The sequence below is a fragment of the Ciconia boyciana genome, chromosome 1 (genome assembly GCF_034638445.1).
Source record: "Ciconia boyciana chromosome 1, ASM3463844v1, whole genome shotgun sequence".
Classification (NCBI taxonomy): domain Eukaryota; kingdom Metazoa; phylum Chordata; class Aves; order Ciconiiformes; family Ciconiidae; genus Ciconia; species Ciconia boyciana.
Window position 1 is genome coordinate 43258700 of NC_132934.1, and position 144179 is coordinate 43402878.

Sequence of the window (144179 nt, forward strand, 5' to 3'; positions counted from 1 at the left end):
AGTAATACTTTCTAAGCATTTTCACTTCCCCTTTGCTTGAACATATGCAGTGGAAACAAAGTTAATGATCTTTCTTAATTTTCGTGTCAGATCGCTCAGGATGTTAATCATGAGGATATGCAAGAGAGGAAGAGTATATTCTACTTTGGGCACGTTTTTACTGTGGACAGTCCATGAAGAGATACAGAGGAAAAAAACCACAAACCCAAACAAGAAAAAAGCAGGATTTCAGTTTGGAGAAAGAGAGGTCCAATGCAGAGAGACAGGTTTGGGAATAATTAGCACAGAGACAATATTCAAAACATGCTTTCATAGGCAATTGCTCAAACTGGATGTGCAAGCTGAAAAAGGGTAGGAGCCTAGAGGAAAAAAAATGCACAATGCACAGTTTATGTGTTGGAAACAAGGTAGTGGCATCAACTGTGCCGTTTGCCTGGGATTTAATGTCTTTGGTTTCTCAGCAGAGCTAATTAGCCGAGCGAGCACCGTCAGAAGGGAGCTGCGCTCCCTTCAGCTGGTTCCAAGTCAGCACTGGTACATCATGCTCCACTGTGCATTATAGACACAAGGGAGACGTCTGAAGAAGTATCTGAGGGATTCCCGTAGGGAGTCTCTGGCTGAAAGCAAATGATAAAAAAGATGATGCTGTACCAAAGGAGAAAATGAAGGAACAATCTGGAAGGAAGGCACAGCACCTACATGGAACAAAATCACCGAATCCCTCCACAGGATTTTGAAAACAAGATTATGTTTAGCAGCTCTGATGGGTGGTACTTGTTAATTAGTGCCAGATACAAATATCTAACATCTGTGTATTCCAGTTCAGTGGAGAATATGAAGAGAAACAGGCTGAAACCGTGCTGTTCACTCTGAGGGTAAAACATGCAGCTGTCTCATTTGCTTAGTAGCTAGTCAATGCTGAAAAAGCTTTTGAGTGACCAAGACGAATATCCGTGGAGAAGCAAGGGTCTGCAGGAAAGCGCTGGGCTGGGTGGCCAGGAGGTCGGTGACATGGAGGCTTGTGACCTGAAAATTCTTTCTTAGAATTAAGTGACACTAAACCTGAAGAAGAAAAAAAAAAGGGATTGATAGGGTTCTATTGGCAGTCTCAGCCCCCTGTATTGGAGGGAACAAGGCAAACAAAAGCCACCAAAATCAGGAGTATGGAAGGCAAACTGGATGGTTCTCCCAGTTGATGAGGAAGAAGCACTTCAAGCAAGATATGTCTTTTCCAGTCTGATTAAGCACCCTTTGAGAGGAAAACTAAAGGATCAATGACACCAGTCCTGTAAATAAATAGGAGTAGACTTGGATACTGCTTTCTTAACTGCTGCTTTGCACCAGGAGGTGCTGGTTCATTATGGTCCCAGTAAGAAAGGCACTCAGACTCTGACAAGTACTGTGTAAAATGCTATTTATTAGCGTCAACATTACAAAGAAAGAGAGGGTAGTGTAGATAATCTTATGTCCTTTCAGATGCTGGTAACGCTGAATTGTGCAGCTTCAGACAAGCCTCCAGATCCCATCCACAGAGGAGTAACACCATCTTTTTTGTTAATTCAAGCTCTTACAGGATTTTTTAAAAAGAAAACAAGTCTATTCATCATTTCTACTGCCACATAGAAAGGATGTTCACATGGGAAGTTGTTGCCGCCATTTTAGATCAAGTCAAGGACATGCAGGTGGTATAATCGCAGGTACCGAGTGGGAGCTGCCTGCAGGCTCCTCTGTTACGATCAGCCACCTAAGACTACCCTGCAGCCAAGGGATCTGTGCCACACAGCACGGGCCAGAAGACCACGCTGTAGTGCAGCATGCCTGCTCGGGTTAACTGGATCGCTCACACCTCGATGTAGAGCGGTCTTCTGGTCATGAACACGGCGTCTGCTTGCCGCATCTGATTTCTCTAACTCAATAGCTAGGCTTAGCCTTTCTGTTGCCGTGTCTTTATATAATTCGGCAACTTGTATGAGCAAATCAGATAAAACGTAACCACAAAGTAATGCAATTGCTTGTTAAATAGAGCAGGTATTTGCCTAAGTCAAGCTTACAGTTCACTTGGCAGAATGATGTATTTGGCACGTGTGGAGGAAGAACTTTAACTGAACCATAAAGGTTAGAGAGGTTAAACCTCTAAAACATGGTTGCTAGCAGGTTTAGATGCTTCTCTCTGGAGACCCTTTAATAAAAAGCCTTGTATATTGGCCTACTCGTGCAGTGACAGCCATAAATATGCCAAGTGAAATGCAAGCTAATTAGAAAGCACTTATTCTAGTCCTCCAGAGTGTATTAAGATGGAGAGTTTCACTTTCAGGCTACAACTTACTCCTTTCATATTCAGTCCCTTTCTTTTCCTGTTGTATTGCTAAGATTTCCTTCTTCAGTCAGTGACAAGGCAGTACATCTAGCAGGCTTTTCAATGTATATTTCTTTCTATGGCTCTTCTGAGTAGAAGAAGTCATTGTCTGGGGGGAGTCACAAAAGTCCTTGAGCAAGTGTGGCAGCAGCTTCTTTGTCCACCCCATCCATTATCCCTTGCTCCCTTTCCCCTAAGCAAACATACACGTCTCTTTAAAACTCAGAACTGGTGGAATGGGGCTTGCTCCAACTGGGGTTATGAGATTTATGAGATTCAGAACTGGTATTAAATATCTGCTGGTACTATATACTGCTCCCAAGTGGGATAACATAGCACTGACTCCCCCATTGCTATGTTAAGACTACTCAGTAAATTTGCTTGGTGAATTTGTTGAAGAAAATAATCTAAAGAGACCAAGTACATTTATTTAATTACAAGCAAGTTACTTGAAGATAGGATGGTGAAATTGTTCAAAACTGAACAAAGTTAAATGAAATTACAATATATCTTGACATTCTTTGACATTTTTGAGATAAAAAATGAACTTCTCAAGTCCTTACAATAAAACCAGCCTCTCCTACAGCATTATCCTTGCCTGTGGTTCAGTTACTGGAGTGATACTTCACCTTTGGTTGTGACCACAACTTCAGTCTAAGATAGACTTGCTTGAGCTATTCCTTACGAGCGAAAATATTGGCTCCATTGAAGAATATTGGCTGGCATTTTGCTGCAGGTGCAGGTGGAAAACGGATTGTTTGTGCAACGATCCTATTTTTGTTTATCTATACTTATAACCAATGACCTCATCCTCTTGGCCTTGTTTGAACACCACCAGTTATGGAAGCAGAAAGTAGCCTAGAATCAAGCTGGACTGCTTGAGTCTTAAACTTTTTTCATATTTTCAAATTTGGGGAACTGGAGAGGGACTCTGATCTTTTAGCTACTGTTGATCTGGAATTTGGAGTTGTAGCTAGAGCTGTTGGAGAGAGGGTGTGGCCATCAAGAGAGGAGAGTAGCCTTTGAGCTGGACGGTCTTTGGACTGGGTTTTGGGTGAACGCTGGGATGGGCTACTTGGATGGATTTAAGTCCCAGACTGGCAGGGTATGATGGACTAAGGTGAAGAAGGAGGTTAAGTTTATTATTTCACTTTTACACATTGAAGGCCAAAGGCTGTGGCTGTACATAGAAGGAAAGAGTAAACTAAGTCTGGGCTGGCTTCGTTTCACTGGGTTTGTATACAGCACTGCCTCAGTTGGCTGGGGTTGGTATGCAAGGTAGGTTTTGATACCTGACGTTAGAAAACTCCTGGGCAGAATTGGTATACTTTACTGTTAAAATATAGGTTGTAGAGGGCTTTGGTAGGAAGTTTCCCTGCCCCAAAATGACCAGTAAGGTGATGGGGGAAGGGATACAGGCCCTGGGTGAGACACAGGGATGGTGTAATAGTCTCTGCATTGATCATGAGACCAGGCCAGGATTTTGGGACCAATGCCCAAATCTCCCACTCTCTTGCCAGGTTTCTGGGAGTGCTGCTGCTCTGGGGTCTAGCCTTAAGCAGGAAAGCAGGGGACAAATGAGGGAAAGCAAGATCTTGTACATGTCACTAGATTTTTGCTCCTTATTCCTGATATCCTCTATTATAGCGGATATTTGGCAATTACACAGCCAGGGATGGGCAGAGAGAAAGGTCTGTGGATCTGCTTTTTCTGACATGTAGTAGATTGGCCACAATTAGAGCTAGGTCAAGACCACAATCTGACAGACTTCTTAGGTTGCTGGCTGCCATATCTTGCTCACATTCCCAGGGCTAAACTAATTGCCAGATTTGGGGTTTATCTGAGGATTAAGTTTTTCCTTCGTGTCAGATTGGCAGAGGCTGAGCAGCTTTTGCGCTCCTGCAGGGCATGATGCAGGGTCCATCTGCCAGAAATTCTCCAGGGATGTTTCAGCTAATGGCAGTGCTGTGCATCTCTTCTGTTCTCTTTAAAGTGATGCCATGGTGTAATTTTTGAGGCTTTTTGCCTTTTGTACTAATGGTCTTGCAATTGTTACATGGTCTCAGAGACTGCTTTATGGTACGAGATATAGGTGGGGGTGCAAGTACTCTGAGGATCCATCTGAGCCTAATGTCGATGCTGTCACAGTGTGATCGCAGGGAGTTGAATTCAATGACCCAGAGGCTCCTTTCCAGTCCCAACTTCTGCCTCATCCCCTGCAAGCTCAGACAGCTCATGTGTCCCCTTTTCTGTCTCATTTTTCTGTTTCTCTGCTGCTCTTCAATTTTCTGTTCTTTAGACATATGTTTCTCTATCTGCTTATGAGACTACCTTACAGTCTAAACAGAACATTTCCAAAAAAAAGTGAATATGGTCAATGATACCATCCTTTGAAATGACACCATTCTGATAATTCTCACTCATATCTTTCAATTCCTGCATTAGCTCTGGAGCCAATATTTCCACAAACTGCTGCAGTTGGAGATGAATGCTTCATATAGCTTGGAAGTTGTGATTATATGTTTTCAGATGAAACACGGCATTGTTTCAAACATAAATCACTTGAAGGCAGCAGCCACTTAAATTGGGTCAGAACCAGTGAATCAATGCAAGCAGAGAGGATGTTAGTGAAAATAATGTGATTTTTATCTTCAAAATCTCATGAACCACTGCGCCTAGAAGACAAACTGCTCTACATCTTTGCAAGGCTGGACTGGATGAATAGCTTTCTCATGGCATGTAGCATTGATTTCTGTTCTTGGTGATCCTGAGTCATCAATAGTCAATGGCTTTTCAAATCAGGCTAACATGCAGGCCTTTTTCTGGACAGGACAGGATGTTTTCTGCATCTCAAGTGTCTTGAACCACTTACTGGATATCATCCAGCCCTGGTGAAATAAGGACTAGCCAACAGGAGTAAACAGAACTCTAAATAAAAAGGTTTTGTTCTCCTAGTGTGGGAGAGTAAGAAATGCAGACTTAGCTATATAAGAGGAATTGTCTGCATGAGGCTTTCTTTTCAAAGGCTTACATGAGGAGTGTAAAGCTCCTCTTAAACATGCACTTCTCAGGCAATGGCACTAATGGCACACTGTGCACACAGTCTTCAGTTTTAGTAGCAGCTGCTTGGGTAAAAAGGAGGTTCTGTTGCCTGATTTTCTAATCCTGTCTGCATTGTTTTTGGAAACATCCTTTCTGTGCAAAGCCCTGGGGAAGAAAGCAAATTCTTTTCCATTTTTGAGTGCCTGGGATTTGTGAACACTAGAAACAGGCTAAAGCCTTGATGCTATTCTTGACATTTCAGTCAGCTAAGCTAAAAGTCAAATACTGCTTAATCATGGAGAAAGAAAAGATTATGGCTAGTATTCCACTTCAGGCGCGTGAGACCCCATTGCTTCCTTGTTCCCTTGCCCCAGCCCATAGGCTGTATACATTCTGTGGGAGAAGATTTAGTACAACTCAAAGATTAAAGAGCAGTGCCTTTATGGTTAACAAACAGTTGATGAAAAAGAAAAATTTATTTCAAGATATGATAAGTAAGAAATGCCGCTATTATTTTCCCAGCCACCCTTCTTTTGCTTCTTTAGTACCCTCCTTTCTCTATCTTTTACTGCCTGTTTTAATGGTTTCTTTGTCTGCGATTTTCTCTCTTTTCTCCAAAGCGTTACTGACTCGTATTCTTTCCTTTCTACTCAAGGGTCTTTTTCTGGTTTCTCATGTGCCCCCCACCCCTGTAGTCCACCCCTTCATTTTGCACCTTGTCTTAGTCTGTTCTTCATTTTATTTCTCAACCCATTTATTGAGACTGCTGCCAACTTAAGACAGGGCTACTGGCAGAGGGCAGGACCTGGCTTTGCTCCATCGATGAGCTCTTCAAGGAATGAACAATTTGGGAAGTCAGTAGGCTTCAGTAATCTGCACTATGCCCTTGGAGACAGTGTTGAGGTTCATTAGTGTCTAATGCAATAAGCACAAACACAGAATGATAACGTGTCACTGGAGCAAAAGGGAAGAGTGGATTCTGATCTCAGAGCATCGACTGATGGAAGTCTTAAGTAATTCCATTCATATTCATGGAATCATACTGCCTGCGTCAGTGCTTGCAGAGATACCCACTGCCCCTTTCTTTCAGGAGATGATCCCTGCAAATACAGGACCTGATTCACAGCTATTTTTGCTGAAGTTTTGCACCAGCAGAACTTCACTGATCTCAGTGGAGATAGGCCAAGTTTACGGATAGAAATGAGACCAGGACTAGCGAACCTAGCCCATATATTTTCTCTGAGTGCTTTCCAAAGTCTTGTATTTTGAGACTCTCTGCATTTCTGTTCAAATTCAATTATTCATGTTCGACAGAACCCTCTCTGGCACTATTGTGCTTTAAAAACTGGAAACTCCTCCAAGGTATAGTACAGAAAAAATAAAACCTGCTATTGTCCTTGAAGGGAACACTGCAAGGCTGCTGGTTCTGTTCTTTCAAGCAGACTGATAGTTTTTTGTCCTATTGTGTCAGTTCATGGTTGCTGAATGTATTCTAAAACATCTCAATTACTTTCTATTTTACAGACATTTTTATTAGATCTATAATCTCATGCCTCATATCCTCAGAGTGTCCTCAGTGCTCTGCCATTGCTAAACAATTATCACGAGGATGTATTTTCTCCCTGATGGATTCTAAGCTTTTCTTCCAGAGGCTAGATTTTATTGCAGGTTTTATGTCAGGACAGCAGAGGCTCATTGTTTCTTCTTAATTGTTCCCACTAGAAGTTGAAAACATAAATACAGAAAGAAGAGCTGGAGTGATAATCCAGGCAAGAGAGAGCGCAGTTCTTGATGTCCAACATTCTCATAAAAATTCATGTTCCTGCTGACCTCCTCCTTGTTGATTCATGGCAGATAAACAGAACACCTATTTCTTTTTTCCTCTGTTATGATGCATCAGAGAGGCCAAGCTCATCTCTTACACAGCCTCTTTACTGCAGAATAACAGGCTACAGGACGGCAGATAGTTTTGCAAGCTTTCATATTTTGGCTGTTCTTTCTGCCCATGCCTATTACCTTATCTTCTTCATACACTGAAAAAGGTCACCCACCTTAGGTGGTCTTAACCTCCCAAAAGATCACAAATGAAAAAGCATGTTACTGCTGTCTCCAGAATAAGACACTTCAGACCTGTCTGTTGTGCTCTGCATTTTCCACAGCAAAACCCCACAAGAACATATTCCCAGCTCTCAAATAAAGGTGTCAAATTCATTAATTATCTTTCTAATTAATATTAAGTCTAACCTTCCACTCCAGCCTTCACTTTCTATTCTTCTTAAGACTGTATTTGAAAATGGGGATCCTGAAATATGGCAGGAAAAAATTTTCTTTCCTCCAGTCATTGCAGTGGCAGTGTCACAGATATATGAGACTTCTTAGGAGCATTGTACATGACATATTTCATTCATATAGCAGGCATTTTCAAACAGATATTTTAAGGAACACATGTATTAATGAATTAAATGGACAGCACGTGAAGGAACCAGGCTAGACTTCTCAGTTTCAGTATTTGGGAGATGTCCTATCAGATGGCTGCTATAAAGTAGCCAACTTGGCAAGACTATTGACTGCTGACATACTTTGGGATCAAAGGAGAAGATGGAGAACCTGGAAGACAACAGTTTGAGAAATTAAATGGCAAGACCATCACAACAGACTTTCTTAACATAATTCCAGTGGGTCCTTACTCAAGCATGTAAGAGAGTAGCGTTAGGTTTTTCACTAAAAGGCTAATCACTACAACGACTTTTCTCATTTTGGTGAAAAAATATTGGTTTTATGTCTGCAAAAGTCCCACAATTTGAGGCTATTGCTACCAAGTTTATTTTAGTTATCGATTCTGTCATTCTGAACGCCTTCTTCCCTGTGTATTTGACAAGCACTTGAAATACCACTACAAAACAAATGCACATGAATTCAAGCCAGCATCCTTTTGCACAAATGTATTATCTTCAGAAGCACCTACATTATTTTGGAGCCAAGGCAATTTTTAAAAATGGCACTCAGAGGAGTGAGAGAGTGGAGCGATATCCCTCCCCAGGGGAGCGCCACGGGCGGTAGCCTCTCTTGGGGTCACTCACATACTCTCCCATCCTAACGCAGTGCCTGTTGAGCTGATGTCTGCACGGTGCAATACCTTTCACAGGCAGGATGCAGGGTCCTTCTCACCCGCCAGAGAAACTGGCTTTTATCTACTTAGGGTGCATGGGAGAAGTTGGGCCAGCTCCTCCATTAACCCTCTGTCTCCCCAGTAAAACGCTGAGAGGCTTCATTGTTGCCAGGTAACAAATTTGAGAAGGAGATAAATATTCATGGTCAATAGTAAAATATTTCATGTTTCAAATTCACTGGGGTTTTTTTCAACCCCATTTCTTGCAAGGGTTGGCAACTGCCTACTTCCCAATTCTGGCAGCTGCCTGTGGGTAGGAAAACCCATGTCTTGGTAAGAAAGAAGCTCCCAGCCGTATGTTTGAAGTGCTCAAGCCTGATGAGAAGTGCTCTAGCCTTCAGCTCTAGATGACTACAGGTACGTTGTGGGTCTTCCAGTATTGCTTCTTTTAAAGAATAACACAGTTGCAGCTAGCTCCATTCACTGTATTTTGCATGTCTGCTCTGCCTTCTGTCTGGATCTACCCAGGGTTTAGGATAAGAACCGAACATTTGCAAAGGGCAAACTATGAGCACTGAGTGAGTTTCCAACCAAACAGCACTGTGCTTATACAACGTAGCTTGCTATGAGTTGTGCTTCTGTGTGGCAACTCAGTGCCTTTAAGTATCTGAAGTCTCTTCATTTCCTCCTTTATATTGAAGACCTGTTTTGATTTGTTGTCTCTTTCTTGTACAACCAATATTGTAAAAGTCCTTGGAGCTTGGTTCTGACGTGCATCTCTGACCACGTGCTGGCTCTGCGTGGTCCCGTCCCTGAGCTGGTTTTGCATGAACAGGCTCTGCTAATCCCGGAGCTGGGAGCCTTAGGTATCATCCAGCTTGCATCTGCAGCAGTGCCGCTCGGTTACCCCTTCTGCCACTCAATCAACGCAGTGGCTCCATGCTGCACCAGAGGGATGCTCGAGCTCAGGTCAGTCCGTGCCGGGGCTCTCACGCTCTGCTCCGTCCCGCAGAGCACCGCCTGTGCCTTCTTGCCACAGTAACGGACAGAGAAGCTTTTAGGTGGTTTTGTTGGGTTTCATTCTTTTTATTCTTTTAGTATTGTGTGAGAGGCAGAACCCAACCTTGTGATGACTGATAATTGTCTGCAGAAGGTGCAGATTATCATTTAGATTATGTGTATCTATTTTGTGGTCTGCTTCAGTAGACCACCTTGGGCAGGAATGGTAGGACAATATTTGCCATACAATGTGAGGGAAAAGGAGCCATGAAGTGAGAAGAGAGGATTGTATAGATCTATTCAGTAAATCAGGGCCCCGAGGGCACCACCAGCCCTGACTGTCCCTGACCCCTCCTCGGCGCTCCCCCCACCTTGCTCACAGCTCAGGACCCCATGTCAGCCCCCCAGGGCCATCAGCCCCTGCCCCAGCGATGCCACAGCAGGGCTGGTCTCCTGCTTCCCACAGCTCTGCCCTGCCTGTCCTATCCCCATCCCCAGGGAGGTGCCCGATGCCAGGGCTGGGCTATCCCGGTGCCCCCCGGCTGCCCCACTCCCAGGCCCGCAGGGTGCCCAGGCAGCAGCAGCTCTGCTCCTTCGCCTGGAGCTGTGGGAGCTGGGAGGCATGGTGCTAGGAAGAATTACTGGGTTAAAAGCTGAGAACGCCAGAGATGGGCTGTTCGGAAAAATGAAGACATTCATAAGAAACTAAGCATATGGCTACTAGGTCTGTATTACGTTTCATTTCACCTTCACGGAATTACCCCCTCTCCCTCTGAGACTGGCAGGGACTGGTTTAGTGTTACACAGGGGAGCTCACATCTACACAACAGCCAGAATATTCTCAGTTGCAATATGCCGACCTGCAACTTTGCAGATGAAATTGATTCTTTTTGCTGTCAGCCCCCTCCTTCTCTATTAAAATTCAATTTTATGGTGCAGCATTCCCTACGGACATGTTTTGTCATTTGTTTCCAAGACATGCTGGAAGCACGTACGTGCTTCTAGCAAATGCTGAAACCTAAGAGAAATAGCTTATAAATTAGCAGCAGCAGGCTATAGTATAATAAACTGCTTACTTTTTTGTTACCATATAATATGTGACCATTTGTACCAGTTTTAAAGCCCAGCTATATGCTCAACTATTAAATACCGCTCTGTGTGCCAAACCTTTTAGTTTCACTGCATTAAATTGTGAGTGAGCCTTTCTTCTTTTTTTTTTAGGACCGCTACAAGTGTCAGCAGTAAATGAAGCCCATGGTGACCAAGGTCCTGATCCTGCAAGTTCCCAAGTGTTGTCGCTTCCCATTACCATCAAGATGTGCAGTGAGAGCACTGTGAAATCTCTCAAGTGGTGGCACTTTTGAGAACAGGGGCTGAAAATCTTAAACTTTGCAGCAATTCAAGGGAAGTCTGTCTTGTCAAGCTGTAGGAATCATTGATGCTATTTTGACTGTGTTACCTCAGCATGTGAAGGGGGATAACACAGTCATTGCATTGAAAATGTATTAGCATCTAGAGACTTTTTTTTCAGAAAAGAATCATGAAAGAGGGTTAAATCATCTGCCTGTTCCTGGAACTATCTACATTCCTTGTATTTTGTGATGTTTCTGATCAGGCATGGTTTTTGATTTTCATCTGCAAGCTCAGAAAGGCAGACTTGGAATAGTGCATCTATAGATTTCCATCCTCTCCTAACCCAGATCTTTGCAGAGTGATTAGAGCTGCATAACAGGCCTGTCAGCTTTAATGTGACAGCTCAGTTCTCCTGCATTTATTCTAAAAATGGTGCCACTGCTTCATTTCCTACAGCTCCTAGACTTGATTATACTGGCTATACACCTCCTATACATTTCTATGTCTTTAGTGATTCCCAACCACACCATCTAAACATACAACTTTCTGAACCTCAGTTTTCTTTTTTAAAAGAATTAAAATTTCATCGTGCAGCATGATGTTTAACATTTTGTACTGAATATTAACGATGCATGTTTGAGTTTGCAGTTCAGACTGGCTGTTTTCAGCCAAGCCTCCTGAATGTTTGCTGTGTTTTACTTACTTTTTAATTATTATTTTAAAGCCTAGTTGTGAGGATTATTTCTTCATTTAGTAACTTCAGTATTCTGTCAGTTATGATATGAATCTCATAAAGGAAATCCAACCCTAAAACCTTGTTCATTTTTTCCCCAACTGTATCAATGAGTCAGTAAAAGAGATTGCTGCTTCCCACATGTCCTTGCTTAGTCAAGGGCAGATAACTGTTGCTGCTACCAGTCTTTCCCCTTCAAGCACAGCCTAGTTTAAATCAGCACCTATGCAAAGAGTACTTGCCTGTGTGTAATGATTATTAATTCATCATAAATTCAGCAAAAACCTAAATAAGATGGTAATTGATGCAACATTTTCCATCACAATTTCAAAAGCTTATCATGAGTAGTGTTGGCTTAAATTGTCTGTCCTTAATTCCAATAATATAATAAATCTAAAATACCTGCATAGCATGATTTAAATACTTCAAACAGCCAATTAATCATTTTCTACAAAAAAACCCATAGAGAAATAAAACATCTCCCATGAAAAGCAAATGGTCAGCCCTGAAGTGGTTAGGCGGTTGGACTAGATGATCATTGTAGGTCCCTTCCAACTGCCAACTGAACTATTCTATTCTATTCTATTCTATTTATTCTATTCTATTCTATTCTATTCTATTCTATTCTATTCTATTCTATTCTATTCTATTCTGTTCCGTTCCATTCCATTCTAAATATCAGAAGCTTTCTGGTTTTAATCTTTCATTTTCTTTCTTACTGCTTTTGATAAAAATTTCCTTGTTTTATATTTTGTTCCTGTTATTCCTTTTTTCTCCTCTTACACAAATGCAAACAACCTCTCATACTCAATGAATGGGCAGGTCCATCTCTGGCAATATGCTGTCCCTGGCAAGGGTCTCTACATACCCACTATTGTGACGGTAATGACTACAGTTCCTGAAGAGGATTATAACACAAAGTATTCTATGATCATCCTATTTATAAGAGTGCCTTATTATTGTATGTATGGGTATCACTTAATCACTGAAAATTGAGTCCAGCTAATAAATTTTTGTTTATAAAGAGGAAGAGTGTTAATCTATCATGTTCCTCTGAGCTTGATTTAGAACTGAGCAGGGAAAATATTTATTTCATTTAAAATAAAGTACCAAAAAATAATTAATTTATTGGTTTTCATCCAAAGATGGTAACTTAAACTCCTAACTGTGATTTTTTTCCTATTTTATCATTCAGCCCACTTCAACCTCAATTCCTAAGGAGGCAATATTTCCATAAAAAGACACCATAGTTGAATATTTATTGCTTCATTCTCGTTAATACCTTTTTAAAGTAGTGGAATGGCTATTTAATTTTATTTTATTGGTTAGTTATTAGTTTTCAGTTTGGCAGTGAGCTCCTACCTCAGCAGCTGCCTGTGCTTCAAAAATCCATTCTTTGGACATGTCCTGCACCTTCTCCAAAGGCAGCTGGAATAATCAGCCCAATGGATGCAAAGAGAGGTCTGGGAGAACAACTGGACAACGAAAATAAAAATAAGAAAAAAAAAAAGTTCATAAAGTGTAATCCAGTCTTCAGTTTCAAGTCTGTTCATCTTCCCTTACAAATATTGAGCATAATCCAGTATCAGCTGTTGTACAGGGCTGCATCACAGTAGTCCCAGGTTTGCCCCAAAGAATGAGCTCAGGCAGATGTGTTAGCAGAACAGACTGGTACATGTGGCATGTTCCTGGATGTGCTCTAGGGGAAAACTCAAAAGAGACTAACAGACTCAGGCAAGTTAAAAAATATTTTAGTAGACCTATTAGATATATTCAGTCTAAGTAGTGAGAACACTAAATAATAGCAACTTTGACTATAATGAACAAAGAAAGAAGAGATGGTGTTTTGACATTAAAGATAGCAGCAAAGCCACCCATGAGTATGATATGGTATCAAGATCAGATATTCAAGACACGATGAGTGGGAAATAGAAGCGCATCACCTTAAAGGAAAAAAAGTGGGCATAAAAAGTCAAGTTAGATAAAACCGTCCATTTTCTGTACTTTTAACTCTATGAATCAGTGCAGAATTTGTCAGCATGTGGAATTGCATCAGCAAAGGTAATTAACTAGGGAAATAATATGATTGCTTTATGTCATTCAAGGGTTATACATATTTGCTGCTAGTAAGATTATTTTGGCAGAAAAGAAATACACAATAAAATGACAAAACCACCAAAAACCTAAGAGCAAGGGTGCTATGCTTAATAGCAGCCTCCATTTAGTGTTCAGCTCTCTGACTGTGTTCAAATACTAAATAACAATTCCATTAAAAAACTATATGGAAGAACAGAAAGTGACTGGAAGAAGTTATCCAGAAAGAGATGTTGCAATCACTGGCTGAATTTCTTACTATTTTGAAATCCCAACATTAATTAATCTATTTAGGATTCCACAAGTACAACTTTTTTTTTTTTTTTTTAAATACATGTTTAGCATCTTGCAGTTTGTTTCCTATATACACTTATTTCATCAGCATTGTGTTTTACTAACTCTATGGAAAAAGCTCCCGGCATTTAATTTAATGTAAAGATTTGGGGTCCAAGTACACTGTGGAAAACTACCTGTAGAAAAGGCTCCCTTTAAATGAAATGGGTGACATCTTTCACCGCTGCAGGGGCATTTCCAGCTTTCAATGACCAAATGGAGAGTTTGTTCACCCTAGGAAAGTGAGGGTGAAATAGCATGAATATATTATTTTTCTGATGCTTCCTATCAAACATGATCATTGGGCCTCTTTTAAGACTAGCAGCCTCCTGGAGTGCTTCCAAGGGAGCAAGAGGCTGTATAAGGAAAGAGCAGACTTCCTTGGGCAGATTCATCCTGTTCCATACCAACAGTCCTGCAAAATACCTATCATCTGCAGACCAGTAGACAATATTATGGCTTGCTATCCCATCAAAAGAAGCTTGCCCTTCTCCCCCAAGACTTACTCAGGAGGAGTGGGGAAGAAGGCGGCTTTCCCTTTTAGTACCCCTGTCCATGCTGTGCACACTCCACATTACAGTGCTTGAGGGAGCACCCAGACATCAGATAATAGTTCAGCTGGGATTTCTCCACCATTTTTTCCCCTGTTCTAGAAGGATCACTGATACGGTGCGGCATCTAGAACTGCCTGGCACGATTACAGCAGTGTTTGAGAAAGAGACACTGTGTCTGACTTTCCTCTCTTCACAACAATGTAAATCAAGACGACCACCACCGAAATTCAGAAACACATCACTATAAAACTGGTGAAAGAGCACTGTCAGGCTCTCTGACATGATCCCCAGAAACAAACTGCCTAATGTAGCCACTATGGCTACTCCTCTTCACCGGCTGTGCAGAGAAGAGGAGCCTGACTGTGCTCGGTAGTGAGGCAAATCACATCACCCACTGCCCTCTTGTACTAACAGCGCTGACTGACGTGTGGTGGCACGTTACACGGTCACACAGCCAAGCTGCTGCTGTCCCCAGCCATGCTGGCTGACAGATCCTGCCACCTCTGAGTAAGGACACCCGATCCCCTCCTGAATCCTCTCCCGAACCGCCATGGCTTCCAGCCCAGGACGCTGAAGACTCACGTTACCTTAGAAGAGAGGGCTGAAGCCTGCAGTGGTTCAGGATCTGACGCACAGTGAGATCTGATGGCTCTGCCTTCCAGGATAGCGACGCCTCTCAAGAGGGTGAGGCAAACGGTTGGGAACAAAACCAGGTTTAGTCACTCAGGTTTTATTCATATCCACACCACTGTCAGAGCCCTGAAATATTACCACAGAAGCAGTGACTGCAGCTACAGGAGGCACTATATTGACCAAATTCACTATCTTTGATTTCTGGTATCAGTGCTGCTCCACATTTAATATTCTCCTAATGCGCTTGCTTTGAGAGCATTTTCAGCTGGATTATATTTTTAAAGACAAATTCCATGGAACTGTTTGGGCAGAATGACACAAAATAAACTATCCCCATTTTCCCACCAACTGCAGCTCTCAATGAGGAGAAATGACTTGGATTGTCCTTACAAAAACTGGTTCTAGTTTGACTTCAGGTATCATCCCCTGCCCAGCATAGGGGAGGAGCTGTTTGTCATCGGTTTAAATATTTTTCTCTAAGTTATTAAACTGTACATTTTGGGGCATCACAGCCTATCTTAACCATAAGAAGGTATGAAAGGAAACCCAGTAATGGTGTCATGATCCCATCTCAGCTACAGTCATATACAATAGAGACACGTCTCTCCAAAAAGAAAAATGGTCATACCAACATAGTTTTTTCTCCACAGTTTTGTTCACATTGGACGGAAAAAGGTCATTTGTGAACCTCTCCCTGTTATTGAAAGTGGCTCACTAGTTTCACCTGAATTTTCCCTCTGGTTGTTTCCTGTTATGCTGAGATAAGACCTAGTAAGAGTGTCTAAAAATGCTGAGGGCCTACAGCATGGGATTAAAATGAAATTGCTGAAGCAAGTTTCACTGTTGCTGCGAGGCTTGCCTTCCAATAGCCAAACCACAAATGGGAGACATTGATGGAAGTGCAGTACATGAGGGGTGCTGTCATAGCTTAGGGAGTGAGCTTCAACCAGGCAGATGTTAGGACAAGGAAAAGATGCTGGCCCCCACAGAGAAGAAAAACCTACACAGCTGGTAAAGAAGGGTATGTTTCTGAGCCCGGTGCATACTTAAATGCTCAGAAATATGGTAATGCTGCAGTAGTTTGCCCTGCAGAAACATGTTACGGAAATGCTTCAAGAACCAGCAGCAGGAACAGACTGGAGGGGAGGTCACCTGGGGGGTTTCAGTCACCCAAACTGGTCCAAACTGTGTGAGAACTGGGTGCTCTCCATCCAGGAGTCAATGCAGACAGAAAGCACAGACCTGGGTAAACCCATGGAGAATGACATGTTTTATACATTCATTTTGGTATACACATTTAGATGGATGGGTGTAATTTCCCATACAGAAAACACAAGGCTCAAACAGTAACATGATTAGAAAATGCAGTGTAGACAGCGAATAATAAAGATAATTACTCATAACCCCTCTGCAAACATATTCAGAGAACAGGAACATAATATGGCTTCCCCAGGTATTTTAGCCCCTGACAGTGAAGCTAGTTTTTTGGGTGACTGTGCAAGGGAAAATTTCAGAGAGGGCTCAGTATGGTGGGAAATCCATCTCATGAAGTATTAATTAAAATAGGATTAACGAAAACTATGTATGAAAAGTGAAGGACAAACACAGCTCTTCGAAACATATTCATTCTTGTAGGGCTAGGTAGGGTATTTTTGACTTAGCACCTATTTTTGTACTAAGACATTCCAGTATTTTAATTTTAAGTTTTGGCCTCTTATTAGAGCAAACACTTAGCTTTAATTGCAATATTTAGTTGCAAAGGTAAACATTGTTTACTCGCACTTCTAGTTGTTTTAAGTGGTAACACCATAATACAAAACTACTACTAAGACATGTATGTTAAATGTTTCTTATTTCACTGTCACATTTCACAGTTTAGTGGAAGATAGGAGCTAAAATAGCTGCACAGTCATCTCTAGTACTGAACTGTGTGTATGGAAGTGTATTCTATAAATATGTCTTGTCTCTGCCAAAGGGGTTTTTTTTTCCTAATAGTTTGTTAGAAAAGGTAAAATTCATGCTGCAGAATAGAGAATCATAAGACTTTGTGCTACTCACTTCCCAGTTAAGCTGTGTTTTGGTTTACCTGAAAATTAAAAGGTGTCCAGACCTTGTGCCCTTTTTCACAGTGATTAACATAAAGCAAAACAGAGGGAAGAAAATCTGTGTGTCCAGGGTACTGGTGAATTACGTTTTCCTTTTGTCAGACTAGAATCTAAACCCATTTTCTAGTGCATGCGGTGTTTAGCCAATATTATAGACCTGTCCCTATTGCATGCCTAGTAAGTAGCACTGGATAAACCTCTTTGGTCAATATGGAAAACACTTCACACATCAGCTATTGACCATTCAATGCAACCACGCAGAAGAGCATTTTCTGCCATTGATCAACAATAATTCCTGGCATTTACAAGGCATCTTTAATCTGAGAGCCTTCAATTGCTCTGCAACGATAATAAATTCTCAGAGTACCCCTCTGAATTAGGCGACATAGTATTTGATTTACAAATGAGCAAAGTAAAACACAGAGGAGTAAGATAATTGTTCAAGGTCAGATAGTGAATTTTTACCAGAGTCCAGAAAACCATCTAACCTTACAGCCTTTTAGATTTGTGGAAAATAGATGTAAACTGTTACCGAAGCAGATTGTTAGGCTTGTATCTGCTGTTCACTTACTCTGCACAGATGTTAACCTGTCTGTAATGACAACATAAGACAGTGGAGAACCATGTTTCCAAGCAATCGTGTCGCAGATTAGGAGAGGACAGGGAATGCCTGAAGCGTGGAAAACTTTTTTAACTTCTGAATCACCGCTAGCTTTTGAATGCAGAGCTCTAATGCAGAGACACCTTAGCACATTCCCATATTCTAGTTCTGCTGTTACTTGGTGGTAAAAGGGACACTCGGTTCTGAAGAAGGATATAATAGGCTGCACATGAACTATATACACAGATGAGGCCTCAAGTTTAATGGCAAAAATTCTCTGTACAGATGTCTCTGAGAACAGAATTGGTTTCAGAATGTGTAGACCTGTGAAGAACAGGGTATAAATACCTAGACAGATGTCAGCGTATGCATTTACAATCCAGTTCAGAGCCACGGGATGAAGCATAGCTTCTTTAGACTTTGCAAGGAAAAATAATCTGCATAGTAAAAGTACTATAAAGATTTTTGCTTATTTTATCACCCTTACTTTTATTATAAATACAAGCAAAGAATTGTCGTGATTGATAGGATTTCTATTTCTGGGGTTTGCAGGGGGCTGAAAACCCTCTTCTTCAGGCAAATCAGATTGCAAATTATATCTAAGCCCTGGTACATTTAATAATATACACAGTTAAAAAAAGATCCTCTCCTGTATACTCTGTGTCTTGTTCTGCTCTTTTAGCACTTCAGTACCTTATGCTTTCAAGTCTGTGCTTTTAGACCTATTTCACACCCCCAGTTTCTAAATCCTATGTCATTCTTCTTCTTGACAATTTTAAATTTAGATCTATTTATACAGCAAAAAAGATATTTATGGTTTAACATTTTAATAATGCTGTAGTCAGATTTTATTAGTGCTTCTCTGTTACATTTTGTATGAGCTAGGAAAGAGTAATGAACAGAATATCGTTGTGGGGTTTTAGGCTTATGAGCTTAATGTATTATGATACAACAAAATGTATTATCTAAAGGTCCCTTTCTCACAAAGGCAAATGAGAGCACCATAGATATGACAATATAAAGCAGCAGTCAAACCAGCGATAACATTCTGTAATTGCAAAAACATTTTTGTATAAAAATGTAATTTATTAAAAAAAGTTTGAAATAAAGAGGTTTAGGATTCCTAATCTTGACTGTATGCGTATTACATAGCTTGTAAGAACAGAAATGACAAACTAAACAGAACCAAACCCGTCTTCCTGCACGATGTAATTTGACCCCCGATCTGCAGCAGACAGCTTGGCCATCTGGATAGTGTGTGTGACAGGATATAAGAAATCACCAGTTCAGTTGGGTACAAATGGTTGGAAGGAATCCCTTCCAGCCGTCCTCAGAACTGTTAGGGGGTTTCAGACGTTCTTCTTGCAGCTGAGAGCAAAAACCTTACAAAACCTCTTATTTCTTCCCATGCTCTCTTAGCTACCTAGTAGGCGGGCATGAAGAAAACTTCCAAAGAAAACTGGGCAGACATTACTTGGTCTGGAACCAAATCAGCATTAAATGTACAGGGGAGCTCTCCTTTTGCTCTCATTCCAAACGATAATGAACTTGATTAAGCTGAAGTATCTCCCAAAACCTAAATTATACTACGTATTCATTTCAGGAGCACTGATACTGGTATGTCCAAAAACTAACATGCTCATCCAGACAACAAACTTGCTAGTAAAAATTTGCTTTCTCTTCGGTTGGCAGCTGCCTGCCCCAGAGCAGCCGTCCTGGGGCCCCGAGCAGCCTGCAGGTCCCGGGCACCGGCCGGCTGTGGGAAGGCGAGTGGGCAAACGGGCAGAGGAGCAGCGAGCCGATCCCGGGAGGTCTGGCAAAACCGCCCGGAGCCTCCCGGGGAGAGGCGGGCGGCCGCCCTGCCGTGCCAGCTGCCCGCCAGCCGCGGCCCTCTGCTCTGAAACCGCCCGCAGGCTCATCCCCAGGCCGCCGCCGGGGCTCCGAGGCCCGTTAGCGCCCGTTGCGCCGCCGCTCCCAGCGGAGGCGGCTCCTCGGCACCGCCCTTGCCGAAGCCGCAGGGGAGCGACCGGGCTCCGGCCGCGGGCGGCGGAGGCGCTGACGGGGCAGCCGGGGGCGGAGGCGCCGGGCCCCCCCCGCCTCCCCTCAGCGGGGCCCGGGCCGCCCCACGCCTGCGCGCTCTTTCTCCGCCGGGGGCGACGGGGGGCGGCGCGCGCGCGCACCCGCGCGCGGGGGGGAGGCGCGGCGGGCGGGCGCGCATTACCCGGCATGCAGCGGGCGGTGGGCTTGCACCAAGATGGCGGCGCCTCTGGAGGAGTACGAGAAAGAAGCGGGCTGCGTCCCCATCCTGCACCCGGAGGTGAGGGCACCCCGCCGGGCGGCGGCGGCACGCGGCGTCGGGGCGCGCCCGGGACGGCGCGCCGCCGTGGGGGGCAGGGGGAGGCGAGGGCGAGGCGAGCGGGCGGAGGGCGGGAGGTGCGCCGCCGCCCCCCGCTGCCGGCCTGGGTGTGTGCGGCGGCGGCGGCGGGCTGGGCAGGGCCGGGCCGGGCTGGGCTGAGCAGCGGCAGGGAGGCGGCCAGGTGCGGGGGAGGATGTGGGTGCCGGTGGCGGGGAGGAGGGCAGGGTCCGCCGCGGGCCCTCCTGTGGCGCCGTCCCCGGAGGCGGCGGCGGCGGTCCCGCCCGGCACCGGGCCGGGGGGTGAGGCAGGCGGGGGGGGCCCGCCTGCCCCCCGGCCCGCCGCGACCCAGTCACTCCTCCGCGGGCAGAGCCGCCCCGGAACCAGCGTCCCTGAGCAGCAGCGCTCCGGGCCCGGCCGGGCTCGGCGCCCGCCCCCGCCGCCCCGGGAGAGGCTGCGGCCCGGCAGCCCGGGGGGAAGCGGTTCGGGGGAGGAGGAATAAATGTTTCCTCTTGCGTTTTGCTGGCACTGGGCTGCGGCTCGCCTGCAGGTCGGGCCTGGTCCGATCCAGCCCAGCGCTCCCTGGGTGGCGTGGGGTTTATTTTGAAAGCAAACGGTCTGTCTCTTCCAATGTGTTGGCCAGGCGGTGGGAGGAATGTTTACAGGTAACATGTAGAGGTCGTTTAGTGTCATATTGTTACCCTTCTTTTGTGCCACCCACCTGTGTCGCTAGCATGTGTGCATTCTTGAAGACTGGTGTGGTTGTTCTGAAATGTATTTTAATCAGTTTAGAAAACCTTTTACGTGTGGACTTGTCACCTGATACATTGAGGATTGTAATTGATTTTTCAGCCTACGAAAAAGATTAGTGCATATGCCAGGCTCCAGTTTTTGCTAAACAGATGGTACTCTTTTTCCTTAAACAACATCTTAAAGACACTTTTAGTTTTCTTGCTGACTGAAGAGGCTCTGTAGACCTCTATATGTGATTGTGTATCCTACTCACTCTTCTCTACCTCTCCAAACTGTGCTCACTTACGACTTTAAAATAGACCTGTCTGTTTTGAAGGTTAAGTAGCAAAGTGATGCACCCCAAATAAGTGTCTTTTTTTTTTAAGTGATGTGTGAAGACTGATGCTACATGTTTCTTCAGACTAACTGGAGAAGTACCCGCATTTGCAGTGTCTGATGTTTTTCAAAAGTGACAGAAGTTTTCAGTAGCGATCCAGACTGTTGGATGTTGATGTTCTTTGAAAGAAAATGTTCTTAACTTGTGGAGACTTTAGATGAGCAGTCTAAAACTATAAAATGGAATAAAAAGCATCTACAGGCTGTTAGAAAACCATTGTGTTTTAAAGATCGAAGATTAGTATTTGTTAAATTAACTCTGAGTAATTCCTATATAGTGAACAAATATGTCTCAATTTAAATTGGTGATTTTCACTAGTTAAGCAATCTGGTAGAATTTTATACTGTTCCTTTGGTGTATAAAGTTGAGTGTCTGTACAGAAAATGGGGAAGGAAGTTAATACATCTCGTGCTGTAACACCAACCTGAATCTTTTAATGTGCAATAAATATTACTTTTCTAACTAGTCTTGAGGGCTTTTTATTTGACTTTTCTGAAAATGCTGAGTATCTGACTATATCTTATTCACAGGGTAGTATTTACATGGATTTCAGTGGGTGTTCCCTTAATCCTTAAAACCCCTTTCTGCAGATAGGCTTTAGAAGAGAAGGATGTTTTTAATGTTGGTGGGGGAGACTGGCTGTTAAAAGAGCATTTCTGGAGTGTCTGTTAAAAGCCTGAGGATTCTGTACCGTAGCAGAGCTGTATTGTCACAGACCTGCCCGCTGAACAATGTAGTCCATCTGTGTTCAGTCATTTTTGAAGGTCAGGGGCCTTAATACTCGGTGATTTCCACTTTGCAAGAAAATAGCACCGTGTCCTTATGGAAGTAGTGACGTTGGAGCATATAATCAGTTTTTAAAATTTGTATACACATAAAACTGATGCTTTTTATTGGACTGTCGAAATATTTCCCAGTTTCTTATGTTTCATGCTACTGTTATCTGTGTCATGCATCTTTTTCAGATATTTTTTCTGTTTTTTTTTTTATGAGAGTTTTGCTTCTTACTGTCTTTTTGTTTTGCCTAATTTAGATTACTTTCAAAGTTTTTTGAGGGGCTTTTTTGGAAGGGAAGTGTTTGTTTTTATATGGGCTCTATGGCTTTGCATTTTGCCATGAGATGATATGAACACAGTATTAAAGTTGCAGGAAAGATGGTCTTGGGAGTAATGAAAAATTACTTAAATGCTGGTGTGCTGGAGATCTGTTTATTTATTGCGAAAGGCTTAGCTTAAAGTGATTCAAGTAATTTTGGTAAGAAGAAGCAGAAACACTGCTGAAAATGTGAATGCTCTAGGAGATTGATGATGGGACTGCTTTTGGGGGGGTTTGTGTGGTATCTTGCTGACTGAATTCATGGGCCTCCATCCCACATGAAAGCAAGCTGAACTCTTGTTTCAGGTGATATTTATTATTTCTTCTTATCACAAGTTCAGTTTAGTATGACAGCGTAGATCCACTGTTTTCTGCTAGTGTTATTGTAAGATTACTAGTGGAACAGTAAAGCATATAAATACCATTTTAGTGAAGTACAACAAATAACATCATTTGCTCATGTAATACTCATAGAATGATCTTATAGTATATGATAAATGGACGGAGAACAGCTGGCTAACTGATATATCTCGGAAATAGTTGCTAGAGAGAATTATTCCTGAATGTCATTGTTCCTGAAAGTCTTAGAGGAGTTAATCTACTAGGCTCAAGACTTTTTTCATGAATGATTTGGAAGTGATAACAAAGTTGTCATTAATAAAACTTGCAGACAAACAAAGTGGTTAGGTACTAAGCAGGGAGGACAGAACAACTGTACAAAAACATCCAGAATTCATGTGAAGTTATGCTAGTAAAACAAAATGCACCTTAGTGCAGCCATATGCGAAGTAATGCATTGAAGATAAGGAACACAGGCATGGGTTTGTATCCTGAAATTTATTGACTGGTAGGATATAAATATGAACAAGCAGTTCAGCAGAAGCTCCCAGTATAATGCCTTGATTAAAAAAATATGTAATATATTCCTTGATTTATTTTTTTTTAAAGGTGGTTTACTGATTAGGAACAAGGAGATGATTTTTGGCTGAGCATGTGGTAATACTAACGTGAAGTTTTGTCTTCAAAAGTCATTGTTAAACAATGAAGAGTGTGGAAAAGAGTTAAGAATTATTTTAGTAATACCTTATGGTGAAAAGCTTGGAAAAAAAACCCCTGTTCACGTTATCAGAAATAGCGAGAAGCACCTTTTTGTCCCATGTAAAGACTTTCTTACTGAGATGCAGTGTTTTATTCAATTTATACTTCACAAGATCCGGTGGCTGGAAAGCGAAGCTGAATGGGATCAAATTGAAAGGCACAAGTGGTAAACGGTGAGGGTGAGAAATCATTGTAATGAAGAAGGGAGGGCAATGGTGGATTATCCAGCTCTTGATGTTTTCAGCTTGAGTTTGGATGTCTTTCTAGAGACCAAATGCAAGCTTTTGAATTCTGCACATGGATAACAGGGTGGTGTTTCAAATCCATGAATACAGAGAAGTGCAGGCTGTGTTGGGGTGACTGATTCTGTGAGTGATGTACCACCTCTTTTATATATGTGAATTGTTCAGCAGGACTGTGAAGTGCATGGATGGCCAAAGAGAAGGAGTCCTGTGGGTGTAGGTCTCGGGGTGGACATGACGTTGGCTGCCCTACAGTGTGATATGGTAGCTCTTATAATTAAGAGATGCAGAGCATCCTTGGGTGGCACAGTAACACTGGACTGAATAGTCCCTGGTCGTTTGTTTCTTTCTCCAAATGTTCAGGTTTCTGGTGAGAGTTACAAAGGCAAGCTCTGCTTCCATTTATACAGTGTAGCACTAGTATGGGAATGCCACTCATACTGTTTGTACTTGTTATCCTTTGACTAAATGATTTTAGTAGTCCTTCTGGCTTTAAATTCCTTGGATCTTCTAAACAAGAACAACTTCCTGACTGTTCTGTGGTAGGTGGTGATAGGCTTGGATGTTTTATTTTGAAATCCAAAGGGAGGGGTGAATCTTTAGGAAATGGATTTTGTTTGTATTGCTCTTTTTTGTTTGGAAAATATTCTTGGTGTGTGGCCTAATATGGCCTGAACTGCCAAAGGTATTTCAGCTGTTCAGGGCTACATCTCTTCCGAAATGGTAAGAACTGTTACTGGGGAGGAAGATTTGTTTTGTTACTGCTATGTAGTGCATTCACCAATATTGTTAGGCTGTGTGGGATATGTTTGAGTGAGATGGAAGTTATTGGTTATTACAAATCTCTTTTGGCATTAGAAAAGTCTTGGCTGTGAAAGTTGGGGTTGATTTGGGTTTTTTTTGGCTTACTCTGAAGTCAAAGAAAAATCTTCCTGCAAAGTTGGAAGAAATTTTAAGACTTATGGACTCTGGCAGGAATTATCCCAGCTGGAAGCCTTCATTTTTATCTTTGTTTCTCTCCCTGTGGTTCAATTTGTAACTACCTGGGAAGCTAGAAGCACGATACCTCCTTGTATTCCTTGGTGGTGGTGTGAAGAAGATAGGTAAACTTACTGTAGATAGCTTTGGCTCTAATTTCTTCTTTTTAAAATATCAGTGAAAGGCCTGATTTTACAGTCCAACTCTATTCCCTGTGGAATTCTGTTGATATTGTTGGGGCTGTATTGGGGTGCAGATTGTTCTCAATTGTCCTGTAAAGGTAGGGGACTTACTCTGTAGTTTAGTCAAGATCACTCCAGGGGCTAAGCTTACATTTGTGAGCTCATTCAAAGGTCGATAATTGTTTATTGTATTACTTAAAAAGGGTAATGGAACCATGAAGTCTCAGACAAATTAGCGTGCTTAATATTGAAAGTTGAGTCTTGCTTTGTGTATCGTGGTTAGCTTCATAGTTTGAGGCCAGAGGGGACTGCAGATCTAATCCAACCTTCTAATGCAGGTATTGAGGGTTTTTTAATGAACTAATTCTTTTTATAGCCAGCATACTACTTATAAAGTAAAAAAGAAAATAAGCAAAATCCTACAGTAACAGATAATATTGTATAGCTGGGCAAGTAGCCCCCAAATTTAATTAGTCTGTTTAAGACTTAAACCTGTTTCTGGTCTGAATTTAATTTGTTTCTGTTCATTACATCTGGAGAGATATCTATCCAAATATAGGTCTCTCTGTATTTATTTAATATGCTGATGATTATCAGATCCCTACACTGGTGTTATGGCCTGCAGTCCTACTGACCCTTTCGAGTCTCTTGTTAAGACGTGTTCTTTCATTCTTTCAGTGTTTTCATGACATTGCTCTGAGTGCAATAGCTGTTGTGGTAGTGAACTTCAGAACAGAGCACTATTCTAGTAGTCACACCAGGGCCAGTTGTGGTAGTAAAGCAGCTTCCACATTGTTACTCAGCATTCCCCATATGTACAGACCATTGTACTGGTCTTGTTGGGAACTGCATCACACTGGAAGCTTGTGCCCAGATGATTACCCACCTCCAAGTCTTTTCAATGGTTTCTGGATAGTTTCCAGGATGGGTCTTCATTTTAGATATGACTTTGCTTTTGTTGGTATTTAAAAAACCATATTCTGGCCTGCCCCAACCTTCCCCAAGTAACATAAGCTACCTTATATCAGAAACAGAGTATTATTTATCCCCGTTTCTCCCCCTGCTATAAAACTTACCTCTAACTGTTGTTTACTCCTAGGTTGCAGGGAACCATGAAATAGGGTGGGGTCAAAATACAAGCTCTGTAGGATGCTTAGTGTCCTTAGTAGTATTTTCATATTGACACTCCCCTGAGGTTTTAAAAATGTGAGCTCCTGAAAAGAGCAAGAGAGGTTTTTTTGGCCAGCATAGTCCTTCACTAGGACAGTATGTATAATAGTCACAAAACGAATCATAAGAATAAAGTTGTTTGATATCTAGTTTTTAATCATGCAAGATGGACCACATTAACTTTCTTTATATTCTAGTTTCTTAATCAAAATATCAGACGATACTAAATCAAACACTTTGGACATTAACTGTGACCATTACTACTTCTTTATGAACTGAAGGTGCTGGGTTTATTTTTCTGTGAAGCCGTGGTACTTAGCATTACTAGTCTTTGCTTTTTTGTTAATTCTACATCAAACCTAGAAAAGCCAGCAATAACTTAAAATGGTAACCATTTATAACCCATGTTATCTTTTATCCAGATCACTGGAGTTTCTTCAGGCTTAATGAAAAACAGTATTTACATCTTTTGGACTATATGGTTGACCTAAACAACCTGTACTTAAAGAAGTTTAATAATATTTGTTGTTATATTAGAAAGCATTTTATCATGGCAACAGGGTATGATTTAAATTTTCTGGCTTTTTCCTCAGCTGTTTTGGTTCTGCACTTATTGAACATTTTCAAATGTTGTGGGTTTGTGTTTTTATTGACAGTTCTATCATTCTTGTGTTGTAATCTTGACAACTTTTGTCCATTTCTTTTGTTGTTAGGATGCTGCTTGCCCTTCTAGGGATAGGGTTGTCTTGTATCCTTTTGCTTGCCTTTCAGTTTTCCATATTTTTCTAATTTGTCACGTTCATTGTCAGTGCTTCTCTTGCCATTTTTACAAGATTTTTTATTTTTTACAGTTGTTCTCACTTCCTTTGTAAACTATGCAGTTTTTCACCATTCTGGGCTTTTTCTCAGTGGTAACATTTGTGGCTTCTTGGGCATCTAGTAAAATGCTTAAAATAAATTTCAACTATTTACAGTTTTTCTTCTACATATTTTCTTCTGATTTGGGCAGTAATTGATTTTTAACTTTCTGAAACAGGTCCTCTTAAAGCATCAGTGATAAATGTCTGGTTTGACCTGAATTTGTGTTGACTCAGTTTGCCTTACTTGTTAAGCACAGACTTTATTTCTCTCAGATTTCACAGAATTTTAGTCTTTCAACAGCATTTGTTTCACTGTGTTTACCTGTTTGCTCAGGAAAGTAATGAGACATGATAAAATGTAGCCCTCTTCCACATTTAACTTTTTAGAATCCAGTTTACGGAATTAAAGAGGAAAATGTTTGTTTGCTGTTTGCTTGAAAATTGGGTAATACTGCCATTGATACTGACATGTTTAGATGGGAGCAGCCTCAGTAACTGATATTTCAGCATGCACACTGTCCTCTGCTGCTTTTCAAAGGCAGTATGAGATAAAGATTTGACTTCCATAGCATCTTTGTAGTTGAGAGAAACACTGGGGTTTGTTGCAAATGAAACTGTAGAAAAAAGTCAAAAGTTTTTTCTGAAGTCAGAGGGAGCCTGGCTGAATTGAACCCTCAGGCCTGTCATTCCCAGTACGTGGAGTAACATTAGACTACAATTTGTCTTGTGCAGTTTTGAAATCTAGTAATTTCTTCCTACGCTTGTAGGATGCCCTGAGGTCTTTAGAAGTGTTTCCTTGATTGTTTCTCTAAGGGTGGAGGTACCAAAAATGGAGGGTAGTGGGAGTGCTGTGGTCAGAGCTTGGAAGGCTGCTCAAGACCAGGGGAAGATGAAGATGACTCAAGGAGGAGGGAGTGCAGTAGCAAGATAGGGAGGACATCAGTGTGTGCTTTGAAAACACTTGTATTGCTGGCTTTGAAGGATGTGGTTTTGCGATTGAGTTTAAGCTGGTATAAAGCCATGGTGAAACCCAGACACAGTCCCTTACCCTTCCCGGGATTAGCTCTTGCAATTGTGTGGCCAGTAGGTGAATTGGGGTACTTCTTGCTTTGCGAGTCTGTGACCTGACCTAACTGAAATCATTACTGCACTGTTGTGAGAACTTGTGAGAGGTCATGGAGAATGTGCAGCCAGGGCCATGAGTGTGACCACACCTTCTGACGGCAGGGCAGTCTTAGCTTGACTTAAGCTGATTGTGAAACCTACCTTTAAATACTTTCAGCTGCACATATCTGCCAGTGATGCTTGTCTGGTCCCAGGATGAGCCAGTTCAGGGAAGTAAATCAGCAGAAAACCTAATCACAATTTTTTGTATGGGATAACTTTCTGCCATTTTGCTGAACCTACTCATTGTAGGCTCAAGCTCGCTGCAGTGCTGACAGAAGGTAGAGGGTGAGTTGCTGTGACCAGTTTGGAAGGTTGGGAGTTTAATAGAATGGGATAGTTCTTAACTGTCAGACCACAGATTTACTAAGCTGTCTCATATGCTGCAGAAAATTGACTATCAGCATGACTAGAAGCACCTTTAATGCACTTCCTAGTTGTGGTAGATGAACCAGCCTGTGTTTATCGTAAATGGGAATGAGAGTTTGCTTGGTTGGCTATTGATTTGAAGCTCCATTTGCTCATTCAAGGTGGTGAGAACGGTGAATCGAAGTTTTCCATGAGGACTGAGCGCAACTTGTACTAACTTTCTTTTTTTTTCTGTATATGCCAGGGAGAAAAGAGGATCCATAGCTAGACTGACTGCTCATTCTGTCACGTGCACTTGCCAGTGCTCTAATTCTTGATTTAATTTTTTCACTGTTCCTCAGAGACGAGTTAGCTATAAACTCACTAAGCAGCATAACTTACATTTGAGTGTGGCTTTGGCAAATACTTGCTGAATAAAGCAGAACCTTCAGTATACTTTTTTTGAATAGGTGATGTTACCAGGTTTAAAAATTGAATGAAGAATCTTGATCTCTGAAAAAGAAATTTTTCAGAATATCATTTTCTTGGAATTTTAAAAACGGGTTTTTTTTCTCCAAGTAGCTGAGGATCAGGATTGAGCTAGATACATGCTTAGGTGCATTTTTGAAGTTTAGCACTTTAAAAGACTGAAATGCATAATTGGTTTTAAGTTACTCTCATGATGACTGACTGCCAATGTTAGGTCTCGGGGATTCTTTTTTTTTATGTTGAGAGGGTCTGCAAGCTCATATACTCTGAGACCTAGACCTCTTTAAATCACTTTAAAAAAAGTACACTTTTATTTCTGTTGAAATCCTGAGATTTTGGCTGAGAACACAATGCAACACTCCTTGAAAAGGAAGCCAGAAAAGATGTATGTACATGTTAATTTAAGTTGCTGACTAAAACAAAACTGTAAGCTTTAAACCATAGTATTTTAAGCTTTTAATTTTTTTAACCTTTACAAATGCTAGTAAACGCAGCTGTTTTAAATAACACTTGCTGGTGATGCTATGTGTGCAAATATAAGGCCTCTGAAAAACCTACTTGTGAAGCTATTACTTCCTAAAGTATAACACTGTTCAATTTAGGAGCATCTGTAAGTGAATGACTAGAAAGCAGTCCATTGGTTGTGGACACTTGCTTTGAAGAAACAAAACTTACTTGTTACCCGCTGTGCCTTAAATACTATGATCTCCAACCTCTGAATAGAGCGGTTGGATTAAGGGCTCTAGTTGAGCATCTCTAACTCGTTGTCATGTAAAAAATTAGATCTACATTGAAGACTGTGCAGGATTATTCTCTCTGTGTGATGGCTGACTGTTGCTTGTGGGTGGAACTGTGTATGAGCAAAAGGACTACTTTATTGTGTTTGAGATGAGGCTTTTCTCAATCTATTTCACTGCTTTTTAAAGAAAGCATTGTCAACTTAAACTGTAACGTGCTTTAAAAAAAAAATCAGAGTATTAGGTACAGATTTTTTTTTGCATTGTGTATGTGTTCTATAATTAGCTTCTCCAGGGATTTTCATAAATGCATCTCTCCTATTGGTGTGTCAAGAAACCATGCAAATAGGCCAAAAATTTAGGAGGGAAACCAGACAGACTTCACAGGATGCTATCGAATATGAAAAGTGATGGAAAACGGTGACAGAATTGGCATTGAATGGAAGGGCTTTTTTTTTTTTGTCACATTGTACTCATTTTGTGTAATTTAATGCTATAATAAGGGGCAAGGAGAATCCCAGCATAAATTGTAAGGGTCAAAGTAAGGTGAGTCTGATAGTATATATTTGCAAGCCAAACACTGAACTGTTTTTTTGATATATAATATGACCAGTTCAGATTAAAAAAAAAAAGGTATGGCACACTTTTTTCATGGAGAATGTAATCTGTTTTAGATGGAAGTTTTCTAGCATATATTAGCTAAACTGAAGGTGTATATGCATCATCCCAGTTCAGACAATCTAACAGCTCACAGCTGCCAAAGGTTGTGGCTCAAACTGATGAACCTATACAGCCCTGCAGAGTTCGCTGGGTTTTTTTGTGGGTTTTTTTTTTTTTTCCTGGCTAGGACTTCATGTGAATATGAGAAGAATCAGACTGCTCCCACTTGATGACAGTCAACAGTCAGATGAGCTGTTATTGGTTTCACCCTACATCTTACTGCTGTTTCTAGAGAAGAAAAAGCTACTCTTCTTATGCATGTAAAGAATTAAATGTGATTCTCTCTAAAGACATGATTGCTTTAGCCTCTGTTTCTTTGACTTTCTGTGTTGCAGAATTAGGTGAAGAGGTACGGGCAGGAGAGTTATCGTAGACTTTAGAAGAGGAACTTCCATTAAAAAATGTGAAAGTAAATACTAGCAGTATCTTTTTTAGGAATGCAACGAATTGATTTGCTTGTACTTATTTTGTGAGCATGTTTCTATTAATGCTAGTGCATGAGTGGCTAGTATTTATGTGTATATAAATAATGTGGGTGTTTAATAGACAAATTCATTTAGTAATTTGGTTGTATAGATTCTTGCACTTTTTAAAGTAGGAGGAAAACTGGGAAAGCTTACTAAAAAGTGCTATATTCTAACAAATGAAGAACAGAGAAATTGAACACACAAATACAGGGGAAGGAATTCTTTAATATTAGTTCCAATAGTCCTTGTTAAATACAACCTACATACATGAGGATTATTTTATTATTTAGCTTCCCTGACATAATTGCAGTCACTTCGAATTTGATCATGCTTCTTTCGACTGCAGCCAGATATGGAAATAGTATAGTCATCAATAAAAAAAAAAAAGAGAATATTACAATTTCTCCTGTTTTCATTAAGAAACAAAGGCAATAGCATGCAATATTTTATGGAAGGTAATGCTTTTTTATTTTAAAACTTGTTAGTATTTTCTGTCTAAGTGTCAATTATCTTGGTCACCATTCAGAATTTGACTGCCTGACTTCAATCGTGGTATCGCTTCCTTGCAGCAATATTGCATAATGTTAAAGGAAAGGCAGTCCTAGCCATCTGTTAATGCCTACCAGAGCCATGTGTAGCAGCTGTAAGCAGCAGTATTTTCCTCCCTTCCTTATGTCCAAGCAGGCATATTGACCTATTCATATCGTTCTGCTATATATAGTTGCGAATGATGAAATTACTATCTCAGAATAATTCAGTCTTTGGTCGTCTTATTCTTTCATGCATAACTTCTTAATTTTTTTCTATGAACACTGTTCACAGAATTCTCCTTAAGCTTATTTCATTTTGGCTTTTTTATTGGAAAAGATTAAAAGATTTGAGTACTGAGGGGAAATGAGCATAACTTTACTTGTGCATTTGGTTATGAAGAGAACTGTTTGGGAATGCCGGTATTGTTAGTGCTCATTCTTGGGAGCTATGCTTACTTTTTCCCCTCTCCCCTGCACTTCTTCCTTTTTCCTTTGGAGTAATTTTTCTTATTTTATCTTCCGTTTCTCCATCTTATTGGTCCTGTTTTCCAAAGGAGGTTCCCTTTTCTCCTTTACCGTGTTGTTTCTTTTTTCCAAAACACCTTTTTTTTTTAGCCATATTCTCACTCTTCTGAGTTTTTTCCTACCCTGCATTACTTATGCATCTGTGCAAGCAATCTGCACGTTTTGTGACTAATGAGTAATGACGAACTAGTCACAGATGCATATGAGTGATCACGCTGAAGTGGGAAGCTCGTCTAGAGAGAGTGACCCTTGGTAGTAATTGGGGAACCAAATTTGATTTTTATAAGTAAGTAAAATCTGTCTCTCTTGCAACCTTCTAAGCCAACCAACTCTACCAGTTTCTAGAAGTAGCATCATTTTCTTCATCCTGTCAGCCTGACTTGCTTGAATATTTAAAAGCTGGAGTGTGTTGTTCCATGATTACTTAGTTGAATTAACAATTGGCATCTGCCAAAATGTTCCTGCTACCTTCCCTTTACTTGCTTTCCCTCTACCAGTGGCTCTGGAGCCTGTCTTTTCACAAGAGAAACGGATTCAACTTGCTGTCCTAGTAGAAGAATCAGATTTTTCTGTTTCTTGTTTTATTTTTCTTCCCCTCTAATGAATTGAGTGGGCTTACTGCGACCACAGCTCTGAGTACCAAAGCTAGCTTGAGTTAGGCAGCAGGAGCATGGAGCCAAGAGCAGTGGGGGGGAGAGTGGGCAGAGAAATGACCTTTCTCTTTTAGCAATGGTAAACTGCTAATTTGGCTCAAGTCACACTTGGAAATGGCTCCTTGAAACAGGGTGAAGTAGAGGTTTAGTGTTTGCAACTTGCTTATTGTAAATCAGTGAAACGAGGCCTCTGCTCTACTAGCTTTGATGTAGTTTTTCTGACTTTCAGCTCGGTGGGAGCTATTGTCAGTAGAGATCAAAATATAAAAAAAAAATGCATTTGGATTTCAGTTAGTATTTCAGCTTTGAATTAGCTGTTAGTGGTTTTTAAGAGTGGATCATAATTTTAAAATGAAATTTTCCTGGAATAAATATTTTCATCATAAAAGGAAAAATATTTTAACACTTAGGAATATTGTTGAAGCCATTTGTGAATGTGGTATATGTTCTAGGGTCAAAATGTTATGTTGTTACTTTATTATCCATCTGTCATGTTTAAAAAAAATCGTAGTAGTTTCAAGGATTTTAACTATTTTCCTAAAATTTGTGTGAGGGCATATGAATTTAGAGGAGATTCATTCTTTCCTATTTTAGATGAGAACTTAAAAGCCAAATGGTGATAGTAAAACTGACAATACACGAAGTTCTGTGAAAGGCATGATGTAAACATGATATAAATAATTATTTTTCACTTTTTAAAATGCTTATTCCTGTTCCTTTAGTAATGGTGGGCAAGTAATCTAGATCAGCATAGGATTTTTAAGCAGAGCTTTCTCTTTTGTCCAACGGGTTGGAGGAAGTAATCTGTATTTTTGTGTGCTTTAATCTTCTGTTAAACTCCACAAATAGATGCTGTCTGAATGTCGTTCTTATGATTTCTGTCTAGCTTAGCTGCTGATGCAGAATGACTGACATGGGCAAACTCACCCCGATGTAACACCGCTGTAGCTGGTCCTACTGGGGCTGAACAGGACGTGTGATGTCTGGGCGCAGGCAGCTTTGTTCACGTAGCCTTCTGCTGACTTAGAGCCATGCCTGCATGTATTATGGCAGCATTTGATGGTTGTGGCTGTGTTGAAGCTATTATATTGGGTAGCAATGCGTATAGAGAGATTGTGTTTAATATCCACAGCTTTTTAAATAGCAGTCTTTTAGATTACTGTGCTAAATGTGTAAAAATATAAAACTTGCCAAAGAAGGTGGTGGAAAGGTTAAGTGTTTGCTAGTTTGCAAAGCTTAAGAGCTTTGGCATCGTTTTGTTCTAAGCCGTGTCTTTTACGTAGCTTGTAACAGGTGAATATGAGCAAGCATGTATAGGCTTATGAGGAGTTTTGGTGTCTATACAAGTTTTATTAAGTGACTGAGTTGAAATCCTTGCATATGTAGGCTTAGCATTCTCACTTTTGGTGTTGGGTTGTCTTACTTCTGAGTCCTTGTTGCAAACTCTGTAACAGTTTAAATATACTGTTGCAGTCCTTGAGATGGAGGAGTTACCCTAAGGGCATTTGAAGATCTTGTCCACTTTCAAATTATGTTTGCAGAAATGTAGTGTAGTCAAATGAAACAAGCACCATACCTGTTTTTTTCTGATTCTTACTTTCCGAATAACTAGACACACATGCAGAACTTGAGCACTGGCTGGATAGATACAAAGAAGAATTTACGTTTACTCTTTTTCTCATTTGAGCAACAGATGCTTCAGAAAACATTTATTTGTCTGCATTATAGTATTAGAGATTATGGTTTTCAAATACATAATTTTTTTTTGTTTAAAAAGGACATAATTTGAACTTCATTGTGAGTTTTAAGAATGAAACCCATGCTTTTGGGTTTCAGTGCTGTGCATTGAATAACTAAAGAGAGCTTTTCACTTCAGTTTGAAGTGATTGTATTGATAAGACCAAATACATGTCAGGTGTAAGGTTGTACTAATTTGGCTGAAGTAATTTGAAATCTGATTACTTCTATTTTTTTTCCATTGGTGTGTATATATAGCCTTTGTAAAAGCTGAGGTAGCTAGCAGTTGAGTTCTGTTGACTAGAAATTGGTATATCACAAGCCATGACATCTGGGAAGGTTAACTGTCTTGAATACAAGAATTTTAGTTTCCTGATAAGTCAATGTTTAATCAAACTAGTAGGCTTCGTAAGCAGGGACATAAGTAACCAAATTGTGCTCTGAAATGCCTAAGGCTGATAGGGACTGCAAAATCGAAAGATGAAGGTTCAAGGAAGGTGTGTGTTAGCTGTATTTGGTAGACTTTGAGATAACACCTTGAGCAGATATCTGTTTTGGATTCACTTGTAGGTCTTATAATCGTCTCCAGGCTATCAGTTGATTTCAGGCTATCAGTTTCAGGCTATCAATGGCTTCAGGCTATCAGTTGATTTCCTGTTCACTGATAAACTGGTAAATCAGTTGATTACCTGTTCACTGATTTCCTGTTCCTGTTTTGCTCAGCTAAAACATTGTAGACCCATATTAGATTCTCTTAATGTTAGTCTTCCATTATTTCTAAATTATTCTTTCTAGAATAACTAGGAGAAATTACTTTTCTGCATTTATAGCACTGTGCCCTAGCCCAGCACAGGATTTTTGGAACCCTGAAAAAAATTCTTTAGGACTGAAGAGACTCTCTTCTGTTCCTAACTGCTGCCTTGTGCCTCTTATATTTTGCCTTGTCAGCCAAGCGTAGTGTGTCACAGCATTGTTTGCAGTGACTTGGGTCCAAATTGCCTATCAGTGGGTGAATCGGGTACTACTGTGATTCACAAAATCCGGGTTCTTTTTTATCTTGATTCCTGGCAGCTTGTTGACTTAGGAACCCAAAAGTTACTCTGCGGATGACAGTCATAAACTAGGCACTTACAATGCCAGGTAAGAGTTATATCCTGTAGAATGGCACTGATAGTAGCCAGCATGCTACTATGAGCCAGCATGCAACTGTCAAGTTGCGTCGATAATACCAAGTGATAAATTTTGACTCTAAGCTTGGGAATCTGTGTCCAGGCTGCAGCGAACTGACTGTATTGGGTGAGGCTTCAGATTTGATATGCTTTCCTGGAATTTGTCTTAAATGATTTACTTCCAAAATGAGCAGTGTTTGCATCTTCTTTTGAGGCAAATCTAGTGTCATCCTTTTTTCTGCAGTTAACACTATGGTTAGAAGACTTTTGTTGTATGATGTTTGAGGCTGTGATGTTCATACACCTTTCAGGATTTTAGGGATTGTTTCAACTGTTCTTAAATGTAAAATACAAACTCAACTCTCTTAGTAAATCGGGAAACATAGGATTCACTTTTAGTTTATATTTGTCATGAGTCTTTACAAATGGATTGTAACTGCTAATGTGTGTACTGGGAGCAAAGAGGGAGAAAATTGTTTCTCGCTTGCTCATTTTGTCAGGCAGTCATATTTACCATCACTTCAAATCTAACTCTTTAATGACTTGGGCTATTTTGCATTAATATAACAAATTTGAAAGTTTCAGCATAAAAATAGTTCAGAGACTCTATCAGTACAAATGGAGATTAAAAATTATATATATATTTTTTAAAGTTAAGGGTACCGTTGTTACCTTTAAGTTCTTAGTAAAAGTAGTAGATAAGCTGTAGGAGGGCTAAGGAATATCTCACACTTTTGAATTTACATGTTTAATAATTAAGATTTTGCTGTATTCCCATAAACCTTTTTGTGAAAGCATTAGTATAAAGCTGTGGTTTCATGGTCACTTTAGGCTGATGTAAATTTACGCTGCTTGTAAATGGGCAGCTCTCTTGACTGGCTAGTGTGGGCTCAAGGGAACAGAAGCCTGGTTTGTGTGCTTGAAGTGGTCAGGAAAATGCAGCTTAAGAGAAATAACGTTCCCTGGTAAATTAACATCTGCCTGAAAGTAATGCAAGTTTCTCAGTTTGCTTTTAATAATTGTTAGGTAAAAACAAGAGAGAATTTTTCCCCTTCCAGCAGCTGTGAAAGGCTAAGTAATACATTGAACTACTATCTCCTCATAGGGGTGCTCCAGGACAGTGAATTTCTTTTGTTCTGGCATCTGCCTACTTGACTTATCCTTCAGCTTTTCAGGGTCTGAGCATTCCAATTTGATATGTAAAATCCTACTGCAATTGTGTGCTGTAATAATTGGTGAACAGAGAAGGTATAAATCCTGCTTTTCTTTGAATATTATGGAAAAGAGAAAATCATGTGGCATAAAATAATGTATTTAGCTGTCTCTTATTTTACTTTTTTTTAAATTGTAATGTTCTCCGGTATCTGTTTCAGCATCTTTACTCCAGATAACACTCTGTCTCATCTAGTAGCGGGAGAAAAAAAGGTTTGGTTAAGCTGTTGCCTTCTTCAAGTACAAAGTGAAGCTATGTTTCTGGATAGTACGAGAATTGGTTGCAACGTGCAATTTGGACGACAGCAGATGCCCTGTTGGACTTTTAGGTTGTCTCTCCTGTAGAGATGGCAACAGGGCAGCCTTCCTGCTGGGCTGGCAATGCTTAACTGGTTAATTGAGTTAGTTTTTCAGGCTTAGAAAAAAAATTGAATGCCACAAAATAACATTGTGGTCAAGAAGAGATGTACTTTGATCATTTAGGTACTGCGTGAAATGGAAAAAATTATTTTTCTGAAGAGAAGTCTATGCATAAGAATAAATTACTTTGAAATGAAGGCTTTTGCACTAGTTCTCAGTGTTACTATGTTCTGGTTTTAAATCTCTAAACACTTGAATTTCTTGAAAGGTTTTTTAGTGTATAAAATGTCATAAATGTTCTAACTATGTAAATTACTATATTAATTTAGTACTACAAAATGTACTTAATGCATTAGAATTTATCTTCATTTTTTTTTTCCTGTCTGAAATAAGTACATTGTATGTAACAAATACAAACATGTTCTACTGAAGTTACTCGGTTTTGAAATTAATACTGAGAGTTTTGGGATTTGCAACTAGACTACCTTCTTGATGGTTTACTCCAAGGTTATAACTGGTATAAGTTTTCAGACTTCTGCTTAAGTGGTACTTCAGTAAGTTGAAATCTGGAAAGAAATATTTAAAACATGGTTTTCAGATTTAGGTATCTTTTTTTAATCTCTCTAAAAGATACATAATGCATAATGTAATAATTTGAGGCTAGAAAATACCTTTAAAATAACTAATGAGAAAATATTATAATGACTGATTTGATTACCAGCATCCAGTTATGGGGAAGGCATTGTGTTTATACAGCCAAGATGAGTAAGTTCCAGATTAGGAGAGTCAGAGGGCAGAGTTTACTTGTCTGCATGCAGGCTCAGTATTTAAACTCTCATTGCAACCAATAGAGCTGGTTAATGTCGCAGGAAGCTAGAAAACATTTTGGCTGACTAGCCACAACTGGACACAGTAAGAAGTTACTAATCATAAAATCATTAAGGTTGGAAAAGACCTCTAGGATCATCTAGTCCAACTGTCAGCCCAACACCTCCATCCCTACTAAACCATGTCCCGAAGTGCCACATCTACATGTTTTTTGAACTCGTCCAGGGATGGTGACTCTGCCATCTGGGCAGCCTGTTCCAATGCTTGAGCACCCTTTCAGTAAATAAATGTTTCCTAATATCTGATCTAAACCTCTCATCCTAACTTGAGGCCATTTCCTCTCATCATAATGTTTCTCATTGTGACCAACAGCTCCTTTTGCAGAAATTATTGCACAACTGAGAGAATGTGAGAAATGGCAGACCCACTCATCCTGGAAATAGGAAGTCTTCCTAGCCTTAATGTGTCTCTTAGTCACCGAAGATAGTGGGGCAACATTTGCCTCTTGGGAGAGAAGGCAATGGGGATTTGTGACTGTGAATCCTTCTTAAGGTTAGGTGTATTATGTCATGGTTGTCTTGACTCAGGATATCTTTATTTCAAAAAAATAAAAATCTGTCTAGTGTAATAATGAAAAGTTGATCACTCATTTTAATAACTAAGTGGAAGTTGGAACCTTAATTAAACACCTATCATAAGGTGTTTAAAAGCATTGCCAGGTGTAGATTAAAGAAACAAACCTTCTGCTTATGGAACTATATGTTGGGAAAACCGAGTAAAAGTAAACAACACATTTTAATAAAATAAATTGAAAGGCATTTTTAGGACTTTCAGAGAGCTTCCTTCTTTTTTTGCTTCACTGTTCCAGTTCTCACCCTTTCTTATGTAGCTGTGCTGAATTGCACAGTTGATACACAGAGGCAATCAGCTTTAGTATTTGTAACAAATGGAAAATTGTCTAGAAGCTGGATAAAATTAATCATTCAATTTCAGCTTACTGAGCTGATTTTCGCATGCAGTTTGTAAAGAAAAATGGTATGTTGCTGCCCTAGTGATCTGTCAATACAGTGTTTTAATATAAATTCCACCAAGGGAAGCATTAAGAGTTGAAGTATTGCCCTTCATCAAAAGAATTAAGTTTGTAGGGAGCTGTATCTGGTGAAGAACATGTCATGGTCATGCCATTTATTTCTGAGACTCATAGGTTAAACATATATAGATCACCTCTGAAGCTGGGACTGGAGTTGAAGAATCAATAAAGTATCAGTAGGTTCTAGTCATTGGTATTAATCATTCCCAATTATTTATTTTCTAGAAGGTATTTGACTATACTGTTTGAAGTATAACGTTTATTTGTGGTAGCAGAGTGAGACTTTGTCAGTTTATGGCCAATAGCTTTCTTTAGCTATGCTATGTTGCATTTATAAAAACAAAAAATCCAAAAACAAAGAAAAAATTGCTTTTACTTTTTGTTAGCATTCTAAAAAAATACCCCAGCATAGGATTTGGCAGAACTCTGCTATTACAAGTGGTGTTTTCTGGGAGGTGTTTGAAATCTATACTAGGGAATACAGTGGCCTGCTCTACAAAATAGAGAAATGTGGCCAGTCAGCTTACCAGCCTCAGATTCAGGTAGCATTATAGTATGTTGAACTGGGTACTGTTTTTAGTTTTGCTTACAATAATTTTTTTTTTTTCTGAGAAACTTTAGTAATGCTGATTTTGGTGTTCTAATAGCAAGTTTGTCTTTTTTAGGAAATAAAGCCTCAAAGCCATTACAACCATGGATATAGTGAATCTCTTGGACGGAAAAGCCACATTGATGATTACAGCACTTGGGACATTGTCAAAGCCACACAGTAAGTTTATTTTTGAGTGTTAGGTTTGTCTGTTTCTGTATTAGTTAAACAGTAAAATGGATTTTTTTATTTGCATAAAGTGGAAGGTGAACTGTATTTGTAGATACGGGAGTGGAAGATTTCAGAAGTGAACTCTACAAAATAATTGTTAAGACAAATTTGAGTGTTGTATGAAAATATGCGAGAGGAATTATGGTAAGTTGTAAATACAGGTGGTTGCTGGACAGATCGTTGGAAGAGAACGCATGGTTTTCTTCCTATTGGCACTGTTTATTTTCAGTAGGTGATGATTAAGAGGTAAGTGGGCAACATTGATACACAAACATGAGGGTTTCCTTGATTTGTTGACATCATTTATAGGTTAGAAGGAATGTGTCTCTGTGTAACTTCCTTCATCGTGTCTCATTCTGCAGTTTCAGCGCTGCTATGAAGCTGAGTTTATTGCTGTGAAAGGATTGTAGGAGTAAACTGTGTGCAAATTTAATAATTGCGTTCTTAATGTAGATGAATTATACAAATTTGTCTTCTACACAGTCCTTCAGTACATACTAACTCACAAGACTTCCTGAAGAATTGTCATGACGCTACTTTTTGGCTTGCTGTTGTTTACCATTCAGAGCCCACCACCACGATCCCAAGGCATCTCCTCCAACTGAAAGCAACTTTGCAGCTCTGCATGTGACACAGGCCCCGTTTAGGTTTAGGAAGTATGTACTTCCCTTCACTTTTTGTTTTCAGTTGTGAGGAGTTTAACTTCCTGAAATAGATGTTGACTGACTCTGCAATTGTTGCTCTAAATACTTCAATACTAATACTACAACCTATAATCCTTATATTAGGGGATTTTTAGAAATGAAAATATTGGCATAACATCAAACTAGCTGCTGCTTAAAAGCATGCAAATCTGACAGCAGAGGTGGCTTTGCAAGTTACCTGCTTCCATTCTTGTATGCTCATTGTATGTTTGAAACTGTAAAACACATTTGTCCTTGTTAGCCCTCAAATTTAGGCTGAACTGTGCTTTCAGCTGAGTTATAATTCTTTTCTGGTCTCCTCAAACAAGAATCAACAGGGCTGTGAGTTATCTGTTATGTGCCCCCGCAGTCATGGTGAGATGGGATTTACAGAGAGGATGACATCTCGCCAAAGAGAACTATAGTTTCATATCATAGCCCTAATTGTTAATATCACAGGGAAGAGGGACTGTCAGCATGGGTATATGATCAAGGTGTGATATCCAGACAGCACTTCACTGACCAGAGGGAGAACTCACCTTTCTTTTAAGTATTTACTAGGATGTGAAGGCCATGTTATACAAAACAGCTGTCTTACAGGGAGAAATCTCTGAAGTTTAAGGCAGAAAATAAACCCACCAAATATCATAAGGCTTGCAATAAAATAAATAATGCTGCCAATATATTAAGTGTTATTAAAAATATACATTTCCTATTAAAATGATGTAGTTGCTCACTTTTGTAGAAATATAACTTCTTTTATATGTGTGAAAAATAGGTGATCTTATCCTCTACCACTTGTGCTCAAAAATAAATATTCACTTAGATTAAAATATCTGCTGATTTTATTTGTTTTTTAGTTCAGTGCTAATGTAAGATGCTGCAAAAAGTTTTGTAAAAAAGGGCCACTCATCTATCTCCCAGAATTCCCCTCCCCAAGCAGTTCAGTAAGTCCAAGCAAAATGTAGCCAAATAGAATAAGAATTATTTTCAGTCTCTTTGTTTGGGTGGGTTTTTTTCCAAGTCCAGACATGTAGCATTCAACGTGGGATTGGCAGCACAGTTACTTTTTTTTCAGAACACTTCAAAACTTCCCCAAAATAATATAACGGGTTTTTTAATGTGATACAGACAAATGTAAGCACCGCAGCTACCCATTAGTTAAATGAAATTCTGTTGGTCTTGAGAATGGCCTGATACCTAATTATGATGATAAAGTTGTGTGTCTTCCTCTGTTTAAAAAAAAAAAAAGTCAAATTGATCTGTCATCCAAAATGATTTGGCATTTCATGTAAGACCACTTAAATTGTAGGCTTCTTGACAGGCAGAAAGTACATTTCACCATAGCATAGAATTGTTTGCTATTAAATTTGTGATAATCCAAGCAGGAAGCAGGTAGTCACATCATATAAGTAGCTAGTCAGTCATTTAATTTTTTTCATAATCATGATTGTTCTTACAGTATTCCATGTGCTGCATTATTAAAAGTTTCTCCTGTGAAAGTAACTAGTTATATTATTGTTGCAACATACATGTAAATGGGCAACATGGTTCCTTAAATGTCAAAGATGATGATGAAAAATGGGATGAAAAGGTTTAAAACTCATCTATACTTCATATATGCTGTTTGAGTGTAGAATTCTATTTTGAGTTGTTGAGTTTATTGGCACTCGATTACAGAGAAATAAAACAATGTTAGTAAAATAATGCATTTGCTTTTATGTTTTTCAGCAAGGGAAAATAAGAGCTTGCAAGCTCCACACATTTTTCCGGAAGTATTTGTTTGTTGTTTCATGTCTTGTTGAACTGTTTGTGTGCTTTACCTTCTTAGTCTGTAGATTGGACACTTATTAAATTAACATGCTCATACACTATGAGATACAAATCTAATAACCTCTTACAATCAAATTAAGACTTTGTATAGAAAAGAGCAGTTTGGCTAATGTTCTCATTGCAAAGAGTTTGTCAGTATTTGTATTTTTTTTTCTCCATTATGTTCCTGATAAATTGTCCTACAGACGTGGGGGCCAAGGCATGCTTTATACCAAAAATAGTCTATCTCTGTTTATTTTGCAGAAACTTGTGCTGGAGTAAAAATCATGGTGTTTAGTTTTAATATCTATTTTTTATAAAGGACAGTTTTTCACTGGCTTTGTTATAAACATGTCCAAGGGCATCTAGGTAGTGTTAAAAGTAGTAGTATCTCAGCCCTTTATCTTGCACATGTCACAATGTCTGTGTAATCTCCTGGCATCTTGTATTCAGTTATAGCAAAATTCAGTTTGGATCATATAAATTTTCCACTGTGTTTCTGAAAGCAGAAGCAGGCCACTCATATGTATTTGAAAATCTGTTTTCAAAGCAGTAGTAAAAAAATCATCCATTCTTGCATTTGCTATTGCAATGGAGGAATGTGGCATACTAATACTTAGTAAGTACTTCACTTATAACTACGGAGAAAGTCTTTGAATTTCTTCTGCCTCTACAAAAATCAGAGTGGGCTGTGTACTGTTTTCATTCACTGCTCTCACTGGAGCTGCAAGGGAAGGGAGTCTTGTAAAAGAAGTCATAAATTATTTAAAAGTGAAATTTAATGGAGATATGTTGGGTATGTTTATTTCTATCTCTTCTGGCACCAGTAGCCCTGTGTCATCCAAGGCTGGAGTTGTAACTTTGTCTTGGGAAGGATACTGTGTTAACATAATAACTTAAAGTTGCTGCCTTCATCTCGTTTTAAATCTTCTAAGCCATGAAACTGAGGAAAAGTAGCTAATGTTCACAGGTAGGGAAGTATATGGTGGGTTATGACTAGGAGAAAAAAATCTGAGACGTTAATCCTTGCGTTGTGATTTCCAGTTCTGTTGAGAGTGAATAGGCACCTTCTGCTTGTAGTGAACTTAAGCAAATTCCAGCTATGCTGGAAGTATGTTAAATAACCATTATGAACATGGGTATTAAACATCAATGATATTAACAAGTGCTTTTGTGACTTCTGGAAGATTGATTCCTTGTGCTCAAGTGTTACGATTTCATTATTGCAAGATTAACTTTTCTGTTAGTTTTATTCACTGAGATCATTCAAAATGAAATCGTGTGCGTTGTGAAATAGTGCAGCATGAAATGTGAAATATGCTGAATCTTGGTCAGGAAAAAAGTTGTCGGATACATTTGAGAACATGCTTTTTTTCCTCACGGTTTCTCATCATTCATAGGGTAACTGATAAGAAAAAATAGGATACACATGGAATAATTCAAGTTGGTGAGAGTTGGCCAAAGTGACAATTACTCTTGGCTTTTTTCAGCTATTCGCAGGAGAGGATGGGCAGACTGTGACACAGGTACACATTATTGATACCTGGTCATTTGTGCCCATGCAATTTGATTATATTGCTGAAAGTGAAATGTATCTGAAGTTCTGTATGGAAGGGTGGGATTTTTTTAATGACACCAGTAATATAGCCACAACTGTCTAGACAATTTGAGGCTTTGGAACATATGCAAGAGCTGAATTTCTCTTGTGTCTCAACATCACTGTTAACAGTTGATTAAGCAGCTCTTGAGTTATCCCTTTGCTGTTGAAAACAAAATTGTCTTACTGTTTAACACAAAAACCATGAGAACGTATGAAAGCCTTTGCTAGTATTTAACCACCATCATTCATGGGAATGAGACTTCAAAAGATAAAGGTGATCATTTTTCTACTGATTACATTTCCAGTTAAAACAGCTTTGATTGGAGTTACAATGAGAGCAAGATGAGGGAGTGAGCTCCTGGTTTACCTACTGTTTGTTGGCATGGTGATGTGCTCACTGAAGAGAGATTCCTTCCTAGTATTGTGGCCAAATTTTATGTTAATCATGCAGCAAAGCTGGCAGCGTCTATTTCCAAGAGTCAATGTGCTTGCAGACAAAAGATTAAAAAATGGATCACATATTTAAAATGCAAAAGGCTTCTAGGATACTATTTTTGAAAGTATTAAATTCAGAATGTCTTTAACCTATGATGGCAAATAAAATGTTACATATTAGTTGCCAAAACAGCTTAGAGATTGTGATAGTGAAATGAGCTTGCACAATGGTATTTTTGCCCTGGAAGAACTAGTCCCATTTTTTTCAGAACAAGGCAAGCTCAACAGTATGCTTTAGTTATACTCCGTAGTGATGTTTACAGCATCACCCTCTAGAACTCACCTAGATGCTGCAAATTTCTTAGGTTAATATATCAGTCTCTTGTGAGGATTTGAATCTTTTCTTCCACTCCTCTTTCTTGAAGAGCATAGAGCCCTTTATAACAACATTATAAGCACGATTATGCTGAATATCTGAAATAGGTGACTTTCTCATTTTGTAATCTAACAGTGGGTCATGAACCTTTGGAGAAGGCAAGGTGAAGTCAGCTGCAGCAAATTGATGGAAGAAGACTGTAGGTAGTATGTGAGAGAAGAATGCTGCATTTCTAGGACAGAGCTCAAGAAACCATGACTGCATCAGATTTGGTGTTTTATTTAATTGTAGGGAGCCTGCTGTTTCCAGGAAGAGGTGCAAATTATTGTAAATTCCTAACCTCTTTTGCCAGGCAGATTTTATCTGTCTAGATCCTTAAGTCCTCTTGTGACAATTTTAATAAATTGAAGAGTTATTAAATTATACCTTGTGTGTTACATCTTTTGTAATCAATTATGATGGAGTTCAAGATACCAAAACAAATTGCTAGGAACAGACAAGCTGATTGTGAATTAAATAAAAAATTGTGATCTACCTCATTCTCAGTTTAAATTTTGGAAAGAGTTTTTTTTTTTCCTGGGAAGGCTCTTCTGATGTCTTGCAGGACTTCATGATTTGTTTTGTGGCCAAGCGGTAGGAAGTACCTGTGACTTGCAGTTTGTCTTCCAGTGGGGAGGAGGGGAAGTCTATGATGCTAAGCCCGGAGGAGGAATCCATTCCTACTACTCCTTGTTGTATCTGAACCTATACAGTAGTCTTTGCCCAGGGCCTCACAGCAGTGTATGGGTGAATTCTAGAGAGTGGTATTTGTAAACATCAGTGGAGCATAATCAGAGCATCCTATCAGGGCTTCTGAGGAGGATCATCCTATTAGGGCTTCTAGGAGGTTCCTGGAGTGTGTGGCAGATAACTTCCTGACACAGCTGGTGAGTGAGCCAACTAGGGAAGGTGCCCTGCTGGACCTCTTGTTCACGAACAGAGAAGAACTTGTGAGCCATGTGATGGCTGGAGGCTGTCTTGGGCAGAGTGATCATGAAATGATAGAGTTTTTGATATGTGGAGAAGTGGCGAGGAGGGTCAGCAAAACTGCCACCTTAGACTTCCAGAGGGCAGACTTTGGCCTATTTAGGAGACTAGTCGACAGAGTCCCCTGGGAGGCAGCCCTAAAGGGCAAAGGAGTCCAGGAAGGCTGGACATTCTTCAAGGAGGAAGTCCTAAAGGCACAAGAGCAGGCTGTCCCCAGGTGCCGAAAGATGAGCCGGCGGGGAAGACCACCAGCCTGGCTGAATAGAGAGCTTTGACTAGAACTCAGGAAAAAGAGGAGAGTCTATGACCTCTGGAAGAAGGGGCAGGCAAGTCAAGAGGACTACAAAGGTGCAGCGAGGCTGTGCAGGGAGAAAATTAGAAGGGCCAAAGCTGAGCTAGAGCTCAATCTGGCTGCTGCCATAAAAGACAACAAAAAATACTTCTTCAAATACATTAGCAGCAAAAGGAGAGCTAAGGAGAATCTCCAGCCCCTAGTAGACGGGGGAGGGAACACAGTGACCAAGGATGAGGAAAAGGTTGAGGTACTTAATGCCTTCTTTGCCTCAGTCTTTAATAGCAGGGCCAATTGTTCTCTGGGTACCCAGCCCCCTGAGTCGGAAGATAGGGACGGGGACCAGAATGGAGCCCCATAATCGAGGGGGAAATGTTTAGTGACCTGCTGCACCACTTAGACACTCACAAGTCTAAGGGGCCTGATGAGATCCACCCGAGAGTACTGAAGGAACTGGGAGATGTGGTCATCAAGCCCCCTTCCATCATTTACCAGCAGTCCTGGCTAACTGGGGAGGTCCCTGCTGACTGGAGATTAGCAAATCTTCAAGAACAGCCGGAAGGGGGACCTGAGGAACTACAGGCCTGTCAGCCTGACCTCGGTACTGGGGAAGCTGATGGAGCAGATCATCCTGAGTGCTATCACACGGCATGTAGAGGATAACCAAGGGATCAAGCCCAGCCAGCATGGGTTCAGGAAAGGCAGGTCCTGCTTGACCAACCTGATCTCCTTCTATGACAAGGTGACCCATCCAGTGGATGAGGGGAAGGCTGTGGATGTTGTCTACCTAGACTTCAGTAAAGCCTTTGACACGGTTTCCCACAGCATTCTCCTGGAGAAACTGGCTGCTCATGGCTTGGACGGGTGTACTCTTTGCTGGGTAAAGAACTGGCTGGATGGCCGGGCCCAAAGAGTGGTGGTGAATGGAGTTAAATCCAGTTGGCGGCCAGTCACAAGCGGTGTTCCCCAGGGCTCTGTGTTGGGGCCAGTTCTGTTTAATATCTTTATCAATGATTTGGACGAGGGGATTGAGTGCACCCTCAGTAAATTTGCAGTTGACACCAAGTTGTGTGGGAGTGTTGATCTGCTTGAGGGGAGGAAGGCTCTGCAGAGGGACCTGGACAGGCTGGATCGGTGGGCTGAGGTCAATTGTATGAGGTTCAATGAGGCTAAGTGCAAGGTCCTGCACTTGGGCCACAGCAACCCCATGCAACGCTCCAGGCTTGGGGAAGAGTGGCTGGAAAGCTGCCTGGCAGAGAAGGACCTGGGGGTGTTGGTCGACTGCTGGCTGAATATGAGCCAGCAGTGTGCCCAGGTGGCCAAGAAAGCCAATGGCATCCTGGCTTGTATCAAAAATAGCAGGGCCAGCAGGACTAGGGAAGTGATCGTGCCCCTGTACTCGGCACTGGTGAGGCTGCACCTTGACTACTGTGTTCAGTTTTGGGCCCCTCACTCCAAGAGAGACATTGAGTTGCTGGAGCGTGTCCAGAGAAGGGCAACGAAGCTGGTGAAGGGTCTGGAGCACAAGTCTGATGAGGAATGTCTGAGGGAACTGGGGTTGTTTAGCCTGGAGAAAAGGAGGCTGAGGGGAGACCTTATTGCTCTCTACAACTACCTGAAAGGAGGTTGTAGAGAGGTGAAATCGGTCTCTTCTCCCAAGTAACAAGTGATAGGACGAGAGGAAATGGCCTCAAGTTGCGCCAGGGGAGGTTTAGATTGGATATTAGGAAATTTTATTTCACTGAAAGGGTTATCAAGCATTGGAACAGGCTGCCCAGGGAAGTGGTTGAGTCGCCATCCCTGGAGGTATTAAAAGATGTTTGGATGAGGTGCTTAGGGACATTGTGTAGTGGTGGACTTGGTAGTGTTAGGTTTACAGCTGGACTTGATGATCTTAAAGGTCTTTTCCAACCTATATGATTCTGTGATTCTGCAGGGGCATTGGCAACAGTGTTCTGCCTCAACAGGCTGCAGAGTCGATTCACCTGCTTGCCACAGCTCTCCTTCATTTTCATACCTCTTGAGCAAAGTTCTTCAGAAAGCAGCATCACGTTCTCTGTAAGACTAGATATTTGCTTAAAATAAAATAAAAATATCCCACAAACCCCCTCACCCCCACAAAACCCCAAGGAACAAACACCCCTCTCCCTCTGCCCCATCCCCCTGAAGACTGACAGTGCTGCTTGGTTTTACCTTTCTTGGTAGCATGGTCTAACAAAAACTTGACTAGGTATGAGAGGTTACTTTCAAGGAGGTTCATTTTGTGTTGTGTAGCTAACTTGATAGGACACTCATCTAAATTATTTGTATGGTTTACCATAGCTGACTAATAGTAATGTTGTGGTTTAACCCCAGCAGGCAGCTGAGCCCCACACAGCTGCTCGCTCACTCCCCCTCCAGTGGGAAGGGGAAATGAATCAAAGGGTAAAAGTGAGAACTCATGAGTTGAGATAAAGTCAGTTTAATAGGGAACCCAAAAGCTGTGCATGCAAGCAAAGCAAAACAAGGAATTAATTTGCTACTTCCCATGGGCAGGCAGGTGTTCAGCCATCTCCAGGAAAGCAGGGCTCTATCACGCGTAACAGTTACTTGGGAAGACAAACGCTATCGCTCCAAATGTCCCCCTTCCTTCTTCTTCCCCCAGCTTTTATTGCTGAGTACAGTGTCATGTGAAATGGGATAGCCCTTTGGTCAGCTGGGGTCAGCTGTCCCAGCTGTGTCCTTTCCCAGCTTCTTGTGCACCCCCAGCCTACTCGCTGGTGGAGCAGCGTGAGAAGCAGAAAAGGCCTTGATGCTGTGTGAGCACTGCTCAGTAATAGCTAAAACATCCCGGTGTTATCAACACTGTTTTGGTCACAAATCCAAAACATAACCCCACAGGAGCTGCTATGGAGAAAATTAACTTGATCCCAACCAAAACCGGTACGTGTCAGGAAAATCCTAATCCATTGCGTGAAAGGTTTACATGATTGCCTCTTACACTTTATAGAAGTTAGCATTATTGTGTTCTTTGTCTCTTTCCAATAACTTAGAATATTTTATTAATATAATTACTTCTTGTGGTGTAGTCCTACTTACTTAAGCAGGATGAGTGTCAGCTAAACTCAGCCTTAGGCAGAACAATTTTTTTAGCTGATGAGTGTTAAACCTAATAGCAGGGCTATCGGTCAATAATTTCTTACATTATGGCTTCAGTTAGTTGTTTAAACAAAGGCAGCAGGCTTGTCTACAGTAGGAAGGGTTGTCATAACAGCTGACTGGAGTAGAACAGCTTGTCAACAAAAGGGTGTTTTGCTATTCTGTATGAATCACTTTCCAGGTTACCTCTAGATGTTGTAATATGCTAGTATGATATTGTACTGCAGTAAGATCAGAATTTGCAGTCTTGCTTTCAGAAGTCCTTCTTTCCCCCATCTCTTCTACTATCTCTTCTCACTCCTCATTCTTAGCTGACCTGCCTTTAGTAGTCCTGACCTGTTTCGGTGGCCCTTTCAGCTGGGGTGGGGAAAGTCAGGAATGGTAGGGGTTAAGCCATTTGAAGAGGCACTCATCAGGCCACACTGCTCATCTAGACTGGGACTTGGGAGATAGTGCATCTGAAGATTGGCCAGACTTAGAACCTTATCAGTTTTCCTGGCAGTTATGTGTGTCTGAGTATGTGTATCTTGTCTAGCTGGTTGCATATTTTTAAGTCTTTGTAAACCAAACCTCTTCTCTCTCTGCCGCCGCCCCCCCCTCCCCCCCCCCAATTAAAAACAAAGCTTTGTCATCAAAATTATTCGTGACTGCTGCTTTTTTACTCAGTCTGAGGGACCAAATTTTACAGACTTGTTGCCAATTGGTATGTACTGCCTGCAATAGTCTTTGTTCTCACCTTTTGTAATGTTTGGAAAGGTTATAGGTATGACAGCAATTTCTAGCATTTTTCATAATTTCTAATACAACTTTCCTAAGAAATTGAAAACAACATGATCTAAGTAGGCTGTTATGTCTAGTACTTCTTTTTTGATAGTGTCCAACTAATTTATGTGCTTCAAGCCTACGATAGGCTTGGAAAGCATTCCTGAGGTTTGTTGATTTGAGTCATTTGAGGTCTCACTAAGGGAGTGCTGTCCAGATTGAGGATCCATTCAAATACATGAAAAAAAAAGTAAGAATGGTAACTACCCTGGAAAGAAGATCTCTATCAGTTACGAAAGCCTATCAAGTGGAGCAAAGGAGACTTAAAGTTGTCTAAGGCTGGCTCTCCTGCAGAAAGTAGAACATAGAAGCAGCATAAGGAAAACTTACTTAAATTCCAACTTTGAGAGGCTATTAACATTCAGCTGTAGCAGAAGTCGGATGTCATGAGGCATTGATCTTGATTTCAAGGTTTGCCCACACATCAGTCTCCTCCTCAAGACTTGAGAAATCCCTGTGGGTTGTACAGACATTGAAATGGAATCTTTACTCGCCTTTCTGCATTTCTTTTATTGCCACTAAAAATAGGCAGTAGAACAGTGTAAGCATCAAGACAAACTTTATTTAATGTTGGAGTTAGTCCTACATTAGATGCCTAAGTGATGTGTATACTTCCTGAATTGTTTCAACTTTCAAAATGTATGCAGAATTTTTTTTCAAATGAAGGTATCTCACATTTAATAGTCATCTTTAATGAAAGAATTAATTTCATATGAAAGTATAGAATTTTGAAGTGGTATAAAAAAGTAGATGGTACTATAACTTTTATGAGACAAATTGCTATTTTTTTGTTATCTGAGAAGAAAAATGGGAAGTGTTTGAGCTCTGCTAGTGTTTGCAATTGATCTGATGATCAATTAGATTGATCATTCAGTTAATACCAGTTTCATAATTATTATTGAAGAAGTGCTGAAGTTGTTATTCTTGCTACAGAAAGGTGGAAAGGTGACACAAAGAGGTGCTCCACTGTTAATCCCCATCGAGTGGCTGATTAATCTGCCCCTGGAATTTTAGGAAGATACTGTCAAATCTGTTGGGCTAAGCTCTTTTGGTCTTCAAGAGATGGAAAGGAAGGGGAACAGAGGTGGGAGAAACAAATGTAGTGGAGTTGCTGGGAAGAGAAGAGTTTTATTTATACTTGTTTTAATGCTTATCTATGTTTTGTCTTGCTCTAATGTATAGTTTGCTGCAGAGACAAGTTTTCTGTAAAATCTTGAATTGGTTAATACAACTTCTGCCAGTGGAAACTTCTTGTTGCAAGAGATCTGTAATCATATAGAAACAGAAAGTAAAGTTTCTGCTTTGTTTCTCTTCTGTTGAAGCTTTTGTATTGTGACCATAAGTGTGGTGTTTGCTGAATGCATTTTTATCCAAGGTAACAACTTTGAAAAAATCTTATTTTCTTCTTTGAGGTATGGAATATATGAACGATGTAGAGAGTTGGTGGAAGCAGGTTATGATGTACGACAACCAGACAAAGAAAACGTAACGCTTCTCCACTGGGCTGCAATCAACAACAGGATAGATCTGGTGAAGTATGTATTACACTTTAAGTTAAACATAAACCAAGCATGTCCTTAAAAACGATGATTTCTTTTTTTTAAGTTGTTAAATAATCTTAATTCTCTGAAAAACCTCAATTTTTGGTCTTGAAATTTAGGGGCGGGGGGAGTAGTCAAAAGACATAATTTGCATTTTGGCAGCAATGTTTTGATGACACAGTTAATGGAAATAAAACCTATTAAATGTCCAGAAGTCAAGCTCAGACACTTCTCAAATGAGATAAACCTGTGGAACAGCTGGTCAGCTGCACGTGCAATTCCTTTATACTGTGGTATAAAGGTTGAAATACCAAATTTCTTTTTTGAGGAGGGGAAATTTGATGCTAGATAGTAGTGATTTTTTTTCAATAAGCAAGATTAATATCATGCAAGGGGCAATTTCTATGTCCTTCTGCATTTCAAGAAGTTCTAACTTAGATAACTTCTTTGCATTTTAAAACCACTGCTGTTACAACAGGTAACATTGCAGCACCTCTCCTTTCAAGTAATAACAATCTTTAATAGTGGGAGCTATGGGATTTAGGGTATTTTTTTGCTTTTCAGTTTATAAAATCTGGAGCATAATATTTGAGACTGTGTTTTAAAACCTGTTGTTATCTTTCAGAACATGGAGAGCTTAAATTCTGAAGAGATAATTCTTAGTACTTGCTGTTTTACAAATTATGAGTGTGTATAGAACATTGTGGTTTTTTCTCTCTACCAGTAACAAAACAATTAATTAAGCATGTGCAATTAAATCTAAATACACAAAATATTATTGAATTGCAGTTTTCTAGAATATTTGACATAAACTGCACATCTTCAATCAGTCCACTTTTCAAAACAGTTCTTATTAATGAATATGTGTACTTACACATAAAAACAAATGCAAAACATCCTTATTTAAGCACGTTCTCTCCATGTATGTCCATCACCAGCAGCTTCATCAGACCAGGTCTTGAGTTTCTAGAAGATCTCAGGTTCATGTTTCTCATCTTGTTTTTAAAGGACTTTCTGTGTCCTGATGCAGTTCTCTTAAAAGAAGATTAAATAGATAAAGATAGGTACATAGATAAAGGTTTAGATCTGATGAGAAGGACCTTGGGGTCCTAGTGGACAGGAAGCTGTCTGTGAAGCAGCAATGCACCCTTGCAGAAAAAAAGGTCAGTGGTATACTGGGCCGCATTAAGAAACACATTGCCAGCAGGTTGAGGGAAGTGATCTGTCCTCTCTACTCAACTGTTGAAGCTGAACATCTGTGTGAAGTTGTGGGTTCCCCTTTGCAAGAAAGATATGGACTTAATGGGGGTGAGTCCAGTGCAGGGACGCAAAGATGATAAAGGGACTGAAACATTTGACATGAGGAGAGGCTGCAAGAGCTTGGACTTCTTAGCCTAGAGAAGAGAAGGCTTATCTCGTCAATGTATGTAAGGTGCTCAAGGAGGATCTTATCAATATATATAAGTACCTGGGATACCTGGTAATATAATACCTGGAATCTTATCAATAATATACCTGATGGGAGGGAGTAAAGGAGACAGAGCCAGACTTTTCTCACTGCTGCCCAGGGGCAAGATAAGAGGCAGAGGGCACAAATTAAAACACGCCTGAAGTTCCATCTGAACATCAGGAAACACTTATTTTACTGGGTAGGTGATTGAGCATTGGCACAGGTTGCCCAGAAAGGTTGTAAACTCTCCATCCTTGAAGACATTCAGAACCCAACTGGACATGATCCTAGACAACATGATCTAGATGCTTTGATCAGGGATGGGTAGACTAGATCATGTCCAAAGGTCCCTTCCAAACTAAACGATTCTGTGAAATAATTCAGTGTCTCCAAAAGACATTTCTTTATTATACTGTCCTATATGGCCAGTGCGAAAGTCTAATGGAGAGTGGAGACGGACAGTAGACTATTGTGGCCTGAATGAAGTCAAGGTACCGCGGACTACTGCTGTGCCGGACATGCTGGAACTTCAATACGAACTGGAGTCAAAGGCAGCCAAGTGGTATGCCACAAATGATATTGCTAATGTGTTTTTCTCAGTCCCTTCGGCAGCAGAGTGCAGGCCACAGTTTGCTTCCACTTGGAGGGGCGTTTGGTACACTTGGAATTGACTGCCCCAGGAGTGGAAACACAGCCTTACCATTTGCCATGGACTGATCCAGACAGCACTGGAACAGGGTGAAGCTCCAGAACATCTGCAATACGTTGTTGACACTGATGTGGGGCAATACAGCAGAGGAAGTTTTTGAGAAAGGAAAGAAAATAGTCCAAATCCTCCTGAAAGCCAGTTTTGCCATAAAACAAAGTGAGGTCAAGGGACCTGCACAGGAGATCCAGTTTTTAGGAATAAAATGGCAAGGTGGATGTTGACAGATCCCAGAGGATGTGATTAACAAAGTAACAGCCGTGGCTTCACCAACTAGCAAAAAGGAAACACAAGCTGTCTTAGGCATTGTGGATTTTTGTAGAATGCACATTCCAAATTACAACCTGATTGTAAGCCCTCTCTATCAAGTGATCTGGAAGAAGAACGATTTCAAGTGGGGTCCTGGGCAACGACAAGCCTTTGAACAAATTAAACGGGAGATAGTTCATGCAGTAGCCCTTGGGCCAGTCCGTGCAGGACGAGATGTAAGGAATGTGCTCTACACCGCAGCTGGGGAGAATGGCCCTACCTGGAGCCTCTGGCAGAAAGCACCAGGGGAGACTCGAGGTTGACCCCTAGGGTTTTGGAGTCAGGGATACAGAGGATCCAAGGCCCGCTATACTCCAACTGAATAAGAGATATTGGCAGCACATGAAGGGGTTCGAGCTGCTTTGGAAGCGGTCTGTACTGAAGCACAGCTCCTGGCATCCTGGCTGCTGGTGGTGGGCTGGATGTTCAAAGGGAGGATCCTCTGTACACATCATGCAACGGATGCTACATGGAGTAAGTGGGTCTCACTGAACTCACAACGGGTTTGAATAGGAAACCAAAATCACCCAGGAATCTTGGAAGTGATCATGGACTGGCCAGAAGGCAAACATTTCATGCTTAAATCTCTATCTGAATTTCCAGTTAGGTCTTTATTATATGTTAGCGAGATCTCTCCACCTACATTTGAGTGCTGGAAACTTGTTCTGAGAATCTTAATTCAACATAACTTTAATCGTACCAGCCATATCTCTTTCAAGTTATTTTAGTATGGGCCCTGACAATTGAATGTTCTTAAATCTAATGTGTCTAATTCTTCCTTTTTCCTCAACAGTATGTCAAAGCTCTTGTCCCTTCTTGATGCATCTCTACCGCTGTGGAATACTGCATTGCATTTTCTTCCTGCTGTTTACTAGAGTGCATGTGACTACTTATGTGTTTAACTGCATCTAAAAATCATTCCTCCAATGCAGTTCTTATGCTCCAAGTTCCTCTGTCTTTAGGGGGTCTTGATTTATTTTAGTTTATATCACCCAGCATATTGTGCACTCTCTCACTCCCTCTTTTGTGAGACACTGATTATTCTATTTCCTTAGAAGGAAATTATTCTGTGTTTTTCTTTTTGTTTGATCCTATCACATCTCTCCCCAGGTCTCCACTATTTGTGCCCATTATGTGCAATGGATAATTGCTTTAAATACGTTGGCTAGTGAGCTTGGTATCACAGAGATAGGCTTGAAGTGTGAGTGATCTGCTCTCATGATACCAGATCTCAGTGTCTTGCTTACTGCGTATTGACTATAAAAGGTCTTCCCAGTGAAATAGCTTAGCAGCTCGTCTGTGGAGAGTGCAGGCTTAGAATTGGACTTCTCTTGTTTTTAGTATTTCCTCATCCTGTTTATTGTGATACTTGAGATTCAGCATAGATACCGGTGAATCCCATTGATATTTTATAAGGAAAACTACAGAACCGTTTCTTATTTGTGTAGGATTAGGGATAAGTGTCAGACATCCACAACGTAATTCTCTTTTCATCATGACTCTGACCTATGGGTGTGTCTTCAACTCAATTTTGTAAAAATGCAAAAATTGGCCTTTCATCTCTACAGTTACCTAGTGACTGCATTTCTTCATTCCCTGTGTCAAACTTTCTCCTGGCAAGGATTTTTCTTCTACTTTTCCTCCTTCTGGCAACAGTGACTGCACGCACTTTGATTCCACAAGCACTGAATGCAAGCTGAGGCAGTTTTCAAATGGCTAGCAAAGACTTAGTGATCCTAATGTGGAGATCAGTGGAAGTATTTTCTTCTTAAGGCGACCTCTTATCAGACCTACTTGCTTTGAATGTAAGTAGATTGCTTAAATAGGACTTGCACACCTGGCATCTTCTAGTGTGGAAGATTAGATGACTCACTGAGAGTAGAATTGCCCAGTTCCTCCTTTCTGCAGAGACATTCTCACCAAGCACAAAATAGGTCCTGCAAGATCTACCTAGACAAGGAGATTAAGTTCTCAGTCTGGTTTTGCAGAAAAATATCACCATTTATGTGTACTGAAACTGAAATGCAACAATAAATCTCAATTTAGTCTAAGAACACCCTTAAGGAAACATAAAATGTTATTTCAATGCACCATCTGGCAGGAGATTGCTGCCTTGTCTTTTCCCAGTTGTCAAACTGCAAGTTCTTCCTTCTAAATAAAATGTACTAACCAGTAAGCAGTACTGCTGCTCAGTAGAATCTGAACATATTCTGTGTTTCTGCAGGGACCAGTGTTTGAATGAAGACAATCTGTTTAATGTTCACCTCCCCATGAGTGGCTGTCACATCAGTGAGATGCATCCAAGCTTTTACTGAATTTCTCTGTGCTTTTATCTAGACAAGATTTCCTTGGGAACTCCTTCCCTAGGTGGACTAAATGGCTTCTCAGTGCCTTTTTCAAATTTGTTCTTTGGTAGTTGAGACTTCACTTCACAATAACAAAATTACATTGTCTGTTTACCTTATATACCCCTTGTCTTTTCACCTACACGGGACCAAGACTTTCACAAAATCTTTGGTTGTTCTCATTGAGAAATCCAAAAGCTTACCTTCAGCAGAGAGATGTTGCAATTTTGTTCTTTTGGTGCTGGAGACCAGTGGAGTGGACTGTCCTGCGTCAATCAGAGCAGATCTTGTTTGTCATACAAATCAGAGTTTATATGACTTTGGCAAGTCTGCTGAAGTACTGCATTGTGTCTGATGGCTCTAAAGCAACTGTATAAAGGGACTTTTCCTTTCAATGTTTTTAGTGTGGACATGTTTGTTTTGTTTGTTGCCCTTCTTTTTGCCATGTCTTGAAACACTTAGAGGAAATTGAGGTGCCAGAAACTCAGTGCTGAGGATTTGAAGCACAGTTTGTGTGGACGGGAGAGCAGGAGACATATATACCTGACAGGTATTTGGAAAGCAAAAAGTCTGCAGCTACAGGTACTTGAGATGTGCAAGTGCTTAGGAGTTTATAGCTAGATAGTACTTTTCAAAGGTATGTTAGTAATAACTTTTTTTTCCATTGGCTTATACAGTAGTGCATTAAGAACTAGAAGCCTTCTGGGAAGGCCTGTTTCTTAAAAACAGTAATTTCTTTGTAAGGTGTGCATTTTCTTTCACAAAGGAAAAGTAATATTGCTAGTTTAGTTTCCCATATAAAACAGCAAGGAAAACAGTTCACAGAAACAGTCCAAATGACTATTAGTATGAATTGCTGCAGTTAAATATGGGTAACTTGGTTTGTTCCTACAGGTAGCATGTCTTTTTATAAATGTTCTTGAGAGGAAAATAATTTCTAGCCCATCATTTAGAAGTATTTTTTTAAATACTCAGGTGTTTTTGTCCTGTCATTAATAACAATTGGGAAGTATGCAAAAATCTCAGTACTTGGCTAAACACATAACTTGAGTGTGAGCTCTTGGAACAATGACTTCAGCAGGGCCATTCCAGTGGTGATACGTGCTTCAAGTTGAATTGTATATGATTTTTGCCATTTTAGCCAAAATTCTCTAAATATGCTAGTCTTCTAGCAGCATATTCTTTTACCATTAACTCAGAATTCTTTTTAATGCAGCAACCCCTAAATATTTTAGAAGAATCCATTTTATTAAAATACTTCTGTGGTAGACAGTTTGTACGAGTGTATACATGTGTGTGTGTGTGTATATATATACACACACAAAAAAAAAAAAGTATCAATTATTCTGTTTTACCTTAGAACGAAACTAGGAAATAGCAGCATGTTTAAAACACAGTAGGAAGCATCCCTACTCTCCCAACCCACATCAGAAAAGTAAAAAACAGAATGTATATGCATGACCTCTTAAAAGGAAGGTTATATGAAGGCAAGGAAGGGTTCTGATCTTCTGGTTTGTAACTGCCTGTTTCGTATAACATCAAACATACTTACTCTATGTCCTTTATATTTAACCAAAACAAGCAATAATGTTTACAACTTTTGTTATTCCAGATACTATATATCAAAAGGTGCTATCGTTGATCAGCTTGGAGGAGATTTAAATTCTACCCCACTTCACTGGGCAACAAGGTGGGGAAAAGTCTGCTGGAATTTTCTTTTCCTGTGTTTTTTTTCTTAACTTGGAATCTGTTACTGATTGATTTATGAAATTGCTGTATTTTCTGGGAACACTTTGTACAAGAATTAATTCAGTCATTGATAACGGCACACTGTGAGTGTGGTACGTTTGAGCTACAGGAGCTTTCAGCATATAATTCAGGTTTTGTCTTATGTATTTCTGATGTAGAGGAAGATGATTGCTATGATAGGAAAAACAGTAAAGTAAAATTAGAGTCTATAGTCACCTCGGTTTACTCTTACTTTGGAGATCTTATTTTTGTCAGTCTTTCAAAGTTGAGCAACACTTGTGCAGGTGGGGCTTGGGAAGATTTTGTGACATTGTCCTTGCAGTGTTCTATTACGTGTGTGGATTTTTTATTTTTTTTTTTTTAAAGATGCACTTAAAATCAGATTTATGACGTAGAAGATGATCCAAGAATGATGAATGGCTGGGAAAATTGAAGACAGCCTTCAAGTAGTAGCTGCTTCTTCAGACAACCGCCTAGAAATAGGCGGGAAAGAAACACTATCCATATTAGTATTTTTAACTGTAGACTGAAAAAGAAGACTTACGAAATTAGCTTTTAGAACATTTATTGTATCAAAATAATTTGTTTACTAAAGATGAGGATGTGCTTGTTAGCCTCCATTAAAGATTTTAGCTTGTATATTTCTTTGTTACAGACCACGCACTACATTCTGTGTTAATAGCACAAAAGCTTGATTAAATTTCCTGGTGTTCATAGCTGTAATCTGTTGTTCTGTGAAGCATTGTCCGAAGCTGCTTCTGACGTTGAAAAGGTCTTTTTGCTCATGTCAGAAACTGTGTGCTGACAGGCACCATATCAAAAAGAAGGATATGCTTATGCTTATTAAGCCAAAAAGATGCTTAAGCTTTTGATGTAGTGTGGAGGAAGTGTAGGCCTTCAGTTTTCCTTTTTTTTTTTTCTTCCTATTTTTATTTCACTCTGTTTTTAATAGTAGAAAGATAAACCATATGCCCTGCAAACAGTGAGAGTACATAGCCTGTTTGACATCTCTTAAAATAGCAGGTTTCATATGTAGATTGGAAGAAGTCACAGTAGACTACGTTTCTAAATTAACAACTTGTGGGTTTTGTTGACTGGCCTTTTGGTGTACAACACACTTAAGCTAATTGCATGTGATGCATGCATTGGCTGCATAGAATTTGCTCATGTGAATGAGTTTGCTTACTCAGTTGCAGAATCAGATTGTGACAATTGTTGTTTTCAAAGTATGAGTGAACGTGCAGAAGCTCTGGTAGTGTAATTAACTGCTAAATGTATTTATTGTATTCAAATATTAAAATTTTAATAGTTTTTCTGTGTATAGTTATTCAGTTGTTTGTTTTTTGTGTTTTGTTACATTTAGACAGGGTCACTTATCCATGGTTGTACAGCTGATGAAATATGGGGCAGATCCGTCGCTAATTGATGGAGAAGGATGTAGCTGTATTCATTTGGCTGCCCAGTTTGGACATACTTCGATTGTTGCTTACCTGATAGCAAAGGGACAGGTAAATCTTAAGTAATATCATATTTAAATAGATTCCACTCAAAATTAGAATAGGAAAACAATTGAAACCTATACCTATCATTCAGGAAATGCAAAATATTTGCCTGACTAAACATAAAAATAATTCAATGTCTTTTATTGTAGACTACCATATTGATGTGCTACCTGCTAACTTAACTTCCTCTAACAGCAGTCTGAGTACTTTGGCTTTAATTCATACCTGTCTAGTGTAGTATGTGGAAATTCTAGCAGTTATGCTTTTCCCATTCTTTATTTCTAATGAATTTAATATTTAAATGTTAACAGTGACAATGGTAGCAAATATTTTAGAATTCTTCACAGAATCATCAGTTTATACACGAGTAAAAGAATCTAATGACAAAGAGTTGCCATAGGTCATCTCTTTTTTTACACCTCAGTCCACAACTTTTATTTATTGCTGTTACTAATTGCATGCGTGTGTAAATTTAAAAAAAAAACAAACAACCAAACCCCCAAACCTTGCTGTCTTCTTACATTACTGCTAGATCTGTAAAGTGTGTATATAGCATGCGTATTCATTACTGTTCTCATTGTCTCCCATCCTTTGTTCTGTATGCTCAAAGACATGTTAACCTTTTTGCTACTCACCCTGCATTATAATTTGTAGATTTACTCACCCACAGATGAGTGCCTGAAGCGCAAGTTTGATTTACTTTGTAAACCATATAGAAAGGTCAAAGCGCTCCTCTCTTTTTACAGTCTTGCTAATGCTGTTCACACTTCCCTATTCTGCTTATTCTTTCAAATAGCAAGTGAGATACAATCCAATGAGTCAGGGAGAATATGACTATGAAATCAGTGGGTTTGGTCTGTGCAAAACAAATACTAAATTTGCTGCAGAAAATGATTTGTGCCTATACATGTAAAAAAAACCCAACTATTGCTCCATACAGTATTCAGTTTGTATCTGAGAACTGTTTGGTGAAACAGTATTTAGTGTATAATAGAGAGTAAGCTAGGCACAAGAAGAGGTTGATCATATATAATCACTATTTTGTAAGAGATAATGATTGGAGAGAAACGTTTTTTCATCAGGAACAAGTTTTGTATTTTGTTCACAAAGTATGTATAATTGTATGTGGGCTTTATGTTACCAGAAAAATCTTGCATGTTATACATGTGTGAACTTGTTTAAAGCATAGCATTAATGAAGTATAAATGGCCTTTAAAATGTCCTACTGTGATTATGAAATCTCCCTGTAAATGTTTGTCCTCAGGTTTATATACAGGCTTGTCCTATTTATCTGAGCATATAATACTTCAGTCTAAAAGAAGCTCTGTGTGTTTACCTGTGTACATGCATAAACGCACAAAACTTGCTTTAAAATTTAAAACCTATTATCTTGGAAACAGCTCTCCGTACCAATAGTTTTTAAAAGGATAATCCTTATTAAATTCTCCCAAATGTTATCAAGTATGCTTTTGGTATCCTTTCCATGCCGTAAGCTTGAATTAATTTTAACAGTAACTTTTGGAAGCACTTCAGAAAGTTCAACTTTAAAATTATGTATTGATTTGTATGTTTAAAATATCGTATGTTTAAAATATAATAATATCAATAGCATTGTAATAACAATCCCTAAACTCATAGTTCTCTAGCTATACTATATACAGTTACAGAAACTACATGGTTTCTGTACAGGCTATGGGAAATAAATGATTCTACTTTTTATTCTCCTTTAATAAGTACATATGAGGTCATTAATTCCTTTTTTTTTTTTTTTCACCTCCTTTGTGATGCTGTGATTTGGGTTTGGAAACTTGAACTGCTTTTGCTTATGTGGGCTTACCCTATATACTACTTGGAAATTTTTTTTGCCTTTTGCCTTTACAGAGACCATGTTCTCTTATATCCAAAGAGTAGGCTTGCCCTTGTTCTGAACCTAATTGTAGTACCTGTGTGGTAAATGACAACTAAATAAATGTCAAAATAAAGGTCAGTGTAGGCTGTTGTGCATTGTTAGTTCTGATCCTGATGTCTTTGTGGACCTGCATGATCAGAGGAGAGCCAGCTTTCATAACTGTGTAGAGAACTGACAGGTGGATTAAGAAGTTGCTCCTAATTGCTTCTTGTCCCTTCTTGAGAGAGAGCTGGAACCCAGCTTCATTGTTGCTGCTTCACTCTCTTCCGGAGCTGCAGCAGCCAACGGTAAAATTTCCAATCCAAGGCTCAAAGCCCAGTCCTCTAGCTTCTGGAGTGTAGTGTAGGGGAAGAACTCTTGGTCAGATGCCTTCTGGCCTTGGTTGGAAGTGAACCCACTTTCATGCCAGCAATTGCTACTCGGCCAAGGGGCAGCAGTGGCTGATAGCTGTTGCTTTTTCTTTAATCGTGTGTCTTACTGAATTTTGAGAGACTAATAGCTGGTTGTATCATAACTTGCTCATGTTGTTTGTGTCGGTAGGTGGCCTGGGTCAAAATCAAGCCTGGGTACAGGATATAAATATAATCAGATAGCAGGTAGCAGCATCTGTAGCACAGTTCAAGGTTAGGTAAGATCATTTTAAAAAATTGCAAGAAAGAAAAACTGAAAAGAGCTTGAAGGCACTTAAAAATATTCGGAATTGATGCTCGTACTACTTGACTGCTTGACACTGCTTACGCTGCTTAAAATGCCAAAGGCATATCAGGGCCGAGCATACACAAACATGTCACCCTGGGATAAGTTAAGATACAGATATGGTATGTCGGATGGTTGAATAATGTGTTCTCATCCTGTGGCATGTGTGAGATAACTCAAGCACAGATAATGAGTGACTATAAAGTTGCTAGTAGGGTAAAATCATGTTGTAAGAAATATTCCAGAGCTAAAATTATAGTTTAACTATTTCATACTCATAGTTTAACTGTCACTTATTCATCAAGTATGTGGGTTATTTTATTCTCAGAGTTGCAATTTTGTGTTAACTACTGTCCCGAGCTACGTAGGTCCTTCTTCTGAGCTACAGCCTAGGAGTAGTTGGCATCTAGGTTGGGAGATGCCAGTGTGGTATCAGCAGCCTTGGTTACTTTGGTGCTGCAGTCCACGAGCAGTGCTCCTAAGCACTGTTGCCTCTGTTGGCACTGAGGATCGTTCTCTCCACTGGGCTCGGGCCAGTGTAAGATGCTGAACCAAGTGTTTATTCCCTAGACCCAATCTACAGCACATTACTTAGAGAATTTTAAGTCCAGTCGTGTTTCTTTCTCATGATTGTCAAAACTGACTCTGCGTGTGATGGACTAGAGTATTCAGAACAGAGCTTTTCTTATTTGAAAGAACAAGGTAGGTTCGGTTTTGTGTGTTACCTTGCTTGATGAGCCGCCTGTCAGTCTGCACCTGGTTCATTCCCCAAGAATCCTACGAAATCTAAATCTCTGCTTCTAGTGAATAATTAGCACATGTTTTTCCTAAATTAGGAAATGTTTCTAGCCTTACATCTCCCTTCCTGATAAATCTTCTTTAATATATGCTTTTAAATATGTCATCTCTTTAGAAGCCTGTTTTCCTTTCCTTGGGCAACAGTCCATGTGAGAGAGACCTTTTCCTTATGGAGAACAGGATTCTGAACAAGGGCATGATGGGTCTTTCTATGAAGGTCTGTGTTTTGTGAAATAACCAGTAATGGTTCTAATGGTTCTAAATTCCTGGTCCCTTTCTGTGCAATTTAATGCACTTCTAAGTGGAATCCCTTGATGCTTTGTGTGCTTTTGAAAAGGCCGTATTGTATCACAGTACTGGTTTGACCATTGCTTGTTAAATGTCCTGGTAAGCCTAAATGCTGCTCTCATTTCTAGCTGCTATTCAGAATCCTACCTCATCAGCTATATTGCTTTCAGAAAGCAGTGTTAAGGAGCAGAATAGTTGCTACAGCTCCTTTCTGTGCAGGAAGCTCTTTCTCCCCAATATTTTTGCCTCTCCATAAGCTTTTTTGTGGAATCTTGTATTAGTGTCCTAGGATTAAGTCTGGTTATCTTTGCATATGCAAAGTTGTTCTCTTTCAGAACCAGAGTTGTTCCATTTCAGAAACAAGTGAAAAATTTCCCAGTTGTGGTCCACGGAGTTCTCACTTGAAATACATACAGAAGGCAGCAGTATATGCAATTTTTGATCGTTGCATCACTTATTGTTGAAATCTTTGGTTCTTGCAGTGCTTGTACTGTTGTCCTAACAGCATATCACCTCGCCATGAGCATTATCAGATTGACCTGTCACTGAGAGTTAAACAAGAAACTAATGCTAAAATGCTTGTTGATACACACCAGAACAGAAGAACAGTCTCCTAATATGTACCTGCTGCTGAAGGTTTACTTTTTTCCTCAGCCCTTTGGTAAAAAGCAGCAACACAGCTTTCTTCCTGAAATGTCGCACTTGTGTGGTTGTGGTAATGATCTGGCAAAATAACAAAGAATTTTTGATGAGAGGTTTGTTAGAGCATGCATCTGCTATCCACAACTATGTCCTCTTTGTTACCTCTATACAACAGTATGCAAGTCAATCTTAGTTGCTTTGCCTCTTCTTAAAGTTCCTTTGAAAAGGGATTTGCCTCAGCCCACTTTGTAGCTTAATATGAGTAATAGCTGTAGCCTACCTAGGTAATTTATGTGCAGGGAATAGTCTAGAGCTCATGGCTTTTTTTTTTTTTTTTCTTTTAGCCGAGTGTCATCTAGTGTGCAAAGTGTAGTTTTGATTTGTCAGGTAGAATCACTGAAGGAACTGGTTTTTTTTCCCTGCTGTTGGTCACGAAGAATTGCTTTTCTATATGAAATCTATAGATCAAAGAGTGATTTTTCATGTTACAGTAATTTGTACAATCTCCAGAATACGTTGTTCAGCCAGTGTGACCTGTGAATCAGTCATGCTTCTCAAGGATGAATGACCTTGAGGTTAGGCTGCGGTTCTAATTTCCCTCATGATCTCAACAGCAGGAGGTTAAAGGGAGTGGCAACAGTTGTGTGTTCCTAGTAGGCTCAAGAGGATCTAATCTATACAAGTACTGGGGGCAAACAGGCTTAGATCCTGGTCTCAATGCATGTAACTCTTGTCTGACCAAACAATACAATAAAGTAATGGTTCTTTTTCCTCTCCATCAACTGTTTCTTAAATTTCTGATTTTTTTTTTTTTTTTAATTAAGTAACAGAGTAAAACCTCAGAAATTTAAAGTTTTCTGCAGGCTAGGGATGTTTTAAAAACAATTATTTAGAAGAACTAAATTGGATTTTCTGGAAAACTTCTGCCTGGGTCAGGCTAGCAGTGCTGTGAGCGGGGATGCCAGGTGCTGGGCGTTTGGCAGACTACTGGAGTGGAGAAGAAGGTTCTGGGGGTGATAGAAAGCAACATCATCCACTTTCTGGGTTTCTGTCAGTAGTTTCTGTAGCAAAAGACTTTATTGAAACACTTTCAGCCTAATTTTCCTAGTAAGGACTGAGGAGAGTAGCATAGGAAATATTGACATAGTTCTATTGCCTCTAAGGAAAACTGTTCAGGTCTTGTATTAAGTTAGCTTAGAGTAATTTTGTTAGTGGTGGTCTGTGGAACTTGCCCAAATGTGCTTGAGAGTCTAATCTGCCTCAATGTATTTAGGAATTGCCAACTTCCATGTTAGTGAGGCAGGTATCTGTAACAGGAAGAAATGGTGTGGGTATTAGATCCTTTCTGATGGATCTAAGAGAATTGTCTGGATGTTGGTGTTTTGTCATTCTGTGGCTATGTTCTGTTAAATGTAGTAAATTTTTTTTCTCTTTATTTTTAGCCATCAGTTTAGTCACCACTTGATTATAGGTCAGTTTTATTTCTGGGTACGTTGTTTTTGTTAATGGCTTTTGTTTAAACTTAAAAATTTTCTGGCATCCATTAACTTGATATCCAGATATTTAAATACCTTTGGAACTGAGTGATCTAAGGAAAATTGCTTTGCAAGTGGAAAAATAGATACAGCTAGCATTCAGTAGAATGTAGGATTCAGGCCATGGTATTTATGTTAATTTATCAAGTATTTTATTAAATATTGGTGCATTATTTTAGTTTTCTCCTGCTTTTGAGTGCAATAGTACACCATCTAGATATATATTTTATGTTGAAGATTAATAGTAAGATAGAAATGACTAGTCTTATACAGCATGACTGTTCCTTAGTTTCCAGAATAGATTAGAATGGTTATATTTTTGCAATGGTTGTGTTAAGGTCTGTTTTCATTTTTTAAATACTATCTTATTATGTACTAAAAGCTTGCCTGTTTTTCTCCAATTCAGTTGGTTAGTCTTAAAATATTGCTTTTCTACTGGATCTTGAGCATGCTTACTTATCTCACCAACTTTTTTTTTTTTTTCTTTTTTAGGATGTAGATATGATGGATCAAAATGGAATGACACCTTTAATGTGGGCAGCTTACAGAACACATAGGTAATATCTCACTGCAGTTTTGACTTTCTCTTGATGTTAACTACGTAGCATATAGTAGTGATTGGTTTTGATTTTTTGGAAAGTTTGTTTTGGTTTAACTAGTCAATGTTCTTTCTACAATTGCCACTTTATCTTTTTTCATTTATGATTGTTGTGAGTTAACCCCAGCTCAGCCCCATGCAGCCACTTGTTCACTCCCGCCCAGCGGGATGGGGAGGAGAAGCAGAAGGGTAAAAGAGAGAAAACTCATGGGTTGAGATAAAGACAGTTTAATAAATAAAGCAAAAGCTGCGTGCCCAAGCAAAGCAAAATAAGGAATTAATTCACTACTTCCCATCGGTAGGCAGGTGTTTAGCCATTTCCAGGACAGCAGGGCTCCATCACCTGTAACGGTTACTTGGAAAGACAGAGTCCATAACTCAATATGTCCCTCCTGCCTCCTCCTTTCCCCCAGCTTTTATTGCTGAGCACGACATTATATGGTCTGGAATTTCCTTTTGGTCAGTTGGGGTCAGCTGTCCCAGTTGTGTCCCCTCCCAACTTCTTGTGCACCCCCAGCCTACTCACTGGTGGGATGGTGTGAGAAGCAGAAAAGGCCTTGACTCTGTGTAAGCACTGCTCAGCAATAGCTAGAGCATGGGTGTGTTCTCAACATTGTTTTGGTCACAAATCCAAAACACAGCACCGTAGGAGCTACTATGAAGAAGATTAACTTGATCCCAGCCAAAACCAGTACAATGACCTATTCAAGCGAGAGGATATTGTGCAGAAGTACTCACTAATATGAACTTTTAATTTACAAAGTAAACCTTCCTGTGGAGATGATTGGACAAAGTTGGTGTAAAATAACACTTCTCCAAAGAGCAAATTTGTCTGAACTAGATTCCTGCTTGGAAGGGCCTATCTCCATTGACTGTTGAGAGGAACATAGTCTAGCTTTTATGAATACCTACCATTACCAATGTTGTTATCCTATATTATTTTCATCTTTTGTAATGTGAAGTGGAAATATAACATGTTTTGAACTTTGGTTGTTATAATCATGTATATAGTATATAATCATGTGCATGCTTTTACAAATCTGTTAATACTGTTAGGTTTTGGTAAAGGTTAAAACAGAATTGTATAATTAATGTGTTTCATGACATCCCAGAACAGACTGTCTTACTGAGCTCCTTTAAAAGTTAACAGAATTGTGGTTGCTCTTTGGTGGGAAGGGAATTCAAGCCATTCATAATCATCAGCAAAAAAATGTCACTTTGCTATTACATAGTGTACCTGATCAATGTTCTTTATAGAAATCAAACTCATTAACAATAAGTTGGTACATATTTGAGTTCATCTTCTGTAGCTCTAACAAGAATTTTCTTTTCTAGTGTGGATCCAACCCGATTACTACTTACATTTAATGTTTCTGTTAATCTTGGAGACAAATATCACAAAAACACAGCATTGCACTGGGCTGTGCTAGCAGGAAATACTACAGTTATTAGTCTTCTGTTAGAAGCTGGAGCTAATGTTGATGCTCAAAATATAAAGGTAAACACTTGGTCTGTTTTTATTGTAAGTGGTTTGAGGCAGAAATAACAGAGCCTGTGATAAATCTCAAGAATAGATTATTATTGTGGTGGGATCATGAAGATGGAGCAAAAGCCATGCCACTAATGTATAATTTGGGAATCGGTTTTTCCTAACTGTGATGCATAACCACTAAATCTGCACCTTCAAAAGTGCTCACGTAAATAATTTACCAATGGTTATGTGCAAATATATGGGAGTGGGGTGGGCAGTTAGACTGCGTGCATGAAGACCCATGCATTTGGATGCAAAATTGGAAATCTGACTGAATGTCTTCTAGTGAAGTTCTGGGGTGACTGTCTGTTGGAGTGAGATGTGAGACATCTCCGTCCTCTTCCAGAGAGATGACAAATGCTCTAGTATGTCTCCCAGTGGCAGTAAGGAAGTTGGAGGCCTAAAAGTACCAGTAGGAGTAAAATATGAAAACAGGCTCTTTTTTGCATCAGAACTTTAAGTTGCCTGATTATTCTCCCAGAACCTTTTCATGATGAAGCTAGATTCAGCGCTAACAGAGCCCATCCCTAGCCTATGCTAGACTAGCCAAACAGCTGTTACAATTTATGCCATAGACTTGGAGTCTGTAAGAGCTTCTCCAGCAGGGGAAGGTACGCCTGTTGAACTTGTTTTTGTCCGTTGCCTCTAGACTATCCTGTATGTCAAATTAATGCGCTTTACCACCCAAGCTGTTTCTTCTGTGGTGTTAGAGAAGAATTTGCTTTCAGAAAAAGGATTGTCTACTCAATTTATCTTCAAATATTTGTATTTTCCACTTAATGAGTGTTAGAGATGGAGTGGTTACACTGGAAAATACAGCTGTAAATCTACATTTATAAAATATTAAATACTTAATTAAATTTATTTGACCTTTCACCATTTTCCCTACTGATTAAGATGGCCAGGGCCTATTTTGCTTGGCCACAAGTGATAGAAATATGCTAAATATATATATATACACATCCATTTTCTTGAACAGCATGGAACAGTCTTTTTAAGGGTACAGTCAAATTTTGCTAGTAGCTTTCTAGGTCCTACATCCACTTTAGAATATCAGAAATAGTGATGATCATGAATGAAAACTCATTAGAAAAATCACATGGCTTTTCACGTGTTTAAAACAAATCAACTAGCCTCTTGTATGTACTGATGTGAATATATAATAATTATTCCTTGTCTGTAAGGTCAGTCATGTGGATGAATTATGCTTCTAGTCTTGCTTCTTGTAAAGTGTTGAAAAGCTTTTTTTCTATGCCACCTAATGGTAAAAATTAAGGTATTTTTGTGGGAAAAAAAATCAGTGTGTCATGCCTTGCTTCCCTTGGCAGACTGATTAGTGTGATTAGAGTTTTAAAGTCATCACCTTACCTACATTTCTGGACTCTTATGAAATCTGTAATAAAAATTCATACGTTTAGCCAAATGAAAAAGTATCTGCTAGCCTGAAGCAGTTCATGGTCTCTCCTTCTTTATTGACAGACAGCAGCAGTCAGTAGACAAATAGGTTTTTGAACCTGCTGGATCATGATATCTTTCCAGTCATGCCAGAAGACATGTGCCTGGTTTCATTAACCACTGCCTGCCTTCTGCAGTGGAGTCTAGGTTTCTTGCATGCCTTCTCAGGTTTCTAGGACCTTCAGAGGATCAAAATCATTCTAGCAGTGGCAGTTTTGCCATCCTGCCAGTGGCTTTATAACAGATGTTGATTTGGGTGATAGTAAATGTATAGGAAACATAAGAATTAGGTTGATTTTTATGGGTATATAGAAACTCAGTTTTGTGCTTCTCCTTTGACTGTTCAGCAAAAAAGTTTTCTTTGAGCTAAAAACCGGTTGTTAAGTGTCTGGCTCATGTTTCCCCAGAAATAAAAGGAATCGCGAAAGGCTCCTTTCTGATGCAGTCACTTCCACCAGATTTCTGCAGCACTATCTAGTGAAGTCCTTTTCTCAGATAGCCCATGGAATTGACCAAGAATAGTGGTAAGACAGCTAAGGTTAAAGAAATACATTGGCTGAAAGCCGTTCATCTTTTTCAAATTATGAAGTGGCTGAAATATTAGGTGCAAGCTTTGACCTTGTTGTTATCAGCTCTAGGCAGTCTGTGTTAGAAAGGCACATGCTGCTGGCCGCCTAGGTTTGGAACAAATTGGAACCAGTCATTTCAGTAAGGTGCTCTTTTTACTTTGCATGACAGTTTGAGAAGTATATGAACAATAGCACTCTTATTGTAGAATAAAGCTTGATACAAGCAGTGGGTTTATCCTGTTTGTGTTATTTATCCTCTATATTATGCTGTACAAGAAAATAATACTTCTCTTTTGGTAGTAAGATACTTTCTTTTTCCTTTTTGAGAACTGGATTACAGTTGGAATCTGCTTTTCAGAAGTCAAAGTAGAGTCGTGTTTTTGTTTGGTTGATTTTTTTGTTAAGGAAATTATCTGCCACACCAGTAGACAGATTGGGCAGATGAGGACAGGATTTCATAGGGAGTCAGCTTATCACTGGGGGTCGGGGGGAAACCGGTAAATTTTATTTAAACATCAGCAGAAGCTCCTTTTTTCCTAGAGAGTGATAGAGGCATAATAGAGCTTCTATGATTTAAGGAAGATGGTTTGTTTGTTTTTTTTTTTTAAATCTGTTAATGCATCCGTGAATGGACTTTAGATGTAGTTTCTTGATTATGCAGTGTATTTGTAGGCTTGTCTGTGGAAGTCTACATGTAAAGTTTCCTGTGGTAATGACTCTTCAGATTATTCTTTCTGTCTAAACACCTTACTATTGAAGCCTTGTTGCTTGCTAGTAAACTAAGTGTGTTACTAGATTAAGTTCCCCGATTATTTTTTTTTTTTCTTTCTAAGCAAGTCAGCCATCCACCACCCCTGCGAATACAAGGAAAATATTAAAATGGCCAGATGATGAGAGGCATAGTCAAAGACTTCTTTAAAGCTCCCTCAATCTTTTTATCTAGGCAGTTCCTAGGTGTCTCATGGCCCTCTAGTGGAAGGGATGCTCAGCTGGACCCCAAGACAACTTCAGGATTTACTTGGGAGATCAACTCCCAGAGGGGATTGCTTGTCCACAGGTAATCTTTACAGTCTGGATATATAAGGTGATATTAAAACAACAGCATCTCTGGAGTTTTCCAGATATTAGCAGTTCAAGGTGCTGTTACATTTGTGATAAAGCAGGCACCATAGTTTGATTTCAGGCATTTCTGTTGAGGATAGAGTTAACTTAATCTGTTTCTTAAACATCTGGCTAAATAACTTTGAAGACAAGTTAAGTCAAAAGTTTATTCTTTTTTAACTGATTTTGCTAGTTAAACTTCTCTCACAGAAGGAGTGCAAGATCCTGTTAAGTAGCAAAAAGCTTCACCTCATAATCTGTAGTCTGTGCTATTTACTCTCCTTTTAGAGATTTGGAGCAAGATTTCAAAGGCAAAAATGGCAGTTAAGTACTCCATTCCCATTGTCTTTCTATGGGATATAGGTAGCTAACTGTACTTTTTAATCTTTGAAATCTCTTCTGTCTATAGTAATTATTGCCCTTTCTGGGTAATTTCAGTTTCTGGTACCTGTCTCACTTTTTTTTTAGGAGGGGGCCGAGCGATGGAGGATTCAGCCATTTTTCAAGCCTCCATGAATGGTTTGTTTAGGAGGGGAGTTAACTCCAGTAGAAGAGAGGAGGAGTCAAATGCAAAACTGAAGCTGGAGGTACCTGCAATTGGTTGTCTCTTGCCTCCTCTATAATTTTAGACGCAGTCAATAACTTTCATTTAGCTCTCTTCCTAAATGTTTAAAAAGCAATAAAATCAAATCAGTTTGGTAAGGACCTTTGGCCCCTGTATCTTTCTCTGTCTCTCTCTTTTGCTTTGTCTATCAGTCCTCTCTGAAAGCAGGGAAAGAGAAAGTATGGACCATGGCTGGCTTAGCACCCAAAGTATGTGAAGCACAAGCTAAGCATAAAAGCTCAGAGTTTTGGAATAAGTTGAACATGAGCAGTTTATTCTTTCCCATTTTCTTCCTAGGACTTAAGTAACTGGGATGAATATAAGAACATTAAGCTTGTGGAAAAAATTCCTTATAGAAACATTCCATGATATTAGTAACTTCTCTCTGCCAAAAAGGCAGAGAATTAACTGAGAAGTCAGGCTTTAGACTGGGAGTTTCCATGATCCAGTGGGTCACGAGTTCTTATTCTTTGCTTGATTTCTGCTGCCTGTCAATAGCTGAGGGGGAGGCACAGTCTTTCATTTACAGACAAGTAGACTGTGTGTAGAACAGTGAAACATAGCAATAGTTGTTGCCTTTGGCATAACACATCTATGTCAGGACATACATATTGTCAGGATCACACATTTAATATTCTACTTGTCCACGCATGTATAGTTATGAGAGAGTGAAAAAGACTAAAAGGAATGAATGATGTTTGGTGTCAAGTAAGCTGCAGAGCAAAAAGTATGCCAGAATGTAGATTAAACTGATTTAAAATGTATTATTTTTACCTGCCAATCTTCTGTTTCAAAAGTACTCTGAATGCATTTTATTTTTAAATTGGATGTTTCCCACTTTTATACTCCTGGCAGGGAGAATCACCACTTGATCTAGCAAAACAGAGGAAAAATGTTTGGATGATCAATCACCTACAGGAAGCAAGACAGGCAAAGGGATATGACAGTCCATCCTTTCTGAGAAAACTAAAAGCTGATAAGGTAAGCAGTAGTATAACACTTATGTAAATCAGTATTACTGCTGCTGCTGGTTTGGGGGCATGTGTGTTTGTTTAAGGTAAGCAGTTCAGTACTGTGGTTTGCCCACATTTCAGTTTTAGGAAACATCTTTTTGTTATGACAAAAGTAATTTTTTTTAAAAAAAGCTTTATTCAAGGCAGGAGGAAAGAAAACCCTAAGCCCTCCACACAGTTACCTTTAGTTTCTGTGCTATCTAAATGTTAGGGAAGTACCAAGTGGTCTGGTATTGTTTGGGATAGCCAAGACTTTCACAAAGCTGACTCTAAAGTATCTAAGGAAAGGAGCATTTTAGATATCCTGAACTCTGATCTCCTCTCTAATTATTTAGTGGTTTGTGTTGAATGAAAGCAGCAGTCTGTCTTGGCAGTATAATGTAATATATTAATCTCTAATGTGGAGGTCTTTTTCTTCTCAGGTTGTTATTTAATACTGCAAATAGGAGGAGGCAAGAAATGAGGGTATAAAGGGTAACATCTTGCTCCAGCATGAAGAACTGTCTACCTGCCTATAGTTTGATAACTTACATAGAGTTAATATTTTCTTACCAGGCAGTGTGTTGGGCTGAATATTAAGTATTGCTATCACTGATTTGTTACAACTTCTTGATTTAAAGATACATTGCATCTTGATGATTAAAGCACTGGCTACAGCCTGTGCTTTAACCCTGTGGTAATACAATAACACAGTGATTATTGACTTGAGTGATTTGTGCATTGCATTGCGTGTACATGTGCATCGTGACTGTGCTTTGAATATCTGGAAAGAGTTCAGTGCCTCCATCAGGAATTGTACCCACATAGTATAAGACAAAAAAGGTCCTATCTTTCTTCATAGGTGCTTCAGTATGACTTTACATATTACTTGTGTAACTGCAGTCTTTAAAGTTCACTGAGATTACCATGTGCTGTGTAGTAGTTTATACACCTTGACAGATTCTTAAAAAACAGCTACTGTGTTGCCTTTATTCTGGATTAACAGCAAAGTCTCTAGAAAACGGTTCTTCTAAAATAAACAAATAAATAAAATTACTGATTTGTTATAAAATTTTAGGAAGATTTTTTTCTTGGACATGCATTGGAGATATGTAAATATAGGAAATGAGCAAAATTTATGAAGATTCCTCCCCCTTTGTCAAGCTTCCTGAAAATTTATTTAACTTTTTGTGACTGTCGTATTTATTATAGAATTATTATTATACAATCTGTTCCTGCAAATAGAGTTACGTACTGATATTTGTTTCTATATAGGAATTCCGCCAGAAGGTGATGCTGGGAACTCCTTTTCTAGTTATTTGGCTGGTTGGATTTATAGCAGACCTAGACATTGATTCTTGGCTCATTAAAGGGCTGATGTATGGTGGCGTTTGGGCTATGGTGCAGTTTCTTTCGAAGTAAGTGTTTTACCAGGACACTGTCTGTTTAGTGTGCACACAAGAAGTGTTTTGCTGCCATCTTTATTGGATAAATAATCTTAAATTTATATTTTCTGTGTGTTTTTTCGACATGCAACATTAATTTTTTTGTTGGAATTTTGTTTATTACTATTTCTGGGAAAGATCTTGTCCGACTTTAGCTCTTGTAATGCTCTGTTGTCTTGTACATAGCCATGGAATTACCTTGTGTGAAAACCACTGAGCTAATAGAAGCTAACAGCAGAACAGAAATTCAGTGATTATCCAGAGGAGGGTGCTGAATGTCTGTCTACAAAGAGTTATTGACGTGAATTTTGCAGAAAGTGGTCAAGGGGAAGGCTACTAGAAAGGAATACAAAAAAGATATGTGCAAGTGTGCTATTAAAACCTATGTTTTTTAGAATTTAAATACCCAAAGGCATCTAAAGAGATTTATAGAGAAAAATGAAGTCAGAGTCAGATTTTGTACCTTCTGTTGTTGTAGAAAGGGGTGACTAAAGAAAAAGGCTGCTTTCTAATGTTTTTAATTTGTTACCTGATCATAAGAATTTTAGTTGTGTTTGTGATTACTGTAAATATCTGTAAATGCACCTACGTATACACACGTACACACATACACGTGCTCCAACGGATTTTTAAGATCTGTAGATGACTTCATTTATCCTTCACTTTTTGTTGTCATGTGTGGCATGTATAGAAGAACTTCTTATATCTTCATACTCAGGATCTTTCTGCTTTTCTGGCATTGGATGTCATGTTTATTAGAACAGCTTGCTTCTCCTTCCTTTCAATTTAAAGAGGAAAAGAATATATATCTATTCCTTAAACCAAGTTCATGGAATTTTAGTGAACTTTGTACACGGGGGGGGGTGGGGGTGGTGGGTCATCAAGCTTTTGCCTCTGTAGGATCTTGGACTTGATCTGTTCAGTCTCTGTCATCTCTGAGGCTGTGCAATTTGCTGACCTCCTCCCACAGATAATTTATTTGGCAATGCAAATCGTCAACCATGCCTCCTGCAGGAAGCAAGGACAAGATTTCAAGTTACTCAAGGTCTATGTTTTGTCAAGTTTTATATTTTTGACCTACCAGACACGTATTCAGGGTTAACATTCTTACTTTCTCTTATCCTTTGCTTAATGTTTAGTATAAGTACTTTTTGAAGTGTTTTTTTGCAAAGCCCGGGTTTGAATGAAGCTTTTGCTGTTATTCTAGTAGTATTTCCTCTCCCTGTTGAATTTTAGCTAATCTGCTTAGCTGTGTTTTCCTCCCTACTTCTTTCACACACAAAAAAATGCACAGAAATCACTGAAAGAAGGATTACTGCTAAGTAACTACTGTGTGTCCAAATGTATTTTCACTTATTACTCACCATCTTAGCTCATCTTCCGTATAGAATTTTCTCAAAAGACCTAAGAAACTTCCATTAGAGAAGAGACAGTTATTGCAAGGGAGTAAAGGAGTGAAATGGAAGCTACTCGGTGCACACAGTTGTCTGTGGCAGCCCTGAGGCACTACTGGGACAAAAAGCAAAATGCATCAATGTAAGGATCTTTAGGCAGATGATCTTTAGGCAGATGAAGTTTTATTTCAAGGAGTTTAGCAGTTTAGAGTGTGACTTTCGATATGTTTAGCAATTTTTTCTTGAATATGGAGTAATCTAGTCACTCACCTAGTTTGTCTCAATTATATTTAACTTTATTCAGAATAGTCTTTAAAATGCAAGAGTATAAGAAGGTGAAAATAATTCTGATGGCTTAATTTTTTTATTAATTAAAGTAGGAGCATTCTATCTTAGAACTTGGCAAATCTAGTGACATGGGAAATTAATCTCTTCTTTTTCCCGTCTTTCTGTTGGCAACTGTAACAGAAGCAAAAGATTCAAGAATCTGAAATATTTCAAGTATGTAGGCTGATAACACCAAGGTCTCTTAAGCTTTTTTTTCTTACTGAAGTAATTTTAACATATAATTTTCATTGTATGGGTTTCCAGAATATCTTTAGCACGGAAATCTCATAAGTAAATGTAGTTTGCAACCACTATCCATGTAGGCTAGGAATCTCAAAGGTTTCTAACTGCTTTCACAGTGTAGTTTTAGCATGAGTATTTACTCATTCTACCTTTCTTGTCCACTTCTTGTCATTGACTTCAATAGTAAATGTATACATTTTAATGAAATAACTTTCAGTCATGACCCTTCATCTGGACAGGTTGAAAATGGGAATTTCTCATGTACCCTAAGGTAAAAGTGAGGAAAATGTTTTTATGGCATATTTTGCAATATCCCGTATAGTACATATTTTAACGGGAAGTGTTTTTCAGAAGCAGGATTTACATTTTATAAGTTGAAACTTATCATGTGACATTGCTCCTACTTTACAGGTCATTCTTTGATCACTCCATGCACAGTGCACTGCCTCTTGGAATATACTTGGCAACGAAATTCTGGATGTACGTGACGTGGTTCTTCTGGTTTTGGAATGATATCCTTTTTTGTGTACAGTAATAAGTAATTTTTTTTCATGTTAGTAGTATGAAGTAATACCTAGATATATCCTTACATATAAGAGTAAGTAAATGAAATGAAAATTTTAAAATGGCTATCTCCATTAAACATTGCTTTCTATACTGATCGTAATTATTTTATCACTTTAAAAATGTGCACGCTATTGGTTTGCTTCAGTAAGTGAAAGATTTTCCTCAAAATTGGCTTACAGTAGTCTGCAAAATTTCCTGTGCTTTACTAGTTTCTTAAGTCGAGGAAATGTGAGTAACTCTATAAAATATGCTTCTGGCTGTGAGGTGACGAGGTATAATTGACTGCTTTTTTAGGCACTGCTTTATCTGAAAAGCAGTAGGTAATTTCATGGTATATATCAATTCCAGTGGAATTAGCTTTATAGTTAGTTCTTCCTAAAGATTTTGCAAATTCCATTTCATACAAACTTTAGATACGTTTGTTAACTGTATTTTCAGTCTTTGAGGATGTATGTATTAACAACACTAGACTATAGAGATTCAGCATATGCCCATCTTTTTGTGGTTTTGACTGTCTGCCTAGGTAAGAACTTCTCATACTCACAGGGGTAGAAATTGATTCAGAGTTCACTGAAGAATGTCAGTTATCCACCTTAAGGAAATAGATTGAAATTTTTAAACAACTTTCTTGGGTATTGTAATTACAAAAACCAAGAAAACAAAATAGAGTTTTAATGTTTTATTAAATGTTTAATACAGTTCTTATAGTTGTAAATAGTTGAAGTGAACTTAATATTTATGATGGATGTTGGCTTGACTTTTCTAGAAACTGGTTTTCTTTTCATCCTCAAAGGAATTACCATGAAATAGGGTAGTAGCAGTGCAGCCCTTTTATCATCTTGTTAGTATGTTCTCCAACCTTAGCTAAATGAGCCTCACATTTTTGGGTTGAGAACAGAGAGGAGACCCTGCTTCCATGCTGCCTTTGGCTTCCATGCTGACAGTGTTTGCAAAGGTGCTGCTGTGAGTAATAGCAGTCCCGTGTGACTGGAGATGACTGCCATTTCATGTTTAAAAAACCTAAAAATGAAAATCTAGTAGCTGTTAAGTAAAAATTAAAAAAAAAAAAAATTCTATCAATATTAGTATGAGTATGTCTTGAAATAGTTATTTAGAAATGCTGGTCCTGCTACCAGTCTCTCTGTCTGGGCTGATCTTCTATGTTTTTACTCAGTTAAATTTACAAGTAACAGCAGAATGAGGGAAGTGAGTACAAAATGAATATGAAAAACATTTTAAAAAGCAGTAGTTAAAAATGGAGGTGTACTTTTCCAGTTTTTACGGAATGGAGTAGAACTGTCTAAATATGTCATGCCTCTAGACTGAAGTTGCTTTTCTGTTCTTTTCGTTAAGAAAACCTGACTTTTGGCAAATAGTAAAATACAAGTTTCTGAGGCAGTTATAATAACTATACTATCTCACTTCTGAATCTCAGCTCTCCATGCCTTGTAGGTTTTCTTTAGAAACTCAGGTTTGGTAATGCTACTACATGTTTTGGGTTGCAAATGTTGAGCTACTGTGAAATGCTTTCTTGTGCTAACATAACATCAGTTTGAACCAAATCTAAGAATGTGTGCAACTTTAAATCAAGGTCCTTAACCATACTAAAATGGCTGCACAGCCAACACAACTTGATGATGGCCTCTATCTTGATGTAGAAAGCTGTCCCATAAGGCTGGCAAATTGTGAGATTTTTATCCTGAAGCTCATATTTTCTTCATATTTGTACCAACTTACTTAAATTTTTATTTGTTAGCTGTTCTGATTAATGTAACTTGAAATTTGGGGGGTTTTGTCACAGAATAATGTTCATTGTCCACTAGAAGTAGTAAGCATAGACAATTAATTACCCTAATAAAGTCTGACTTCAAAATGTCAATAAAATCCTGTACAGCTTCTGTAATTCAAGGTAGGTGCCTCAAAACCTTTGCAACAGTCTTTGTACACAGAAGTAGTAGTCTGAAAACTTCAGTTACTAATTGCTTTCATTAGAGCTGACACAATTCTCTGACAAGCAGTTTTAGAGACTTAGTGCTTGAGGCCATCTTCCTTTAATTGGTGATTTTTAATTGGAAGTCTTTGTAATAAGATTCCAAATTCATTCTTCTTCTTCTGGAAAATTGCCCTGTAGCTTTATTGGAAAAAAGAAATTGCATGCCTGCTCTATTTTTATAGCATGAGGCACAGCATTGTGGTTGGAGAAAGGATTCTTGTATTTATACAGCTTTATGTGATTACTTACAGCAGACCAGAGTACTACTTTACACTCTGTAATGTTCAAGTAGTAAAACCTGTCCTGGTAGTTTTCACAAATTCTGACCATCTTTTGCTCAGGAAAAAAGTTTCTAACCTCAAACAACTATCACGAATTGCCTTACTGGAACTTTATATTATAAATAATATAAAGGTCTTAATTGCTGCAAGTGTTACTTTAATATTCAGGTGTTTGGGAATAATTTTCCTTTCTTGTAGATATGTTGAAGGTGTCTGGAAGATCATCTGGTCTTCTGGGTTTAATCCTAATGAGACAGAAAAGGGCAGTTGAAACAATGTATCATAAAGAACAAACAAAACTAAAGATTAGCAGTGCGTTTTCTTGAATTTCAGGGTGGTCACATGTAAATTCTAAGGCTTAATAATGTGTCTTCTAAAAAAACACTCTTGAAAGTAAATTCAAACAGTTTAGATCAATCTAGTGTACTGAATTTTTGTAAATGTTTCCATTCAATTGGATGTTTCTCAGCAGCTTCTGAGTCTGGTATATTTGTTAAAACAGAAACCCTATTCTTGCTGGGAATGAGGAAGTTATGATCTGTGTATTTATTGATACATGAGTCTGTGGTCCTATGCTTCCCTTTAACTGTATTTTGCCCACAACAAAGGATAGTTAGGTATTGGTCTGTTAGTGCATTCTAATTTTCTACTGTTTGCAGAGTAGGGGGGCAATACCCTCAAAAATCCTACACACTATGTCACTATATTTTAATTTGGTTTTATTTTTAAAGAAAAAAAAAGGGTTTAAAAGTACACTTCCAATAACGTGAGACTAGAATTTCACATTTCATTCTTTTTCATTAGCATTTACAGGTAGAATGTTCTCTTGTGTCCTGTAAAAGTTCAGGGCACATGCACCGAGTTCATATCTCGGTTGTTCATGCAGTCTTTTAGTTCCAGCTGAACAAATACTGCCTGTTATGTCAGAAGGTTCTTATACTGCTCTGTTTTTCTAAGATGTCAGGGTTTGCTGTAACCCAAAATGTTCACAGTATTTTTTTTGGTTCTACCACTTCCTTTTGGTGCAAATGGGAGTGTGCAGTTTTCATTAATTAAGCTTTTTCAGTACAGCATACTACTTGCAGTGCTGAGATAATGAGATGATATAAGCCAATTTGTAATTTATAATAATTTATCATTGACTAATACTGTATTGATTATCTTATTCCAAATATACTTCATGTATTGGTGGGTTTTAGGTGAAAGAAAACAAATGCTGCACACTTTTTCAATTAGGGATCATTTTAAAAACTGGGTATAAGAAAATTCATGATGATTTTCATGCTTTCACAAAGCTGTTACAATCGCATAGTGTTTTAAAAACTGTAACAAGCCAATTGGTACAGTTAAGCAGTTAAAAACAAAAAACCCCATTCATATTACCAAAATTAGCTTCAGGAAAACAGCAAAAAGCCTTGCATGGAGAAAGAAAGAAGCCGGCAGCCATGTTTCTAGAGGAACCAAAGACCCAAAAAATCTAAACCCCAGGCCCAGCTATCCAGAAATTCTTTTTCCGTGTCTAAATACTTTTTCTAAATTTAAAAAAAAAAAAAAAAAAAAAAAAAATTCTGGGGTGGGGGAGATGGCAGTGAATTAATTTTTTTTGCAAGCTAAGGGATTTTTTTATATATTAGAAGGTGGAGGTAGAGAGCTTTTGCAGAGCTTCAGTTGATTAAAAATGGATTTTGTCTAATAAATGCCTAGTCAAATGAGGCTTCTTGTGTTATCTGCTGTTATCTCCCTGGACTCTTGGATCCAGATGTATAGCTGTTATGAATTGGCAGGTTCATTAGCATGTATTGATCTCTGATAGCTTACGCTGGCTGCAGATTTTTCCCTTTAGGAGAAGAGGACTTCATTACTGGATTTGTAGTTAGTGGAAGGGAGCGTCTTGGTATCTAATGCGCATTTTGGCTTGGTTTCAGAGTCTTATAAGACGTGTAGCTGTGATAGCAGGAGGCTGCATGTGTTTGGGCCCTTTTAAATAGGCTGCAGTTCAGGATAAAAAATTAGCTCATCACATGTTTACCTCACTCATGGGTTGTGGGGTGCTTGTTGGGTTTTAATTTTCTTTTTAATGAGGTGGTCTTTTTGGTTCCAAGTGGTTTCCTGGAATAATTTTCAGCCTGTTGTACTTGTTCTAATAATTAAAGGATATTGATTAGGACTAAAAGTAGGAAGTGTTTCATGGGTGTTTCTGCTTTGTCTCTCTCAATGAAAACTGGGGAAGCCTCATAAAAGACAGCAAATTGGTGACAGGGCAGAAGGTGGATGCCTGCTATATCATGCATTTTGCAGCCCTTAATAATATGGTAAATGTATTTTTCCTTGTGTAGTTGTAAATGAGGGTTTTAGGACAAAATGAGGCACTCTCTCTGGAGAACCGGTTCCCTACTCTGTAGCTAATGCAAACCTACAAGGGTTTCTTGCATATGGAGAGTTTTGAGAGATGTCTGTGATACAAGTTGCTAAGATCTCTTTGGAAGTAAACTTCAGAGAGGAGTTCACCATAATTTTAGATACCTCTAGTGTGGACATCTATATCTAAGTTAGTTGTTTAAGTCAGTTATTCATAGCCAGTGGAGAAAAATAGCCACTTGTGGGGCACTGCTTCTCTGACTTAATTTAAATATCTTGATACTGAAGGTAGAGTGGACGTGGCTTTTTCCTTTCTGTTGTGTATGAGGACATACTGAGTGATTTTAAAGTAGGTGAGATGAATCCCACAGGTGGCATTGTTTATCTACATCAGATGCCAGAAATATCCTGGAGAAGACAATTCTAACTTTCCTTTCTCCTTCAAAGTCCAGTTGGTTTTCATCCCTTCTCCCCAGTTTTGCTTAAAACTTATGAGAAGTGTTTTTTTGAAGATACTAATGAAAAATACTGCTGACTTTGTCCTTCTCCATTTACATAGTTACTGCTCATCTATACTTAACTCTACTTTCTTGTGTAGTCTCCCGACATCTTCCATCCTCAGCACAGAAGTACCTTATCTGCCACCATTTACACTGTCAGCGTTGCACTCATCTGACACCACCGTGATAAAAGGAAAGGCAAAACTTAGACTCTGTGGGGAGTCTCTTATGCTCTCTCTGTATTTTATGGAGTAAAATGGGGGAAGGGTAAGTTCAGAAAAATTCTGCATACTGAATTTCTACTCGTGTGGCTTGGATCCACTCGTGTGGCACACAGGTTGTCCAAATTTTAGTCAGTAAAAAACCAATTCCAAAACTTTAAGGTTATAAAAACCCTTTTAATGGATAGAAAATAAATTGTCTTTCCCCCATCTTCTTTAATAGTCTAGACATGATGTATAGTAATTAGGAATGGGTCATACAGTTTTTTTCAATTGTACCTTTATTGTTTGTAACAGATGTCTGTTTAAGGTATTTTTAATGAAAAAGCAGTTTTCACTGTTGTGGCAAAAACCCTGTGATACTTTTAGTATTCTAAAGAAAATTTAATCTCTCCCTAGCTATACAAGTAAGTTGAACCACGTTATTCATGGCAGCAGGTAATTTTAGAAGAAAAATAGGAAGAAATTATGTTGTATAAATATTAAAGTCGGAGCTTTTCATCTGTAATGTATCACATAGAACTGTGACTGTTTAGGTTATAGTATAGCTGGTGTTTCCGCCCCCCCATTATAAACTTGCTGGAAACTGCTTGTTAGAGGAAAGATTAATTAGCCTTTCATAAGTTAATACTAACATTCTACTATATAAGGTACATGATTAAAATTTTAACTGAACTTGCTAATTTTTTTTATTAGAAATTCACAGCCAATTCCTCCTCCCAACAGAAGGAAAACAGAAGTTATTCGGGATACACTTGACATGAGCAATGAGACTTTGTTAGCATTTCAGAAGTCAAAAAGAGGCCTGACTTGTGTTTATTCTTATTTCAGGATTCTTTCACATAAAAAGAGCAGTGTAGAAGGATTTGAGATATTTACTGTTATTCTATAGAAATTGGTTTTTTTCATTTAATATTTGCTTGTATCTATACCATGTAGATTTGTTTATCAATGGTTATGTAATTTTTTTCTTAATACTGCTTAATGCCTTCAATAAACATTTTTTTCCAAGAACAGAGTCAAACAGAATAGAATATACTTGTAGATATATAGTAGAATATATTTGAGCATCTATTCTAACTTCAAAATTGATTTTTTCAAAGCATGCAAAAAATGGGGTTTTGTTGTTGTCTTTAAAGTGTTATATACCAGTTCAGTACAGATTGCCATGTAATAATCGTTTTTAAGTCTTATATGAAGGGTTTTGTAATGCAAACACACAATATATTAAACTTTAATTACAGTAGAAGTTCTAATGACTACCAAAGTGGAGAGAAATATTCATCTAAGTTACTCAGAATATAGTGTAGTTTGGGTGTGGAGTGATTTGTGCCTGAGTAATAAGTGTCCTTTTTGCCTGGATAATGCTGTAGAGGCTTCTGCCACCACAGCTTTGTCAAATATGGCATCTCCTTGCAGTTATGACTGACAGCTGACAGGTATCCTTAGTCAGGCTGGTCAAGTCTTTTGTAGGTTTATCAGAGTAAATAATTTTCCACCTTTTGTGGAAGAGGCATGTCTGAAGTATTTGTTTTTCCAACGTCATTGCTAAGAAATGTTTTAATTCTGTGAAGAAATGTCAAGTGTTGAAAGACTAGGCATGTTATATGGCAAGTCATTCAACACAGGAAGTATATTTTAAGACTAATGGTTATTTTCTGTCTTCATATGGTAATTGATTTTTAAACACTTCCAGAGAATACGAAGTCCTGTGGGTTTTGTAAGTATTAGATGTATTAGTATGTTAAAAATAACTTTCATTGATGTAAAATATGGGTATCGCCTTATAATAGGACCAGGATTCAGACAGTACCTTTCTTGGAGATAAGTGGTGTTGAGACGTGATTGCCATGCAACGGTGGTCATTGCAGCACAATTCCTTCTATGGCTAGAAACAGTCCTTTCTGTGATGTAACGGGAATGTCAAGCCACTGAAGACATAGGCAGTCAAATGACTACCTTATAAATAGAGCTCTGAAATGTTTATTGTGAAAACAGGAAATACTTTTAAGAAGATAAATTTCATGGAATTTAATTTATTTAAAAGGGAAAATAATTACAAAAACTGAACTATCATTATTCATTCTTTAGAAGGCTAAGTGCTTTAGAAATGCCTCATGGAGAACAGCATATTAAAAAGTAAGTTTTCAAGTTTTTGAGCAATAGAAAATATGGAGTGCCAACCTAGTTCTTAACAGCAGTGCTGAATTTTGTTAATTCAGAAGACACTGACTCAAGGGCATTTGTAAAAATTAAATGTATTTAAATTTTATTTCAGAATTATCAGTGGGTGTTTTCAAGAGGAAATTTGGTTTTAAATTTTAGATTCCTTGACTTCAAACACATCTCAATTTTTTCTTTATACATCTTCCATTCCTCGCTAATAGCGTTGCACTTTTCTACAATTTTGGAAAATCCTGGAAATCTGATCCGGGAATCATCAAAGCCACGGAAGAGCAAAAGAAAAAGGTAAAGCCATGAGATATGTGAAACTTGATCTTCAGCAGCCTGCCACCACTTGAGCAGAGTAGTTTGCTGTTCAGTACATGAAATTTCAGTAAATTGTTTTATAACAAAAAGTCTAAAATGTTGAAAAGTTTTCCTTTCTCTTGTCATCCAGGTTTCTTTTTTTACATTTTGAATATATGTTTAAGTGCTTACTACTCCGAAGTTACATTTAGGTCATTTTTACTAACAAAATCACAACTTAAATTTTCAAGATAAAAAAGTTTAAAAAGCAGTTGGTTGAAAATGAAAATGTGAAATTTCAGAATTTTGCCTTTCTGAAACAAATGACCCATTATGGGATAAGTGTTAATTAGTTTGATTCTAAAAAAACTTTCAGACTTTAAAGCACCTCTAGTTTTCCTTAGCTTTGTGTCTGAAAGTATTAGACTGACTGAGGATAAAAATAACTAAAACCCCAGGCAGTCTGGGATGAATTTTTTTTTTTTTTTACTTTTGGTTTAAATATTAGAGAAAATATGGATGATCTAATTATATCTTTCTAAGACTTTATAACACTATTGTTAGCATTTCTAGGGGGTTTTTTTGTTGAAGTACATTGTCCTCAGCAGCCAAACTCAGCATTGAATATTGCAAAATCACACAAGCAGCAGAAACATTTTGTTTGTTTCATTTTGGGCAAGTTTCCTAGAAGCTCACATCCCGCCAAAAATGAGTTTTGTCCTTCTACTTCATGCTTATTTGTGAAAATACCTGTGTGGATTGAAATCTGATGCTTGGAATTATGGCCTTATGTAGTGATAAACATATCCTTTAAAAGGTAGTTGTGATAGCTTAAGTGATTTTTGTTTTCTCTGATAGATTATTACTGAGTTGATAGTCAATGTGTAGATTTACTTTTGCAAATTCCCTTTCTGTTATTGCAAATTTGCCAAAGTAAGTTCCAGACTAAATTATCTTCCTACAACTGGACTAAATTAAATAGAAGAGTCAGCAACTGTACTTTGGTTCGGATTCAGCAAATTGCACAAATATGCAATTCATTTGATCTACTTGCTTAAGTAGTTAAGTGTGGTTACAAAAGCCTTGCTGAACTGGATAGGAATTGTAAAATGCAACTTCTTCAGTCAGATGCACATGGCTATGAATGTTTTGGATGTCTTACATTGCAGCTAACCAAATTGTGAAATGATCTGTTATCAGGGGCATAAACCACTGTAGGGTGCATGTCTTACCTTTGTGCAGTGTACTGCTTTCTCATGTTTTTGTAATTTGTCTCCAAATGTTTTATGCTGAGTTAGCCTTTAGCTTTGGAATAAGCAAACAGAAAAGTTCTTTTTAATTCCAGATGACCAAGTTAAGTAAGTTTGGAAATACATAGTAAGCAACAATTTCAGATGTTTATTCTTCCAATAAGTCATACCCTTTCTTCTGTGTTACAAAATAACCCCAGTCACTCTTAAAATAAGTAAATAAAGAATTCCAGATTTTCAAAATCAAATATTAATAGTTCAGAAGCACAGAAAATAGACCCAGCGTTTACAAACCACAAAAATGTGCCTCTAACTTCTTGAGTACTCCTGGGTCTCTATGCCATAATCCATAAAGAGACATATTTAAAGTGGTTTATCTGCTCTTGTTCAGTTCTGTTCTCCTGAGCTTTGAGGTCTTGCTTGTGGACAATACTGAACTCCGGTGCTGAGCATCACAACATGTACATTCCTTTGTGCATCCTTTCATTAGTCTGTAGTGTAGTGTATGCTCCTACTGAAATTGTCAAAAATATATTAAGGTATCAAAAACTACATCAACAGCATTGAAATTATGGTAGGTATGTCATCTTAGTGTTTTGGCTTTCTGTTCATCTGGTTTATTTACAAAAGTTATTATTGTGAGGGAGGCTCTTTAATTTCAAATCTAGTAGTGGGAAATGTTAGAGCAGTGAGGCATGGCAGAGGGGGATGAGAAAGGGATGTAGGGTACTGAAGCTGGCAAGATGCAAGGGGGACATGGAAGGGCTTGTGAATGGCAGTGGTTAGTTGGAGAGGGGATCTCAAGGATTGCCGTGTTGGAGGCAAGGATATTGGGCCAATAGCAAATGGAGATACAACAAGTGAGGGAAAAAATAGTCCAACTTTCAGAGCTTAGAAGTGTTAGAAAACTGTAAAAATTGTTCCTCATTTACCTGAGATCAGCCGGTAAGCATTAACACACTGATTTACACCCGCACCGTTGACTGTAGCTTTTACTGGTTACTTTGAGGAAAAGTTTCCATAAAGTTTTCCTAACCAGTTATTAGGTGTAGTATTTTGGAGGAAGACTTCTGCGGCTTCAGTCAAGATACCCACCTTAGTGGTCATCATCTAATTAAGGAAGTTATGTTTATATTGCTATGGTGAGAAAATAGTTGTAAGGACTGTTTTATTCCTTCTGCAGGTAGAAACCACCTTGATGCATAAGATATACGTGGTTTGAAAGGAAGCAGTAGATTTTCCATTTGCCATTAGGCTATTTATGCTGAATGAATTCCATCTAGTTCAAGGAAAGCTATTCTGGCAAAAGATGTTTTCAGGATATTTTCCATATGTTGCAAATGTCATTTAAGTCTCATGCAGCACAGATTTCAGCCGCTGAATTTTAAAACTTGTGGGAAACCGTTTAATGGAATACTAGGTTCCTTCTATTCCAACAATGAAGTGGGTACTGAAGGAGTGTACAAAATAAAAAAAGCTATCATTGAACTGATACCTACTTCTGTGTATCACTTGACCTGTACATATAGCATTATCTGTAAGGGGATGTTTGGTTTGCATTATTTCTGTTCTTTTTGAAGCTTCAACATCTGAGGAAAGAGGTGAATATAGATTTAAAGGTTTTGATGGGGTACCTCTGGAAAGAAAGTCTGGTTTTTAGACTGGCTGATCCTGCTAGCTGGTCTTATTTGTGTTCCTGTTTAGAAATTCAGCTGCATTAATTTTAATAAGTTTAACAACAGGTTAGTCGAACTGGTGCTAATCACTGTGTGGATGTATCAAAATTAATATAAGCTTGCTTTTTCTCTAATTAAACCTAGATAGAGTAGGAATAAGTATAAGCTAGAATTAATTTAGAAGTAAATGTGCATATTGGTTTAACAAAGTAGGTTTAAAATTGGTTTCAGCTGAATTTAAGTTATTCCTGCGTGTAGAAAGTACCCGAAATGAATAGAGTTCACAACCCTGGGTCTGAGAAGCAGCTATTACAATGGTTGTCAGCATTTGTTTATATGCTAAATTCTAATTTCTTTTTTTTCCTTTCTCTTTTTTCTGCAGACAATAGTAGAACTTGCAGAGACAGGAAGTCTGGACCTCAGTATATTCTGCAGTACCTGCTTGGTAGTGTATTTTTTAATCAATTGCAGCACTGATTTTTTTTAATTATTTTTTTTTTTTAATGCTAGGCAAAAATTAGATGTTCCTATACTGAACACATTTTTGGCCTTAATGCAATTTCAAGGGCAGGATTTATTTGTAATCTTTAATTTAAGCAGTGTTTTCAATAAATAATATATCTGTACACAAAAAAACCCTGCAACAATAAGAGGAAAGAAAATTATCACTGTGGAAATAACTTGCCAGTGTCGAAATCCAGGTATCCAATATATCTACCAAGATGGTTGGTTATACACCTAACAAGTTATGAAAATCACAGGTGACATTCCACCACCTCTGTAACTCACAGTAAAATTATGTAGTGCTTCTAGTAAAATATTTTTTTCAAAAATCAAGTGTATTTCTCAGTTTGGCAGTAATCAGGGCGGGGGATCTTAATTTTTGTAAAGCTTGCCAAATTGTGAGCAGATACTTTTCTTGGACTAGTTAATACTTAGTTTCACCACAGAAAATTTAAAAGGAAATATCTGCTTAAGGGAAAAAAAAAAGTAACTATAGTAAACATAATGCATTTCTTTTTTAGAAAGTTAACTAGTAAATATAAACTTATCAAGGTTATCAGTGTTATACTATAATGCTCTGACCTATGTAGAGCATGAATGATGTTAATATTCCCAAAATTGAATCTGGAAAATTAAGTACAGATGTGGCACCTTAAAAAAATATGTGTGTTGGTATATGTATATGTCTCAGAACACTTAATACCAGTTCTTTTTTTTTATTGCCATTTTATATTTCTTTCAAAACATAGCCTTAAAAAAAAATTAGTGGGAGTGAATTAGCATTTTAAGTTCCACTGAGTTTCACTTGTTGAGTCTTTAGAAAATACACTGGAAGAGTTTACGTTAGAGCTCTGTCAGTGATACTGACAGAATCGTGGAACTCAAACTCATTCCGTATTTTCATTGTTAAAAAGCTGAAATGAAACTGTTTGCTGTACAAAGCTCAATAGCTGGAGGGGATAGGAGAAATTTGTATGGGGAAAAAAATCCTTTATATAACAAAACCAGCATGAAAATAATTTCAGTGAGGTGGTATAGATGCTTGTGTTAAATAGTGTATAGATGAAGCTTAACAGCTAAGATTGCTTTAAAAATTAGCATAAAGTTTGAAGTTTTCTAAGGGGTTAACAATAGAAAAATCAATTTACATATAAATTGGGGATAGTGTCTATATAAAAATGTCAGGGTTTTTTTGCTGTTCTAAACAAATGTTAATAACCATTACAGATACGGAAGCCAGTGAGGTCCAAACACTGTGGCGTATGCAATCGATGTATAGCGAAGTTTGATCACCACTGCCCGTGGGTGGGTAACTGTGTAGGTGAGTCATTTGCTAAAATACAATGATGTCTTAACAGGTGAAGAAGGGAAAAGATTCTGAAATCAACCCTGGGTGTTGTGCAGGGTTTTATCTGTTCTCATTTCACGGTGAAAGTGACTTGGCTTCTGCCACAGTCTGAGGAAAAACTGTTGAGGACTTTTGGTAGAAGGAAAAACATTTTCAATATTGAGCTTAATTTTTTTTCTACATGCAATTCTCTGCGTTATTCTCATTTGTATTGTCATCCTCAAAATTGTTCTGTGTCTAACTCAGTTTCCTATCTATATATTTTTATTAACATAAACTCTAGTAATTAAAAGATGCAAAGCTTAACTGCTTTTTAATGTTTGCAGAAAAGGCACGTACCAATTCCACAACTGACTATTATCCATTACACAAGATAAAAATTTTCATCTTTACCAATAATTTTCAGTAATTTAATGGAAAAGTATACGTATTCAAAAATGTCATGATTATAGCAGTTAGATACAGAATGACTTCCTGTTGAAGTGTTCTCTTTTTGACCCCCCAGGTAGACATTTATTCTCCTCATGATGATGAAAGGAGCGGATATAGAACAGGAATAAAGCCTCTAAATGCTGCTATTCCCTGTCATACTTTTTGAGAAACTTATTTGAAAGCCATTATTATGCAGGCAGTACTGAAGACTTCACAGCTAGGAAATGAGTGCAGCTTACTTCACTGGTTTCTTTTTTTAGGACACAAGCAGAGGTAACTTTAATCCTGGGGAGGAATTAGGACCTGGATTCATTGACAGCTGACAGCCAATAAATGCTTCATTGTAGTCCTTCCAAATACATATAATAATGGATAGTCACAGTAGTTTGGTCTTATGATCAAGAATAAAATAGCCAATGCTGGCATTTGAATTGTAATAGAACATCACTAAAGTCTCATTGAGATGGACTTAGATCATTCCCTTCTATTTTATATTTCCTACTGATGTTACTACCTGAGCTACTTTTGATATATATTTTAGATGTTTTATAATGAAGAACTAAGAAATTTTTAATTAAAACAGGCAAGGGGGCATGGGCTCAGGTTTTGGAGAGTGTTTAGTGACAGTTTGTTTTGCAAGAGTGTGGAGGAGTACTTGCCAATGGGACAGAAAGGTCCAGTATTTTAATCGGTAACTGGAAAAGTATAAAAAACAGATGGGGGAGGAAAGACCTTAGTTTGTGTGTAATAAGACAGTGTGTGAGTATGTGAGTTAAGTTAGGTGGAGGAAATGGTTTTTAAAAAACAATGGTGATGGAAAAGGAGAATATTCCTACTAGTGATCTCATACAGATGGGGATAACTGGAGGTAAAAGTAAACTTTAGGGCGCTTGAAAGTAGTCTGGGAAAAAAGCATTAGAAATCACACTATGGGAACAGCCCTAAACTGCAGGGAGTGGTGGTCCAAATGACCTTATATGGCTTTTCTGTCTCTCTCTGGTTGGTACATGGTGACCCTGAGCATAGGATTACAAAACAGAATCCATTCTTAAAACAGTGTTCATAGTGTGTTTGCCAAAAAGGGAAACATGAATCACGCCTTTCTGGAAAGGCGGAATTTGGAAATGTTTTGTGTAGTCTTCCTTTTCAAAGGAAGACATTCAAATGCCTTCTTATCCTTCTAAGGATAAGAATTTTACTAAAGATAGGACTGAGAAATATTGTAAGAGTGTGTACAGACACTCTAAAATAAATCCTTTGGGGATAAAACTTGCCACATAAAGAGACTGAGAGAATATTTTTAGCACTCTGAAGAGGTTGACAAAAAGTGCAGACTATTTGAAAAATAAATAAATTGGCAATTAGGGCAAATTATTTTCATCATACCTGCAAAATTTTAGTTTAAATGACAGTGAGCAAGTCTCTAAAGGTGATTATACCTATCTTTTTAATGGAATATCAAAATGGCATTATGTTTTTTACAGTTGGCTGTTTGAAGATGAAAAATAACAGATTTTATTAAACTTGTAGTTGCATTTCAAGCACAAACTGCAGACTTGCAACAGAAATTTAGTTTTAGCATGAGTAATAGCATGAAAAGTAATAGCATGAAACGAGCTAGAGCCAAATTTTAAATGGTTATGTCACATGCGTTATGCTGACATACTGAATTATTGTTCTGATAGCAGTGACTCAGAAGATAGGTCTTGTGTATATGAGGGATTATTTTATGGTTTAGTATAATGATCACTTTTTCCATCCAATAAAGATTCTTCTACAAGGAGGTAAAAGTAGGAAAAATTAAGAAATGAACAGACAGTCTAAATCATGCAATGTAACTCCATCAGTAAAAAATCTGTTATCTTTATTATGTGCTAGTACTTATGTATAATATAAGCACAACCATACAAAAGAAATTAGTGACAATTCTTACAGCATTGTTTTAACTGTGGAGGATAACTGACTGTGTTCCTGCCAGTCCAGGGTAAAACTGTAGAAAATAGTGCTACGCCCAATCTTATTTACGGTACAGAAGAAGGGCAGTTTCTCCACTTCGTTTTTCCAAAGTCTTTTTTTTAACTGTCACCAAGATTGTACCTGTCTCATTTATAGTTTTAAATGCTGCATGTATGTTTTTACCAAATACAAATGGATTTCCTGTTAAGCAGAATTTGGTTTAGTATCATTGAAGATGCTGCTGAAAGGAGCATCTCATCAGATGCCTCTCAGATGAGCCCCTAGGTCACCATTTAACTTCAATTTTTTTAAAAGATGTCTTTTATAAAACTTAACAGTTCTGAAAATTAGAATGCAAATGAAAGTGATACCTTAGGGACATTCCCAACACTGTTTCTCGTATGCTCTTAGGTGATTGAAGACAACGTTACAACATATTTTATGTCTGAAGGAACTGGTTTGATTTTCAAGGAAATGTCTTGTGTTTAGTCTAGCTTGCGTTGTATGTGTATTTTTCCTCATCTCTTATTTATATAGTCTTTCAGTTCACTTGCTAAAAGCACTTGATTATTTTCTGCCTCCAGAGGATGCTCTTGTTTTAGCAGGCAAAACATTTGACATAATGAAGTAAATGCTGTGCTGGTAGATGATGACAGCCAAATCTTTTGTGGCCCATTATCAGCTCTGTGGGTTTAGTTTACAGCCGAGAGCTGTTGGAAGGTTGCGACAGTGGACATACTTTACAAACAGAAGAAATGCTGAGTACTTCAGAATTATGATGTACTCATGTAAGAGGCATCTTTTTAGCTCTATTAATGTTAAAAATAGATCTTTTTTAGTAACTGAATTTTCTTGCATTTAAATTCTGTCTTAAGCAGAATAGTTTTTATCCCATTCATTATTTTAGCCAGGTTGTTAGGCCTCGTCTGTTCAGTTACATGTATTTGTTTTACAAGTTCTATTAGATATTTTATTTTTAGCTAGCTTCATCAGACAGGTTTAAGTTGTGAGTTAGCTTATTATCAAGGGAGGTTGTATATTTATTCATATTTCTGTTTCTTTTAAGAAAGTGAACTCTGCAGTCTGACTATTTTTAAATGGAATTTTAAAAAGTTGTATTGATGTGTAATTCCTGGCTGTTCAGGGCTCTGCAACAGCTGTCACCAACATCGTTCTAAATATTGTCTATCGATAATTTTATTAGCTCACGAAAGAGGTTACAAATGAAATGCATTTGTGTGAATTGCAGCTGTAATGTGACAGAAATTTAAGAAAATAAAACATTGCTTTGTTGTCTCAGACGTAAAAGAAAAAAAGTAAATTCAGCTAATTTCACTGTCTTGAAGTTATATTGGCTTAATATTGGAGAGTAATGCTTCTGTATACAATAATAAGCAGTACTTCTAAGCAAGCAATTAAACTTTCTGATGTAGTGTTGTCTGTCTTCTCAAAGTGTCGTTATTTGATCCCTGTTGTTCTTGTGCAACTTTAGGAGCAGGGAACCATCGCTATTTTATGGGATACCTGTTCTTCCTGCTTTTTATGATCTGCTGGATGATTTATGGATGTATCTCTTGTGAGTAAATGTGGTTTTTTGGCTTTTTTTTTTTAATTGCGTATAAATACTTTTTTTATCTCCTGGTATGGATTTTTACAGATTTCTGCCTTATCGGAGTTTTGGATATTTTTTATTCTGGAATTCAACTGCATATTAATAACTGATTATGTTGGATATTTTAAGTTAGAAGGTGATGTTTTTCTTGTCCTAGATTTCTCCATCACAACCAAGTATTGTGATATGTCATGTATTCAAGGAGTTGGGAAAGGAAGAGAGAGCAAGTAAAACTATTTTGGCACATTGTCACTTTCTTATTTAATTTAATACATTCCAATGTGGGCATTATGTTGATGTGCAATAAACATCTTAAATCTTCTGTATGGTTTTTGACACTTTGTTTTTTCTCTAGACTGGGGTTTCCACTGTGAGACAAGTTATGCAAAGGATGGATTTTGGACCTATATTACACAGATTGCTACCTGTTCTCCGTGGATGTTTTGGATGTTTCTAAACAGCGTTTTTCACTTCATGTGGGTGGCTGTGTTACTCATGTGTCAGATGTATCAGGTATGGAAGAGCACTTCATTTGTAATGCTGAGTGACATAAGAATATCAAATAGTTCTGTCATTTAAATTTTAATGTTCATTATGCAAGACCAAGTGTTCAGTCTCTCAGCCACACTGGAGGAGGGAGGCATCTGTTGTCTCTGGGTATTAGGCATCATTCACTTCTCATTCACTTGTGCTTTTTTTTTTTTTTTTTGCAAGAGGTTAAAATACCTACCTCCCACTTTCCATTCTCAGAATGACAAAATGTCAAAACAGACCAGAGAAAGGCAATGAAGACTAATAGAGGTTAAGATCTGTGGGTCGAACTTGGAATAATGCAGTATGTCATTAGCAGAAGGAAGGTGGTAACTTCAAAGGGGTTGCAGTAATTTCTTACACTGCTTCTGTGTGATTTGTGATCACATTATTGTACTGTAATCTGACCAAACCCAAGTTTTTCTTTATCCTTTTTAAGGAGAGACAAGTCATACTGAAAGCCTTTCAGTATGACTTGAAAGCCTTTCAGTATGACTTGAAAGTCTTTCAGTATGACTTGTCATTAGCGGACCGTGAGACTTACAATTTAATCTTTCCAGAGATCCTGGAAATAAAAATCATCCTCTAAGGCATAGGTAAAACTTTTCAGGAAACTTAAGTTTTGTCCTCCTTTCTCTGCAATATTCATCATTTACAACATATATCAATTTCAAAATCTTGTATGTGTGAGCGAGAGCCATTCAGTCTTTTGGAGGTCTTTCCTGCCCAAGACAAATGAGCAGAGGAACTACATGTATTTCAGGTGGCTTTCAAAGCAATCTAACCCACAAGACTTCTATAGCAGAATAAACATATAACTTTCCAGAGAGCCTTCCATCATACTTATATCATGATCCATTAAGTTCCCCATTGAGGATTCCTGTTAATATGATCTGTGTACAGATGAATCTTTGAATTATGCCATTTGGAAAAATACATCTCATAGTATTTTGTATCATTAGTGTAATTAAGCAAAATAATTCTAGCATTTGACTTCTTCACTAATCCTGGAAAAATGAAAACTGAACACACAATCATATTACTAAATTTCCTAAGAGTTTTACGCATAGAAAGCTGAGGATTGTTCTTGACAAATCTCTTTGGAGTTTGCTTTAATGATGGAATTGATAAATAATTCTCTAATTTGCTTCTTTTGGTTTGCAACTGCACAGCCCCTACTCTTGCTGCTTTGGTTTTTGTTGGGGTTTGGTTGGTTTTTTGGGGTTTTTTTTTTGTTTGTTTGGTTTTTGGGGGTTTTTTTGTTTTTTTTTCCCTCTCTCCATCATAAAGTTTGGACTTGTCCTTGAACTGGCCAGGCTTATTGCCAAAATGCTATCCGCTATCTTAGAAAAATAATTTAAAACCTTTACTTTCTACTTCAAAAGTTGGCCATTGAGAGCCCATTTATGTACATAGACACAAAACTTCACCGAGTTTCACGAAGGTGAAGAAAATGCTTGAGATTAAGTACATCCAAATGAGGCAACCCAGCCCAAACTTAACTTTCTCAATGTTCTTGCTTTTGCAACATGCAGCAGAGTTGACTTTTTATATTCCACTAGGAATTACAAGATTTTATCTTCCTGTAGTATAAGGCTGCTATGGGAGTTCTCACATTTTTGTTTCCAATTACATCACATCACAGTCAACTCCGGTTTTACGTAAGATATCCTTTTAGGCTAACGTAGTTGGAAAGCTGATATGAAAATTGTAGCCTTTGGGCCAAATGCTTCTGTAAAAAGGAAAAAACACAAGCAACAACAACAAAAAACACCCCCACTTTTTTCTTGGTCATCTTTTTGTCTTGCGGACAGAAAAGTTATGTTACTGCAACAAATGTATAAATGGAGAAAAATATATTACTGGAGCTATAACTAGACTGTCAAGAGGAAAAGAAAGTGGTTCAAATGCTGCATAAAGTAACTCCTGAATCTATTATTTACAGTACACTTCAGCTGACAATATAGTAAAGGCATCTATTATGAACTAAGAAGTCACAGTTTATTCAGTGATCATGATTTATTTCTGATCACTTCCAAAATTAAACCTTTTGTGCAATCTGGTACAGCTGTTGTATAGTGTTTTATGTTGAGACCTCATAATTTCCCCAGACAAAAATTCCTTCTTCAAGAGAAGGAATATAAAAGAGTAAATTTGGTCCTCCTTTTTCAGTCTGGCTGATGCAGGGCTTGTTTGCATGTTTTTACATGAGCTAAATTGCTTACTCTTTATTTCTGTCTTCAGATATCTTGCTTAGGTATCACTACAAATGAAAGAATGAATGCAAGAAGATACAAGCACTTTAAAGTTACAACCACATCTATTGAAAGCCCATTCAAGTAAGTTTTAAAGTGTAAATGTATTTCTTATTTGTGTAGCCTTGCATACATTTGAATTGTGCAGCTTGTTGAAACAGAACATAGCTAAATACTTTTATTTTCACTACTTGGAATGCTGAGTCTGTCATCTATTTTTACAGTAGCACATTCTACCCAGTTAAAGGAGGTGATAAATGTTTTGTAGTGACTCTATTCAGGGATGCATAAACACAGAAAATAATGCTTTCCAGTAGTGGTCATATTTTGCTGTAGAGTTTATGGGGAAATAAATATCCTCTTTATAAATCAGATGCCCAAATCGGAGGTGGTTGTTTATTGCATGGTGTTGATGTTGACCTGGATCTTCACTTCCACACCAGGTGCTTTCCTCTGATAGATATTTCATGTGTTGTTGAATTTGCTCTGTGCAGTAGCTCCCCTTGCTCTCTTCACTGTGAGAAAAGAGGCAGCACTTCCTTCCTGCTCCGGAGGAAGAGCATGGGCAAAACCATTTGTGGGGAAGGGAGCAGGATGTCCCAGGAACTGAAGTGGGTGTTGCACGGGTGAGACATGAGCTTTTGGGTATCAGTATGTAAAGGGTAGGTTAGGATTCTGGTTTCTGTAGGGATGAGGGTGCAAGCTGAGAGAGGGGCTGAGGCGTGATGTAGCACTGGGTTGGGAATATGGCGGCATGGAGCAGCTTATGGAGCCAAAGCAGGAAATAAATGAAGGCATGAGGCTGGAATATTGGTGGTTTGAGGGCATGTTACAAAAGGAGCAGTGAAAGGACAGAAGCATGACTCATCCTGCTGCATATGCTGTGTCTCCTGTGGGAGCTGCTGCTCTTTCAGGTGACACCCAGGGGAACAGGAGATGGAAGTTCTTGTTGAAGTTTGATTTTGTGCTACAAGAGAAGTTTGTGTCATCTTGTTTTAATATCCTTCCATACAAAACTTCTAGTGAGAAGTAGACAAGCATCTCTGTATGGCTGCAGTCTTCCTACAGATTAGAGTTGTAGCAAAAACATAATTATTTTGCCTGAAGAACATAGGGCAGTGCAGAGAACGGGGAAAAAATGCGGGTTTTATCCCTAAATTAATGTCACATTCACAAACCATTTTCACTAAAATAGCTGCTATTATAAAAATGACTCCTGAAAATAACACCAGATGTCTAAAATAACTGACTTGGCATCACCTGTCAGATGAAGCGTTGACATCAAGTGATTGTCATCTCCTTGTTGCTTAGACCTGTTCTTGCATATATCATAACACAAGCTTCTCTTCCAGAAAACCGTAATCTATTCAGCCCATGTGTAATTAAGTTAAAAAAAACCCAACATGTTGGAATTTTGATGTAGGTATCTTAAATATTTGACAATAATTGATTCAGCAGCAGAAAGCACTTGGATAGGTCATTTAATTCAGATGATGCTTTCTTAATTTTGTGTTGTCTAGGGACTTAATTGATCTTAGACCTGCAGCTGGTGAACCAGTATGTATGACAGAAATAGATACTAATAAAAATGAAAATTATTCTAGGAAGACATCCACTTCATACTGTTTTGTCTTGCATCCGTCTGTACCTCTTGCATCTGTCTGTACAACTTTCCTCTTGGAAAGGGATCTGAATTACTGTGTTGTGCTACATTATGGTGTACTGCCAATAACATGTTACATTTTTCCATACAGTTTTGGTAGATAGTGAAAGAAAGTTAGTGTCTTGGTTGTGTCCAAGGATCAAACATTCACCAGTCTGGTGACGACTACTCATTTCAGAACTTGCTCATCAGCAAGCACTAAGATAATTCTTAACTGAATTGATTTTCTACAGTTAGGAACTTAAAGGGTGAAGAATCGAATTTGTAGGTAGACAAAAAATGTTGTACTTTGTTAGATGAGCTATGATATTGCTTACTAACATGTTTTTGTTTTGTTTTTAGCCATGGATGTATAAGGAACGTTATAGACTTCTTTGAATTCAGATGCTGTGGTCTTTTTCGGCCCGTTATCGTGGACTGGACAAGGCAGTATACAATAGAATATGACCAAACTTCAGGATCAGGCTACCAGCTAGTGTAGCACCACCTTCGTCCTGTGAGCATATCATATCTGAGTGGTGCCTGAAAAATTTTCTCTCTCTCTCGAATCCGCATCCCTTGAAGAGTAGCATGCTATGTGTAGGGCTGATGGTGAATCTTAAGGTACCTTCTCTTCATCAGAATTTTATTAACAAAAGTAAAAATGGACAGAATAAACTGCCAAACCTGATAAGGAAGAGGAGGAAGATCAAAAAGGGATTTTAACAGTTCTTAACATGAGAATTATTCGCGACAGCATATTCACAGTATTTCTTGTTGGGTTTTTTATTTAAGGTCTTTCACAATGGAGCATGAGATTATTGAAGTATTGACATAAGTAGTTACATTGTGCTGAGCAGAAAAAATTATTTCCCAGTATGAATAATTCCACTGAAACAAGAATCTAGAATATAAAACTAAATTTCATGATGCAGAGTTCACTGATCGTTATGTTGTAGGTCCTGTAATGTGATTTTTTTTTAATACAGATTTTCTGTAGTATTATGTACACTGAAAAATGTGCTTTTCAATACTGTTATAAACATCATGTGGTGGGAATCCCCTGTAACGTGTTAAGTTATAGCAGTAGGGCACATCAGATAATGTTGAAAAAAAATACGTTGCCCACATTTTTTGGTGATTGTTTTTGCCACCAGTTAGCGGTACAACTAAATACTTGTAATAACCCTGTTCTGAGATTATATAGTCTGAAATAAACAGTTGTGCAAATAAGGAAAGCTCTTCTGTCAAAGTTAAAGCCCTGCTTAAATGCATGATACACCTGTAAAACTAGATTACAGTATATAATGTTCAGGAAAAAAATCATTATCTTTGAAGTAATTGTATAAGCAACTTACAAACTAGCAACGTTTCAATATTAGGTTTGGTCCTCATACAGTACAGTGTGGTGTAATTGGAGACATGTTGGAAGAGAGATTGCATGGGGGAAACCACAGATGTGAAAGCAAAAATCTCAATTATAAAAAGACAAGATAGTTTTAAATTGAATGCAACTGCAGAAGAAGAACACAAAGTTGTCTAAAATGCTTATTTTGTTTGGATGTAAAATAATGGAAACCAAACTTTAAAAAAAATAAAAAAATCCCCATAATAGCACGCGCACACAGAAAATGTAACGCAGTGTTCTGAAAAAGATGGTATGTTGGCACGTGGAAATCACCCTTAATTTCCTTTTTTTTTTTAAGTTCTCATGCTACAGATATGTTTGGAAGGTAAGGAATGATCTGAAATTGCATTCCAAAGGGGCTTTTCTTGAATGTGATGCACTGATTTTTTTGTTATGGTGTTTTCATATACTCATAGTGAATTGTTCACTGCTTCCTTAACTATTGTTTACAGAGAGACTGAGAATCAGGTTAGTTCTCTTCTAAGTGCTGTAGCAACCCAGTGGTTCGAGAAACCTGTGAGGGGAGTTTGGGGAGGGACCTGAAAGCAGATGTCTGAGACCAGTGTAAAGAATGTGTATCTGTATATAAATAATTTATCAAACAGTTTTCTCTCTGTGAGTGTGTGTTTAGTGTATTTAAAGCTGCTCATTTTCATTTTATTCAACCAAAAAAAGTGTAGGAAGATATCTAATGAGCTTTTAGTGATGTTCAATATTGCTGTTAATAGGCATTATGCCCTGCAAAATCACTGCATGTTTGATGCTTGGCAAAATTAGCGTTTTCTGTAATATGCAGATTACAGGTAATAAAGCAATCTAGTGGTATTCCCGACCCTTGCCTTAGTAAGAGGAGCAGTGAAACTGTAAATAGTTGATGTTCAGTATTTGCAAGTAAACATTTTTTCTGTAGTTGTACATTGATCTCAAGACACACACTTAGTTTGCAAGTACCAGATATCAGGATTTACAGAAGTGCAGCATTGGGGTACTTGAATGTTTAATACTGGAAAAATCAACATCATCTTGGACACAGTTTTAATGGGAGAGGTTTGGGTGTAGGGGTGGCAAGAAGCTTTTGCTATTTTTGTCAGACAAAATTTGTATTCCTAACAAAGATACGTTCTATTTCAGTGAAAACAGTTGACATCAGTTATTCATATTTTTTCTGATCAGAAAAAAGCATGCAGACTTTACAATGTTGTTTGTTTTAATCACCAGTAATGTTCTGCATATTTTTTTTTTTTTCCACATTTCTGTTGGGGGTCGGTTGACTTGAAGAACTTTAATCCACTTTATTAAATATCGCCTAGCACCAGAAGAGCAGTTCAGTACGTGATACAAGTTTTGGTTTTAGTTGCCCAGTAGCATTAACTGCCATGAATTGTGTCATGCAGTCCATGTCAAAAATGTTTGCAAAAGAAGAGGTGATCTTTGGTAGTACGTAGTGAGTTCTGCACTATTTACTTGTTAATAGCTCTCTGGCGACAGTTTTATTGAGACCTGTAGAATTTGAGCAATAGTAGGTAGTTGTGAAAATTAACTTGCATATATGGATTTGGGATGTATGAAGTTTCCAGTGCAAAATGTAACTTGTCTTGAGTAACACTGAGTTGTTTGATGTGAAATCATAAAATCAAGCAGGGGGGAGCCAACTATGCAGCATTTTTCTGTCAAGTTATCAAACTTACAATTCACTTGTTAAACCAAAACTGCATTGCTTCTGAAACTTAACAAAGCTGATCCAAACCAACAGCAGATCAGATCAACTTAATCTGACATAGGTAGAATAAATGGGAATTTTGTCTTGCCCCTAAACATGTGCTGTTACTTTGCAGGATTCTGTATTCTTTGATGTCCACCAGATTTATTTTTTTTTTTTCAATTAATGTGTAAAACAGCATCACTACATTTTAAGCTATGGATTTTTTTGTATATTCTTTATTTATAACTGTGCCAAGTATTATTTTAATACTGTCAAGATCTTGATGTATTACATTGTGAACAAAAAAAATCTGTAAAATGTTTAATAAATTAGCTCTCCTTACATAAATTAAATCTGTTAAATTTTGTAAGTTATTAATCAAATAAATATTGACTCTTAGATGCAGTGTTTGTCTTCACTTGGGATGTGATTTCACACAGTGTTACTTCTGTCCAATTTCAGAAGCCGTACTATGAGAAAATAGCTGCTATCTTGCATCTGATCTTAGTAGAGTCTTTCTGGAGAGATTTACAGGTGTCTTAAGGATAGCATGCACCCAGTTCTGTGCTGATGTGAAATCCTGTGAACTACTACACTGGGTTTTGGTAAAGTACACCTTTATACTACCAATTAGAGTTACTATTCACTAATTTGATACTCCTTTCTTTTGAGCAAAGCATGCTGGCAAGGTAACGTTTCTTAAGGGAGAATTCCTTCTAGGGAACATTTCAGGTGGCCAAATGTACATATTTGTACAGGTGTACAAATGTACGTACATAATTAATGATATTTGAGGTATTCTAAGGGTAAACAAGACATCCACATAGGGCTAGTAGGTATAACCAAGTTGTGTGCTTCTAGGTGGCACTTGCAGGAGACAGAATGCCTTTACTCTTCTGGTCTGTGCTAAAGGTTAGATTTTGAGTAGAAACAAGGTAACCATCCAAGTTGGAATTTAATCAGGATAGTTATAACCAGCAATATGTATTAAAGTATAAGGCTAGGAGTTAAGAGCTCACCTAATGGGGAGAAAAAAGTCTCCGTGTTTTCTGCTGGGTGTGGGTTCAATGTTAACATTGATTGAGAATTGTTGGTGCTGTTCTCCCCTTCCCCAAGCAATGGTTCTGGTGAGGCTGGGCCCAAGCTCACCTCTGCTGACCACCCTTTGACTTGTCTGGTAAAGATCAGGGAAGGTACTTTCTTTTTTTAAAAAATAAAGACATTCTGTGCTGAAGATCTCCATCAGAGATTTGCAGTGCTCCAACAGAGCAGTTGCTGCTCTTGGGAGATATGGGTGGGCTCCTTATGGCTTGAAAGCTGGTTACTTGGTTTGTTTTATTTGGGAAGAAGCCTGCCCTCTGCACCCTCATTATGGCTTGATTGGAGTTCACTCCCTCCCACCTCCCATGAGCTGCCTTTAAGTAAAATCAGATTTTTTTGCTATGAAAGCAATGTTTACTTGTGCATTTGGATTTTATCCACCTTAGGCTACTGAATGGAGATTAGTAAAAATTGCACCTACTAATTCCAGGTTGAATTTAGTTGCAGTATCTTATAAACTTAGTGCCATATTCACATTGCCTCCAATCCTACGTACTACTTCAGATCTCCAGATCATGAAGTCACTTTTGAGAACCAATCTCTCCTGGAGTTAGGGCGCCAAACTGAGACTAACTCAAAGCATTACTCCAGCCTGGGCTGAGCTTTTATTCATCAGTGCTTTGCTGCAGCTGTAAAGTTCACAGTAACCAAATTAAAGTACTTCAGTGTAGGGTACTCATTTCTCTTGACAAGTATATTGTCTTTATGGTTACAAGTTTTCTTTTTTCCTTCATTTCTTTCTTTTTCTGTTGTTAAGTAAGTTGTAGGGATGTAGAGCAGTGTGAAGCTGAGAGTTATCACTATGACACCCTCCAGGAAATGAAAGGAAAGCCCTTGATTTTTAGCGTTTTAAATCACTTCTGATCACTTCTGTTCATTTTTCTAAGAATTGAAAGGTCTTTTTTATAGGTAAATGAACAATATGTTAGATGCCCGTTTTGTCAGTGTAAATCTGTGCTAAACCTGCCGACTGTGCTAATGTGTCAGGTTTAGATCAACTACAGTAGCTGCACTAACTAATGGGGAGTGGTTTTATCTGCTCAGTAGTGTGTCGAGCATTATTTTGCTTCTATTGAACAGTGCCGCTCAGCATTTTATAATACCGTTCCTGAGAAGAGGAAGCACTTCCATCAGGTAACAAGGCTATGGAAAGGGGATGTTGTTATTATCTTCATGTCCTTGGCTGCTGGGGCCTGGATATCACTTCTAAGTTAGAGCTGTCCTTGCTCAGGTTGGAAGAGTCAGAGGGGATCAACCCTTCCTGCACAAGTGTCAAGTTGGCAAAGGAGAAAAGGACTTTTTCTCAAAAAAAAAAAAAAAAAAAGTATTAGGATCATCAGTGTGAGTAGCAGGACTGAAGGTTTCTGCCCAGGTTTCCTAGGCTGGGCTTTTTCTTTCTGTCTCACTCCCACCCGAAGTGCGTGCTGCTTCTGCCTTACTGTTGTCTTTTTCAGTAGTAATCTTTCCCTCTCTGTGAACTGTACAAGCTCTTGGCTCACATTTTGAGTGTCTGTCTGTTCTTCCTCATATCCACATTGTTCCTTTGTAACCTGTACAAAATGCTCTTTGTGTATTATTTTGACTAGTACATATTTTTCTAATTAGGCTTTTGGCTTGCACTTATTCACTACATCAGGCCGCAGTCGTAGGTGTTGCTTGAAACTCTGCCTTAGACCGCGCTGACACATTTGCTTACTATTTTATTGTAGCATTCCCAGTCTTGATTGTGTCCCCATAAATTCACTCTGTGAAGGTTTTCTTTCCCCAAAAAGTGTCAGCCTGCTTCCCAAACCAGACAGTTTCAAATCTCATCTTTTCTTTAACTAACTTCTGTTGGGCACGATGAGAGTTGAAACTGAACCTCCCCCTCCACCCCAGAACACCACATGGGTTGTAGCCACCGGGTCGGAGCTCCTGCCTCCCCAAGGATGTGGTTGGCCTCTAGTGAAGCCCTTGCTGTGCAATAGCATGCCCTCCACTGGAAGGGATGGAAAGACACTCCTACAGCTGCCTGTTACCTGCTGAGGCTCAGGCATGCTCCCCTGAGGTACGCTTTGTGCTTTTAAGAGGCGTCGATGCCCAGGTCTCATGTGCCTCCTCCTTGCTGTAGGCAAGAGCAAGCCATAAGCTTTGCAAAAGGAGCTTGGCAGAGAGCCTGAGCACACTGGTGAAGGTCTGATTCAGGTGCTCAGGAAACAGGCCCAGATTTAAAAAAAAAAAAAATTGCTACGCTGTTCATACTAAATGCTGGTTACTTGCATAAAAATAGGGCAGCTTGCCTCAAACTGGGTGATTTTTTGCATCACACTTTCAGGCTTAAGTACCTCATTCTCACATAATGCCGTTGTGGTGGGCTGGTCCTGGGTCTCCTGTTGAGGAGGTGACTCCCATTTGCTTCACAAGAAGTGCAATTGCAGGTGCTATCAGCTCAGGCCTCGCAGGCTTGTGGTGGGAGCTGCTCCAGCCCCCAAAAGAAGACAAGCTCTTCTGTAAGCTTTCCACTCAAGATCTGTCTAAGGCAAAAGTAATTGTCACCTAATCATAGACCTTTAGGAACTGCTGCTAATAAAGTCACATTAGCAGAGGCAAGGACCCTGACTATTATGGTGTTAAAGAAACTTCTTTGCCCTAGGTTTCCTGCAGCAGAGTCTCGGATGTCCAGTTCCAGGAAGAAATAAATAATTTGAGTGGTACAGCAATAGGAGCAGCTCAAGCCGGGGGCCTCCGGAGAGGGACCCAGAACAAAGAAATCCCTGGGCATTTATACCCTTGCAATCTATGCACCCATTCTTCACGCGCCTTGCACACACCTCTTGGTCCAATGGTAAGTTCTGGTCTGGGGTCTTCCTGTTAAGAACTCAGTTAATTAAACTTAATTTGCAACAGTCCTCCCTTTGTTTTTATCAAGAATTCCTGCTAATATGTCCGAAAGAACTCGTGAAGTCTTTCAAGGCGTTTAACTACTACCCTTAGTCTCACATACAATATTATTACAAGCAACAGGCATAATATAACCAGAGCTCATCATGTTTTAGTAGCTTCTCCACCAATGCTGGATTCATTCTGATGGGGGTAGGTAGTAATCTTCAGCTAAGGTATAAGTGGACTGTAGCAATTGATAAGATGTAACAGGAGCTGAATAATTAAAATTGCATCCTATAATGTTAGTAAAGTTACAAACACAAATATTTGAGTGATTATTTGTCCTGACAGTAATGTTATCTATTAATAGAAGTTTGCAAAGAGTTCTCATACAAACACATCCTTTTCCAATATATCATCAGGGTTGACAGCACCAAGAGTAGTGAGGTGTCCCACTTCATCTTCTCCATGTCTGGGTTCTTCTGAACACAGTCATTCGTTAGCTGGTTCGTTTTTTACCGCTTCTTTGATGTGAGAATGGTGTGTGCAATTTTCTTTTCCTAAAACTTTAACAGCAAAATATGAACATAGAAGGGCAGTATATGGCCCCCCCCCATTTAGGTTCTAATTTGGATTTTTGTGAAAATACCTTAATTAACACTTCATCTCCAGGCTGCATATCATATACCTGTATTTCAGGTGGTGCGGACTGACACCACTGACCATATTTCCCTTTTTCCTCAAACTCTTTTTGCATCATATTTTTGCTATTTTCTCATATTTGCATTATCCATCTGTAATCTCTGAAAAGGGAAATAAACCCATGGCCACCCTCCTAATTCTAAATTGGGCTTAACACTAGAGAACTTTAGGCAAGTCGGGCAACTGCTGGTAATTGGTTTTGCAGCAGCGTTGATTCCTGGCGCTGACCATGTCTTCTGTACTTGATCAGCTACTGCTTCTGCTCCACTGTGTGCTTTGTTATGGAACCACCTAGCTACGGTAATTACATATTTCTTTGGCAGTATAGTCGTTCTTCCAGTTGTCCATATTCCTTCGTCATCTTGTTTTGCTTCCCATTTTCCCTATTGTTTCTTTTCTTCTGTTGAACAGTCTTTCTCATACATGGTTTTCAGGTCTGATAAACCTGGCCATTCGCTCTGGGTCACTGTAATCACACACTCTCTCAGAGGCTGTTGGGCTGCAGCCTTTGCAGCTGCATCAGCTAAAGCATTTTCTTTACTAACTTCTGTAGCACCCTTAGTGTGGGCTGGACAATGTATTACAGCAATCTCTTTGAGCCCAGTAGACTGTGTATTTCTTCTCCATGTGATACCTTCTTCCTTGACGATGTAAAAAATCCTCGCTCTTTCCATAACGTTCCTGTTGCATGACATACTCCGAAGGCACATCAAGAGTCCACAGAGATGTTGACTCGCTTTCCTTTTTCCCAGAGGTTAATTGTTGTCTCTTCCATGTGAAGGCAAATAAAGTTGGCTGCCCTTGCCTAACAGGATACTAAAAAAAGCAGCAGTTAGATTGATCATGGTAAAATATTTTGCCCAATGTGATATTTGGAGAAGTATGGTAGAAGGATCAGGTACCACTGGGTGTGGATTTTCTACTTGTTGGTTAATTGCCTGCAAATCTTGTGCAAAGCGGTATTCTGGATCCCCATCCTCATCTAGTCTGTTCTTTTTTACAGGGAGTATAGGAGTATTATACAGTAACACACATACTTTCAAAATTCCTTGTGCTAAATATTGGTCCGTCTGTTTTTTGGATGCTCTTTTCGGCTTCTTGGAGAATAAGATGCTGTTTCACAGCCGGTGGGGTTCCTCCCTTTGTTTTTATGTTTATGGGTTGAGCCGAAACCAGCAGTTCTCATCAGTGCTAGTTTTACTCCACAGCTTTGTGGGTACGGTTTTCAATATTTCTGGTATTTTTGGCTCATTTTGTGAGCTTTCGGTGATCACACTCATTCCCATAATTATTAGGTCTAGCCCTTCAGGTGTGTAATTCTACATCTAGGGTGAGCAAGAGATCTCTTCCCAATAAGCACGCTGGGGAGTCCTCTGCCAATATGAACCTTCCCCAAACACTCTTATTCCCAATTGTTACTCATAAAGGTTTACTCCGACTCCTCTCTCCCCCTCCCATTACCCCATGTATTCTGGCTTTAGCTTTAGTTTCAGAGCCTTTTGGGGTAAAGTTTAGAAGGGATAGGGTAGCTCCCATATCTACTAAAAATTCAACTTCACAACCTTCAACTTTACCTGTAATATGTCCCTGCTGATCCAGTTGGGTTACCTGCATATTAAAAATTTCTAATCTTTCTGCTTCCCCTTCAAGATCTGCAGGGTCTCTTTCCTCCAGTCATTGTGACTGCGAGTCTTCCTGGGGTGAATCTCCCCCGTGATAACTTCCTTCCTTTGTCCTCTCCCGTGGCCGGAGTGGGCATTCCCACTGTATATGCCCTAAGTTCCCATAATAATAACACTCCCTTCCAGCATTCCTTCCTGTTCTCCTTTCCTTTTTTCCTACTCTTAGCTCAGACCTCATATCCAGTCTTCTTCCTCCCCCCACCTTTGTCTTACTTGCAAATTCCTTGCTAAAGCTACGGCCTTTAGCCTTGCCTCCTGTTCTTCTGCCTTCCTCCTTTCTTTACTCTGCTCAGCCTCTTGCACCCCTCACACCCACACACAAACACAGCAATACTCAAAATCTTTTGCAAATTCTCTCCCTGCCACCCGGGCATGTGTTCTTTAGTGTCACTCCAATTCGGATTATACCCTGTACATATATTCCAGAATAATTGGGCACACCTCTTGGTGTCTTCCCTTAGGCAGGGCATCTTCCCCACAATGCTAAGTCACCAGGTTTCCAAGGCTGGCCCCTATAAAAAGTTAATACTGGCGCAGTCTCTGCCAGGGCCCCAGGGTGCATAGCAGCAGGATTAGGAACGTGAGTCATAGGCATAGGAAAGAGCCCAGCAGCTGGAAGGTAAACAGGAGGAGAATCAGAAGAAGGCAACAACAGATAAGGTGGGGTTGAACTACTCACAGGAATTTTTGGTGCAGTAGATTCTGCTACTGCTACAATTACCCCCTTTTTCAACTCTTGTCCTGGAAGTTTTTCCTCTTCCCAGATCATGCATGCCATACAAACCAGTAACCCATTTGGTATGGGTGCCTATCCTCCAGCTGATGTCTCAAATACATAGATTTTGTGTGGATCCATCCTTGTAATAAACAGACATTCACCTTGGCATAGTTTGATTGCACGCTTTTTAGATAATTCCGCTGTACCGTAAATTTTCTCCCAGTTCTGTAAGACCTCGGCCAAGGGCATCCCCTTTTCTAAGCCAAGTTTGTTTCCCATATCTTGTCAGGGAGACCCTCCTGTTGAGTCCTGAGGTTCAGAAAGGAACCCCTTCCTTTCTAAACTCCTTCTCAGGGAGGACTCTAGGTGCGGCTGGATCCAATCCTAGCCCCAGACTTGGTCAACAGTTTGTATCTAAAGGATTATATTTTCCATTACTAAGAGGGACTCGAACCCCCTTCTACATGCACCTACAGGCTGCACACCGCTCCTGCCTCTTTGTGCCCTTTACACCGATGGGGCCACGCACCCCTGCACTGCACGTGTTACACGGCGCTTGTATCTAGGCTGCAGCAAGGGAGGGACTTGAACCCACCCTGATACTGAGGAGGACTCAAACCCCCTGCGGTATTTTCTCCAAATCTGCTTACGGAATTTTAACACTCACCCTTGGATGCCGCCTGCTCCAAAGGTCCCAGGTGAACGAATCTGATGCTGGCAGTCGGATGTTTGGAGACGAGAGGATCTAGAGGTGGTGGCCTAGGGTCCCATCTGGGTCACCAAACTTAAAAGAAATTTCTTTGCCCTAGGTTTCCCGCAGCAGAGTCTCAGATGTCCAATTCCAGGAAAAAAGAAATAATTTGAGTGGTACAGCAATAGGAGCAGCTCGAGCTGGGTGCCTACGGAGAGGGACCCAGAACAAAGAAATCCCTGGGCATTTATACCCTTACAATCTATGCACCCGTTCTTCAAGCACCTTGCACACGCCTCTTGGTCCAATGGTAATTTCTGGTCTGGGGTCTTCTTGTTAAGAATCCAGTTAATTAAACTTAGTTTGCAACAATGGCTTGCACCCAACTGCTGTGTTCACATGGAGTAGATCTACACTGCATTTGGTGTGTTTAATTGCTAGTACTCCTTGACCATCAACTGGAGTTCAAGTCACGTTATCTACCAGAGTGTTTAAAGGCAGAATTTTATTCTGCTCTGTTGTTGCACTACAGCTACCTTGTCAGGCACCATCCTCAAGAGGCTGAAACCCTCCACCATCTTCAGGAAACTGAGGATTGTAAGGCTACTGAGAAAAGGTCAAAAACTTCTGTTAAACCTGAATTTGATGTGATAGTCCAGAGCTTGGTCAACTGCTCAGTAGGGATGGTATTAATCTGCAGCTGTCTCGGTGGAGTACTCCTGCACAGTAAGTCCTGTGCATAATAACACCTCAATACCAAAGCAGGTGCAATCCCACAAAATATTACAGTGAAAAAGGTTTGTTTTCCATTCACTACTCGAGGCTCTATAGCAGAGACGGCTAGCCATTTAGGCACACAGCGACTTCTAATCTATCACTTTCAGAGCTGTCACTGCACAGAGCGGTAGGTAGATTAAGATTTACTACTACTGTGCAGTGAGCAGCTAGTTGCCTTGCACACGCGTATAATAGTGTGATACTGGAGGACAGTCACTTCACTGCTGAAGGCCATGGACCAGTGCTATGTATTTCCAGCTTTCAGTCACGTTGGCTTTTCAGTGAAGGTTTGCACCAAGTCTATAGCAACATATCTCCACCCCTGCACCCCCAAAGTACCCCAACTCACCTTACTTAGCTTTTTGTTGCTGAAAAAGTGCATAACACGTGGGTTTAGGATACATCAACAAGCAAAGCTTTATTGAATTGATACTCAGTATTAAAACTGTTACAGTGTGATACACAAAGCAAGGAAAAAAGCAGTGCTTTTTTTAAAAAAAAAAAAAAAAAAGGTCATCTGCTGAATGTATGGCCCAAGCACTACAGTAACTAGTATCAGTTTCACAGTAGTTAGTAACATTTAGGAAACTCTCTTCTTTCTTGTAGCAGGATCTCAGCAGAGCGGTAAGGGGTTTTGAGCCGTGCCCTCTCACTGGGCGTGAACGAGGGCACCCGCTCCCTGGCCGTACCCAAATCCCTTGGGGCCAAAGTTCTTCGCGTAACAACCTGCAAGAAAGATGAACATGTAGTGGCCGAGGCTTCTGGCTCGTTAATTAATAACAGCACTGTCTAGGCTAAGCCCCTCGGCTGCTTCCCGTTCGTCACCAGAACAACCTCATTGGAAGCAACGCTTAAAAACATTTTGTAAAGCTGCGTAACTGCCATGACTGAACTCAGTAGCCACGGCTGTTCGGTCCGCGTAGCTCCCAACCTCCTCTATGAAAACAATTCATGCATCGGTTCTGTGGCTAGGTATCTATTAAGACATATGTTGTCATCAAATCACTGTGCGGATCAAGCTTATATCCATGATACCACGCAAGAAGGCATGGCTGGACGCTTGCTAGCTTGTTTCCTTATCTGATCTGCTCTCTGATCCAGGCAGAGGGCATGGGCTGCTGCTGCATTTCTCAGTATGTAATGTTTTGCTTGACGCAGATGTAAGCTACAGCAGCAGCTTCAGTAATATTTACTTAATTTCTCGGCTCTATTCCCATGACTTATAGAGCACCTCGATCTTGACAGGAGCCTGAAAGTTTCTTATACCAGGAATAAATTCAGCATCTGTCCTTGTACCACATTACCTTGAACCATAAACAAATGATCTTTGTTTCTTTACTCACCTTTACAGTAGATTTCTCCCTCTTTTTCAGTTAGGGTTGTAGATTCTAGGCTTTTTCCACACTTGGCACATCGGAAGCAGTTTTTGTGCCACGGCTAGGGGAAAAAAAAAAAAAGTTTAAATACACAGAATGCCCGCGTTGGTAAAAAAAATGCACTAACTGGAGATGCCTGCATCAGTATTGTTTATAGATGACTGGTGCAATAAAAACGAGTTCAAGTGCACCAGTAGCAGACAAGACCATCTGCATTTCTGCAAGTGGCCCAAAGCCCCGAATTACACACAGCATCCTGCTCAGGGCAGCACTTTGAAAGGTTTGGCTTGCTCTAATCAATTCAGAGCAGATCTTGGCTCTCTGCAGTGAGTCAGACCGCCAGCAGACTGGCACACAGTTTTACATGGTATTTTCAGAGAACATCCCCTTTCTGCTGAAACATTCAGCCTCCATCACAAGCTACGCAGCACAAGACTGTTCCCTCTTCTGGGGGGAGAGCGCTCCTGTCGTCTGCTTCAAGCCTCTGGCACAAGACGATATTGAAGCGTCACCTCTGAAAGCCGAGGGGAGCACTCATCGCCCCGCATTTCAAGTGCTTTTTGTTCAATTAAGTTGATTGATTTGACCATTTCCAATGCTAAGAAACGCAATTTTAAGGTAACTCCGCCCCGCGGTTGGTTCCCTACTGGAACCCACATAACATACCTTGCTCACTTTAAAGTCCATGTAGCAGGTACAAAACGCAGTTCCTTACCTTTCCAGCTCCTATGACTTTCTCTGCCGCATAAACAGAATCGCCACACCTAGAGCATTTCTCTGCCCCTCCGAACTTCTGAGCAAACTTTGAAGTGTTTGGATTTGTTGTGGGTCGGTGGGGAGAGGGCGTGCTGAAAGAAAAGGGACATTTGTGGCCTTTACTCTTTTACTAATTGACCTCTTGCTCTGCTTAACAATGCTAACAGAGTGGCATCCAACACACAGTACAGAATACAGTACTTTTGCAAAACTAGAGAAGTAAGTTACCAGCAAGGCTATCCAATTACACTTGGTAGGGGGAAAAAAAACCCAACAACAAGAGAAAGGCCATGCTTCAAAGGATAAAAAGAAGCTACTGTAAAAGTTAGTTTTCTGAGGAGCCTTCACCTTTTCACTTCTCTAGAAGTGCTGAATTCTGTATCAGGACATGCATTTATCAGATAGTAAGCTACAAACAGTTCTGTTAAATTCCTGTCCAGTGATCATAATCTGGAAACTAAACTGATCACTGAACCTGGCTGGAGAGCATACATCATATAAACGTCAAGCAATAATTTGGGAACTTGCATGAAGCAAGTTGTCAGGCATACCTCAGCTTCTTTCCACATGCTTTGCTTTACAGCAAGAACTTAATAAGAGTAAGAATGTTTACTATTTAATAGGCCTTTTGGTTTTAGCTATAATTAAGCACAAATGGTTTTTCATTGGCCAGTTAAAAATTCATTCTTCTTGTAGCCCCAGATTCTCAGCTCTCCAAATCCATCCCTGCCAGAACCTGTTGAACATTTGCATTTGCAGCTCATTTAAGAGAGCAGCTGGAGACCCACAGTCACCTCTGCAGGCTTGTGCAGAGCCGTCAGCAGCTCCGTAATCCAGTCCCCTATGGCTTATGCATAGGGTGAGTGAATCTTTACCTGCACTAACTCCTGCTCGTATGGTGCCTACTCACATAGCCACCAGTGGAAGCTTTGCGCATCGTGGGTTAAATGCCCTGCATTCAGTTATACGGGGGTATTTTGCAGCATTTCTATTCTGGACAACATGAACTAAACAAAACCCAGCCTGAAAGACTCCTCTGAAAACAGTACTGAAGGACAAGGGTCACACTCCCCAGCTCAGTTCACTGACCTCTCAGGCTTGATGCCTAGTCTCTCTCCCCTGTCCATGTTCAGCGTGCCTGCCCCTTGGCCATATCCGTAACCTTTTGGGCCATACTTTTTTCCATAGCAAGATTTGCAGTAAACTTCAGCATCATGAATCGCTACAGTTGTGCTGTCCAAGTTTTTCCGGCAGACCACTGGAGGAAAAAAAAGTTAAACTGCCTTAAGGGAGCGTTCCATCAGCACATGTAGTAAGCCAAAAATCAAGTGAGAAGTGATGTTATGGGTTTCCTTGTCCACAATTCTTCCTATTAGGCTGTGGGACCACCAGAGATTAGATGGAGCAGGTTGTCGTTTGAATTAGTGAATTATGCTTAGCCCTATAAAGGGCTTTATTCCCTCCCACCTCTTCATGACCGTGACATTTAAAGCCTGGAAACTTGCTGTGGTTTGATGAATGAGGCTGCTCAGAAACCCAGATAGTGCAGTCAGCAGTTTCCCTTGACAGATGCCATACAGCATGAAGCAAAAGTCTATCGGTGCAGAAGAGCCCCTGTCCTGCACTTTTGGCCGGGGTGGGGCTGGGGAAAAAAACCTTCAAGGTTTTCCCCCTGCCTCGGTACTGGTTTGGGGCAGAGCTGGGACTGCTTCACAGCTGTCACCTGAGGGGCTGTGCTTTTCTGGCATTCCTACATTGTCCTTCAGCACAATGCAAGCACTCTGCTCAAGGTTACAGTAGAAGGCAGAACTATTTCCGTCTTAAACCTTCTTTTGTAACCCAACTGGCACGTTCTTTCCGTCTGCAACAGCATTATGCCCGGGATAAAGAATTTGGGGAGGAAAAAAAAGAAAAAGCCTTATGAATTTTTTGTTTAAAAAGAATTTTAAGGTCTTCAAAATACAGGGTGACCTTTGCTTATGGCATTCGTTAGCTCCAAGGTTCTTTTTATAAGACACAAATATCCAATAAGTAAATCAACTAATGCATGTTTGTTAAGTCTACAGACTTTAACCCCAACAGAACTATGCACTACGGAAAAGCAAATACTCAGACACACTAGGGCCATTGTTGGACTGTAAGTTCCAGGTTTCTTTTAATAGAAACTCCCATAAAAGGCTGAAAATGAGGCAGCCAAGACATCTAATCTTTTTTTGTGACTGCTGTAGAGCTAAGGGAAAGGAGCGTAGGTGCGCCGAGGCTCACACGCCAGCACAGTGTGCTGATGTTGTGCTGCAGACTAACAGCAAACTAGTTTGAGAGGGCCAGTTGTAACTGTGGCTTATACGAAGAGGGCTAAACGCTAGCTCTGCCCATAGGTATTAAACACCAGCAAGCGGGACAAAACAGTACCTTATGTTTGTAACAAGGTAAAATTCTCTGATTCAGACAGACAGGCTGTCTGTTTGCAAAGTAGGAACCTCCGATTCACAGCGACCCTTTGTTCCCTTCATCTAAACAGAGGTCTTTTCAGCAGAGAAAGCAATTTTCAATGCCTCGCTGGGCTTGTTGGTTGGACTGGAAAATAATGCTTTGGACTCCTTTCATCTGAAATAAACCACAGGCCCCTGTGCCAAGGAAGTCTAGGCTTTGGGCTGTGCTAAAGCATTGACAACGCGGCTGTGCTCAGGCACGCTGGTGTCCCGGTCTGTGCGGGACTTCAGGGCAGGGATTTGATAACTGTTCCTTCAGCTGCTGCCAGCCCTGGGACCACCAGGAGAAGTCCAGCTGAGCTCAGATCAGTGCAAACGGGGCTCTGCCACTGGGCTTTCTCCTCTGCATGAGCAACACTGAAGCCAGGTTTCCATCCCAAAGATCCCTCAGGCTCCTGAGGAGAAGGCTGGGAGGGGGGGGGGCAAACGGAGAAGAAAAGCATGATGTATCCGCTTTGGGAGGCACATCCCACCCCTCCCACGCTGGACAGGTAGGATAATATCCCTCCAGGAGACGAGCTCTCCCTTCAGCACCGTCAGGCCCAGGAAGCACGTGGGGAAGCAGAAGTCAAGCCCAACACATGATGGACAAAGCCGTCTCTGGCCACTGCCACCCCCTGTGCGCCACGGGTGCCAGCCGAGCCTGGGACGTCTCCTGTGGACCAGCACTTTGCTGTTGTGACCCCCCAGCTACACCAAGAGAGGTTTTGCAGGGGAGTGGGAGGGGAATACTTACTGCAGAGGAAGCAGCACCGGTGGAAGCTCCTCCCGTCGCACTGCACCTCCTCGGCATGGTAGACGGTGCGGCCACAGGCGCCACATTTGTTGCCGCCTCCCCAGTTCGGCATGGTGGCTCTGCACGCCCAGCCAGGCGGGAGGGGAGAAGGGGAGAGGTTTGTTAACCACGGTGTCCTCCACCACCCCGGCTCGAGGACAGTTGGGGTTACAGGCTCCTTTAAACCAGGTCTGCACAGTTTGTCTATCAGAGCACAAGCCTGCAATTTTGCCAACTGTTTAAAAACGTGACCTTCCACTGCGTGAGAAGTTTTTGTGATCAGATCAACTTCTCAGCCCTTCGCATCCCAGACCAGACTTAAAGGCTTAGGCGGGCTCTCTACGGCTATTTGTAAAAGCAGATGGACTGGCAAGGGGAACAGAGAACTGAACAGCAAGAAAAACAGAGACACAGTCTTCACGAGACATGTCCTCCTGTCCCTGCCTGGGGTTTTGAAAGTTACATAAATTGGATATGCACAAATTACAGTTTCATGCACAAGGGCTTTACTGTACCTTGAGCAAACGCCCCCCCCCAGATGGATATAATTTCAGTTTCTATGCTTCATTAATGCTGGGCCTCTCGTCTGATGGAAGCAAACCAATTGTGCCAACAACGGCATTTTGTTCTACTGCAGGGCCTATCATTTGGGATGCAGTACAAGCCAAAGTTCACCTCACTGGAGAACCACTTATTAGGGCTGTAGAGACATTCTGAACTCCTTTGACATCGTGCCTGCGCTTCAAAGAAGTTTAAGAGGGATCATTTTCTGGGGACTCTACTGCTATTACATGAACTGCGCCTTTACCAGACAGGTATATGAACCAAACCCAACTGCCCAAGGAGCCACAGCTGCTTTAAAATAAAGTAAAACTCCCTCTCATGCTTACTTGCAATGGACACTCAGAAGGCTACCGGGGAGCGACAGGCACCATCACCCATCATGTCAAACTACAGCCTTGAGAACAGTCTCCTACATTAAGCCAGAAGCAGCAACTGTCCCATCTCAAGCTGAGCTGCCCCCTCCCCAGCTCCCCTGCACTCGTGCCATCACCACCAGCAGTTCCCACCCAGCTTGACTGGGAGCTCCTCCTGCTCCTCCCATCAACTGTCCTGGGGTGAAGCACCAAAGCAGAAAGCTGCCCGCCACCTTCGGCTTTTCTGGGGCTTTCCTCCTCCCGCCACCACCACAGGCTAACATAGTGGTGCTTGTTGAAGACTCATCTCCCAGTCATGGCTGAACTGCCCTTGACTCACGACCGCTGGTTAATGCTAGTTTGCTCCCCTGCAGCTCACCACCAGAGGACTACTTCTCGTAAGCACGGAGGCCAACAGCAGCAGAGAGAAGGTTATCGATTCAGTGGGTCTAACCCAGCGGAGCTCAGGCCTCATCGCCTCCCCCCCCGGCTCCTTACTGACCCTTGTTTCAGACAGGGTTTCTGGGTGAGGACCATGGGTTTGCCCACTGGAAGCCCCGAGGGCACCTCCTGCCACCCTACCCCACCAGCAGCACCATTCCCTCCCAGCAGGCTCCCCACAGCAGCACTGTGGTAGGGGTCAGCTATCAGGGAGGGAAGGAAGGAAGGAATTTGTTGCGAGCTTCTGACTTCTCCTGGCACAACTCACCTTCAGTTACCCTTAGCAGCTCTCCTATGTCAGCCAGACAGGGAGAAGAGACACGCAACAGCATCCCCACACAACGCCCACAACCTGCTGCCTTCAGTCAGCTTTGCCACTCACCCCTCTGAGCCAGAAGCAGAGGACTACCAACCTCCAGTTGTCCCCCTGGCCAACAGAGAGGAACTGGAAGCACCACCATGACACAGGGAGCCAGAGAGGAGCACTTTGCTTCAAGACCCCTTTCTCTAAGGAGCTCTCACCGACGTGTGGGAGAGCCCTCGGCGCAGAGTGAGGGGTCTCATGGGTGCCTGGCTGCTGCCTTGCGCTCCCCAGGCAAGGTAGAGCAGGTTTGCAAATCGCATCTCAGAGCAGCAGTTTTGGCTAAGCCTGAATTAAGTGACCCATCTTGGTAGTGCTGCTAAACCAAGTGTCCTGCCCAAGCAGCCGGACCCAAGTTCAGCAGTTTTAGGGATGCAGGGAAGGTTGCATGGTTCCCAAATACGACATGCTGCCAAGTAGCTGCTACAAGACCTTTGTCCAAGACAAGCAGACAGCCATTCATGGCATGTGGGAAAATAAGATTAGTTTATTAACCTAAATTGGGGCATCTTTGGTACATTCCTAAGCAAAGGCTTAGGAAACTTCCTCGGAGTGGCTGAGTAGTGCCATTTGTGCACTGACACTAATTACTGAGATATCCCTTTGTTTAATACTTCCACGGGATTAGCACCATTACTGCTCCATGGTTTAGCACTAATACCCTGACCGAGCTCATAAAATTAGTTTTATGACATTTCCCACTTTGCCTTTGTCATTCTTGGCACAACTGTAGAGTCTAAAAATTAAGATTCCATTTCTTTTATTCAAGTGCTTGGCTGTGCTACCGCACAGCAGCTGACATCAATCATAGCAAAGAGCGTCCTTAGTTAAAGGGAATATAGGCTGCACAAAGCTTTGGAAAAGGAATGCATGGACTGGAAAAAAAAAAAAAGAAAAAAAAGAAAAAAAAAAAAGGAGAAGAGATTCCTTTCCACTTTGTATGCTTACCAAAACGTAAACGATATTTGGTACAAGAACTACTTCTGTCTTTTCCTCTCACCATCCCCACGCTCATGTTCTTTTGTGCATTCACATGAGTCTAAATTATTTTAATCATTTTGTTAGCAAACAATTATTTAGTTTCCATGCACACTAGAGCTGAGGACCTGGATCAGGTTTCCAGCTTTGTCCCATGTAATATTGGGCAACACGGGGTGCAGCTCCATCCCCTCTGCCCAAGGGAGACGAAGTATTAGACGATCTGGCAACCATTAGCTGACTCAAATCTTCCGATAAGGGCTCTGGGAATTCATTAAATGAAAAGCAAAAAGGAATTGAACTCAGAACTTTCAAGGTGACCTTGGTCTCTTCCTCGGAAGATATTCCCATTTATCCTCCCCATAATGTTCCTGTGACGGCTTGTGTGGGAAGAACGGCGATATTTCTTCAATTGCCCAACAGCAAGAGCTACCCTGAGGCCGCGGTGCCCAGAAGGCACCCAAGGGGAAAAGGGCTGACGACTTGAAGATGCTCTGCAAGTAGAGCGGTGTACAAGCCTGTACTCCTGCCCACGAGCCGCTCTCTCAGCAGCATCCCGGCGCTTCATGCTGCCCAGGTCTCCTTTGAGAGCTCCACAGGTAGCAGATTCAGACTTCCAATCCTGAGTTAAGCCTTCCCTGCTTCCTCAAGACTTTTTGGCTAGTTCAGGCAGGCCTTCGGGGAGCTCAAGAGCGGTAATTAAACATCCAGATGATCTCACTACCAGTACCAACAATTTTGACTTTTAATTGCAGGTTTGTTGGCAGCTACCGTCCTCTAATAAGGAAATCCTGACTTCTGCTGAGCTTGTACCCAGTCAAGAGGAGAGCACGTTATTCAGCTAGCGTTCTCCGAAACGCCAGTGACAACCCCCGCCAACCACAAAGTCCTTTCCAACCCATTTGTTAGCAGCAGGTTTAAACACAAGAAACCTAAACCAGCCCCGAGACAGACACGGAGGAATTCCAGGCTATCCAGTTATCTCGGATTGCTTTCTCAGCGACCCGTTGGGGAAGCCAAGCGTGTTGCAGCTCCCTTCAACGCCGCAAGCCCAGCACCTCTGGGGAAACGGCCGCTCCGAGCGCTTCTCTGGCCGAAACCGGGCCGCTCTGCCGCCGCGGCACAGCCCGGCACCTCGCTCCGGCCGAGGGCTCGGGCACCAGCCGGGGCACCAGCGCCCGGGGCGGCGGCAGCGGGGCACCCCCGGCCCCCAGCCCTCCGCCAACCCCACCGCCGGGGCGCCGCCGCGGGAACCCCCGCAGCCCTCACGCGTGGGGCGGGACGGGCCCCACGGGCGCAGCTTCGGCCGGCGGCAGCGACCACTGCGCCCCATCCCGCACCGCGGGGCTAAGGCCGGCTGCCTGGGGCTCTGCCGGCCACCCTTCCCGCGCAGCCGGCCCGGCCCGGCCCGCACCTGTCCGCCGTCCGCCCGCCGCCCGGCCCGGCCCGGCCCGGCCCGGCCCAACACTCACCACAGGGATCGGCTCGGCGCGTCTCAGCCCGGCGCGGCCCCGCAGCGGCTTTAAGAGCCGGGGCGGAGCCATGGCGGGCCCGGCCCAGCCCCTCCGGCCCCGCTCCCGCCGCGGCAGCGGTGCCCTCACCCCCACGCGTGGGGCCTGAGCCCGTCCCTGCTGGAGGGCGCGCACGGCCCCGCTGTGTGCCCAGAGCCCCCTGCCCGCGGGCGCTGGGGCGGGCGCTGAGGCGTCCAAGTGCGAGAGGAAGAGGCGAGGGAGCGAAGGCTGTGACCCCGCCATAGCCACCCGAGGGGCGGGAAGGCGACAGGAGGTTTCCGGACCGCAGCCTCAGATAGGACCCCAACCTGCGTGTTTACTCATTTTTAGGATTTTTTCTTTCCATTCTAAACCTCTTCACCGTCCAGAGGAGGTCCACGCAGGCACCGTGCTTGTCTTTCACCAGGAACGCGGGGGAAGGTGTGCCGGGCTCAGAAATACCCTTCTGAGAAAGCGGGCTGGGGTGGGAGCCGCTGCCCAGGCGCCGGGGGTCTGCGGGCACCCCCGGGGGAGGCACCCGCACCATAGCTCCCTGCCCAACCATGGCTCCGGCATGGATTACTTAGGAAGGACTTTAATAGTTTTCACGGCAATTAGGCCTGTCCACAGCAGCCAGTTCATGCTGTAGAAAACAACTCCGTGCTTGAGCCGCTTTTTGAAAGCGGCCCCTTCTCCCAGGTCCGCGAGGCCATCTTGCACTGGCTGGTTCGGTGCAGGTTTGTACGCAGAGCTCGCTGTGTTCAGAGGGAGATGCAGGTTTTCCTCCTCCTCTTTATTAATCAAATACCAAATCAGCTACTCATTACCCGTACCAGTGCCAGGTTGCGGTGTTTCAGCACAGCGATGACTTCTTTGTGTGCACCAGAAACGAAGCCCAGCGAGCTGGGTGGAGGCAGCTCCTTCCAAAACCTCCAGCGCAAGCCCTGTACAGCAAAATGGCGGTCTGCAGGCCAGGCGCGAAATAGGTCCCACGGGACGGTTAGCGCAAGCGGCTGGGTGGTATGCACCCCGCATGGTCCAGCAGCCAGCATATGGGACCGAATTGCCTGTACCGCGAGATTAAAAATGACCTCCATGTCAGGCACGCGAATGAGAAAGGTTAGCTGTCGTCTCTCCTTAAAATGTGCTTCCAGTGTGCTGCAGCCCGCATGCTGGCAGCCACAACTTGCTGAGATTTTTTCCTTTCCATTTATGATTTTCTTTTTTCATTTGCAATGAATTGTGAATGACCAGATTGTGCGCGATTTATGCACATCTGAGAGCCCTGCTCCATAAGCAAAGCCAGTATCGGTTCCTGTGCAACAAGGTGGCATTCGCTGTGAGCAAGACCAAGAGTCTGAAGTCAAACATCATAGCAAAAATTTTAGTCTAGGTTTTGAGGGAAGGGAGCACAATGAGAAGCAGAAGTATTAGCAACTGTTGTTTCACGACTTGGAGGTTACATGAAGGGAGAGGATCTCTCCAAGTCAGACAAATAAGAGGCGAATGAGTCAGAGCAGGCTGACTCCATTTATTGCGTGAAATGCCTGTGCTCTCTTGTCCAACTTGTCCCGCTCCCAGCCCTGCTGGAACTACGTGTGATGATGCTAAGTTATTTACCATGTCTCCTCAGGTAGCCTCCAAAGCTATTAGATTTTCCCTTTTGGTAACATTTCCTACAGACTATAAAAAATAAACAGCAGCGATCCCAAAGAGAAGAGAGTAGCATTGCAGTTCTAGCGAGGTCTGACCGTACTCAAAGAAAAGAAATTCTCACTGTGACTAAGGGGCCATGCTGGTGTGAAGTAAAACACTCTTCAGCAGTGAGGCACTGCTAAGTGAGCTAGAAGAGAGTCTGGCATTCAAGAATTAATTTTCTCATGTCTAATATTTAGTCAGTCTGCCAGAAGCAGAGTAACTGTCAGGGACAGACATAAATATATCCATCAGTCTTTTACTATAAGAACAATATTAAGGAGTACATTACTGCGACACTCAGGAATAAAACCTTGTAATGAAGAAAAACAAAAACAAGAATGATAATTTTTACCACATACTTTATTTCTGTTGATAATGACTATTTCTATCAGTACATTTTATAAATCCGCTTCTACGTATGCATATGTGTTATCTATAAATATGTACTTATTTTATATATAGATATAAATATAGATATTCTATCTCCTCAGCAGATCTCTTCTTCTCTGTCTTTGTCTTTCCTGAGGGCATCGCTCAGAATTTTTTAAAGATAAAGCCTGCATCTTACCCTGCTGCATTCCTCCTCGATGTCCTGCACTCCTTCACCCGGTTACCCTGCACATCCCTCTCATTGCCTGAGCACCCCATCGCCCCCATCGCCCTCCTCCTGACATGACCCCATCCTTCCCCATGTTCCTGCCTAGCACCTGCCATAAATTCCTCTTTCCGACTCACTTGCCCAAAATCTCAGATGCTGCCTCTTCTCACTGGCTTGGGGAGGAGCTCCCACCTAACCACCACAGCAGGACCCTGCGGCAGTGGGGCTCCTGAAGCCTGCCAGCTTTTTGTCTGGCTTCTTCTGCAATTTTGAGCTCAGCAGCTTATAATTAGGATGGTTTATTTCTGAGAAACAGCATTCAAGTGTATTAACAGCTCCCGTTCATTTCCCCTGCTGATTCAACAGGTCTGTGAGCGGGGAGGTGTGCCTCTGTTTTCTTCTGCTTCCTTGGCCGTGGGAAAGCCCACAGGCTGTACACAAAACCAGTTCTTCCCTCACTTGTAAAGTTGACCCAAAGCATGTTTATCACCTCAGAACAAAATTGTCAAGGTTTTAGCTATGCCATAACATTATGTAAAAGTTATTGTCCGTGTTTCAGGGAAGCTGAGTAAATCATCAGCTTGTCTGACCTAGTTACTTCTCAAAAGACTTGTCGCACGTCAGTGTCCTCAGGCCTTTTACATCCGCTAAATACCTTCCACTCACCTGGGATTATTTTATCCTTGTTTGATCTTGTAAGCGTGGTCCCACATGCCTGCTTACGGCAGAGTCAATCTGCTTGCTCTGCTGGTAATCCTTGCTATTATTTTATGAAAGTTTATTCCAGATAGTCCAGATTTTACTTTGCAGGGGGTTTAGTCGTATTCTGACATAGTTTTTGTCAGACTTAGTTTTATCCAAATACTGCTACTACTGGTAGAGCTCCCTTAATTATATTCTTGACAGAACTAATTTTCCTGTTACAAAAGATTGTTTTAAAGCTAGCATTCGAGCTTATCATTCACCAACCTTCAAGGTCAGCCACCTCACCGTGGTTCCCGTGGTGCCTTGGTTAATTTCTCATTGGCCAACCCCCAAACTTGCCCCTAGTAAAGGGAATTTTCAAGTGCGCTCTATGCAATATCAGCTAGTGAAAAATCAATTCATGCCCAGTTACCCAGATTTGCCCTATGCTAGAAGAGCATATGTGTTTAGCTAATTTCCTTATCTAAATATTCACGCATCTCAATAGAGCTATGCATTTATTCCACCGTAAATATAACAATGATAAATCAATGAAATTTGCACAAATTAATGAAAATACAGCAGACAATTCTAGAGTTTACCAAAGCTGTAGGTTTCTTTGAATCAGCTCTTTAAATCCAAAGTACAGATCTCGGAGACATTCAGTATGAGAAGGCTGTGCTTTCCAGGCTCATTGATTTCTTCATCATTGGTCATATTTACAAATTATTTTACTTCTAGGAAATTTTAAGTCTAGGATAAAATGAATTACAAAATCATAATTTGCTTAGTGATTATAAGAAACAGCTATTTGGGTGTCCAATAAACAACATGACCTAAGCTAGCATAATTTTATGAAACCTGCAAGTATTTTCATCTTTGTTAACCTAAGTCTTTATATCAGTGATGCTTCTCAGTATAGAAAATAATAGTCAGATTTGTGACCCTATTCGAAATCTATCCAGATCTTCCTTTTTGTAAAGCATTCATTTTTTAATACTCCACCTCATGATATTTGATTCCTAAGATATAGGGACTGATGCTGAAGAGTTTTCTGCTATCAAGATTTTAAAACTAAGAAATGAAGAAAATTTAAACTTTTAATTTAAAGAATTTGCTTTGTTCTAAGTTATGGCCAAGGGAGATATGTGTGCTTCAACACAGGTCCTCAAAGGTATTAGGCTTTTGCAGCATCCCGGATGTTTCCCACACTGAGGAATTCTTGGTCCCTCCTTAAGCACTAAAGCATCTAATATTGTTCACAGAAAGGGTTGCAGAGGGAGATTGAGCATCACCGGGATAAGTCATTGCTTAGGTTAGCTCTACCGTATTTGTACATATGTACAAATATGCTTTGTAGTGATACGAGGTCAGTAAATCCCCCAGATTACTTCTGAGCAGGGCAGCACGGTTGTGCAGACATGCAAGGAGAGTGCCGTGCTTTGCCACGGTCCAGCCTTCATCCCTAGGGAGAGCCGCGACCCAGTGCTGGGGGGCTGGGCGGATGGAGGAGGTGGGCACCCCTCGCTATTTGGGATGCTGAGCGATAGCTCCTCACTGCTGACGTAGTTCCCCTTCTCCGGAGGTTAGGGCTGGAAAGGTTCTGCTTGGGAATAGCGCAGAGCCATTTTCCCACCCTCGCCGGTTCAGTCGTCTGGCAGAAGGGTGCAGAGGAGGCATAGATCACACGCCTGCTGCGATGCTCACAAGCATTGGGTCCCCTCCCCTTGCTGTGAACCCAGGTTATTTCTCCCAGTATAACAGGGCCATGGGGAGAGGCTGAGAGGGAGCCATCCGCCGTTTCCAACGGCCTCCTGACAGCCAGGGCTGTCTCCCACCGCATGGGAGGCTGCAGCTCAAACCCCTGCCACAGCCCAAGGATTTGAACCTGGTTTTCATGTGGCCAAGGCCAATGCTGCAAATAACAAGTTATTAGGCAGATGGAGACGTGCAAGCTCTCTCATGCCTGGCGTACCCTGAACATGCCTCAGCGGGACCGAGGGGCAGAGCAGTATCTGTCTTCCAGGGTCCCACTTCCCTGTGGGCTTTGCTTTAGGGGCCCCGAGCAGAAATGGAGGCAGCCGTGGAGCTGCCCACTGTTGGAAGTACAGGTGCTAGCAGGATTTTAAGGAGACCGAACAGTGGGTTTTGACTCAGAGGCTCTCAGACCCCTCTCCAGCTCAGCAAAGCTTTCTGGACCCAGGGTGTTCCTGATCCCCCAGGGAGATGGATGTGGACTCCTGCAGAGAGCTCCCATTCATTCCCAAGGTCTTGCACGCGATGCTTCAGCCTACATAAATGTGAGGTTTATGTAAACCCCATAAAGATGAAAGAAACACACGGTTTGCATCTAATCCTAAATACATTTAGTGAGGTAAAGCACAGTGTAGGCTGCCAGTGCTGATGTTATCAGACGACGGCACTGTAAAAACCCAGCAAAACATTGAAGTTATTATATTCAAGTTCTGAGGTTTTGAACGGAGGTTTCTGAAAAGCCTAGCAAAACATGAGCTCTATTTCAGGTGCCAGCTCAGCAGAATACTAATACCTGGACTAGTAATGATGTCACCTCCCTGGCAGGAGGCATAATTTAGGTTGAAAGTATTGATTTCTTTAATAAAGCTCGATTTATTCACCATACACTCACAAGACCAGATTATCCTTTGCATTGTGCCATGGAAAAACCTGCAGGCAAGAGCTTCGGTAATCTCAGCCATGTATAAACTCTGTCACTGACTGACAGGATTTCATTAGCGCAGGACAAAATTTGAGGACCCACACAGCTTGTTCCAATAATACTCTTACTGATTTTTGAGGAGGGCAGGGAAATGTGTTTAATATTAGATAGCAGGCACAGAGGGGATAGCAAGGTGAAATGGTCTGACTCTGCTGTTTTCGGAAAGCTTCCCAGCTCCACCAGGCTGCTAAGGGAGTTGCTGGGAAGATGTTACCCAGATAGCAGATGGCAGCCTCGCTAAATCCATAATGTGAAAAAGCAGTGGTTGGGCTGAAAAAAGAGCCCATGTGATTTTTTTTTTTCCCCATCGGCCCCTTTCCCAGTAATGGCGAGGACCCTAAACCCTTCTCCACCACCCCAGCACCGCTGCGTGTAGCTTCTTGTCCTGATAAGAAGAGGAAGCTCCAAGGTGAGACATGCCAGGGCGGAATGGTGATCATGCTGTTCTCTGCCTGCCTGCCAAGGAGCACCGCTCCAGGCTCCATTACATCAACTGCGAGCAACCTTCGGCAGAGCCGCTGGGAGTCTTGGGCCAGAGCTCCCTGCTAGCTGTTGTGAGAAAGAAGAGGGTGGATGGTTTCCAAGTTGCCTCGTGTTGCCGTTGCCTGAAGTTTCCTGCATCCTTACATCAAAGGAAAAGCATTTCGGACTCCACAGAAGCAGCTAGCGGGTGGTCAGCAGTAAACCCAGCAAGGTGCTGATGCCTGCTGGAAACCAGTACTACAAAACTGGTGTCCAGTTTTGTAGTGTCCCTCCCCCTGGCAGCACAACATGCTAAGGTGTAATGCTGCCTCACCTTTCCCAGGCTAGGAACGTCAGATCTAGGGAGAGGGAGTGGAAGTTTTGGCAGGAAACCTACCCAGCCTCAAGGGGAATAAGCTACCGAGTGTGGTTGGGCTGTAGCTTCTAGCATGTCTCCTCGCAACCATAGCGTTTCAATTACCCTGAGTGTCTGCAGGGGGGCTCGGTGGGATTGCACATGTTCCTGTTCGCATCTGAACCAAAAATGAGCATCGGACTCCTACTTTGCAACTGATTGTAATGCCAATGACAAACACATGTCACTGTGGGGTGTATGAGCATGCTATAAAGTCTCTTTTTTCCAGCAGTAGAAAAGGAAAGGATAGGTATACCTTGTCCGACGTTGAGTCTCCTGGTGGGAGGAAGACAGCACTCTCCATAAACATGATTATGCTTCATGAACAGCCCCTTGACAGGGAATAGGTGGCACTGGGCACCACCTTAGTGGTGCTTCTAAGACTGGATGTGGCGGATGTGGCAGCAGCAACAAGAGCCAGCCATAAGCTACAGCGCACCTCTGTTTCCTTTGCCTGGAAACTAATCGTCTGCAGCAGGCTCTGCCCACCAAAGCAAGGGGGGCCATTTCCATTCCCTCTGGATGGACGTGTTCCTGTCTCTGACATATCCCTGGTATGCAGGATTCGTGGCAGCAGCTCTGTGATACAACAGTAACACCTCACATCTGCATTTTCCTGTGTGTTTTAGGAAGAACTGAAGCAGTTCAGCTCACCTCAGTGCCGTCTGAGGAGGAAAGAATACCTCATGAATTAAATCAGCTGATGCTGATTATTAATACAGTTATCACTGGTGGGAGTATTTCAATTAACTCTATCACTAAATAACTGTACCATGGAAGTGCTGATTATAAGCAGGGGTTTCAGCAAGGAGAGAATGTCAAGACTGAGTGCTTGGAGATGTCTCTGTGATTGTATTAACATAAAGGCCATCTTAATGCACAGTGAACACCCGATGTGAGATGCCAAGCAGAAACTGCTCATCTGGGATGCTGTCGTCCACCATCAGCAGAGAGAGACATCAGCCAGCACTGGCACTGGCACCGGTGCTCCCCTGATCCCTTGGCCCCACCACGCTTTCCTACTCCCATCCCCGTCCATGCTTTGTCCCTCTTATTGGCCATAGCATTAATCAGGGTTAACAATGGTTCCCAGTTAAAAATAACTGTGCAAAAATAATTTATAGTGGCAATGCTGGCTTTGGCTCATTGTACAACTATATCATCAGCAACAAATCATTGTAAGGCACTCTGCTTTTCTGTGGTTTCTTTGGAAAACAATTTATGACCTCCTTCCACACATGGCGAGTGAAAACAAGCTGCGCTTAAGAAGATCACGTTGGCTAGCTATTGCACATGAGAGTCTTGGCAATGATCCCTTTTTCTTGGCACAAATACAGAAGCACTAGGAAGCTACGGGGTGTCAGAGCCTCTTCTGTGTGGTGCTGATGGTCAGCTTTCAGCGCTTGGATTATTAATTATCTTTAATGCTGCATTCAAATTATGACGGCCATGGTCACGTAACGCACATGCTGTAAGAGTGCACACACCATCCTGCTAAGATAGAGAGCACCTGTAAAATACAGATCTCTTTTGCGGAGAAATATAGGTGTAAAAAAAGCAATGCAAGAGCCAAAAGGATTCCTACAGATATTTTATCACGCAGAAAGGAAGATCCAGCTTTAACAGAAGTGAAATTCCGTGGTCAGGAAAAAAGCCCAAACAAGTTACAATATTTTCCTTAATTGGGTTACAAATGTCACCTTTGGAATACATTTAAAAATCAATTATTCTTTTCTCTTTGTTGTGCTGTCTGTTTGTTTTTTACACTTCATTGAGCAAGGCAATGAAACGAGGCTGTTGTGCTTCTTATTGATTCTGCTTTGTGTTCCAAGTCAGTTTATCTTTCTAGATGTTGCACAACAGAAAAGTCTGTTTTCTTTTCTAGAACAGATGAGATAGCTATCTGCACCAACTTTAAAACTCAGCAAATTGCCATTGTCTACCAGAGGGTTGTTTCTGGTCTTCCTTGGGATGTAGGTTCTTCCGTAATTAAAAGATACACTGCACCATAAAAAAAGATAGCATGTATGGAGGTCAGAAAGACAGCCTGCTCATCCCAAAAGTTAGAATAGGAGAAGACATATGAACAAAGGTTGAAGGGGAGGTGGTTGAGATTTATTGTCTAAAAGGTAGGGATTAAATGAGGATTTTAAAAAAATGGTTCTGGAGGTTGTTTTGTAGGCATAAATGGGGAGATGTGACGGGCAGAAGAGAAAGCGTGAAGTCCAGAGTAAGAAAAGGAAGCAAAGAGAGCAAAAAGGGTAAATGTATACGTGTGTAAATGGGGGAAAAAAGAGGAGTGATAATAAGGGAAAATGGAACAGAGATAAGTAGGAGGATAATATACAAGGTCCCAGTGGAAAAGGTCTCTGGATGAGGACAAAGAACCAATATTTAATGCTATTTGAGACATGAAGACTGAACAAGGGAGGGAGACAGTCATCAGCATGAGAGAGGTTTTAGTATTAGGTTGAAAAAAATTATTCTAAAATTCAGAAGTTTATTTACTCCAAACTGGCTACTAGTTGCAGAAATGTGTGCATTTTCTGTATTCTTTGCAAGTCATGGTACTGCTTGTACAGTAAGATTTATCTTTGAACTTTTTTGGGCCTAAGATTTTTTTCCTGTAGCAGTCCAGATGTTCAAAAGCTTTAATAAACAATACATTAATTGAAATTTTAGGAGTTAGTGGTGATTTTTCCTTACCACCAAAAGGCTTATTCCCCTAACTCAAAATAATTTGTACTTTTTTTTCGGAGACTGAATTTCAAGTCAGAAATTTGTATAGCCATATATATCTGTATGTTTATATGTATATGTAAGTATACGCATCACCATAGTGATGTCTGGGTCATTTTTGGTCCTCGGTTACATACTTCATTATTTTCTCTCTATTATTTGTTCTGCACATTTGAGCTCAGTGCAGGTCAACACCATCAGTTCAATATAAACCACCTAAAACTTCCCACTCTCGATTGAAAAACCATCGATTAGCATGTTGTACCCTGCAGTTCAACACCATGCTTTGTGTGCACGGAACAGCCTCAGTGACGTGGTTTGGAGTGGGAGGAACAGCAGACGGGTCTTCTGTAATGTCTCGCTCTTGGGGGCTGGTGTACGTTGTGCTAGAGCAGCTGTGGCCACCGGCCGTTGTGCTGGTGGGGCTCTGATGGTGTTGCAAGACCCTCCTGAGAGCAGGCAAGCCCCTTGTCTAGCCAAGGCTGAGGCCAAATCAAGAACCCACTAATGACAGCTAAAAGAGGCCCATGGATTTCAGTAAGGTCTGGACGGGCTTTCACTCCTTTTCCTTGGCCATCTTCCCCCACCTGTAAAGGGAGGATAACAGCAGCCAACGGTGGGCTAGCTGAGCGGGGGCAATGAGGTTTAACTGCTTAGTGTCATATCACGATCACAGCTGGTTGCAACTATAATCCTCTCGTTAATTAAAGGTCAACATACTAGTCTGAAGATGAAATGCTAGGTGTTACTGTTATGGTGCTGGTCATTTAGCAAGCAGCCTTCTGCCTGTCTCTCCTTCACCGTATGTGGTTTCAGCCTTGTTCCTGCAGTGAGCCACAACGTCGGTATTTCCAGCAGCAAATTCTCAGCACAGCTGGGGCCAAACCCCACAGAAACAGCAACAGAGCCAAAGTGCACCAAGCACTGAAAAATTTCAGCAGGTATTGCAGCATTACAAAGACTTCATATTAATTTTGCATTCCAAAATCTAACCTTTGTGTTTGCTTTACATCAGAAATAAAAGAGTTTTGTTTCCAGCTTGTGACTAGTTGGTGGGAATTAGGCCTTTTAAAGACTCCTTGGCATTGTACGCGTTCTTCTAAAACCAGCTTTTAATGTCCTAAGAATAATTACATGGGCCTGAAATTCACAACTAAAATTTGTTTTGGTTTATGTACATGTAATTGTTGTCATGCAACCAGATACTGTTTTCAATTCAGCGTTATGTTCCCAGCAAAAAGGTTAACAGAAATCAAAAGTAATTAGCTCTTCTGAAAAGTAGTCATTTTATGCAAAACAGAAGAGGAAATATTTTTTTTTATTGCAAAAGACATAAGGTCTGCTTTGCAGGTTAGTACAATTTTTACCGTTTGATGCTACTCCCTATGGTCTTCTCTAAAAATCAGAGAAGGGAATGGGGCGATTCCATTGCCTGCGGTGCATTTGGAGTCTGGTGCCAAAACCAATAGGGAAATCATAGAGAGATGAAGATTTAACCATTGGGTGACGTGGTTGCTGATAGTCATATGTTGAGGATAATGAACACTGGTAGTTTCTATCAGCCTGTGGCTGTTTTGCATTCAGGGAGGACTTGCGAGTTCAGGGCACACAGCAGAAGACCTCTCATGCACAAATTGCCTCCTCTCTCACCACACTCAGGATGCTCTTACTCATTTATATTTCAGGAAAATGTTCTCAAAGTGCCGGTGTGTTTCAGTACATCTCTCGTTTGGAGGGATGACAAGCAGGCTGATTAGATACCAAATCAGTTTTTGGTCGTGCAGATTAGACACCAAATCCCATTAACTGTAGGGCACCTGGACACCTTAGAGGCTTGGAGGTGTTGGAGATTTCTACCAGTTTCTTTCCTTGCTTCCAGCCCACTGGTTCACAGCCAGGCAAGAAGTGCAAGGCTGGCGGGGCACTCAGCCAGACATTTTCTAGACTGTTCGCCCACGTTTCGTTCCTTGTGCTCGTAGCTCAGGAGCGGGATCGTATGTGCTCAAGAAAACTCTATGCCAGCTCAGTGAGGCTTTCGCCACAACCCTCCACAGAGTGTGGAGACCTTGTACTTGTGTGTGGACGTCTGTGGGGGCTCAGCACACCATTAGGGCCTTGTTGTTTGAAATGAGCTCTTATAATTGGGGAAACGATGGGTTGCCCAGTCCAGCGAGTGGAGACTGTTGACAGCTTGGCTGCCATCAGGGCACTGCTCTTGTTGCTCCAGATTTGTACAGCCAAACAAAGTCGTTCTCAAATGAGGAAAGTCAGTGATCCTTGGAGTTGTTTATTTTCGCTACTGTAACTTCATATGATATTCAGATCTGTGTAAATGTAATCCTTTCCTGGTGTTTTCTACGCTAATCACCTCAGTAATGTGTATGGAAGTAGTTTCTAGGGGTTACTCGCTTGCTTACACAAACACTTCCTGATACTCATTTTGCTTTCATTGCCTCTCTGCTCCTCCTGCTCTCGCCGTATAGAAAATGCAGGACATACCATGTTGCTTCATCCTTTATTTTCCCCTTTGCCTGGCAGTCTTTTCACTATGTCCACCCCAAAGCCTTCATCTGGCTTATTTTACTCCTTGCCTGAGAGCAGCCCACAAGTCGATACAGAATGCACACACGTGTGCAGACGCACACATGTATACATACGTATATACGAACATATTATTTTCATGGGGACTGGGAGGGCAACGTGGTTTACATCATCTCACATCTATTGCCCTGACCTTGTGAAGTAACTCATGTCAAGTTTCAGTGTTATTTTAGTTTGTCTTAGCAGCACGTTTGCAGTTAAATTTATATAGTGTTTTATAGTTTGATTCTTTTCTCCCTAGTTCAACTCTACTTCAGGGAAGAAACGTTGGAAAAATAAATGAATATGAAAGAAAATTACTGTGCAATATACTACTCTAATGTTAGAATTTCACTGTGTTATAAATAATTTTATGTATAGATGAGGAACAGACTTTTGATTTACTACTGTCTGTCTGAATTAGTCATATATGGTAAATTTCTGTAAAGGGGTCATATTTGACCGAAGGTGTCTGTTATTGTTGGCATTAAGTGATATGCTTTCCAGAACTGCTAGACTACTCGTGGCACTGGACCAATTTGTTATTTTGGGAGTAGATAAAGTCTTTGTTTAGCCTTCTGGCACTCAGCGTAGCTCTTAAAAATGGTTTTCTTTGTTTTGCTTTAGGTTTTCTGTTGCTCTTAAATCTGCTCCGTTCTATGGGGTTTTGTCACAGGAGACAAGGGGCCTGAGTATTAGGTGTACTCTTTCTTGGATGTCTTCCCAGAAGGCTTAATTTCAGGTGGGTGGGAGGGGGACACGTGCAGATAATGTACAATATTGTACTTGTACATTGCAGTGTCAGCACTCCTGCTTTCGTCTAAGACCAGCAGCTGTTACTGTTGCTGATGTTCACTAGATGTCAGATATGATTTTTATATTATACCATAGCACCTGGAGAAGTTGAATCATATTTTTTTCCATGTGTGTTACCTCATTGTGTACAGTCTATAGGTAAACAACTTGGAGTCAAATCCAGTAGAGGACTTGGACAGTAAGAGGAGAAGCGTGTTTAAACCTGACTGCAAAGCTTTCTCGGTTCCTCATTTTAAGGTTGGTGGACCTGCATGTTTATGCAGACCCAGAGCTGCCCCAGCTCTGGCATGAATGTCACCTTGGGGCGTGGAGGATGCCCAAGGCCAGCTGGGATCCTAAGCAAAATGTTCCTGCCCCACAGCCATTGCTCTGCTTAGTACACAGGCAGGATTGTTCTCACAGAAATACTATTGCCAGCTTCCCTGAAGGCAACTTGTGGTGCTATTGTGTGCGATAACCTTGCAATTACAGCAGTCGACAAGGGTCTGGGAAACCCGGATTTAGTTCTCTTTGCAGGCGGAGAGGATGCCAGCGGTCCCGGAGGACTGTCCCCCTCGCCGGGCTCCAAGCTGCCCTGCGAGAGCGGGGCTGGCAGCTGCGGGTGCGGGAGAGGGGGAGCTGTTGGGGTGAGGGGTTATCCACCCTGCTCTTCCTTATGCCCAGGGCTGTTTCATTCGTTACTCAGGGACTGCTCCCTGTAAGAGCACCCTAGCAGTTATCCAGGCATACGGGGAGCCCAGGTCTTCCCCATCAGAGGTGTCCGGCCCCGGGGCAGTATGAGCACACAGCTCCTCCCTGCTCCTCCATCCGCTCTCCTCCATGAACTTGCTCTGCAGGACCGGGAGTGCCCCAGCCTGGGCTGGCCCATTTCCTCAGGTACTGACCAGAAAAGTGGGAATTTGTGCCCTAGGAGTCCTGAGCAAGGGCTCTGACCAGTCACTGTCTCAGCTGTTACCCATCCATCTCTTCCAGCTGTGGTTTTGAAAGAAAAGCAGGCACCCTGCTCCGTTTTCGAAAGCCGTGTGTTGGGTGCAAAGGAAGGGAGGTCCCTGAGGCCAGCCTACAGCCAGGGTCCCAAGCGGACAGCCTGAAGGCTGCCTTTTGCCTCCTGGTTTCCTCTCTGTAGTAACCCACTGAGTGCATGAGCTGAGCAGGGCTCTGCCTGCTCTGTGTTTACCAAGGCACCCGTGTGCATTACATAGGCAGCCTAACTGCCGAGCCATAGGGGTCCGAGCATCCTCTCCGGTCCCAGGTCTGTGGGCTTGACCCCGGCTGAGGTTTTCATCCTGTTACGCAGCTGGGACGATCTCTTGTGCAGCTCAGGAGGTCACTGGGCTCCCCTGATTCGCAGCTGGGAGCAGTTTGCTGGATTTGGGCTCTGTACTTACAGTATTTTTACTGAAGAGGTTCCCGAGAATATTTTTCATTCAGTTAGGGCTGCATTAAGCTCCCTGGTAAAATGCACACTCAAAGACATACCTTAAGTCCCATCAGCTTGAATGAATCTTAAGGAGGTTCCCTAAATACCACTTAGTAGCTTTGCAGAACAGGGCCATGACCTCGGGATCTGATTCCTCTGTCCCTGCTTAGGCATCGGGGTCGGTGGGATGAAGAGGCTGGTATTCCCACACCATAGCTCAGGTCTTGGAGCTGAGTGAGGGTTTCAGGCTTTGATTCTCCGTGGAAGATATGAGCACCCATTTGGATGTATAGCAGAGAAATGACACTGTGCTGCCTTTCTGTAATCTCCTGCCATGGCATGTTTTCTAGCCAGTTCAGCAGAGATGGCAGTCTTAGAACATTTATGCATTTGAGGCTCACAAAATATCTTGCAATCCTCAGCCTTTTGAACTGAAGCACTACCATATTTTCTAAAAGCACTTTTAAAAACAGCAATCAATGATAATGTCTCCAGGAATCCAGTTTTCCAGGAGATGGCTCCTCATTCATCTTGAGTACCAAGTTATGCTGCAAAAGGCCCAACTCAGCAAACACAAACCCACAAATTTACCTTAAGTCCCAAGGGAGCCTTGCTGAGTACAATTCTGGCTTGCGTTAGCATGTGTTTGAAGAGTGAACACAGAGACCTGATGCTAGAAATATTTATGACAGTTTGACAGCATTCGTTTGGAAACGTCACTCCAGCAGCACGTGGATCCCGCTCCAGCCCCCAGGTGAGCGGCAAGCGGGTGTCGCTGGTGCTCTGTGCTGCAGCTGCTCTGATAACAAAAGTTTAAATCATTTTTAGAGGGATGAGAAGGAGAGAGAACTCTGAATTTCTGCTGTGGATGAAATTACGTTTCAGCAAAAGGTAAATTTTTGTCCAGCATGTGTCCAGTCTGTACAATTTAGATGGCTAAACATCAGCTGGCAGTGTTGCTTAAAACGTAGGGCTGTACTATGTAGTCCTTCATCAGTGGTTGCTTGAGGCTTGGGCATCTGGGTCTCCTGACAACTCAGCTGAAGGAGGTGATGTGCATAGTGCCGTGGTGCAGGTACCTGCAGTACCCCCCTGTCCCTGTTCTCCTGAGACACGGGCTCCTGACCGCCCACCGGACCTTTTGCGTGGCCTGAGAGGGAAGACATACTCCACCATCCTCCTATATAACTCCTTGATCCTGGAGTCAAGGCTTTGACATTTCAGAGGTGTCATTTGGTTTGTTTAGAATTCAAGTGAAGTGACAGGACAGGGCATGTTGGATGGGAAGAAGGGAGGTCATGCAAAGCATGCAGCAGTTAGCTCGTGGGGGCAGGCTGGTGAGCAGCATATCGATGAGGGTTTGAAAGTACATGCGTATGCTATTCCTGGCCAGATCCTGAAGTCCTCACACTACTGTTTGCTCAAATGGGCTGTCAGAGGGTTTGTCTTTACGAGGTGAGGTGTATACAGAATGAGAGCATCGGTATTTGATGTCTCATAGTGAGGGAGGGAGCTGTAAAACTTTACAAAAGAATACGATTTAAAAAACAGTTTCAAGGGCAAAAGATGGGTGAGGAGTTGGACACGAAGGCAGGTCTCTTGCTCTATAGCTAGAATGATTTTAACACAGCAGAGCATTGTGGGTACAAGAAGGCTCATCTGCTTTTTGATTCAGTGTTTTGGCCAACTCATCGTTTTGCTTGTTTTTGGCTGAGTGGCTGCAGTGGCTTGTTTCCATGGTCATCGTTAGCTCATCAGTTTTACTCAATTCTTCGGCATTTTCAAAGGGCCCAATTAAGGCCATTTCCTTGAACTTCATCATTAGGGACAATGCTCAATTTGTGCACTCCAGTTACATGCCAAATCTGGTGCAGCCATCCCACGTTTGGGGACTTGTGTGCAGCTTCCTTTCATGGAACTGGGATTTCTCCTATCTGTAGAAGAGAACTTTTCTATCTGACTTGAATTTCCTCAGGCCTAGAATGATACCCAAGAGGAAACTGGAAACCATGTTTCTTTTATCTTAAATAGATCTTCACAAACATCTGCCATGAAAGGGCCTTTGAATTACTGGGAGCAGGGGCAAACGGGATCCCACTGGGAGCACTCCGTAGTGGAACATTCTGTAATGCATAGGATATGGGTCTTAATTTGAGGTTTAGCCAAAAGAAAGGTGTCAAAATATTGATCTTTCCAAATTGTATGCAGCAAGTGTTAGAGCTGGCTGCTGAGATTTTACTTCAGTCTGCATCAGGATTGCTGGTACAAGTCACTAATATAAATATTACTAAAAGGTTCATTTTTCTCCTTTAGTGTGGCTGTTAATGCTCTGGAGTTTTCAGTTTCATATTTTTTTCCTGAATATTACTTGCAAAAATACTCATTAAATGGGTTGCCTTTTTGGAGATAGATATATATATATATATATGAAATGGTGTGGTCAGTGGTGTTTATTGAACAAAGCTACAACCTGAGTCAAAGTCATGCCCAATTGCAAGTGTGCATTCTTTACACCTTTTAACAGGAAAGTAACGTTGAAGGAATATAGCTACTGTCCTACCGTACCTGGCAATGGATGCATTCTCCTACTTGAAGATTTCCTAGCGTCTTATTTTTGTGGAGAAATGAAACGTATTACATTTTTCAAATTGGATGAGAGGCATATGGACATTGTCATATTTGCTCTGGCTATAAACATTACTCCTCGGGAAGTTAGGATCAAAGAGCAGAAATGATCCTTCATCTTTGCTTTGTTTCTTAATGAATTAAACAAGTTATTTTCTCTTGTCCTGGGCTCTGGCAGACCTGAAGTGCAGGAATGATGAATGTGGTAATGGCTGTTTTTCAGTAACAGATTCCTTCTCTCTTTTTTTCCTTTTTCCAGCTCACCTATTTGTTTCAAATATATCTATCCTTTTCTCTAAGTACTTATAACTAGGTTTAATTGCAAATACTGAAAAATTCTGTTTCCAGAGAGTAGCATAGCTAAGAATGGAAATTCAGATCAGCCCAAGTTACGCTGTACAAGCAATAACTATATTTCTGCTACAGCAAATCACTTCATTTGCAATATTTTAAACAAATAAGCAACCAAAGTGATAAATGCCATGCTTTTACATTTTTTCTCAGAGAAGGCTATTAAAAAAAGACTTGATACATTTATTTTCAATTCATTACTCATCTGGGTTCAGTTCTGAGTTATGGAGAAGCTGGATCCTACTTGTGTCTCTGCTACCCATTTCAGCAGGTCACCTCAGACTAAAGCACTGGGGGTTTCACATTAATATGTTGATATATGCCCAGGACCACACGTACCTTCCCCACGTGCTGTGTACGAACACCCTGTGGTGAATAAATGCCGGTCCAAGTGTTCCCATCAGATGCAATCATTGACAAAACTGGTTTTGGATGACGCAATGAACTTGGGCTTCCCTTTGCATCCGTGAAACAAGCTTTTGCCTTTGGAAACTTGAATAAGAAACTAATTTGCCAGCAGATTTCCATGTTGAATAAATGAATGCAGGAGGGAAGGGAAAGTACAACAGCAGATGTAGGTAAGGGGTTTATAGCCCAGAAGGAGCAATGAAAGTTTTAGGATGTGGGCATTTTTCCCCACTGCAGTGTTATGACCCTCATATATTGTGAAAGGGAAGATGATTACACCGTAGCTGTGTTACTATAATGTTATCAAATGGATGGGATGGTATCTTTCAAGGAGACTATCAAATGATTCAGTAGCATGGATAACTAACCGCGGATTTCTCTGCATGACAAGACCAAGTCGTAATAACAGCTTGGGAATAATGATGCTATATTTTTCCATTAAAGAAAGTTTTATTTCTGGAACCTTGACAGATTTTTAAAGTAACGTAGACTTTTCTTACCACTGAAGCCCACATCTTTATTACAAAGCCAAACTGTTCTCTCCAAAACCACATTATGCATGTTGTAACTGTACTCTCCCACAGACGATGAACACTTAGAACATATTTTTCCATGTGAATCATCCATTCACTTAAAAATAAATTCTCTTGTTAAACAAAATACAACCATGTGACAAGTTTTGTCGGTTTGTATTCCGTCTCTCCTTTTCATTAAACTATTAACATTTTATTGCTGTTTCAAATTATTTTCTGATGATTGCATCATTTTTCGTCTTTACCCCCCCTCCCATTTTCTTTTCAACATAATATAAAGCAGTTTCCATCCTCACTTTGTTGCAAGCACACCTAAGTAAAATAAATGAGCAAGAACTGGTCCTGCAGTGGGATGATTGCAAATAGGTCTGTATTGCTCCTTGAAACCAGCGGTCACACATCTGCACATAAAGTTGCCTGTCTGCATTTCTCTGCTGGATAAAGCCTTTAAAGGGGAACAAAGCCATTATTACAATCCCTGACACTGATCACTGAAGAAAACAGAGTCTCCGCAATTTTTTATACTTTCCTTCAAAAATAGGAGGTTACGAGGGAGCATGAATAGCATATGTTGTTGTAAGTCTGGCGCTCTGAGTGAGTATCCATCACCAGATGCTAAGTCTTGCCACTGGCTTTTCACGGGTATTATTTGTCCAGTTCACAGCCTCAGATAAAAGGTAAACAAGATCCCAAGTTCCAGGAGTGATTAGTTTTGATAATTGTTCTGCTGCTTGCTTTGTGCAATTCACTTCTATAAATACACACTAGGGGAATCATTTGTCTAGTGTACCATGGCACAGTAATTTCCTATGTAATTTCATCCAATTGCTGCAGGAACTCATTTGAGCAATTGTTAATTAATCATTAACAATCATTAACTTCAGGTAGCAATGATTGCGAATCAAGATTTCCATGCTGCATTTTTAATTTCTGAAGGTTCATCATTAATCAAATTAGTAACATTTTTTGTTACTTGAGGAAGAGAAACAGTATACGTCCCATCCATTCAAAGGAACTGTTAGTAACATCTTTGCCTTTAAAATCATTACATGCCTTCACTCTGGCTGTTGTACAAGTCAGAGGCTTTTTTGCTGCATAAATTACTTGAAAATATTTTGCAGCTTAAATTAACAATGCCTCCCCATTGTTCATGCTACTGACAATTGTGCTATTAGGAACAACCATGAAAGTAGTGATACCACTCCAACTATTTCCCTCATGGTTAATCTTCTTTGCCTCATACCTCATGGCTTTGGAAAAAAAACCAAACAGCTACTTGTAATACTTCTAGTGCCACCTTTTTCTCAATGATGTAGCTAATAATGATCTGCTTTTCTATAGTGTACCCTGTGGCCCATCAGCACCATGCTTGTAGACGAGGTAGATGTTGCTGCATCAAGACTTTGTGCAGCTCTGCGATAGAGGAACATTTAATTCTGATTTTCTCTCACACTGAAGTGACTTTGCAGTGTCCTCTTGGAAAGAAGAGAGTGGCACAGCCCATGGATGACATGCAGATGGAAACCTCCCCTTAGGAAGAAAGGCCGGGCAGGTGTCTCTGCTCTCCTTCCTCCACACCTTTACCTGCCATCCTTGATAGCAACGGCAGTGGGAAGGAAGGAGCATGGGTGGAGCGGAGCTGCAGCTGGGCTCCAGCACATCTCCAGCGAGGACCTTCACCCTCTGTAGCTTGGCTAGGTTGCACCAGCCAGCCCCCATACTTCCAGTCCCACGTGGGACTTCGGGTGACCACGTGGGAGAAAACGGACTTGGGAAGTCAAAGATTTCCCCTTTCTGAGGAGCAATGGAGAGGCAGGCCAGAAGCTGCTGTGTTTACAGCAGGATGTTTGCAAGCATTGGGAGGACGAGGCCGGCAGGCTCCCTAAACTCCTGGCTCTCAGCTCAGCTCCCGCACCCCGGCCTCAGGCGAGCAGCTGCCATGTGTGTGCCTTCACTCCGGCCAAAAAAAGGGAGTAGTAATTAACTCACAGGCTGTGAAGTACTTGAACAAGAAAAGAGCAGCATATTTGAACAGCACCTCCGTCCAGCCGAGCCTACCTCCACGATGCCCGAGCGAGCTGCAGGACCCTGCCACGCCAGGGCTGTGCTTAACAGGGTGTGACCCATCAGCCTCGGGAGGGAGAGATTACCCGCTCCTATCTCTGCGTTTACCGAGATAAACTGCTCACACGCTCACCTCACGGGGAGCTGTAAAGATTAAGGTTGGCAAGTCAAGTCCCTCAACAGTGAAAATGCTATTGAATGGCGCTAACTTGTGATCACTGCTGCTTGCCGCACAAATACTTGCTATTTGTCGTGGTTAACTTCAGTCGGCAACTAAGCCCCACACAGCTGCTCGCTCACCCTACCCCCCTGGTGGGATGGGGGAGAGAATCCCCAAAGAGCAAAAGTAAGAAAACTCGTGGGTTGAGATAAGAACAGTTTAATAATTGGGAAAAAGAAAGAAAGAAAAAAATAATAGTAAATTGCAATGAAAGGGGAAACAGTGAGAGAGAGGGAGAGAGGGGAACAAAACCCAGGGAAAAAAAACAAGTGATACAACCGCTCACCAACTCCAACTGATGCCCAGCCCGTCCCTGGGCAGCGATTGCTGCCCCCCAGCCAACCCCCCAGTTTATATACTGGGCATGACCTCATATGGTGTGGAATAGCCCTTTGGCCAGTTGGGGTCAGCTGTCCTGGCTGTGCCCCCTTCTTGTGCACCTGGCAGAGCAGGGGAAGCTGAAAAGTCCTTGACCAGTGTAAACACCACTTAGCAACAACTAAACCATCAGTGTGTTATCAACATTATTCTCATCCTAAATCCAAAACACAGCACTATACCAGCTATTAGGAAGAAAATTAACCCTATCCCAGCCAAAACCAGGACACTATTACATTTATTATTAAAACACATTTCCCATAGAGCTGCAGATTGCAAGGCCGTGAATAGTATCGGGCTGAAATCAGGGTGATCTTATTTCAAAGAATTCCAGAGGAATTAACAATAGTTTGCCACTAATTGCAAAGAACCTTTGATAAAAACGCTGAACAGATTCTCAACAGCGCATATTTTCCAGAGCCCGCCTGGTCATTTTCAATAAAACCCAAGAACAATATGACCATTAACTCTTCTGTTAAATGTCATCCAGATTTGTTCATATAATTCCTCACTGCACTGCATCTTTTCTATGCATGTTTTCATAATTTATGGTGTGTGGCCACATTTGGGCTGGCTCAGTCATACATCCATGGAGAAACGTTAGATGAAGGTCAAATGAAGCCCACAAGGGATGGGTGATTACCTTTCCCATTTGACTCTTCTTTAAATAGTACAAAAGTTATCTTCTAGCTTGTGGCTTCATTTGCAGCCAGACTGCATCCGCACAAACCCCTTCCCACGTAAAGGTTTAAATATGTGCAGCAGATACTTTCTTGAAACGGACAAGGTCATGAGTAGTGATAGCATTTGGATTGCATGGTGAACTGCACAGTGATGGCTTGGGGCAATGTCTGCAGCGCTGTGAGTGCTTCCTCAGTGAGTCTGCTGGAGACGGAGAAAGCGATGTCTGGCCCCTGACTGTGCAGCTTGGAATTGGGTAGGACATTTGCCCGTGCCCTGGCAAGGTCCGTTGCTGCGTTAGGAGGTTATTGGTGGAGGCCTGATTCAAGACCCACTGTGGTCTGTGGAGACTTCCACTGACCTACTGAGATTTTCTCTTTGTGCTAGGGCATGCTAAATAACGTGATATGCTTGTTGAAAAAAAATATCTTTTCATGCTTGGCTAGTACTGCTCATGTTGTTTGATGGCTGTAAATGTTCAGAAAGTTACCAGCTATTTGTGAGACTATGCTGAAGGCTTCCCAACTGTAACAATACTGTTTCATTATTGTGAGCACTTATACAAGGTACAGGTTGGTTTTGCTTAAATTTGTTGCCATTTAAAGTTCCAATACCAGTAATCAATACCAGATGTCTTCAGTTACCAGCCAAACAAGAAGACTGGTAGACGGTTGAAACAATTTGTAATACCTCATGGGAAAGTTAATTGTTCAAATTATTCAGCAAATATTGCAAATTCACAGACAATTAGAAAATCTTTTGAATATTTTGTCATCATGAAAGATCTATGTCTATACACAATATTATTTTAAATTAATATTTCAACTGGCTTATGTTTAATTTATTCTGTGTAGCTGGCCTGGTTTTGTCCTATTGACAGACGAAGTAATAAATGTATGAGTGTGCTCTGATTCCCCAATTCCCTATTTAATAAAATATATTAAAAAATTAAGAACAAGCTTTAAGGCACATCCCACTGCGTGGTTAGTTCTCTTAAGAAGATTAGCAGACATTATGGCATCCCAGTCCTAGCTGTGCTGGGATCTCAGCTGCCAGTTGCTGAAAGGCTGGGATCTCCCCTCATGTACACACAAGTCGTTAGAAAATAAAATCGTTGGTATTTTAAGTTGCCTAAATTAGGAGATGTCTTGATATTGCCTAAATTGGGAGATGTGCATGACACTCATTAGGCCAAATCCATTGCTGACTTAAAGCCACAGAAAGAAATGGTATAAATGCAGCTCACTCCGATGATCTAGAAAGCCCTTTGGTACAAGATTTCTTATTTCAAAATAAAAATATCGGCTATTATCTTTTTGTGTTTAAATGCCAAAGGATAGTACAAATGAGATTCTTTGCCTCAAACATTGTACTTGCAAACAATCTAGGTAAGGTTTCTTTTCTGTGCCCCGCTTTAACGTGTCCTCTCCACCGCATGACTCTGGTGTGGCCACCACTCTGTCCAGCAATATGTCAGATTGAAGATACAAAAGAGGAATTTTGGATGTTTGAGTCTCTTTCTAATCATTTAAACACACTCGGATTTGAAATGCTGAACATTGTCAGATGCTGATGTATTTTTGCTCAAAAATGACCTGCAGCTTGTTATGCAATGAAGCCTCCTCGAGAACTTTTGTATGGAAGAAAACGGCTTGTACCCAAGCAAAGCTTGGGAGGGACGAGTGGCCTAATTTTAGTATGGATGAGAACGTGTCCAGGTATAGCAGCAGGCTGTACCAAGTGAGGACAGCGTCCTCTTCCTGGGGACTGCAGTTTTCCCTCTGCGTTAAGTTACAGAAGCTGGTTTGTGGGCTCGAGTGAAGAGCCAGGGTTTCTCTCTGGTTTCTGAAAGCGTCTGCCCAGATCGCACTGTGCAGTTGCGCATTCAATGATAACTCAAGTTTCTTAAAATATCTGAAAATCTGGTGTGGACACTCTCCACATACTTGATCATAGTAGCTTACCCATGGGACCAGCCAAGCTAGAGACCGAATGTTTGAAAACTGGCACAATTATTAGTCACTGGTTTTTTTAATAGAAAATGCGTTACAGATGCAATTCCAGGGTCAGGCACAGGTAAAAACAGCACAGGTAGGACTGTCAGACAAGCTCTGGCAAATCTGTTGGGCTGAGAGGGACAGAGCATGTGCATCAGCTTCCCCCGTTCGCGTTGCAGCCTGTTAGTAGACTCTGCTACTACGGACAAGTGTTCAGTGAGGTACTTACCGAACTGGAGCACTCAAAGTGCAATTACATGTTGGTATTTGTCAACTTTAGTCTAATAATAGGAAAAAAACAACCAAACAAAATCCATAATAAAAACCACAATTAAACAAAAACGTGGTTTTTATCCAGACAAATTCCAAATTTACATCTGAATTCTCCCATAGTCAGAAAGCAAGCAACCCAGAAAATGCTTATCCTTTCAAATATTTATGCTAAAAATCATGGATAGCTATAGTATCTTCACTTTTGCTAATTTATGTCCTTTTGTGTAATAAGATATTTTTAAATTACTCCCTTCTGACAACTTTATAGGAGAGCTATGATTTCTTTTCTCCCTCCCTCACTGTGCTTTGCAAAGCCACATTACACTGCAACATTTAAAGCATGGATAGAATTTGACAGTACTTCATACAAAATGTACTTTTCAATAACAGAAATAATAAATGCCCAGGAAATTGCTGGTTTTTCTGCTATTCTCCATTAAATCCCAGGAAAGGGAAAAAATACTGCAAAGTTGCTAAAAGATCCACCAGCCCAACCTGTTTTTTAAAAAAGAGGAAACTTCAGGATACAGTGCTGTGATTCCTGCAAGTAGGAAATTTTGAAACTAAGAAAATTTCACTTGTAAACCACTAGGATAATTTGCAACTTTATTTACACTTTGCCTTCTATTCTGCAAATAATTTTTCCGTATTTTTGTCTTAGAATTAGGTGTTCCATTTCAGGCCAGGCAGATGTTGTAAGGCCAAGACCTCAGTTGTCATTAGACTTACGAATTAGTTTTGCTACAATAAGGAGCTCCAAAAGAAGTTAAGCAATCTGATATTCCTGCTGTAGGAAACGTATATTCTTCCATATACGCAGAAGCTTTTTTTTTTGTTGTTTAATGATAATATTCTGTTCTTTTCCTGATTTACATATTTTGGCCCTTCAGAATACCCTTCATCTTCCAATTAGTTTCCCCATTACACGTATAATTAAAGACAAATCAGATTATGGTGATTAGCATATATTATAAACCATTTTACAATTTCTGAGGGCATATTCCTACAAGGGATAACATAGAAATTAGAAGACTAATTAGGCCAAAATTACCTTTGCTAATGAATCTAAGCAGTAGTTAAATCCTCTAACAAAAGAGACATTTTTGTGCTTTGGAGGTTGAAGGTGTGATTCTCAGGAACTGACATTAGCAATAAATCTGTGGAATTTCAAGAAGATTTATGAAGGGCTCAGCTCCAAAACACCTGAACTAATTCTCTGAAAATCTGCTGCCACTGGGTCTAACCGTGGTTGCTTAAGACATTCATAATATTGTAGAAGTCTGACGGGAGAAGAAATACCTCTGTGTGAAGTACAGCTCTTCCCACTGTTCTTGGGGCTCATGGAGACAAAGAAGGAGGTTTGAGGAGCAAATGCACGTGATGTGAGGATATGGTCAGGCAAGAACAGCAGCACCCCACCAGTGGGGTCGGTGAAGGCAGGGTGTGTGGCCATGCGCGTGCCCCTAGCCTATTGCCCAGACAAAGAGACGTAGTGTTGCAGTGGATGAGGAGTTGATGCAGGGTCGTGGCCAAAGCATCAAAGGCAGAAACCCGCAGTGGGGGGATGCCAACACTTCTACCTGTCCGTCTTGTAGGTACAGTTGTACCACTCCCTTATTCAACAAGAAAGTATACTGAATTTAGGAGCAACTGTAACAGAAGAAAGCATCTCTAGGTGTTGAAGCACAAGCCCAGGGCTCGGGAGACCCAGGGTGATTTGCAGCCACAGAGTGGGTACACAGCCTTTGAAGGCTGGTTAGTCCCAAACCTTTATGTGCATTTGAGTTCTTGAATCTCCTTTGAATTAGGAACCAAAATACCTCTGAGGGCTTCAATCTCAGTATCCCTGTCCTGGAGCCACCTATCTGTAAAAGGGAAAAAATAGTACTTTCTAC

The 144179-nt window shown here is 40.6% G+C and overlaps 2 protein-coding genes across 2 annotated transcripts; one reads left to right on the plus strand and one right to left on the minus strand.

Annotated features, from left to right (window-relative positions):
* Positions 1-20122: 20122 nt before the first annotated feature.
* On the plus strand, positions 20123-100820 carry ZDHHC17 (zDHHC palmitoyltransferase 17). The gene is made up of 17 exons (XM_072863983.1): positions 20123-20229; positions 39714-39817; positions 51465-51587; positions 58016-58093; positions 59516-59660; positions 66015-66079; positions 67456-67618; positions 72236-72361; positions 73648-73790; positions 76193-76293; positions 84046-84170; positions 87479-87541; positions 88828-88921; positions 92829-92912; positions 93304-93461; positions 95724-95818; positions 97740-100820. Exons 1-17 carry the CDS (start codon positions 20167-20169, stop codon positions 97876-97878), a joined length of 1869 nt encoding a protein of 622 aa, XP_072720084.1. The 5' UTR covers positions 20123-20166; the 3' UTR covers positions 97879-100820.
* An 8696-nt stretch (positions 100821-109516) lies between these two features.
* CSRP2 (cysteine and glycine rich protein 2) lies at positions 109517-118692 on the minus strand. Its single transcript, XM_072863994.1, has 6 exons — positions 118588-118692; positions 114380-114498; positions 112241-112409; positions 111111-111243; positions 110363-110456; positions 109517-109745 (listed from the first exon to the last, which is right to left on the minus strand). Exons 2-6 carry the CDS (start codon positions 114489-114491, stop codon positions 109669-109671), a joined length of 585 nt encoding a protein of 194 aa, XP_072720095.1. The 5' UTR covers positions 114492-114498; positions 118588-118692; the 3' UTR covers positions 109517-109668.
* Between the last annotated feature and the right edge of the window lie 25487 nt (positions 118693-144179).

What these genes read in the sequence shown, in the direction of transcription:
- ZDHHC17 (XM_072863983.1), top strand. Translation starts at nt 20,167, where the DNA reads ATGGCGGCGCCTCTGGAGGAGTACGAGAAAGAAGCGGGCTGCGTCCCC. An exon ending in GACATTGTCAAAGCCACACA is followed by an intron (nt 39,818 to 51,464) that starts GTAAGTTTATTT and finishes TTCTTCTTTGAG; the next exon opens with GTATGGAATATATGAACGAT. An exon ending in TCATGTGTCAGATGTATCAG is followed by an intron (nt 93,462 to 95,723) that starts GTATGGAAGAGC and finishes TTCTGTCTTCAG; the next exon opens with ATATCTTGCTTAGGTATCAC.
- CSRP2 (XM_072863994.1), bottom strand. Translation starts at nt 114,491, where the DNA reads ATGCCGAACTGGGGAGGCGGCAACAAATGTGGCGCCTGTGGCCGCACC. An exon ending in CTAGGCATCAAGCCTGAGAG is followed by an intron (nt 111,244 to 112,240) that starts GTCAGTGAACTG and finishes CTTTTCTTTCAG; the next exon opens with CACGCCCTCTCCCCACCGAC. An exon ending in AAGTCATAGGAGCTGGAAAG is followed by an intron (nt 110,457 to 111,110) that starts GTAAGGAACTGC and finishes TTTTTCCCCTAG; the next exon opens with CCGTGGCACAAAAACTGCTT.